We start from the raw sequence: 144,179 nt of genomic DNA, 5'->3' as shown, positions 1-144,179 counted from the left end.
ACATTCTTCAGGCATTGGAATGTTATGACGTTTGTCACCCTAGGCCTGCCGGCCTAGCTGTAGCTAACAACTTAGGTGCGCGATTGTCAATCCTGTATACATCTATACACAAGTATCACGCTCCCCCTACAAGGGATTATGGTATATAATACATGACCTAAAATGCATACTCAAAAGTACATGAAATGTCTCACAAAACATAGTATAAAACCGATTTACGTACTGAAATGTCCATTTGTTCTTGTATATGAAAGTATCTCTTTGATATAGTGTTTCTAGTATGTAAAAGTTCATGATTTCCTTGTAAACTATACCTATTATGTTTATTCAAAGTGTGTGTTTCATTCGTATAGTAAATCCTAGTGTAATGCTCATTTGTTATGTAAAGTATAACATTTAAAGTGGCATAAACGATCACATATACTTATAGTATAAGTAAAGGGTTTGATTCGCATATATATATATATATATATATATATATATATATATATATATATATATATAAACATGTTTTATTTCCAAAAGACAAGATGTTATCCTGAATATATATTGCATAAATAAGTTCCCATGTAGTAGTTATGAATCACATATGATTCACTTGATAGAAAATGGTATATAGTGAAACTTGATGTTACACACGATAATAACCGTGTGTTTACTTGTATTCCCCCCCCCCCTCCCTTAAAAAATGTATAAAAGCATTGATAAAACATTTGAAAGTGTAGTTTATAAGGGTACGAACTCACTTGATTGATTGGAGAGAACGAGATGAAAATCGAGCAGAACTTTGGCTTGTGAAAGTCGATTTTCTCGGGATTCTCGGGAATCTCGGGAGTGTAGAACCTTCCTTCGGAACTTGAGTGTGAAAACCGGGCCTTCGGGAGCTTAACCGCAGAGTTTTAGCACGAGAGATGGAAGAATGGAGCACCTAAACACGACACCCCAAGTTTTCTATTTATAGGGTGGTTTTTTGGGTGCCACGTCATGGCAAAGGGTTGGCCACGTCCTGGTGGTCAAGTCTTATCCCCTTCCGTTGATTGGACGCCCTCAGTGACTTGCCGGGTTGCGGAAAACTATGCCATGTCGTGGCAGACCTGACAGTCTTATATGCACTCGTAGCTAAAAATATACTCTACAACTCTCGTTTAGACTTCATTGGCTAATTTTGAATTTATTTTTAATTGTTTATTTTTTAACGGGCCGGGACACGAAATGTCCGTTAAAAATCCATAACTTCATCATCTGATGTCCGTTTTCGTCAGAATTTTCGCCGTTGCGCTACTATTGTTGAGACCTTAGATTCTCATTTAGGTTGTTTCGGTTAAAAGTCTCTCGAGCTCTATTTCGAGTTTTTAGCCGTCTACTGCTATATCCGGATCTTGGAAAAATCATAACTTCCTCATACGAAGTCATATTTGGATGTTCTTTTTGTGTATGCTCACTGTTTAATGTTATATACAACTTTCATTTAGATACTTAAGGCTAAAATCTATTGCGTTGAAACTTTGCGTTTTTAGTTTAAACGTGTTGCCGGTTTTGTCGGAAATCTTAGAATGGTCATAACTTCTTCGTTATAACTCGAATTTTAGTGTTCTTAGTATTTCTATAAACCTTGACACATTATCTAGCATAATAGATATCCCTATAGAGACTTTTGCACATTTTATTTTCGAAGTTAGTTTCATTATTTCAAAAGTAGTTACAATACTTGACTTTTTAGGTCATTACATAAAGTCGAAATATCGGGTTGTCACATCATCCCCCCGTTAGAGGGAATTTCGTCCCAAAATTTAATGTAAGAAAAACACTTGTGGATTAGGGAAAAAGATGTGGGTACTTGTGTTTCATCTAATCTTCACGTTCCCAGGTGTATTCAGGTCCCCGCTTTGCATTCCAGCGGACCTTCACAATGGGGATGCGACTTTGTTTTGTTCTTTTAATTTCCCTATCCATGATTTCAATTGGTTGTTCTATAAAGTGGAGACTCTCGTTGATTTCAATCTCGTCTAACGGGACGACGAGGGTCTCATCGGACAAACATTTCTTCAAGTTTGACACATGAAAGGTAGGGTGTACGTTATTGAGTTCCCGCGGTAGACGAAGTTTGTAGGCTACCGGGCCGATCCTTGCGAGGATCTCGAATGGTCCGATATACCTTGGGTTTAGTTTCCCTCATTTTCCGAAACGTATTAACCCTTTCCAGGGCGAGACATATAATAGTACTCAGTCCCCGACCTGAAATTCCAATGACTTCCGTCTTTTGTCCGCATAACTCTTTTGTGTGTCTTTTGAACCCTTTAGTCGTTCCCGAATTTGTACAATCTTCTCGGTTGTCTCTCTTATGATTTCCGGGCTAGTGAGAGTGCTGTCGGGTACTTGTCCCTTGGCTAGTTGTGTGTCACCTACTTCAGTCCAGCACAGTGGTGATATACACTTCCGGCCGTAGAGGGCTTCGAATGGAGCAACTTTAATGCTGGAGTGATAGCTACTGTTGTACGAAAATTCGATTAGTGGTAAATGGGTATCCCATACTATACCAAAATCGATTACACAAGCTCTTAGCATATCTTCCAGGGTTTGTATGGTCCTCTCACTTTGACCGTCGGTTTGTGGATGGTAAGCAGTACTCATGTCGAGCCTCGTTCCTAGGGATTTTTGTAACGATTGCCAGAATCGCGAGGTGAACCTACTATCTCTGTCGGAGATAATGGATATTGGTACATCGTGCAGTCATACAATCTCTCGGATGTAAGTTCGAGGTAGCTTCTCCATCTTATCGATTTCCTTTATGGGTAGGAAGTGTGCGGAGTTTGTTAACCTATTGACAATTACCCAGATGGTGTCTAGCCCACCTGTTTTCTTGGGTAATTTGGTTATGAAATCCATGGTTATCCGTTCCCACTTCCACTCGGGTATTTCGGGTTGTTTAAGCAATCCTGATGGCTTTTGGTACTCTACGTTGACTTTGGCGCAAGTCAGACACTTGCCCACATAGGTAGCGATCTCCGCTTTCATGTTCGGCCACCAATACAATTTATTGAGGTCCAGATACATCTTGTCCGAACCTAGATGCACGGAGTATCGAGTCTTATGCGCCTCATTCATGACCACGTCTCTGAATCCACCAAACGTCGGTGTCCAGATTCGATCCATGAAGTAACGAACTCTGTCACCCTTGACTTCAAGATTTTTGTCCATTCCTCTTAGGGCTTCACCTGCCACATTCTCTGTTTTCAAGGATTCCCTCTGAGCTTCCTTGATTTGTGTGGACAGATATGAATGGATCATCATGGTTAAGGATTTCACTCGGCGACCTGAGTATTCTTTTCAACTAAGAGCATCAGCTACTACATTCGTTTTTCCCGGGTGATAACGAATCTCGCATTCTTAGTCATTAAGTAGTTCAACCCATCGTCTCTGTCTCATGTTGAGTTCTTTTTGGTTGAGAATGTGCTGGAGGCTCTTATGATCGGTGAAGATCGTGCATTTCGTGCCATAAAGATAGTGTCTCCAGATTTTTAGCACGAAAACAACTGCTCCTAGTTCAAGATCGTGGTTAGTGTAGTTGACTTCGCGCGTCTTGAGTTTTCTTGAGGCGTAAGCGATGACCTTACCTCATTGCATTAGTACGCATCCAAGACCTTGATTAGATGCATCACAGTAGACCATGAAGTCTTCTGTTCCTTCTGGCAAGGACAATATAGGTGCGCTGCATAGAGCTTGCTTCAGTGTTTGGAATGCAACGTCTTGTCTTTCTTTCCAATCGAAAGTAACACCCTTGTGGGTCAGGGTAGTAAGTGGTTTCACAATCTTCGAGAAGTTCTATATGAACCTTCGGTAGTAGCCAACAAGGCCCAAGAATTGTCAAATTTCTGTAGGGGTTCTTGGAGCTGACCAGTTCTCGATTGCTTTGATTTTGGAAGGGTCCACGTGTATTCCATCTTTGCTAACCACGTGACCTAAGGAATCTACCTCCCGAATCCAAAATTCACACTTGGAGAATTTTGCGTATAGCTTTTCTTTTCTTAGCGTTTCCAAGACTTGTCGGAGGTGTTGACCGTGATCCTCTTTAGTCTTCGAATAAATGAGTATGTCATCTATAAATACGGTCACAAACTTGTCTAGAAACGAACGACACACCCGGTTCATTAAGTCCATGAATACCGCTGGTGCGTTTGCTAATCCAAAGGGCATCACTACAAACTCGTAGTGACCATAACGAGTTCGAAAAGTTGTTTTGGGAACATCTCCTTCCAAGACTCGTAGTTGGTGGTACCCGGATCTTAAGTCGGTCTTTGATAAATAACTCACTCCTTCGAGCTGGTCGAACAAGTCGTCAATGCGTGGTAAGGGATATCGGTTCTTGATAGTGAGCTTGTTGAGTTCCCGGTAATTGATGCACATGTGGAAAGATCCATCCTTCTTCTTTACGAACAAGACTGGTGCTCCCCAAGGTGAGAAGCTCGGCCTGATGAACCCTTTGTTGAGTAGTTCGTTTAGTTGGCTGGATAACTCCTGCATCTCTGCCGGTGCTAGACGGTATGGCGAATTGGCTACTGGTGTAGCTCCGGGAAATAAGTCGATTCTGAACTCGACTTGACGTTCTGGTGGAACTCCGGGAAGATCTTCAGGGAAGACATTGGGAAAATAGCAAACTTCTGGAATGTCTCTGATGCCTTTCGTTTCTTTTTCCTTATCTACCACGTGGGCTAAGAAGGCATGGTACTCTTTACGTAGGTATTTCTGGGCTTTGACGCAAGAGATGATTTGTAAATTGGTACCGGGTTTGTCACCATAAATGACAAGAGTTTCGCCGTTTGGCAGATTTAGGCGAACGGCCCTTTTGTGACAAAGTATATCGGCATGGTGTAGGCTTAACCAATCCATACCAATGATGACATCAAAGCTCTTTATAGTGATCGGCATTAGATCGATTTGAAATGAGTGTTCGTTTAGAGTTAGTGTGCAGCCTATGTACATATTGTTCGTGCTTTCTATTCTACCGTTTGCCATTTCTACTGTAAATATCTTATTGAGTGTTTTAGGGTTCTGTTTTAGTACATGATTGAATTTATGGCTCAGGAAACTCCTCTCCGCACCACAATCAAAGAGTATGCATGCATAAACGTTATTGAGGAGAAACGTACCCATAACCACCATGGGATCAGCTATCGCTTTGTTCTGCCCTATTGCCAACACTCCTCCCGTGCCACCAGCATTCCTAGCCTTAGGACAGTCCCTCTTGTAGTGTCCAGCCTCACCACAACCATAACACATCTTGTCCACACCGACCCCAGGGACTTGAGTGATTGGTTGTGCCAATGCCTTACAGAAACGGGCAGTATGCCCCTTCTTGTTGCAGTTGTTGCAGTGCATCTCCTGACAATTTCCATTGTGGTGGAAATTGCACTTGCTGCACTTCGGGAAGTTCCCAGCATATCGCTTTACTGGTGTGGGGGTAACAGGAGCAGCAGTGGGGGCAGTAGCGGCATGGACTGCCACAATCTGTTGTTTCTTGGAAGGTTCCTGTGAAGGTTGACTCTTCCTTTTGTTCCAGAGCCTCTTCTTCTTGTTGTTGTTGCTATTATCGTTGTTTCTGTTGCTTCCTCTGGGTTGCTCCGATGTGGTGGTTGCGAAGTTTTGGTAGACCCCATGGTCAACGAGAGCTTGTCCCAACTGTTTGGCACTATCGAAGGTGTTTGGTTTGGAAGCTAGAACACTTCCTCGAATCTGGGGTGACAGTCCCCAGATGTACCTTTCGATCTTCTTGCTCTTTAGAGCAACTATTCCTGGGCATAGGATTGCCAAATCACTGAACCTGTTGGTATAGGTCGTGATATCTAAGCCTACCATGGTAAGGGCCCAAAGTTCCTGTTCGAGCTTTTGTAATTCGCCCCGTGGACAGTACTCTTGCAGTAGTACTTGTTTTAGATTCTCCCAGCCCATAGAGTTAGCCACTACTAGCGTTAGTGAATTGACATGGCCATTCCACCATGTCAGAGCTCTCTCAGAGAAAGTATAGGCAGCGAACTTCACTTTGTTCCCTTCCAGACAAGAACAAATCTCAAAAACTTCTTCAGTTTTCTCTATCCACTGTGATAGAGCCATTATTTCTCTAGCCCCATTAAAAGTAATGGGTTTGCTATTCATGAAATCCTTGTATGTACAATCCCCTGAATGACCTGGGCGTTGTCCATTTGTAGAACTATTCACTCACCCACCAGAACCATTGTTACTCATTTGGGCCATTGTCGCTGTTACTGCAGCTGTTACAACAGCTATCAATGCGGCATTTTCCGTTGATGGAGGGGGTGGTGGTGGAGGCATCGTTCCCGACGTGGGTCTTAGGTTTGGACGAAGAGGCATCGCGCTACCAAGAAATAAAAATAAAAGATCATAAGTTTTGGTGGTTGAGAGTTGAATAACAATGAGTTAACTATCTTTAATAGTTCGAGAATTTGGTTTGACCAACGCAGGGCTTTGAGTTTGATTTACCAATGGAGTTTGAAAAGATAAATAACCAAACTCATGAACTCGAATGAAATGCACAGATTTAACACACGAAATATGTATGCCCTATATATATTAAACATATGGTTGCATTACATCCGAAGTTAGAAAATTTTGACCTTTCTAAAGGCCTCCGATTATAGGAAGTTAAAGAAGGTAAGACTTTTAGTCGATGGTCCTATTTTATATCAAGATTTTAGGATTCGGCAAGCACTACTTGAGACGTAGGTTGCGCTTGGAGCTTGACTCCGCATCCGATTGCCTTGCTTCCTTAAGACGCCTATCGAAGGTGGCTTCTCAGAGAGGGCTGCAATCATTTGTGCTTGGAACGCGTCGGTGCGGAATTGGGTGTCGTCCTGCAACCTATCCAGTCGGCGGATGTCAGAAGTGTGAACCTGTACTTCCACGTTGACTTCACGAATCCGGCTCGCTTGAACCCCAGATTGGTAGGACTGGTTGGCTAGCTTGCCCACTAAGACTGGGAGTGCTCGATCGGCTGAACCTCCGCCGCGGACGTCGTAGAAGTCTCGACACATGCCGTAGGGAGGATGTATTCCTTGTTGTTGGCTCCAATGGTGGAGGTGACTTCCCCAAACGAGAGTTGGTCCCTGAAAGTTTCTGCTAATAGTAGGAGGTTGAGCGGCTGGTGGGTTGATTACCTCTGGTTCTGAGTCTGACCCAGAGTCATCCCCTTCATCCAACTTGTCACACCCTAAAACCAAGAACGGCGGAAACGTTCTGGGGCGGAGGACGTCATGTACAGTATCACAACAATGAAAAGTAGTAAACAAGCAACAACATCATCCATTGCATTAATAATATAATTTTAATACAAGTGTTCTGTCAAATTATAATAGACACTAAATAATAAATCAAAATGAAAGATGCGTCTTGAACGAGCACCATCTTCCCTGAACCTTGCATCGGTACCTGTCTATGGTTGACCTGAGGATACAAGTAATTTTTAAAGCGAGTATCAGCTTAAAGCCGGTGAGATCATAAGTATTTTAGTGTCTTAATTTGTAAGTAAGTATTTGTATGTATATGAATTGTAAGTATTGAGAATGTATATGAACTGTAAGTATAAAAATGTATATGAATTGTAAGTATAAAAATGTTTTGTATGATCCTAGGAAGCCCTATGTTTCCTTCTAATCGTATCCTTCTACCAAGGCATCTAGTGTCTGTGTGTATGGCTCTTGTAAGAGAGTGTATTTTCCCAAATCTGACTATCATTAACCAACAATATAGTTTCTACATTACCGTGCGTCGTGTGAAAATTCACGAAGTGAATGCAATGGGAAAATGAAATTGTACTATGGTGTAGTGTCGAACTACAAACGTACTAATTACCTAAAGTCTAGGGTAATTCTTCTAAGTATTGTAGTATTTGTAATAAATAACTACATCGGTACTCAACTGCCTTATTTGAGGGATAAGGTATAATGTGATGGCTAGATCCCAGGCTATACGCTCCTCTGTCAAAGGGATTTTGAGACATTTACATACTCAGGCATATCTGCACAACGTGACACATCCACATTACTATGATCATGTATACCCGATATAACTCTCACAATTGCATTGCGATTCATCGGTATAGTTAGATCCTAAACTTGTTCCATGCTATAGTACCTAGTGACGTCTGTTCTATGTATATGTAAGCGCACTCATGTAAGTGTGATCATGTAAACATATCTATGTAATAGTATAGTAATGTACAGTAATGTTCTAGCTGTAATGTATGCTCTCTTTATCTAGCAAGTATAGTAATGTACTGTAATGTTCTCGCTGTAATGTATGCTCTCTCTATCTAGCAAGTATAGTAATGTACTGTAATTTTCTCGCTGTAATGTATGCTCTCTCTATCTAGCAAGTATAGTAATGTACTATAATGTTCTAGAAAGTATTGACTCATGAATGAACCGACTCATTGTATGATACCGTGTTCTAGTAATAGTTCTAGTATCTTCCTAAACTACCCATATGGTAGTTTACTAGTAATCTAACTGGTACGTATGGACTTGGATGTATACCCTAGCCACCCAAGGGCATTGGATGAACTGGAAGGACCTTTATGACCATATATGTACACATGATATATAACTAATATTTAAATGACCTTCGGACGAGTGCCCGATATCCCACCAGACCACATCCAAATCGAGGAAAAGGAAATAGGGTGGATAGCCTTCCTAAGTCCTTTCAACATTTCTTATATAACTATACATATATAGGCATGCAATTTATAATATAAAATCATAAAATAAGTTTTGTAAAACCTTTGAACATAATTATTAACTAAGAAAAGATCGACATGATGTCAATCTATAAAACAGTTTGAAGGCATGGGTTTGATAAAACAGTTTAAGTATAAGGAAACATTTGTTTGAAACACAATTGTAAATGAGTTTGAATGGAAAATACAGAGTAAAATGTACAGTTTAATAAGGAGTTTTAAACACATAAAGTGTTTATGAAAAACATTTGAAGGAAATTGTTTAGTAAAACGGCTAATGAGTAGCCAATCATTTGAATGCTGCTTATTAATCACATGTGATTGATATAATAATTAGCATAATTCTACTTGTATCCCCCCATAAAACATTTAAAAACAGTTAAAACATTGATTAAGGGGTATGAACTCACCTGTAGCAAGTGGATCGGAAGGAAGTGTCGGATAAGTGCTTGGTGTCAAGTGAAGACTTAGACACGTACAAAGATCCTAATAACATATAAGGATATATGTATATACACAATTAGTCTTTAAACAACTAATAAACAAAGTTAAGACACTCTAGGACATGCTAAACACTTTATACAAGTGTTATAAGTCTCAAGGGTTGCATTTAAGTGTTGTAGGGAAAGGCTAGTGTGTTTGGGGTTCAAGGGTAAACTCCCTTGGAGTTTACGGTTTTCATGACCATTACCCAAGGAGTTTACGACAGTAAACTCAAGGGTTTATGGTCGTAAACTCTACACTTTATGACCATTTTTTGGTTTGAAGTCTTCTAAGCTATTCCAAGCATTCCTACATCATGATTTAGCCTTAGGAAGTGTTGTGTGGCATCAAAACACTCCAAAATGGAGTTTACGGTCTAAGGACCATTTCTCCATGAGTTTACTACCTTAAACTTATGAGTTTACTACCTTAAACTCATGAGTTTACTACCTTAAACTCACAAGTTTGGTATTTGGCGGTTTTCAAGTCCTTAGCTCAAACATGGCACTAGTCTAGGTTAGATTCTAGCCATAAGGAACAACCATGGGCCATTTATGGGACATTTACACAACTTTTAAGGTGTTTACGGTATTGGGAGATCCCCAAACCATAAACACATATAAATGCTGGGTTTTTGTGCTTTTTTTTGTGATACACTCATCAAGGATGGATCTAGACAAGTCCCTAAGGCATTGTGAAGCATTTAGACACCCTAAAGCACCCTAAGGCACTATATTTGGTGTTTACGGTTTTGGGAGCTTCCCAAAACCGTGAACACCTTGTTCTTGGTGTTCTTGGTACTTTTCCTTGGTATAAACATGTATAGCTAGCTTAAAATGACTCTAGGATAGAAGTACTTATATTGTGGAAGCTTGAAATGAACTTTAAGTCCAAGAACACTAGTGTATGTTCTTGGTGTTCTTGGTGTTTTGGAAAAACTAATCAAAACACAAAAATGGATGGATTAAAGGATGTAAAATCACTAGATTAAGTGATACACTAACTTGAAAGGCTAGAAACACTTACTAGATTGAAGATTTTGAATAAAAACTTGGATGATACTTGAGAGGATATTTGGGAGTTTACTCTTTTGGTGTTTGGGGAGTAAACTCAATAATGACTAGTCTTGGGGAGTAAACTCATACATAGGTATGAGTTCACGATTTTTGGGTGATTTTTCAACCCAAACCTAAAAGTTTGGTTGGGAATTTCTAAGACGCAAGGTGTTTGCGGTTTTTAAAATTCAAAACCTAAGACGGCACTTTCTTTCACCCGTTCGTTTAAAAATAATATTAAAATAATCAAACGAACTTTATATTCCTTAAAAATAAGAAATAATGACATTGACTTATGATACGAAGTGGTTGACTTTTAGGGTTTGACCGAATGGAAATTTCGGGTTGTCACACAACTCTATAGGTTCTTTATCCTCTTCGGGATCTTCATCGACCCATCCCCCGTTACCTTGGTTGAGATAGTAGGGGTGTCCGTGTGGGATTAATCCAGCCATTTGACTATACGAGAATAGGATTATAGGAATTGAACAAAACTTGAAACATGTAAAACTAAGCATGCCGATTAAATTATTGCATGTACCAAATACTCCTATAGTATTTAAATTTGTATGTTTGATACTAGTGTTTATTTTGGTATGTTTTGACTTGTTGCTCACTACGACCATTCCTCGACACACGTTAGTCCAATCTCGGATAAATATAGTTGATCAGGCTATATTCGTCCCAAATCCGATTACATATGTCGAGGCCTAATCGTAGTGTCCAACATGTCTTAATACTTCTTGTATAGTTCTAACCATGAAAATATATGGTTGTATGCATGTAATTGTACTTTTACGACCCAAAACAATCTAAATTAAATGAAACAAGGTTTTAGGTGTAAAAACGTTTTGTTAGAGACTTTGAGTCCCTTTGCATTTATAGTTTGTATATCTTATGTGGTTCGATATACTTAGTTCACTATAAATAATGCTCTGATACCAATCCGTCACACCCCCAAACCAGAACGGCGGAATCGTTCGAGGGCGGATGACTTCATGTAGTATCGAAACAGTTGAATACATAGTAAAGAAAGTAAACACAACCAACATATATATAATTGAAAAAGTTACATCATTTATAAGTACTACATGTTCCAAAATATCAATTACAATATGTTGTCAAAAGATTTGTTTAGACGCCTAAGCATCCCTTTTGCAAAAGCTGAAGTTTACTTGTATTACTGAATCCCTGAGAAATACAAGTAGATTTCAAAGAGTAGATCAACATTTAAGCTGGTGAGTTCAGAACTATTTAATGTCACTGTTTGAATAAAATCAAATGAAATTTGTTTGTAGATGTTCGAAAAACTCCTACAAAATCCAATATTTCCTACTAGTATAAAATTAGTCTTCTACAAAGACTCGACTGTTTTGAAGGTTTGTTTTTAGAAATCCAATATCCATTCATAAGTGTGTAGTAGTTTAAAAGTTCCAAAACTGAAATGTAGTCGTGTTTTCCATGCCTAGAGTAGTAGATTTGTGTAAGTATGAAATCACAACCCTGCAAATTAATGAGTTCTTAATACTCCATGTGAGTTTTATAACCATACTAATGTCCCAGACTGCCTGTAACAACGTTCTTCAGGTGTTGGAATGTTATGACGTTTGTCACCCCAGGCCTGTCGGCCTAGCTGTAGCTAACAGCTTAGGTGCGGGATTGTCAATCCCTTATAGATCTATACACAAGTATCACGCTCCCCCTACAAGGGATTATGGTATATAATATAGGACTTAAAATGCATACTCGAAAGTACGTGAAATGTCTCACAAAACTTAGTATAAAACAGATTTACGTATGAAAATGTCCATTTGTTCTTGTATATGAAAGTATCTCTTTGATATAGTGTTTCTAGTATGTAAATGTTCATGATTTCCTCGTAAACTATACCTATTATAGTTATTCAAAGTGTGTGTTTCGTTCGTATAGTAAATCCTAGTGTAATGCTCATTTGTTATGTAAAGTATAACATTTAAAGTGGCATAAACGATCACATATACTTATAGTATAAATAAAGGGTTTGATTCGCATATATATATATATATATATATATATATATATATATATATAAACTTGTTTTATTTCCAAAAGACAAGATGTTATCGTGAATATATATTGCATACAAAAGTTCCCATGTAGTAGTTATGAATCACATATGATTCACTTGATAGAAAAGGGTATATAGTGAAACTTTATGTTACACACGATAATAACCGTGTGTTTACTTGTATTCCCCCCCCCCCCCTTAAAAATGTATAAAAAGCATTGATAAAAGATTTGAAAGTGTAGTTTATAGGTGTACGAACTCACTTGATTGATTGGAGAGAACGAGATGAAAATCGAGCAGAACTTCGGCTTGTGAAAGTCGATTTTCTCGGGATTCTCAGGAATCTCGGGAGTGTAGAACCTTCCTTTGGAACTTGAGTGTGAAAAACGGGGCTTCGGGAGCTTAACCGTAGAGTTTTAGCACGAGAGATGGAAGAATGGAGCACCTAAACCCGGCACCCCAAGAGTTCTATTTATAGGGTGGATTTTTTGGTGCCACGTCACGGGAGAGGGTTGGCCACGTCCTGGTGGTCAAGTATTATCCCCTTCCGTTAATTGGACGCCCTCAGTCACTTTCCGGGTCGCGGAAAACTGTGCCACGTCGTGGCAGACTTGACAGCCTCAGATTTTGGACACCGAACTTGTAAAATCCGTAACTTTCGCGTACAATCTCCGTTTTCGTCGTTCTTTATATGCACACGTAGCTGAAAATATGCTCTACAACTCTCGTTTAGATTTCATTGGCTAATTTTGAATTGTTTATTTTTTAACGGGACGGGACATGAAATGTCCATTAAAAATCCATAACTTCTTCATCTGATGTCCGTTTTCGTCAGAATTTTCGCCATTGCGCTACTATTGTTGAGACCTTATATTATCAATTAGGTTGTTTCGGTTAAAAGTCTCTCGATCTCTATTTCGAGTTTTTAGCCGTCTACTACTATATCCGGATCTTGGAAAAATCATAACTTCCTCATACGAAGTCAGATTTGGACGTTCTTTTTGTGTACGCTCACTGTTTAATGTTATCTACAACTTTCATTTAGATACTTAAGGCTAAAATCTATTGCATTGAAACTTCGTGTTTTTCGTTTAAACGGTGTTGCCGGTTTTGTCGGAAATCTTAGAATGGTCATAACTTTTTCGTTATAACTTGGATTTTAGTGTTCTTAGTATTTCTATAAACCTTGACACATTATCTAGCATAATAGATATCCCTATAGAGACTTTTGCATATTTTATTTTCGTAGTTAATTTCACATATTTCAAAAGTAGTTACAATACTTGACTTTCTAGGTCATTACATAGAGTCGAAATATCGGGTTGTCACAGAATGCGAGGCTGCCCGGTTTTGGTTGCCATTTTTATACTTCTTTCACTTTTAACACTCTCTCTAAGCCACCTAAACTCCCCGAAGCCTCGGGAACCTCCCTAACACCCGAAGAAAACCCAGAGCACCCAAAGTCCCTAAGAAAAGAGACTTTTTTGTTTGAAACTCGGCCCGCACAAAGACCGATTTTCAACAGAAACTCACGGTTTTGTCAAGAAAAATCATTTCTAGAAGCGAAGTGTTGTCCGAAGCACCACCTTATCAAGAGAGTTCATACCCCTACATTTTCACGATTCTCAATTGTTTTAGGGGGAGAATATAAGTAAAACACAAGAAATATTGTGTTTAAAAATATAAATCACTTATTATGTTTTCTTACTGTTTATATGCATTTTTACGTGAAATTAGTAAATATGTGAAACAACGTTACTACAAAATTTACAAACATTTACCAAACAAGTTAAAATGCAAAGGTTTTCATTTTAGTAAAACACGCACTATAAACTATAATAGGTATAGTTTATGGAACAAAGGTACTGTTTTACAAAGTCCAGGTTACAACACTGAGATAAACTTATAAACTATAATAGGTATAGTTTATGGATCAATGGGACTATTTTACAAAGTTACATGTTATTTACAAAAAAAGGTTTTTCCACTTTATTAGTAGTAAATTCGTTGAAGCAATTTGTGAGACACCTTCTTCTACTTATCTATGTACCCATTAATGTCCTGAATTATAACCAGAGTCTCCCTGAGGGAGAGTGTGAGTTTGTGTATAGATCTATATGAGACTGACAATCCCGCACCTGAGCTGCTTGAAACAGCTAGGCCGACAGGCTTGAGGTGACAAATGTCATAACTTTCTGTCACAACTAGCATTTTTGGGCTAGGAAATTTTGTCTATGTATGATCAACTCTAGCTGTATCTTGTAACTTTAAGATTGATGCGATGCATGTTCTTCATTTCAAAAACAACTATTCAAATCAAAACTCACTCGTGAAACCCTAAACCTAGTTCAATGCACTATGTTCACTCTACTTTGGGTTGTAACCCTAATTTCCTAGTTCAAACATCTTTTTGGGCCAGGAACCATTTATTGGGCCCAATGGGCCAATAAACCCACCACTTGATTATTTTGGGTTAAGATACCTCATTTGGGCCCTAATTGGACCCACATTCACTAAGTAATTGATTTTTGGGCCACAAAACTCTTCATGGGCCTTAATGGGCCATAAACTTTTCTTGAACCTCAATGGGCCAAAAACCCATATCCTTGCCCTTTTGGGGCCGTAAATACATTTATGTGCCCAGATGGATAAAAATCCCTAATGGGCCAATGCAAGAACAAGCCCAAGATCCATATTCTCTCATTTCCTTCTCATTCTCGGCTGTATACATATGTATGTAAAAAAAAGGAAATTTTTTGAATTAAAAACCTTGACACCACATGATTCTTCATTTCAAACTCAAGATTCTCTCATCCTTTCCTCTCTAGCACAAGAAATTCCTACCTCTATTCTTCCAAATTTACGTGTGTGCTTGTGTATGTGTTCAAGAACACTTCATCAAAGATCATCATTCGTGGTAAGCTACTTTCAAGTCAAGGTGTTCTACTTCATTTTATGTTAAGTTCTTCACTCATAAACACTCCATTTCATGATCCATGCTTCTTAGAACTCCATAAGTTCGAAGAACTTCTCAAAGGAGCTTGCTAAGGCCGAAATCTTCTTCAATCTTCTCACCAAAACCGATCCATCAACAAAAGTGAGTTCATACCCCCTTGTTTTCAGTTTTTACTATGTTTCGGGGGAGGATACAAGTTGTTTTGTGTTAGATCTATGTATTTATGCATGTATATGTGTGTTTTCATGTTATATGTTGTGATTATGTTATGAAACATGCTAGATCTTCACTAAACTTGAAATATCTTCTTCACTTGGTGATGTTAGTAAACTAAACCATCTTATGTGATTTACTATGAAGTGGAAAGGATTAAGCATGATAAGGATGTTTGAAAACTAAATAAAATCGTATAAAGGGCCATATTTGACAAGATAAACAAAAAATTGAGGTTCTTATGTTAACTAACGGTTTTGAGAGGACCAAAAGAGTCATTTTTAAATAAAAATCGGTCTTTATGATATTCATGGTTTTAAAAGGGCCAAAAGTGTTAATTTTCAAAAATGGGCTTCTACTTGGTCCTTCACGGTTTTTAACGGGCTAAATATGTCAATTTTCACAAAAATGGGTCTTATTTAGCAACTTACGGTTTCATGGGCCTAAAAAGGTAATTTGTAACACCCCGAATTTAGAAGACCTAGAAAGTTTAGAAAAACCTCAAAATTAGGAAGCGAATCGTCGAGTTGATGGGATGACTCGACGAGTAGGATCGGGTTTTGGGTCGCGGCTTAAGTGACCTACTTGACAAGTCGGGGGACTGATTCGACGAGTTGGTATGGGTTTGGAAAACCCTAAATTTGGGCCTTGTACCCTATTTAAAGAACATTATAACACTTCCTCGGCCTCCTTAATGCTCTCTCAAGTCCAGAGCGAAACCCTAGTGCCTTGCATGTGCTGGTGAGCCATTTGTGAGCATCCTTGAGTGTTTTGGAGCTTGAAGAAAAAGGTGAAGCCTCGGGGATACAAGAAGAGACCCGTAGATCCAGAAACCTCTTGCATCCTCCTCCATTTTCTAGTAAGAAAGTTTCAATCTTGACCATTATGCACATAGATCTGTCCTTTGTCATTTTTGGGAGTTTTTGGTCCAAGAACCCTAGCATGAGAGGAATGGACGTCCCAAGGGCTTATGTTTTCAGATCTAGCATCATTAAGGATTGTTATGGCATAAAGGTGCAAGCATTATGCCATAGGAATCCCCATGCAAACATAAGACATGGTTTTTTTGGCCTTTTAGCTCAAAAGGCCACGAGTGGAGTAAAAACGCAGGAGCTTTTCATGGTTATGAGGTGGTTCGGTCCAAATCTATGTTTTGGACGTTTTGTGCACGACTGAAATCGTCTGAATAGAATTGTACTTAGGAGGACTTGACGAGTTGCTCTTAGGACTCGGTGAGTCAGGCAATTTTCTTACCCAAAACCCTTCTGATAGCGGGTGTGTGTTGAGTTGGTAGAAGACTCAACTAGTTGGGTTCATTATGGACTTGAAGATCATCATACTCGATGAGTTCAAAGAACGAACTCAGTGAGTCCAAGGCAAAATCCCCAACTTATGAAGATGGACTCGATGAGTTCAAAGGTGAACTCGGCGAGTCAGTTGTAAATGGATCCTGAGGTGTTTAAAGGTGAACTCGACGAGCTCAAGGAAGAATTGACGAGTAGGTTCGAACTCCAGAGTTACGTGTGCATTGTGGGACTTGACGAGTTGGTGGGTCGACTCAACGAGTTGAGTCAACTCGGAGCGTTGACTGTAACATCCGGAAATTCAGGTATTATATTTATTCTTTTTATTTTGAGTTTTGTGGAAGAACCCGGCGAGTTGGTGCGAAGACTCGCCGAGTAGAGACGTGATTTCTCACCCGGATTAACGACCAGACTCACCGAGTCACATTGGTGGACTCGGCGAGTCTACACTGTTTAATGAAACCCTAATTTCTCGGGTTTGGGGCCTATTTAAAGGGCCTTATGGCCGTCATTTTTGCTCACCAGTCCCCAGAGTGAAACCCTAGCGAGCTTGAGTGTTTGGAGTGAGATAAGGAGCCATTGTTGACCTTGGAGGTGTTATCTAGCAAGGGAAAGGAAGCAATAACCAAGGGGAAACAAGAGGATCAACTTCCTGAAGATCTGAGGTCCAGAACATCACATTTTAGGTACTATTTTCGAACCATTCTCTGTTATGGTGATGTTCATGTTGATTTAGGGCTTATTGAGCCCTTTTGTGGCTAGATCTAGTGCCTCCTTGGTCCCTTAAGCGAGTTAGGTTCTGGATCTGGACCCTTGGAGGTCCAGAGTGTCCCTTTGTCCAAGATTTTTATGAATCCATAGAGGTTTTGGATTGGGGTCTTTGTGCTTGAGGTCAAAACACCAATTATGAGTCATTAGGTGTGTTATGAGTGCCAAGACATGAACTTTACGTGATGAATAAGCTTGGAAGGACTGGATCTATGAGTTAGTGAAGCAAATCTAACCTTAGAAGGTCATTTGGGGTTGTGCATGGAATGCACTCGCCGTGTCCATTTCCAGACTCGACTAGTTGGTGCGGGTTGTTCAATGATTTTGAACCAGGGTTTGGGTAACCGAGTCGAGTGAGTGACTCGGTGAGTCGGAAAGGACTCAGAGGAATCGGGTCCCCGTAGAGACTCGGCGAGTTGAGTTGACCGTTAACCATTGACCAGAGTTGACCAGTGTTGACTTGATAGGGTTAGTCAACCTTAGTTGGGAAAGTCTTAATTAGAGATGTATTGTGTTATAGGAGGACTGTAGCTCGGGAGATCGAGCTCTAGTGATTTCAGGGATTTGTGAGTTATCGAGATACGCGAGGTGAGTCTTCTCACTATACTTTACCTTGAGTAGGTAATCAGAGTTATGTGAAGTATTTGTATGCTATATGTATGTTATGTGTTGTACTGCATTATTTCTATGTGATTTATGATGTGCATGTTTATAGAGTTGGAACCGGAAGGTTCACAGAGTTAGAACCAAAGGGTTCACAGAGTAGGGTCCATGGACCCACATAGTTATAGCCTCGAGTGGCTAATATGTGCTATGTGTGGTATTTTGGGGAACTCACTAAGCCTTGTGCTTACAGTGTTTGGTGTTATTTGTTTTAGGTACTAGTGATGACCGTAGGAAGGCGCCGGCCTGATCAGTACACACGCGGGATTTTTATGTTATGAGATCTTGGGATTTTTATATGTTATGGATTGAGTTTCAAACACTGATGTTTTTATGAATAATAAATGAATTATGCTTTTATAAAATGCGAAAAATTGTTTTAAAATTTATGGTGTTACATTGACTTTGACCAAGTTTGACCTAGTTTGACTTTTGAGGGTATTGTGGTCTAAGTGTTATTTTGGGTATTGATAGTTCAGGGAGCCGAAGGATCAATAGTTCAGGAGTTGCCGGTTAGCAGTCACAAGTGTTCAACTAGTCGTCAGCAGTGCGAGGTGATTCTCCTCAATGTGTGGATGGGTCAATGGCCAATGTCGGCCCATTATGTTTATGTATCATAGGAAGACCCAGGGGTTATCCCTAGGCACTTATCGTATATGTTTCAGGTTAAGATTTGATGTCGGGAGAGGCCCGAGGGAGATTTATAAGTGCGTGTTAGATTATACTTGTTGTCTTTGTGATACTTGTATGTGCCTGGTAGGGAGGTGAGTCTGGGTGAGGTCCCATATCTCATCACTAGCTGAGTATGGATGGGGTTCCATATCTCAATATTAGTAGAGTAGGGCGAGGTCAGTGATAGGAGAGAAGTGAGTGTGGGCGGGGGCGGGGGCCCGTATCTCACTAACAATAGGAGTATGTGCGGGTTTCCATAACTCATCAGTAGCAGAACAGGGTCGAGGCCCAAGATAGGTGAGGCCTTAGTATAGGAGTACCATAGAGTATGTTTTCTTTATGCACTAGTATGTTATTTGATTGTATGTGTGTATAGCGGGCGACGCCCAGTGATAGTCGGGGTCTAAGAGAGACAGATCTATATACTGAGTGGGGCTCGATGCCAGGCAGGGACTGATGTCGGGTGGGGACTGATGCCAGGCAAGGCCTTTGCAGCAGGCGGTGGCTTGGTATGTGGTTATGTGTATGTGGTAGGTTGGGGAACTCACTAAGCTTCATGCTTATGGTTTTTAGTTTTGGTTTCAAGTACTTCCGGTAGCGGAGGGAAGAGCTCAGGATGATCTCATGGCACACACCAAGATGTTTTAGCCTAAGATGTTTACTCTGATAAAAAGAATATGTTTTGAGATGATATTCTAATTTGATATAAACCTTTGCTTATGAATGAAATGATTTGATACTTATGACTTATTTAACGTTTTAAAAAGAAATTTTTTGTCATGATTTTTGGGATGTTAAAAGTTGGTATTAGAGCCTTGGTTTGAGAGATTTAGGCGTACTCTCGGGTGTGGTTCATGCAATCAGCTAAGCTCAAGTAAGTTCTCCCAAATTACGTATACAAGTATGTTATGATATGATTATGTGATCAACATGCTAGATTTAGGGTTGAGGATCTAGGAAGGATGTCTTATATGCCTATTATATGTGTTTATTCAGCTGCATGTTAGTATTGGTTAGACAGTGGTAGGATAGCCTGAATAGGTTATGCCTGATTATATAAGCTTATATCGCATGCTAGTACAGATTCTTGATATGTGAATATGATTGCTTGCTTATGTTATGGTTAGATTTTCCTTTTTGTCAGAATGCTACTTGCTTTGTGCTTTGTGGGACTCTGAGTGATGGGAGTTAGCCATTAGGTGAATACGCCAAGTCACATGTGATCAGGGTTGAATAATCTCAGAGTGCTGGATTTGGCCCTATTGTGTAGCTCTTGTTTGAGTCCAATTGTTGTAGGGTCGAGTCCTTTACTCGAAGGATTATCTGAGCCTCATAGCATGTGATGGTATTCAAGTAATGGCTAATTGGAATTATGAAGATACCTTCAGTAGCTGAGGATTGGGTTTGGGTTGGGGTTTTCCTTAGGGTAAGCCTAGGATGAGTTTAGTGCTGGGAGTAGTAGTGGTAGTGAAAGGGACTTGGTGGAGTCGAGGCAACTCTTAAGGAAGGTACGGATAGATGTGGAAGGTTGTATGGGCCCAGACTACTGGAAGAAGAGGATCCATATTCGATTCAAGAGGGGACGAGATAAAACCAGGGAACTTGTAGTGCGTTTGTGATCCCTCGGTAGTGATGTGTATTCTGATGCTTGTTATGACAAGTTTTCAGCATGGTGACATTGCATGAGAGACCGGTGGGCGGATCAGGCACCGAAGAGGGATCAAACTCGGATTCAGGGGTCGAGTAGCTCGAGGAGCGGATGAGGGAGTTTATATCAACTGAGATTACACGCAATATTTTAGACCAGACTCCGGTGATCTTTGGTATGGTCAAGGAGGGCATACTAGAGATTTTGGATGAGAGGCTGGGAGCCTTTTGCACTTAGATTATGACCATGATGGGAGCGTGTAAATTGATATTTTGAGAGTTCAGAGGTTGTGGAGCTCTAGATTATCATTGGGCTATGGACGTCATTGCTAGCAACAGTGTTGAATAAGGTGTCTAAGTCCATAACTATTTATGGTATGTACTTGAACCGACCCGACATGGTCCATTTGGGTTGCATGGCATCATGCAATTGGATAGACTAAATGAGAGAAATAACACTTATGGTTTATTAATATATTATAAGTTCTAATATATTAATAGTATTATTTAATTAGTATTGATCAAGAATTAATTTGGAATTAATTAAGTGATCAAAAGATACCTAATTAAATATATATGGGTTGCTTATGTAAATCACCCATAATTTGTATAGTGGGCTAAGAGGCTCCATGGATTATCAATTTGGGTTAAACCCATAGGATGCTCCATGGGACTTTACAAACCCATGGGTCATGGAAATGAAGAGTCATGACACATTAGGGTTTACATGGTGTAACCCTAGATGTGTCAACACTATATAAGGATCATCTTTTCCACCAAAATTGGCTACACAAGTACAAGTGAGGGCTATGCCGATTTTAGAAGTGTGTGTATTCTCACTAAAGTCATTTCAAAAGCATTTGGTGTTGTGTGAAGCATTTGAGGGATCACACTTGGTGTGCTAGGCACACAAGGTTTCAAGGAATCAAAATCAACTACAAGGTATGTATTTCTAGCTATCCTTTTAGGATTAAAGTTCCCATGTATGCTAGATAAGATTATGAACCTTGGAAACCAAATTTTGCATGTATTTAGACAAACATAGATCCAAGGTTTATTAGGCTTGCATGTACACTTAGGAAGTGTTAGAATGCTCAAAACCTATCAAACAGATGGTTGGTTGATGATGCCAACGCATTTCGTTCTAGCCGGTGTCCCGAGGGGGACAAGGTTAGACTAGTCTCCTGTCTTTTGCAGGACAGAGCGCATGATTGGTGGGAGTAGGTTGGACATGCTATGAGGGATGATGCCACGTTGGACGTGATGCCATGGAGTGATTTCTCGGCCAGGTTTAAGGCCGAGTTTGCACCAGTGAGATTGAGGTGCAGCAGTTAGCCCGAGTGTTCCAAGACTTGCGGCAGACTACAGAGACAGTGCCAGAGATCACCGCTAAGTTCAGGGAAAGAGCCCTTCTGGTTCCACAGTATGTAGCGGACGAGGAGATGAAGAAGGCTTGGTACAATGAGATGTTGAGGAGCGATATCAGTCAGTTTGTGAGTCGGTCCAGCTACAAGACGGTGGAAGATATGATCGCTCGAGCCAGAGAGAGAGAGAAAGATTGACCGAGAGATAGAAAAGAAGAGGAAGTTAGCATAGGTTCATGTATTTATAGGTTCGGGCAAGAGGCCCAAGACATCGGATTCTAGGTCGAGAGGTCATCAGTATCGGGGCGTTGTGGCAGGATGCACGAGGGTGCATGTAGGAGCGACAGTGGTGGTGATTCAGGCTGCTTCAAGTGCGGCCGGGTCGGTCATTTTAGCAGAGATTGTACTGCTACCACTACCTAGGGATCATACCTGATATGTTTCCATTGTAGTCAGAGGGGCCACAAGAAGGCCCAATGTCCGATTTTTCGTTCAGCAGGGCAGGTGATAGCACCTACCCCTGCAACCTTGAGGATCGCCAACGGCCGTCAGGGCCGGGCAAAGGCGCCTTCGGCAAGGAGCAGGGCGTATCAGTTGGTTACAGAGGAGGCGTGAGCAGCCCGATGTGTGAGGTGCGTATCTTTCATTTCTTTAGCAGCTTATGTTATAATTTTATTGTTACGGTTCTGCATCGATATTGGTGAAGGTATTTCTGAATTTTGTGCCCTGCTTGTGATAGAGCTCTATTCCATCTGCATACCTTGGATTTTAGAATGATAGTTAGAGATTGTTCCCTTTCAGAGTAGATTACTCTGGATGCAGTAACTGTAGCATGCATTTGTGAGACTCAGGTGTGTCTTGCTAGTTTTCAGGGGAGGTATCATTTGGGAATAGGTTGGTTAGATCACCAGTAGTGGTAGCGTGGATTGTCAGCAGAGTGGCTAGAGGATGATGGGAAGAATTGGGAAACTCTTCCAAGCTGTAAGATGTGAGAAACTAGCTGAATCGAAGTAGGGGAGAGCCACCCAAGTGGCGAAGGGCAGAAGTAAGTGCAAGACTAGGTTGAGCTCGCATTTTTGGAAAGGAAGAAGCAACTCAAGTGGTTGTTTGGATTGAGGGGCATGTGAGTTGGGAGTTTGAGAAACTTCCCCACATTGAATTTGTGTCCCCACGATTAGTTGATGTCTAGGTTGGGAACCAGGTTGGAGAATTCCGACAAGGTGCAGGTTTAGGCAACATTTAAGATTACGAGATAGTCGCAACATTTCCCCACTGGTGGGGGAGTGAGGGAAGTGTTGTGAGGATATGGGTAAGCCGTAGGATTCTTTAGTAGCCTAGTTAGTTGAGTATGGGCGAGGACCCGTATCTCCTAATTCGTGGAGTCTGGGCGGGGGCCCGTATCTTCGAATTAGCATGATAAGAATCAGGAAAGTATAGCAAGTGAGATTAGAGGAGGAGTGGGCTTGCATAGCCCTGGATAGGTAAGACCTATGGGATAGGCCGCTTCGAAGTGTAGATTGGGTGAGACCCGTGGGCGAGGCTTGTATACTTATAACAGCAGGTGGGACCTGGTAGAGACCTTAGGGTCAATGTAGGAGATCGGGGATCCTAGATCTTCTAGAGCCAGAGTGGCGAGGTTGGTAGAGCAGTTCAGGTAGTCGTAGTATCCTCAGAAGTCGTTGAGAGTGACTAAGAGATTGTTCTTGCGTTCGGCAACCAGTGGGTGGGGGAGCGGTATTTCGGGTAATGGTAGATCAGTTGGGACTAGGGTGGTTTCAGTTCACCTGGAAGGCGGATGAGAGTCAGCAGGATTTCAGGTAGGAGTGATGATAATGGAATTTGTGCGTAGAGCAGTGAGCTGACGAGGAGATGCTCAGTCACCCACGCTGGGTGGAGCTTGCAGCATTGGAGCATGGTAAGTGAAATCATTCAGTGGGTAATGGTGTGATGGCTGGCACCGGAGGTGGCTGGGATTGCAGTTTCAGTAGAGGGTTTATTCTTGACGGAGATAAGAAGGGCTTGTTGCTTAAGAGAAAGTCGCCTTGGGAAGGCCAGTGTCAGCACAAGGTAAAGGGGGTGAACCCCTTGGATGTCAAGTGTACGTGCTCGGGAAGTACCAGAAGGATTACCGGTTGAGTAAGGGTGTTGTACTTGAGGGTTGTAGTGATTGGATTGTTTTGAAGATGATGTTTTCAAGGATTGGACCGAGCAGGCAAGGTTTGCAATGAGTAGAAATGTCGGGAGAGGTTCTGGGGTTGTTAACCGAAGCGGACTTCGAGGACGAAGTCTAGTTTAAGTAGGGGAGAGTTGTAACGCCCTGAATTCAGAAGACCTAGAAAGGTCAGGAAAAGCTTAAAATCAGGAAGCGACTCGTCGAGTTGATGGGATGACTCGACGAGTAGGAGCATGTTTTGGGCCGCGGGTTAAGTGACCTACTCGACGAGTCGGGGGACCGACTCGGCGAGTTGGTCTGGGTTTGGAAAACCCTAAATTTGGCCCTTGTACCCTATTTAAAGAATATTACAACACTCCCTTGGCCTCGTTAATGCTCTCTTAAGTCCAAAGCGAAACCTTAGTGCCTTCCATGTGCTGGTGAGCCATTTGTGAGCATCCTTGAGTGTTTTGGAGCTTGAAGAAAAAGGTGAAGCCTCAGGGATACAAGAAGAAACCAGTAGATCCAGAATCCTCTTGCACCCTCCTCCATTTTCTGGTAAGAAAATTTCAATCTTGAACATTATGCACATAGATCTCTCCATTGTCATTTTTGGGAGTTTTTGGTCCAAGAACCCTAACATGAGAGGAATGGACATCCCAAGGGCTTATGTTTTCATATCTAGCACCATTAAGGGTTGTTATGGCATAAAGATGCAAGCTTTATGCCATAGGAATTCCCATGCAAACATAAGAAGTGTTCTTTTGGCCTTTTTAGCTCAAAAGGCCACGAGTGGAGGAAAAAGGCATGAGATTTGCATGGTTATGAGGTGGTTGGATCCAGATCTATGTTTTGGATGTTTTGTGCTCGACTGAAATCGTTTAAATAGAATTGGACTTAGGAGGACACGACGAGTTGCTCTTAGGACTCAATGAGTCAGGTCGTTTTCTTGCTCAAAACCCTTCTAATAGCGGGTGTGTGTTGAGTTGGTAGAAGACTCAGCCGGTTGGGTTCATTATGGACTTGAAGATCATCGTACTCGACAAGTTCAAGGAATGAACTCGGCGAGTCCAAGGCAAAATCCCCAACATATGAAGATGGACTTGACGAGTTCAAAGGTGAGCTCGGCGAGTCAGTTGTAAATGGATCCTGACGTGTTTAAAGGTGAACTCAACGAGCTCAAGGAAGACTCGACGAGTAGGATCGAACTCAAGAGTTACGTGTGGATTGTGGGACCCGACGAGTTGGTGGGTCAACTTGGAGATTTGACTTTGACCATGTTTGACTTTTGAGGTATTCTGGTCTAAGTGTTATTTTGGGTATTGATAGTTCAGGGAGCCAAAAGATCAGCAGTTTAGGAGTTGCCGGTTATCAGTTAGAAGAGTTCAACTAGTCTTCGGCAGTGCGAAGTGAGCCTTCTCACTGTGTGCATGGGTCTACGACCATAATGCCGACCCATTATGTTTATGTATCGTAGGAAGACCAGTGGGTTAGCCCTAGGTACTTAGTGTATACATTCCGGGTTATGATCTGATGCCGAGTGAGGCCCGAGGGAGATTTGTAAGTGCATCTTAGATTATATGTGCTTGGTAGGGAGGTGAGTGTGGGCGAGGTCCCGTTTCTCATCACTGGCTGAGTATGGATGGGGTTCTATATCTCAATATTAGTAGAGTAGGGGCGACGCCCATGATAGGAGAGAAGTGAGTGTGGGTGGGGGCCCGCATCTCACTAATAGTAGGAGTGTGGAGGGGTTTCCATAACTCATTAGTAGTAGACTAGGGGTGGGGCCCAAGATAGGCGAGGCCTTAGTATAGGAGTACAGTAGAGTATGTTTTCTTTATGCGCTAGTATATTATTTGATTGTATGTATGTGTATAGCGGGCGAGGCCCAGTGACAGGCGGGGACATAGGGAGATAGATCTGTATACCGAGCGGGGCTCGATGCCATGCGGGGCCTAATACTGGGCGGGGCCCGATCCCGGGCAAGGCTCGGGTGGGGCCCAGTATGTGGTTATGTATATGTGGTAGGTTGGGGAAGTTACTAAGCTTTGTGCTTACGGTTTACAGTTTTGGTTTCAAGTACTTCTAGTAGTGGAGGTAAGAGCTCGGGATGATCGCATGACACACACCAAGAAGTTTTAGCCTAAGATGTTTACTCTGATAAAAAGAATATGTTTTGAGATGATATTCTAATTTGATATAAACCTTTGCTAATGAATGAAATGATTTGATACTTATGACTTATTTAATGTTTTTAAAAAGAAATTTTTGGTCTTGATTTTTAGGATGTTACATAATTATTGACTTTTTATGGATTAAATTGTCGTTTTAAAACAAACATGGTCCAAAAGTGTAAATTTTTGGTTAAATGGGCCGAAAATGTCATTTCTATTAAATTTGAGCCAAAAACGTTATTTTTATCGAAAGTGGGGTGAAAATGTCCTTTTATACAAAATATGCCCTTAAAAGTAAACTTTCGGTCTTAATGGACCTAATGTGTCATTTTTACCAAAAATGTGCCTTAATTGTAAAATTTTCGGCTTAATGGGCCAAGAACGTCATTTTTACAAAAAAAAAGTAGGCCTTTTATGTCATTTGGGTAAATAATTGAGCAAAAACAAGCAATATAATAACAAACGGGCTAATTACGTCGTTCTCAGTTTTATTGGGCCTTTTTTACCCATTTTCATGTTATTGGGCCTTTGTGGTCCATTTACATTCTTATTGGACCTGATATATTCGTTACATGTTTATTGGGCCTTAATGACCCACTTACATGCTTATTGGGCCTGATACTTGTTGGGTTTTAGTATACTACAACATCCTATGGTGCACATACAACCCTAAATACTTTCGATCTATGTTTTCTCTATTATACATGCAAATATGAAGTTGCCAAGGTATTACCCTATACTAGCATACAAATATAATATACTACACAAGAATCTAGTTAGGATAACATACCTTATGGTGGAGCTTGAAGTCTTGATGTATCTAGCCTTAAGAGCTTAGCCCAAAGAGTGTGGAAGCCTCAAGTGGAATCACAACATACCATGGACAAATGATGAACTTGAGAGAGAATCTCCATGCACCCAAAAACACCCATGAACTCGAAGAATTTCATGTGTAACCACAAGTGGCATTTTTAGGTCATGATGCATGTATTTATATGTGTGGTATTTCAAGAGTCATGGGTATAACCCAAATCCATACCTATGGGTTTTATGATCCATGGTTCATGTGGCCCAAATCTTTATGTCTCTTTTGATCACCAAATTAATTCCAAATTAATTCTTGATCAATACTAATTAACTCATATGATTTCTTATTAATATATTATAACTTATAATATATTAATAAATCATATACAACATCTTCTCTCAAAAGTCCATCCTAACAAATTGTCCTGATGATATGCAACCCAAATGGACCATGCTATTCTCGGGTCAAGTACATACCAATAATAGTTATGAGCTTAGACATCTAATCCAATAGTCTCCCACTTAGATAAGTCTAAAACTATTATTGCAAGTATGACTTCATAACCCGACTAGCAATCGTACCTCTTAAAGTCGTTGTCGAACTTCTCTTTACCATTTGGTAAACCGAGTTGACTATGGCCGATCTCTTTCCATTAGGAAGAGAAAGCTTTTCTGAATTTCCAATGCTACCATTTTCAATGTCCATGGAAGTATGGAAAGTCGATCTTCTAATCAAATTTGCTTTTTCTAGTGCTCAAAATCATTCCTGACTCAGTAGCACCAAGCAAATAGGTAAGATCATTAAGAGTCAAGTCATGGTCTGTCATCAGGGAGTGACTGAAGAACCAAGTCAACACTCCAGCTATCTCAAGACTTTGACACGCGACTCTCCCGGCTTGCCAATAGGGATTGAGTGACTTAGAATTTTTTTTTAAGTATTTGAACTTGTGGGATAGGGAGAATAATATGAGGAGGTGGAGGAAGTGAAGCATGATTTCTAGCCCCAGTAATGCACAACAAAGGGGTTGATCTTTCACCTTGATTGTCATGTAGGATATCATCTTCATCAGGAAAGCTTGTTCCTAAAGATTTAGGAAGACAATAGTTGTCTTAACTAGACATCTATAATGGGAGAAATTCAAGTTTCAGTTGATTTAAAGTCCTTAACATAACACCCAATATGAAATATTAAGGGTAGGACCCAACAAACTGTTTTATAACTTGGAAGAGGGATGCCGTAATACAACCTACAAAATATTTGAAGGTAAGTAAATGACGATTTACGAATTTCCACCATGAAAAACAAAATAAATTATTAAGTTTTAATTGGATTTGAAACTCCTAGATCTTTTGAGATTCATAGAACTTTCAATGGCATGTTTAAATCTCGATTGTGCCTCTCATGTTTGTGACTGGGATGCCAAGGATCACAAACAAGGTGTGAATAACCATGGAAATTGACTTGGTACCCTTAATTTTATCACCCAATCGATGTGCCGGTTAACCACACACGCTCGACCGATCTATGATAAAACTTAAGTCACCCTTTGCCACACATTGTCAGTCCCATGTTAGTGTGCCGGTTAACCACACACGCTCCACTAACGACTTAACAAGGGTGCAAACTATAATTTCATGGGTTAGCACCAAATTCACATTTTCCTAAGTAACTAAGATTGAGAATTTATAAGTGTTTTGTTACTTAGTATTTATCATTATACTTTTAATGAAGGGAGAATTATAGTCCTTTCCTACCCGTTCGGCTAATGACCCTCCACCAGTCAAGGAAGCGGTGGGTGAGAGTGGACAACCATTAAACTACCATTTTATAGGCAGTAACTTTATACTGCCCTTAGAGACTGGCTTCGTGAATGAGGCCTACTAATGGTAAGATTGACTTATTCTTATACATATTTATATAATTAAAATTATAATAATAGTATCAGGGTGTATTTTAAACATTTAAAATACTTGGTGGTTTAATCTATTAATTAAATGATACTCTTAATTTAAATAAACTTTAACCATGTATTTATGGAATTATTAACTCTTTTAATTAAACACTTTAATTAATTTAATGAATTCTATAAAGTTTGAATTTTAACTTTTAAAAAATTCTATGGGTTGGAATTAAAGTATACATGGGGGGTTAACTTTACAAATTCCAAAACTTGAGGGAAAGTTTTGAAACTTTTCAAAACTCTTAGATTTTCATAACTTATGAGTTTGATTATGGTTTAATGAAAAACCTTTCAAGCTCCATAACTTGAGGACAAGTTATGGAAGACATAAAACATTTAGTAATGACATTAAAAATAGAGACTCTTCCATTTTCATAACCTATGAGACTTAATGACACTTTAAAAGGAAAAACTCTTCATTTTCCATAACTTGAGGACAAATTATGGAGTTCATAAAAGTCGTTAAGACCAATATTCCAATTAACACAATAATCAAATAATTTTTCTATGATCTAGATTAAACTCATAAGTAAAGATAATTCACATCAACAATTTTCAAGAAATTAGCTAATCATATAAACTAATACAAATCTTGAAACTTTGACAATTATCCTTTGATGACTCTTGAAATTCATAACCTAAAGAGTTAATGAATGAGACATTTCACATCCATAACTTATGGAAGTTTCAAAACTCTTAAGATCATAACTTTTAAAAAAGACTTTTAAGCTCCAAAATTTTATGACAAAATTTGTAACTCTTTAAAAACATTTTGATCAAACTTTTAAAACAAATAAAATAATCATATTATTCTATCTTTTAATAATTTGACCTAATTTAAATATTGTAGTAAAATGACTCAAATTTTACAAATAATTAGTTTTTCATAAAATCAAGTAATTATCTTAAAATTTGACAATCTTCATGTTTCTTTTTTCTTTTTGTTTTCAACATTGAAAATCAAACATTTGCATCAAATATAATAGAAAACAACCCATGGCTCTGATACCACTGTTGGGTTTTAGTATACTACAACATCCTATGGTGCACATACAACCCTAAATACCTTGGATCTATGTTTTCTCTATTATACATGCAAATATGAAGTTTCCAAGGTATTACCCTATACTAGCATACAAATATCATATACTACACAAGAATCTAGTTAGGATAACATACCCTATGGTGGAGCTTGAAGTCTTGATGTATCTAGCCTTAAGAGCTTAGCCCCAATAGTGTGGAAGCCTCAAGTGGAATCACAACACACCATGGACAAAGGATGAACTTGAGAGAGAATCTCCATGCACACAAAAACACCCATGCACTCCAACAACTTCATGTGTAACCACAAGTGGCATTTTTAGGTCATGATGCATGTATTTATATGTGTGGTATTTCAAGAGTCATGGGTATAACCCAAATTGATACCCATGGGTTTTATGGTCCATGGTTCATGTGGCCTAAATCTTTATATATCCATACATAAACTTGGTCCAACATGGATCATAAGCCCAACACATATAAATATAACTAATTAACATAATTAGTCCCCATAGATTTAATTAGTCTCTTTTGATCACCAAATTAATTCTTGATCAATACTAATTAACTCATATGATTTCATATTAATATATTATAACTTATAATATATTAATAAATCATATATAACATCTTCTCTCAAAAGTCCATCCTAATAAATTGTCCTGATGATATGCAACCTAAATGGACCATGCTACTCTCGGGTCAAGTACATACCAATAATTGTTATGGGCTTAGACTTGTAATCCAACAATACTTTCATTACATGTTAATTGGCCTTAGTGACCCATTTACATGCTTGATAGGTCTTGTATACTCCTTACATGTTTATTGGGCCTTGTTAACCCATCTACATGCTCGATGGACCTTGTATACTCATTTTATGCTCATTGGGCCTTGTAACCTAAATACATACACGAAAACATTATTTAAACCATTAAATAGTGTGTTACAATATTCGCGTAAACATAGTTAAGGTTCTTATGAGACGTTCTTTCATTCGTACCTACCTAGTGTACAACCGTTAGTCCTATAGTGATAACCAGAGTCTCCTGGAGGGAGAGCAAGAGTTTGTGTATATATCTATATGGGGTTGACACCTCTGCAGCTGAGTTGTTCGCTACAACTAGACTAGGCCAGTCTAGGATGACAAATGTCTTACCTTAAACAAGCGATGTCTGAAAAACGTCATGACAGAGATATCAGTCATATCAAGTATGGTTATAATGACTCACATAGAAATTAACTCCATTGTAAAATTTACGGAATACGTATACATTTCTGCAGTTACAATACTATGCAAACACCATTTTACGGTCTTAGGGTTTTAAGACTACAACATTTTTTTACAAGCAGAAAAAATCGGATTTTCTGGGAAACTTACATTATACCTTACCTTCTACTTACAACAGAAAATATAGGATGTTCCTTCAATACTCTCTTTACATATTTTCAAAAAAGAAACACACATGCTTTAATACAAGATTTGATACAAAGCGTTGAAACCATTTCCAACAGAAAATATAGGATTTTTTGGTGTTTACAAAGTGATACAAACTTTTCATACAAATATGCTTATGAACTCACCAACATTATATATGTTGACCATTTTCAAAATAACTTGTATTCTCAGGAAATCGTTAAGCAGGGTGGTTTACCAGAACTCATGGATTTTGTTGTATTTTTGTTATCATCATATACTTATATTTTGGGAATGTAATTTGAAATCCAACACACTGATGTAAACAATGACTGTTTTATTGTTGTATGTGTGATGATGATGTTGTCTTGATTCAATTATTTACACTGTGATGATATTAGAAGATGAAGTTGCCCAAACCCCCGGACGTTTTCGCTGTTCCGGTTCAGGGGTGTGACACTTTTTGATGCCCGAAGAACGTCGTGTAGGCCATTGGTCATATCAGTATGTCTATAAGAACTCACAAGGAGAAACAACGATATATTTGTTGGATTAGTGTCTAAGTCTGTAACTTATTTGGTAAGTACTTGACCAGGTTGTGCATGGTCCTTTTGGGTTGCCTTCACCATAGCAACTTGACAGGGTAATTTATGGAGAGAGAGAAGATATTATGGTTTATTAATATATTATAAGAATAATATATTAAAAGAGAAATCATATTATTTGATTAATATTGGTCATAAATTAATTAGGAATTAATTTAGTGACTAAAAGAGATTAATTAAATAAAGGGGCATAAACTGTTAAATGTGTGATAGTTGACTTTTGAGCGGGGAAACCTAATGGACTAAGGGGAACGAAATTATGATGAAGGATCATCATATTTTCATCCAAGGTTCTATTCCAGAAGGTTCCATGGGCTGCTTGGTGATTAAGTTGTCCATTAGGGTTTTGGCAGAAACCCTAGCAACCTACAGTATAAATAGGACCCTTGGGCTATGAAAATTGGTTACACTTGATCTCAAGAGAAACCCTAGGGACGATTTTAGCATTCCCTCATCTATCTCATAATTGCCTTCTTGCTAGTTGGTGTTTGTAAGGCATTAGAGGAGTTACACTTGTGACTCACAAATTAAAAATAATATTGGTTTCATGAATCGAAATCAATGTTTTGATAAAAGTTTCCATAAATAGAAATATATTGAAAAAATGAGTATTAAGTTTTCATAAACAAAGTTCGTTGTTTTAGGGAGACACAAAGTTCATTGCAATAATTAATAAACAAATTTATTACCATAATAAATAAGAAGTTTATTGCTATAATAAGTAACAAGTTTCATTGCTAAAATAAGTATACAAGTGTCGTTTCTAACTTGAGAATACAATTTTGGTATGTGCATAAAGATTCCATTCATGAGTTCACAACCCAAGCCCAATGACCAAGGGTGCCCTCTTCTATGTCTATCGCTAACATTGGGAAATATGGTAAAATGCACTCAAGCAAATCGTGCGAGTGAGGAGTTGTCTACCTCCTAATAACGCTATCCATAATAACCATAGGCTCAGATGAGTTAATGAGTTGTGTGAACTGATTCCAGGGACTTAAACGCGATAACGCCTCATGAATTAACAATAACATACACATACATAACAACATAGAACAACCAAGTTTGATACAAGTCAAATTAAATACAACGAGCATAAATAGTTTAGGACATGCTTGTCCACCCCAAAACATAAAAACCAAAAATAGGGGGAGTCGTGAATACTCACTATGCATTGAGATGATACAAATGATGCCTTTATCTAAGTTTTACTTGTACCACTACCGATTCCTACAATAATGGTATTCGGTAGTGAGTCTCTAATCGCTATCTAACACTAGTATACTTACTACTACAATAAAATTATGCCAATATTGTGTCAAAATTTAATATTGATAAGTTACAAACAGTTTTCTGAAATGGTGAAATTTTATAACTCATGTGATTAAGAGAATTTTGGATATTAATTTTCCAGATTTTTGTAACATTAATTAAAGGTATTTCAACACATTCAAATGTGTTTTGAGCTCTTAAAATTCCAAAATATTATCAAACAGTTTCCAAAAATTCTCAAACTTTTCATTATTATTCAAGATACAGTAGAGGTCTTCCATAAATTTTCCTTTGAATTTTTAATATGAGTAACTATTTTTCCAAAAATTTTAAGCCTCCATAACAATAAAAATTCATGAAAAATAGCATCTAAATGATTAAAATTTCTAAACATATGACAATTCCATTAGACATAATTAAGCTGGGAAAAATATAAAAGTGGATTTATAAACTGTTTTACCCAATTTTATGATTTTTGTTCATTTATTCTACTAAAACTTGAAATAAATAGAAAACGGTTTCCAAAATGTCCCAAACTTTTTGTATTACTGTTATTAAACATTCTTAAGTTGGGAAAAATATAAAAATGGATTTCTAAACTGTTTAACCCAATTTTATGATTTTTGTTCATTTATTCTAATAACAATTGAAAAATATAAAAATCGATTTCTAACACTGTTATTATACAAGTAGAAGCTGTGAAAAATATGAAAGATATTTTTCAATTAGTTTTGCTATTTTTCTTTGTTTTATTCTCTTGACTAATCATTAATTGATGAATAATTAACAAAAAATTCAAGTAAATTACCAAAAAAAATTTAAACTTCATTTACAGTGTACATAATCTGTGAAAAATACCAATGGTGATTTTTATATAGTGTAATCCGATTTTGTGGATTTAAATATATTTGATCTTAGAAAATAGGAGAAAAATAGTATACTCAATATAAAAATCATCAAAATTTTTATTTAGTGTTATACTCTATTTAAGGTATTCGGGTAAATGTTCATGAACTTTGGATGAGTAGAAATATTTTTCCTATTATTAGTCCATTATAAATACAAAAACCGGGGAAAAATAGTAATGTATTATGAAAAATTCTCAAAATATTTTTCTGAGTCTTCCACAGAGGGTAGGAGCTGCGAAAATTATTATATAGATTTTTCAAATTCCTTAAAGTGGTTTTATGATTTATTTGAGTTAAAAAAAATCAAATCCAAAGTAAACAGTATCAAAAATCGATGAAACTCACTGAGATGTCATCATTTACCCTAGGGGTCATCCACTAATTTACCTAGGATTTATAGACCTCAGAAAATATTTTATATGAATTATTGCCCTAATTTATTGCAATAAATATAATAATTCGAGAAAAATGAATTGTGATTAGAAATGTAATCGGGATTTAGAAAGCAATCATGATTATATGAACACAAGGAGTAAATATTAATAAGATCTTATATTGATGAAGAAACTGATTACAGACTTAAGTAGAGAAACATGCGAATGACTAGTGAATCATTCATTGAATCAATCGTTTTCTACTTTTAACCTCAGTCCCTATTTATAGGAAACATGAGTGTACAAAAAATATACTAAGTCCTTAATAATACGCTTCACACAAATGAAGACTTAGTAAAATAATTAACATGCGAAACTAAGAACAGACACTTCGACTTTTACAATTTCTAAACTCTACATTCTCCCCCTTTGTAAACAGTCGAAGCTATTCAGTTTGTGAGATTCTGAACAGCTGAGTGCATTGTTCTTCGGATTTTTGAATACCAAGTAATGATCTTTTTAAGTTCCTTCTTGTCTCCTTCATTATTCTTCATGAAATTATTCATACGAACAATGAAATTGGTATATTGCAAAGTGGTGTATCTTTCAATCTCTGAGACTTGAAACAAAAATATTTTAGGCTTCCCCTTGGTGTCTTTGCCTTCGAAAACCATGCCAAAAGGTTTAAGGCATATCTTCTCGTCTGCAAACTTCTTCAATTCTAGTTGAGGCAATGTTGATTCCTAACACACCCTAAAACCGGAACGGCGGAAACGTTCTGGGGTGGATGACATCATGTCAAGTATCACAACATATGTAGTATAGTAATCAAGATACAACAACCATTGCATTAATAATAATAGTTTTACATAGTTTACATTACATAGAAACATCAAGGTAATACAAGTAATAATATAGGTGCAGCTTGGTACTAAACTGTCTTCACCAAAAGCTCTTGGGATGTACCTGTCTATTGCTGACCTGAGAATACAAGTTATTTGACAGCGAGTATCAACATTTTTATAAATGCTGGTGAGTTCATAAGTATTTAGTGACATTTTATTCAAATAACTTTATAAAAAGTAGTAGTTTAGAATCAACGGTGTATTAGAGTCCCTTTCCAGAAATCCTATATTTTCTAAATAAAAGGAGTCTTCTACCAAGACCCGACAGTGTTATGTTTTAAAGAGAATTTCCCTAAAATATTATCATTACCAAAATACAGTATTTGACTTTAAAGAAAGTAGAAGGATATCACAAGTAAAAGCATTAGGGAAAATAACATAGGCCTCAGTAGGAAATACTGCTGACTAAGGCAAAAGAAATCATAGACTCCAGGAGAGTATCGAATGAACAACACGCCTGGCTCAATCTAACGAAAGGAGACACAGACCCCAGACAGTATCAAATGAATGATATATCTAGCAAGGTGTAAAAACAGTGAATACAGACCCCAGACAGTATCAAATGAATGATACGTCTAATAAGGTCTAAAAACAGTGAACACAGACCCCAGACAGTATCAATTGAATGATACGTCTAGCAAGGTCCAAAAACAGTGGATACAGTGTTAATTCCCGTTACCTTAAGGCCATGAATTATAAGGTAACCGCGAGATACTCGTAACCATACTGATAGAAACTAGAGAACTTGACGCCCTGCAAGCGTCGGAAAGAATGTGACATTTGTCACCCCTTGGCTTGGTAGGCCGTGGACTGTAGCGAGCAGTCAGGGTGTAGGGGTGTCAATCGCGTATAGATCTATACACACAATGCCCGCTCTCCCTACAAGAGACTCTGGTTACCAACTTGACAACGGAGAAGGCCGTGTCCTGAAGATGCATCTCGTATAGTGAGTTCTGATGTAAATACTGGGCTAATGATAGAGACTCACAAATAAACTGACCGATGTAAACCTATATGTGTATACATGTATACATAATATATAATTAATGATCAAACGACCTTCGGACGGATATCCGATCCTACCAGACCACATCCCAACGAGGAAAAGGAAATAGGGCAAACTAGCCTTCCTAAGTTCTTTAAACATTATTTATATAACTATACAAGTATAGGCATCCATTTAACTAAGTAGAAGCATTTAACGAAGTTGAAGTGTTTATCGAAGTAGAAGTGTTAACAAGTAGAAATGTTAACAAGTAGAAGTGTATCACGAAGTAAAAGCGTATTGTAACAGCCCGGAATTCCAGGTATCGTTATATTTATGATTTTTGGGTGTTTTAAGAGGGGACTCGGCGAGTTGGAGCTCAGACTCGCCGAGCAGGATCGCGGATCTGGTCGCGGGTTCGCAACTGGACTCGACGAGTCCGGATATGGACTCGGCGAGTCTGCGCTGTTTAGCGAAACCCTAACCGTCCAGGTTTGGGACATATATAAGGGGCCTTATGGCCGTCATTGTTCATCCTAGTCCTTTGAGAGAAACCCTAATTCGATTGTGAGCATCTGGAGCAAGGTAGAAGACCATTATTGATCTTGGAAGTGTTATTTTGCAAGGAGGAGGAGGCTTGGTTAAGGGAACAACAAGAGAAGCCACATTCTGAGGATTGGGGACACAGAGCAACGTTATTCAGGTAATATTTTCGAGTTGCATTCTTCTATGTTGATGTGTATATGGATTTAGGGTTTATTGAACCCTTTTGTGGCTAGATTGAGTGTTTCCTTAGTCCCCCAAGCGATTGGAACCCTATATTGGGACCCTTGGAAGTCCAGAATGTCCCATGCCTGAGCATTTCGGGAATCAATGGAGGTTTTGGATTGGAATCCTTATGCCTTAGGTCAAAACGTAAATTATGAGTCATGGGGTGTATTATGAGCACCGAAATGAGGGCTTTACGTGATGAACCAGTTTAGGAAGGCCAGACCTGTGAATTGTCGGAGCAGATCTGACCTTAGAAAGCCGTTTGAGCGGTTGCATGGCATGGACTCGCCGAGTCCGATGAACAGACTCGGCGAGTAGCTTGAAGATTGCCTTAGAGTGGTCCTGTCCGGGTTATGAGTTGGATCGGTGAGTCAGGGCGAGTTAGAGAGGGTTAACAGGTGGTCTGAGTCGAACTGGGACTTGCCGAGTTGTTCTTCAGACTCGGCGAGTTGAGTCGAGGTGGCCCTGCGATTCTTCCAGGAGGAACTCTTCGAGTCAGGGGGGATACTCGATGTGTAGAAAGGGAATCTTAGAGAATTGGTGAGAACGTGTAGACTCGCCGAGTCGCCCTAGCACTCGCCGAGTCCGGTCAAAGTTGACCGTTGACCGTTGACCGTTGACCAGAGTGGACCTGTGTTGACTTCTTAGGGATAGTCAACATTAGAGATATAAAGTGTTAACTAGGGACATTATGATGTTATAGGAGGATTAGAGCTCGGAGAATCGGGCACGAGGGATTCCCAGGTTGTGAGATATCGAGACACGCGAGGTGAGTCTTCTCACTATACTTTACCTTGAGTAGGTAACCAGAGTTATATGATAGAGTATTTGTATGCTATGTATGTTATGTGTTGCACTGCATTCTTCTATGTGATTTATGCTATGCTTGTTTACAGAGTTAGAACCTGAGGGTTCACAGAGTCTGGGTGCACGGACCTGATTTGTGATGCCTTAGTCTAGGGAGAGGTGAGCTGCTATGTGATGCTTGAGAGTGAGTAGGTAGCAGCGAGGGACTTATGATAGATATATTAGAGAGTGGTCTACGCATGATAGAGTACTTGAGACCTGGAATCCGAAGAGGAGGACTTGGAGTGTATTCTGGTGCGGTGCGGACAGTAGTATTGGGCCCGTACTACTGGAAGCACCGGAGCGGGGTGCAGCCCAAGTAAGAATCTTTGGAATGCCAAGAATCAAGGAGGAAAGAGTTGACGAGTGTGAGTGTGTTCGTGGGGATTCTAAATTTATTGTATGTCGTATTTCAGCGGTAGATCATGGTGAGGACACGTTTCACGTCTGAGAGCAGTGGTACCAGTGAGGAGGATATCCGCCGGATCATCCAGGAGGAGGTAGTTGCAGCCATTAGGGCCGAGATTCCGGAGATGTTTGGGTCCATAAAGACCACACTGATTGAGACATTCGACGAGCGTTATGCCGCTCTTACTGAGGCTGCTGCTGCAGCGGCTACCGCAGCGGTGACTGCTGCAAGGCCGCAGGGTGGGGACGCGTTACTATTCTGGGAATTCAGCAACACAAAACCACCAGAGTTCGATGGGACCCCGGGTCCGGTGGCAGCGATGAGGTGGATATCTGATATTGAGGGGTGCTTCTTCACTTGCTCGTCTCCTGAGCATTTGAAGGTCCGATTCGCGCTGAACCAGCTTCGCTTGGGAGCGAAGGACTGGTGGAAGTTTGTAACGGCGCATTATACGCCTGCCGAGCTTTCTGCGGTGACCTGGGAGAGGTTCACCACCATGTTTCGAGATGAGTACGTTCCCCAGGTGGAGAGGGAGCGTTTAGCACAAGAGTTTCTGACCCTCAAGCAGGGTACTGAGTCTGTTACAGCAATCACGAGGATGTTCCACGAGAGGGCGATGTTCTGCCCTGAGCACGTGCCCACTGAGCAGGCACGTATGAGCCGCTACTTGAGCGTCTTGAGGCGGGATATTCGGGAGTTCGCTGCAAACTCCTCGTACCGGACATTTTCCGAGCTTCAGGAAAATGCTCGGAAGAGGGAGATCGAGCTTGAGACTCAGGCCAGGGAGGAGGCGGAGTCTCAGGGGAGGGATCGACGACCGGCACAGTCGTAGCCGGCCGCCAAGCGGGCCAAGCCTGCTGATCCCAGACCAGGGAGCCAGAAGGGCCGCACTTGCGGAAAGTGCGGCAAGGGGCATGACGGAGTTTGCCGAGCGGGGTCTTGCTACAAATGTGGCAAGGAGGGGCACATGGCCAAGGACTGCCCCAAGGGGTTTGCAGTGTGCTTTCACTGCAACCAGACTGGACACCGGAAGGCTGAGTGTCCGCAGCTGTGCGGAGCACCTCAGGGATCTGCTCCTGCCGCCATCAGAGCTACAGAGAGTCGGCCTATGAAGACCGAGGCACCGAGAGCTCGAGGGAGAGCCTTCCAGCTGACTGCGGAGGAAGTCCGCGCTGCGCCCGATGTGGTGGCTGGTACGTTTCCTTTCATGTATTTATATTGATGTTGAAATATTATGCTTATATTAGGTTATGCGTAGGTACCTTCCTTGTGAATTCTGTGCCTGCTTTAGTGTTATTTGACTCAGGTGCGAGTCGGTCTTTTGTATCTCTAGCCTTTAGTCAGCATATCAGTGTTAGTCGTGAGGCATTGAGTCGGCCTCTGAGAGTTTCCATAGCTGATGATAGAGTGATTTGTGCCACGGGGGTTTTCCGGGGATGTGTGATAGAGATTTTTGGGGTTGAGTTTCCGATTGACCTAATTCCTATCGCGATGGGTGATGTCTGTGTCATTGTGGGCATGGACTGGTTGAGCCGATTCAGCGCAGTCATCGACTGCGAGCGTCAGCTGGTGACTATACGAGACCCTAGTGGGGGAGTTCTTTCGGTGTACGGCGAGGGTACGCGTTCGGGATCAGCCTTTTGTTCGGCCGCCAGAGCGAGGAAGTGTCTACAGCAGGGCTGTAAGGGTTTTGTGGCGTATGTGATGGATACGCGAGCGACTTCCGAGAGACCGAGTTCAGTTGAGGAGGTACCGGTGGTGCGTGAGTTTCTAGATGTCTTTCCCGAGGAGCTACCGGGAGTACCTCCTGTGAGGCAAGTGGAGTTTGGTATTGATTTGATTCCGGGAGCCGCGCCTATCGCTAAGGTGCCTTATCGTCTTGCACCACTAGAGATGCAAGAGTTATCCTCGCAGCTTCAGGAGTTGCTCGGGAAGGGATTCATTCGGCCGAGCAACTCGCCGTGGGGAGCACCTATTCTGTTCGTCAAGAAGAAAGATGGTTCACACCGGATGTGCATTGATTACCGAGAGTTGAACAAGTTGACGGTCAAGAACCGTTACCCATTACCGAGGATCGACGATTTATTTGATCAGTTGCAGGGAGCATCTTGGTTTTCCAAGATCGACTTGAGGTCGGGATATCATCAAGTGAAAGTGCGGGATGAGGACGTACAGAAGACAGCATTCAGGACGCGATATGGACATTATGAGTTTGTGGTGATGCCTTTTGGGCTCACCAACGCCCCGGCTGTATTCATGGATCTCATGAACAGGGTATGTAGGCCGATGTTGGATCGGTCAGTGATTGTATTTATCGATGATATTTTGGTGTATTCGAGATCTAGAGAGCAGCATGAGGAACATTTGAGGGAGGTCCTTGGGGTTTTGAGATCGGAGAAGCTTTATGCAAAGTTCTCCAAGTGTGACTTCTGGTTGCGGGAGGTCCAATTCTTAGGACATGTTGTTAATCAGGAAGGGATATTGGTCGATCCGGCCAAGGTTGAGGCGGTGATGAGTTGGGAGGTGCCGAAGTCACCCTCTGAGATCAGGAGTTTCCTTGGATTGGCAGGGTATTATCGGAGATTTATTAAGGACTTCTCCAGAATTGCAGTGCCACTTACTAGATTGACCCGAAAGGGGGTTGCATTCTCATGGGGACCCGAGCAGCAGACCTCTTTTGAGACACTTCGCCAGAGATTGTGCGAAGCCCCGGTGTTAGCTCTCCCAGAAGGGATGGAGGATTTTGTAGTTTATTGTGATGCATCTATTTCGGGGTTGGGTGCAGTTCTGATGCAAAGAGGGCATGTAATAGCATATGCATCGAGGCAGCTGAAGCCTCACGAGACGAGATATCCCACGCATGATCTAGAGCTGGGGGCGGTGGTGTTCGCCCTCAAGATTTGGCGTCATTACTTGTATGGGGTTCGTTGCACGATATACACGGACCATAAGAGTTTGAAGTACTTGATGGACTAGCCCAACCTAAACATGCGTCAGAGGAGGTGGTTGGATGTGGTCAAGGATTATGATTGCGAGATCCTGTACCACCCGGGCAAAGCTAATGTGGTAGCAGATGCGTTGAGCCGTAAGGGGGAGAGCACTCCACTACGAAATGTATGTTTGAGGTTGACCGTGATAGCTCCAGTACTGGATGCCATTCATGGGGCACAGTCTGAGGCTATGCAACCGGAGATGCAGAAGAGAGAACGGGTCGTTGGGTTGGTTTCAAAGTTCGTTACCGATGTTCGAGGGTTGATGACCTTTCAGGGTCGGATTTGGGTACCGTTTGTGGGCGGTACGCGTACTACTTTGATGGAAGAGGCACATCGATCGAAATTCTCGATCCATCCCGGGGCTACAAAGATGTATTTGGATTTGAGGAGAGAATATTGGTGGCCCTGCATGAAGAGGGACGTCGCGTGGTATGTCGAGAGGTGCTTGACCTGTCGTAGGGTTAAGGCCGAGCACCAGAGACCACATGGCAAGTTGCAGCCATTGGAGGTTCCCGAGTGGAAGTGGGAACAGATCACTATGGATTTCATCACCAAATTGCCGAGGACCGCCAGAGGAGTTGATGCAATTTGGGTGATTGTAGACAGATTGACGAAGAGCGCTCACTTCCTTGCCATTAGTGAGAGTTCTTCAGCAGAGAAATTGGCGGAGGTGTATGTGAGAGAAGTAGTATCTCGGCATGGGGTGCCGATCTCGATTGTTTCAGATCGTGATGTGCGTTTCACTTCTAGGTTCTGGAAGAAATTTCATGAGGAGTTGGGTACTAGATTGCATTTTAGTACCGCATATCATCCCCAGACAGACGGTCAGAGTGAGCGGACGATTCAGACGCTCGAGGACATGCTTCGGGCGTGTGTGTTGGATTTTGGGGGTAGCTGGGATGCGTATTTGCCCTTGGCGGAGTTTTCCTACAACAACAGCCATCATTCGAGCATCGGTATGCCGCCCTTTGAGCTGTTGTATGGTAGGAGATGTCGGACCCCCATTTGTTGGGGAGAGGTGGGACAGAGAGTGATGGGCAGTACAAAGATCGTGCTTCAGACGACAGAGCAGATTCAGCAGGTTAGATAGAGGTTATTGACCGCCCAGAGCCGACAGAAAAGTTATGCAGACAGACGCCGATCCGAGCTTGAGTTTCAGGTCGGCGACTTCGTACTCCTGAAGGTCTCTCCTTGGAAAGGAGTGATTTGATTCAGGAAGAGGGGCAAGTTGGGGCCCCGGTATATTGGGCCTTTTTGTGTGATTGCGAGGGTAGGCCGGGTGGCCTACCGTTTGGAGTTGCCAGCGGAATTGAGTCAGATCCACGACACTTTTCATGTGTCGCAATTGAGAAAGTGTATAGCCGATGAGTCGGCAGTGGTTCCATTAGAGGACATTCAGGTGGATGCGAGCCTGAATTATGCCGAGAGACCAGTGGCCATCAGAGATCGGAAGATCAAGGTTCTGAGGAATAAGGAGATACCTCTGGTGTTAGTTCAGTGGCAGCACCGGAAGGGATCGGAAATGACCTGGGAGCCGGAGCGTGAGATGCGGGAGCAGCATCCGGAGCTATTTTCAGAGTGAGACTTCGAGGGCGAAGTCTAGTCCTAGTGGGGGAGAGTTGTGACAACCCGGAATTCCAGGTATCGTTATATTTATGATTTTTGGGTGTTTTAAGAGGGGACTCGACGAGTTGGAGCTCAGACTCGCCGAGTAGGATCGCGGATCTGGTCGCGGGTTCGCGACTAGACTCGACGAGTCCGGATATGGACTCGGCGAGTCTGCGTTGTTTAGCGAAACCCTAACCGTCCATGTTTAGGACATATATAAGGGGCCTTATGGCCGTCATTGTTCATCCTAGTCCTTTGAGAGAAACCCTAATTCGATTGTGAGCATCTGGAGCAAGGTAGAAGACCATTATTGATCTTGGAAGTGTTATTTTGCAAGGAGGAGGAGGCTTGGTTAAGGGAACAACAAGAGAAGCCACATTATGAGGATTGGGGACACAGAGCAACGTTATTCAGGTAATATTTTTGAGTTGCATTCTTCTATGTTGATGTGTATATGGATTTAGGGTTTATTGAACCCTTTTGTGGCTAGATTGAGTGTTTCCTTAGTCCCCCAAGCGATTGGAACCCTATATTGGGACCCTTGGAAGTCCAGAATGTCCCATGCCTGAGCATTTCGGGAATCAATGGAGGTTTTGGATTGGAATCCTTATGCCTTAGGTCAAAACGTAAATTATGAGTCATGGGGTGTATTATGAGCACCGAAATGAGGGCTTTACGTGATGAACCAGTTTAGGAAGGCCAGACCTGTGAATTGTCGGAGCAGATCTGACCATAGAAAGCAGTTTGAGCGGTTGCATGGCATGGACTCGCCGAGTCTGATGAACAGACTCGGCGAGTAGCTTGAAGATTGCCTTAGAGTGGTCCTGTCCGGGTTATGAGTTGGATCGGTGAGTCAAGGCGAGTTAGAGAGGGTTAACAGGTGGTCTGAGTCGAACTGGGACTCGCCGAGTTGTTCTTCAGACTCGGCGAGTTGAGTCGAGGTGGCCCTGCGATTCTTCCAGGAGGAACTCGTCAAGTCAGGGGGGATACTCGACGTGTAGAAAGGGAATCTTAGAGAATTGGTGAGAACGTGTAGACTCGCCGAGTCGCCCTAGCACTCGCCGAGTCCGGTCAAAGTTGACCGTTGACCGTTGACCGTTGACCAGAGTGGACCTGTGTTGACTTCTTAGGGATAGTCAACATTAGAGATATAAAGTGTTAACTAGGGACATTATGATGTTATAGGAGGATTAGAGCTCGGAGAATCGGGCACGAGGGATTCCCAGGTTGTGAGATATCGAGACACGCGAGGTGAGTCTTCTCACTATACTTTACCTTGAGTAGGTAACTAGAGTTATATGATAGAGTATTTGTATGCTATGTATGTTATGTGTTGCACTGCATTCTTCTATGTGATTTATGCTATGCTTGTTTACAGAGTTAGAACCTGAGGGTTCACAGAGTATGGGTGCACGGACCCATAGAGTTATAGCCTCGAGTGGCTAATATGTGTTATATGGTATTTTGGGGAACTCACTAAGCTTTATGCTTACAGTGTTGGTGTTAATTGTTTCAAGTACTAGTGAGGATCGCGGGAAGGCGCCGGCCTGATCAGTGCACACACGCGGGATTTTTATATTATGTGATCTTGGGGTTTTTATATATGTTATGAAATGAATTACAAACAATGATGTTTTTATGAATATTAAATGAAGTTTGTCTTTATTAAATGCGAAAAATTATTTTTAAATTCTTGGCGTTACACGTATCACAAACTAAAAGCGTTAACAAGTAGGAGCGTATCACGAAGTAGGAGCGTATCACGAAGTAAAAGCGTGTCACGAAGTAAAAGTGTTAACAAGTAGGAGTGCATCACGAAGTAGGAGCGTATCACGAAGTAAAAGCGTTAACAAAGTAATAGCATTAAACTAAGTAGGAGCATTAACTAAGTAGAAGTATAACGAAGCAGTAGTATCTAACAAAGTAGGAGTATAAAAACATGGAAGAAAACTTTGATAAAAACTTTGGAAAACCTTTATACTTAAGAAAATAACGACTTGGTATTCTTTTTTAAAATAAGTTTGAAAACCTTTAGAAATCCTTTGAAAACCTTTTATAAACAAGTTTTAAATTAAACTTTGATAAAACATTATAGGTAAAGAAATCCTTTGTTTAAAATACTGCTGTAACTGAATCTGAAATAAAACATACAGCGCGAGAGTCAATTTGAGAAAAGCTTTGAACAGGTAAATACGTTTTAGAAAACCATTTACAGTATCATACTTGGTAAAACAGTTAACAGTGTAATAAATCCTTGTGCATGCGGTTATCAATCACATGTGATTGATATGATAACTAGCATGTTTAAACTTGTATTCCCCCCCCCCCATAAAAGCATGTAAAAACATTTAAAATGTTAATTCAGGGGTATGAACTCACCTGTTGTAAGCGGATCGAACGGAAGTACCGGTTGGGTGCTCGGTGTCAAGTAAGGACTTGAACACACTTAGTGACCTATTAACATATGATGACATATGTTTACATACAATTAGTAAATAAAATACTAATTAAACATGTATACACATCCTGAAATGCAGAAAACACGTTGGTCAAGTGCTAGGAGTGTCCCGGGTAACATCTAAGGGTGTGTATGGCCTAAATAGGGAGTTTAATCTTCAAGAGTAAACTCTTTATAGACTTTACGGCACTAAGACCTTGTCCCCATGAGTTTACGGTCGTAAACTCATGGATGGTGTGTTCTTTGATGCATTAAGGTCTTATAACACTTTTGGAATTAGGCTAGGTTGAATTCTAGGGCTTATAAAGGGTTTAAGGCTTTAAAATGGGCCATTTAAGGAGTATACGGCCTATGACTACTCCTTGAGGATTTTACGACCGTAAACACATGAGTTTACAGTAGTAAACTCATGTTGGTCCATTTCTTTTGTTGTTTGGTGGTTCTAACTCATGCATGTAAGGTTCTAGTCACTTTTAGGAGCATAGGAAGGTGTTTAGGGCACTTAAACACCTTGGAAAGGTGTTTACGGTCTAAGAAGATGTTCTTGGGGAGTTTACTACCTTAAACACATGAGTTTATGGTAGTAAACTCATTTTTTCCATGAATCCTATGCTTTGGTGGTTGTAGGTTAAGCATACGAAGTTCTAGGTCCAATTCCAAGCCATACAAAGTGTTAAGGGCACTTTAACAGCCTTTGGGGGTGTTTATGGTCTAAGAATAGGTGTTTACGGTCCAAGAACATTCTTGGGCCATAAACTCAAGTGTGACACATATTTGCATGCTTTGGTGCATATAATCAAGGAAAATAAGGTTCTATGCACTCTAGGAAGTTCATGGAAGCCCTTGGAGGTGTTTGAGGGGTAGTTTAACACTTAAACAAGTGTTTATGGTCCATGAAGATGGGTTTATGGTCTAAGAACCTCCTTAGACCATAAACTCATGTTTACTCCCCATTTGGTCCGATTTTGGTGTTCTAAGTCCTTTCGGGTAAGCCTCTAAGCCATTGCTAAGCATGAGAAGTGTTTGGGAAGGGTTTTTGAGCATTAAAACCCTCTTCAAAGGGGTTTACGGTTTTGGGAGGCTCCCAAGACCGTAAAATCATGTTCTTGGGGTTTTTGGATGATTAAGTCACGAATTTGCAAGCTAGATAAGTTAGATAACAAGCTAGGAAGATTTATTTACCGATTTGAGGCTCGGAGGGGTGATTTTTGACCAAAACCCGTTTGTAGAGAGATAGAGAGAGAGAGTCTAAGGTGGGAAAAGGCTTCTAAGGAGTGTTCACCCACCCTTATACAGGGCTTGGGTGTTGTACCTGGTATACGACTACCCAATACTTATGTTTAACGAGGTTTAAAATTTTACCCGGTTAAATGGCCGTAAATAAAAATAAACCTTTTCCTAATAAATGGAAAGATAATTTACGTGTTTTTATTTTTGCTTGACGAATATTAATTAAAATATTCCAACGGGTTTACATCCGGTCAAAAATATTTTCGGGATAAATTTGGCTAATTTTTGACGTAATTAATTTCGACGTTAAAACTAACGAAAATTTTTGGGTTGTCACATCATCCCCCCGTTGGAGGGAATTTCGTCCCAAAATTCAGGTTTAGGCAAGGAAGTAGGTATGAATGACCGAGTAATGAAATGAGGGTACTTCCTATTTGGTTTGTCCTCACACTCCCAAGTGAACTCTGGCTTTTGCTTGGCGTTCTAACAAACCTTCACTTACGGGATGCGGATTCCGTCTCGTGCCATTAGCGATTCCTACAGGTTCGTCTACAAAGTTAGGGTTCCCAAATGGTTTCTACCAAGATGAGTGGGATACAAAGAGTGACGTCAGGCAAACACTTATCAAGTCTAAGAAGTTGATTGATCCGGGGTGAAACTTGTGGAATTTCCGAAAGTAGTAGTGGTCTGACGAGGGTTGGACCAATCTTCATAAAGAATCTCATATGGTCCTAAGCTCTCAGAAGGGTAGAGCTTTTCAGTACCTAGAGCATAGTGTACTTCTATGGCGAGATCATCACTGGCGTGATCACCATTCCGAAGTTCCAACCGTTCTCTCATACTGGAAGTGTAGTCCTTCTGGTTGGTTCTTAAAAGTTCGGGTTGTCCTTGTATTCGTGTTCCTGTTGATTGGCTCTCCGAGGTTTTCTAGATCATCGTATGGATTGCACGCCTACGGGTGTCAGTTTGTTGTAGAGTGTCTATCTCAATCTTGTGCAAATGAACCTGCACTTCTGATTCTTGAGATATTTCCAACAGAAACCCTCAGGGTCGGGAAGATAGGGTTTCACCAGACGAGTGATGGACTATCTCGGGAGGTGGTTCTACTATTTTTGTGCGAGATAGTATTCATGGAACACCTAGTAGTCCAATGAACCTCTAAGACATGTCCTATTCTCCAATGTGTTGGTTTATTTTAGTGCAGAAAGCGCGTGCTCTTGTATAACCCATCGACTAACACCTAGACTGGTGTCAAGTCTATAATCTCTTTGGGATCTGGGTTATAAGGCTTAACACCACTTACCTTCGCACTTTATTCAAGTATTCTTGGCTGCGGAGGTTATCCTGTGGTTCTTGGTATTCTAGTGTTCGCTTCGGAGAATGCAGTCTATCGTCTACAGGGTAACGGTGATTTCCTCCAAGCGAGAGGATGGAGGGTCCTAGGCACTACTCGTCGGTAACGGGGTGGACGAAATGCCTGAGTAGTGCGAACATCTTCTGCAACTACTCTTTCGAAGGTTCTGAGTTTTCTCGATCTAGGTCAAATCTAGTGAGTATAGGGTTCCATCAATCGGAACTTTAATCTCCTCATCCACTCTTCTCAGAGTTTAATTTATCGTAGCTTCTGGATTTTCGGGATATCCGCTGAGATGGTTAATTCGTGGGATTAAGTGTGAGTGGATGGTCGTAGTCAATGTCCTTGACTCTTACGACTCAGATTTTTTTTACCAACTGAGGGTGTTAGCTACTATGTTGGCTTAGCCGGGATGACAGCAAACTTCGGATTTGTGGTCATTATAGTACCTCAACCTGCCGTGGTAGAGCTCATACTTGGCTTAACCACTAATACTATGAGGTTTGTGGTAGAGCTCATACTTGGCTTAACCACTAATACTTGGTGTATGCAAGCCGTATATAATTGGGGTCGGCAGGATGTTCAGTTGTGTGACTCCACCCCAAACCCACAACCCAACGAGGAACAGGGAGTAGGGAGGAAGCACACATCTTAAATCTTTTTGATCTTGATTATATACCACCCTTATGCATATACTCATTTATAGTGGTTAGTCCCATGAGTTCTATCCACTGGGTTAACGAACCTGATTTGCGAGGTGCGAAGGGTCTTTCTGGGTTTCCACGGTGTCTGCTTCGGGTGGACATCGTCTTCTGGAATGCCTGCAGTGCCTTTCGCTTCGGTTTCTATCTGTCTACGAGTGACGACTGACGGATCGCATTAGTCTTTATTATTTTTATTTTGTTTAGGTTCGGAGGAACCTTTATTTGCCGAAATGGCTATGGAGAAAGTTCTTTTTACATAGCACTAAGGATTTACACATGGTTGCACGGTGTTGAACCATGATTGATAGAGGCGTCGAAGTTGGCATACTTCGACCTGATACAGAATGAGGATCGATAGGGTCATGTGCTGAACGGGCACACAAGTTCTAGGCATCTCGGGTTTAGTCCTGTGTATCACTGTCGCGGATACTTGGACCGATAGAGTTGACGCGGAACTATAGAGGGTCCTGAGTGTTTCTGAGTAGAGTACCTTTTCATGAATGGATTCTCACGAGGCATTTCTATAATCGCCAAACATATGCTAGTCATGTATAATTAAGGTGGGGAGGACTGTTGACTGAGCGACCCCTCCCTAAATCCACAACCAAACAAGGAACAGGAAATAAGGCGGCATTCGCTGACTCTAGGTCTATCCATCTCAATTATACATGGCTGTAACGTATATGTCTAGCCATTATAGTTTTACCTGATGATATTTTTAAATTTTATAACAGTACTACTACTTTCGCCTGAATGGGGAAATAATTACATTTTGAATTAGCCTTTTAATGTTTTCGGTTAGTTATCTGAGATTGAGAGACGTACCAAAATCTATTGGGTTCCTTGATGCTTCTCCCTAAGCCTGTAGAGTCAGACTCTTCCTGTGTCCTTGTCGTTTCCTTCAGTTGGGCAGTCTCTTTTGAAGTGCCCAATCTTACCACATAGACAGCAAACTGTATTGGCCGCCACCTTGGTGGTTGATGTAATAAACTCAACCGGGGTTCTGCAGACGCGAGCAGTATGCCCCTTCATGTTGCACCTAGCACAATAGAGTTCCCGACGTATACCACGATGGTGGGAGCTACACTTGCTGCAGTGGGGAAGGCTTCCTAGGTATGGTAGTCTTGAAGTCGGGATGGAAGGCTGGCAGGGGTATTGACTGTCTCAGCTCGTTGCCCTTCGGAAGGTCCTCCTCGATCTTAAGTTTTCTCTTCAGTGGATTTGGTTGAGGTTCTCGAGTGGCTGGGTATACAGAGGTTGGCTGCTGTTGTCCATTACTAGGATTGGAATTCCCGATAGGGCACTTGCTAACATTGGCGTTGTTAGTAATCAGCTGAGCCATGACAGCTGCAACGGCTGCCGAGACTGCAGCCTGGAACGTAGCTTCATCGAGCAGGAGAGTCGGTTTCTTGCTAGTAGATGGATTATGCTTCTTTAGAGGCATGGTTTTTCCTATACGGAAAAGAACACAAGCTGATGAGAGACGGTTGCTAACCCTGGACATATCTGTCCTTACTGTATTAGGCAAAAAAATTTCCCGTGCTTTGCATATTGGTTGTCTGAGTGTCGACCTACATCCCTATGATCTAGTCCTGGTATTCAAGGTAAGAGTATGAGTGTCGGAAAAAGCCATAAGATGGGAGTCGTTCCTACTGAGTTACCTTTATACTGGGAAAGGTTTCACTCTCCGGCTTGGAAAGATTTGAGAATAGTTCGGAACGAAGACCGCGGGAATAAAGGCTCATGAAGACTTATGGCTAAACATCCTCAATAGAGGTGTGGGGATCCGCTCTAATCGTATTACTTACAACGGGAAAAAGGCGATTTACCTAACACATAGCATGAGTAGTGTAATCACTAACTCACTAAATTTGTTTTATTTTATGGGTGTATTAGCGTGACGAACATGAGGAAAAGACACTTCTCGGGTTGCATGTACTGGCTCCCTCTGTCTACCTCGTATCTTTGACTGGGACCGGCGTTGGTTTCCTTCGGGTAGTTACCTAGGGTTCTATTCTTCTATAGACATATTGAATTTCTACTTCGTCTTACTTCTGATTCCGACTCTGGGTGTCATCACTTCATGATGGATGACTGGAAATCTTGGAAGTTCAGGCGAATTTCCCACCGATGTCCCTAAAAAGATATAGGCACTTGGTGGTCTCAATAGTCTCGTCTTGGTTCATTTATTTCCGAATTGGAAATCTTCTCAGTGAACCACTTCGGGGTTTGAATCAACTCTTCTGCCGAGTACTGAAGTGGATAGGGTTTTCTATAGGGTTCGTGCGAGAATGGAAATGTCTAAAGAATCCTAAGAGATTATTAACATTTCACTGGGTGATCCATATTGAGTCCTGCTACGATTACATAGGGTACACAAATCATATATAGCTTAGATCCGATAGGCCTTCGAATATGTGATACTACTCTATATCCACATCCTAACGAGGAAAAGGAAGTAGAGCGAAACCACACATTCTTAGCCTATGGGATCCTTATTATATATAACCTTGGGAGTACTGTTGGGTTTTGAGCATTCTAACACTCCTAAGTGTACATGAAACCCTAAATACCTTGGATCTATGTTTTCTCTATTATACATACAAATATGAACATCCAAGGTATTATCCTAATCTAGCATATAAAATAATGAATATAACAAGATAGAATACATACCTCTATCATGTAGAAAGTCTTCATGAAGCTTGAGTGGCAAGTGCCCCAAGTGTGACACCTCAAATGGTTCACACAACACCAAATACACTTGGAATAACTTGAGAGAATTCTACACTTCATGAAAATCGGCTAGCCCTCTCTAGAATGATACTAGTGGCCGATTTTGTCAAGAATAAGATCTTTATATAGTGTTACAATTAGGGTAAACCCTAATTGTCATGACTTTCCATTTCCTTGGATCCATGGGTTCAAATACACCATGGAGCATCCATGGATCATCTTATGGGTTTTAGCCCAACTTGATTATCCATGGAGCATTAGCCCACTATACAAGTATGGATGATTTACACAATCAACCCATATATTTAATTAGTCTTATTTTGATCACTTAATTAATCCTAGATTAATTCTTGATCAATACTTAATCAATCCAAGTGCATGATGCCATGCAACCCAAATGGACCATGCCGGGTCGGGTCAAGTCTTACCAATTATAGTTATGGACTTAGACATTAATCCAACAAGTATACCCTCTGTAATTGTAGGTATATCAATAAGCATCTTTTTAGTTCCTCACACAAGGTTGTGTATGGATCCTAAAATACCCCTATGGTATTTTAAATTCTTGTTTGTTTCTTATCTTCTGAATATGATTCTAGGATTAATGTGAGTATTTTCGTATTCCAAAATACTCACATAGTAATCTAATCCTTATGTTTGGCTCTAGCATTCCTAGTTGGTTAGGTTCAGACTCGTTGCAACACCACTATCACTCCCAAGCACACGTTCATCGCATCTCGAATAAATGTAGTTGATCAGGTTACATTTATTCTAGCTTACGATTACATAACTGCTCAGGTTTGATGGTAATGCTCAACATCTGATGACTTTTATTCTTGTTCTTCTTGTGATACTTGTGTTCGAGTGTTTAGATTCTGGATGTTCTTATACTTTGGTGTAATATGGTTATATTTTAAAGTATAATTCTTGGTCAGAGTGTTTTATCCCTAAGTATTTATAGGTTGTATATCTTTTATGAATTGATATACTTAGCTCACTATAAACAATGCTCTGATACCAATCTTTCACACCCCAAAACCGGAACGGCGGAAACGTTCTGGGGTGGTTGACGTCATGTCAAGTATCACAACATATGCAGTATAGTAATAAAAGTACAACAACCATTGCATTAATAGTAATAGTTTTACACAGTTTACATTGTAAAGAATCATTAAAGTATTACAGAAACTAGTATAGATGCAGCTTGGTTACAAAACCGTCTTCAACAAATGCTCCTGGGATGTACCTGTCTATAGCTGACCTGAGAATACAAGTTATTTTGAAAGCGAGTATCAACATTTTTTTAAATGCTGGTGAGTTCATAAGTATTTAGTGTCATTTGTGTAAGCAAGTATTTTATTCAAAATAACATTATAGTAAGTAGTAGTTTCAAGTTTATAGTGTATTAGCGTCCTTTCCAGAAAATCCTATATTTTCTAAATAAAAGCAGCCTTCTACCAAGACCCGACAGTTTTATGTTTTAAAGAGAATTTCCCTAAAATATTATCATTACCAAAATACGGTATTTGACTTTAAAGAAAGCAGAAGGATATCACAAGTAAAAGCATTAGGGAAAATAACATGGGCCTCAGCAGGAAATATTGCTGACTAGGGCAAAAGAAATCATAGACTCCAGGGGAGTATCGAATGAACAACACGCCTGGCTCAGTCTAACGAAAGGAGACACAGACCCCAGACAGTATCAAATGAATGATATGTCTAGCAAGGTCTAAAAACAGTGAACACACACCCCAGACAGTATCAAATGAATGATACGTCTAGCAAGGTCTAAAAACAGTGAACACAGACCCCCGACAGTATCAATTGAATGATACGTCTAGCAAGGTCCAAAAACAGTGGATACAATGTTAATTCATGTTACCTTAAGGCCATGAATTATATGGTAACCCCGAGATACTCGTAACCATACTGATAGACACTAGAGAAGTTGACGCCCTGCAAGCGTCAGAAAGAATGTGACATTTGTCAACCCTTGGCTTGGTAGGCTGTGGACTGTAGCTAGCAATCAGGGTGTGTGGGTGTCAATCCCGTATAGATCTATACACACAATGCCCGCTCTCCCTACAAGAGACTCTGGTTACCAACTTGACAACAGAGAAGGCCGTGTCCTGAAGATGCATCTCGTATAGTGAGTTCCGATGTAAATATTGGGCTAACAATAGAGACTCATAAATAAACTGACCGACGTAAACCTATATGTGTATACATGTATACATAATATATAATTAATGATCAAACGACCTTCGGACGGATATCCGATCCTACCAGACCACATCCAAACGAGGAAAAGGAAATAGGGTGAGCTAGCCTTCCTAAGTCCTTTAAGCATTATTTATATAACTATACAAGTACAAGCATGCATTTAACGACGTAGATGCATTTAACTAAGTAGAAGTGTTAACAAAGTAGAGGCGTTTCTCGAAGTAGAAGCGTTAATAAAATAGAAGTGTTTACGAAGTAGTAGCATTAACAAAGTAGGAGCATTTCACGAAGTAGAAGCGTTAATAAAGTAAAAGCGTACACGAAGTAGATACGTTAACAAGTAGAAGCGTATCACTATGTAGAAGCGTTAACAAAGTAGTAGCATTTAACTAAGTATGAGCATTAACTAAGTAGAAGTATAATGAAGTAGTAGTATCTAACGAAGTAGGAGTATAAACACATGGAAGAAAACTTTGATGAAAACTTTGGAAAACCATTACATTTAAGAAAATCACGACCTGGTATTCTTCTGTAAAATAAGTTTGAAAACCTTTCATAAACAAGTTTTAGATGAAACTTTGATAAAACATTATAAGTAAAGAATTCCTTTGTTTAAAATACTACTGTAACTGAATCTGAAGTAAAACATACAGCACGAGAGACAATTTGAGAAAAGCTTTGAACAAGTAAAGACGTTTTAGAAAACCATTTACAGTATCATACTTGGTAAAACAGTTAACAGTGTAATAAGTCCTTGTGCATACGGGTTATCAATCACATGTGATTGATATGATAACTGGCATGTTTTAACTTGTATTCCCCCTCATAAAAGCATGTAAAAACATTTAAAAGGTTAATTCGGGGGTATGAACTCACCTGTTGTAAGCGGATTGAACGAAAGTGTCGGTTGGGTGCTCGGTGTCAAGTAAGGACTTGAGCACACTTAGTGACCTATTAACATATGATGACATATGTTTACATACAATTAGTAAATATAATACTAATTAAACACATCCTAAAATGCGGAAAACACATTGGTCAAGTGTTAGGAGTGTCCCGGGTAGCATCTAAGGGTGTGTTTGGCCTAGATAGGGAGTTTACTCTTCAAGAATAAACTCTTTATAGAGTTTACAGCCCTAAGACCATATCCCCATGAGTTTACGGTCGTAAACTCATGATGGTGTGTTCTACGACGCTTAATGGTCTTATCTCATTCATAGAATTAGGCTAGGACCAAATATAAGGCATATGAATGGGTTTAAGGCAATAAATGGACCTTTTAAGGAGTTCACGGCCCTAAACAAGGAGTTTACGGCCATAAACTCTCACTTGGTCATTTCCATCATAGATCTAAGCCTTAAATGATAGAATATGAAGTTCTAAGCATTATTCCAAGTCAAATGGGGGTGTTAGGGCATCATTTGGCCACCATTTGGGAGTTTATGGCCCATGGAACAATTCTAGGGGGGTTTACAGCCGTAAACTCCTATTTCCTTGGTTTAACTGATGTTTAATGCCTTTATTACAATGGGGGTTGCTTCTAGACATATTCCAAGGCCATAGGAGGTGTTTGAGGGCATTTCTAACACCATAAAAGGTGTTCACGGCCTATGAAGAGGGGTTTACGGTCCAAGAGTGTTCTTGAGCCGTAAACTCATGTTTACTCTCCAAAATGAAAAGTTTTAGTGTTCTAAGCTCGAAGGTGTAAGTCCACAAGTCATATCTAAGCCCTAGGGGTAGTTTAGAGGGGTTTTGGGGCTTAAAAACCCCACTTAAGGGTGTTCACAGTCCAAGAGTGTTCTTGGGCCGTAAACACATAATCTAGCCCCTATTTGATGTCTTAAAAACGAATTTGTATGTTAACTAAGCTACACAACAAGTTAGGATAGATGACTTACTAGTTTGGGGCTCGGAATGGGCGTTTTTGGCTCGAAAACAAGTTGTAGAGAGAGAGTGGAAAAGTTTCTATGGGGTCCACTCATTCTTATATAAGGTTTGAGCTTGTGGCTTAATGGAAATCTACCCAATACTGACGTTAAACGGGGCTTTTGGTCGCACCCGATTAAATGGACGTATTTTGACTTGGTTGAAACTTAAATTTTTTATGGGAATATTGTGGTGTTTCTAATTTGTTTCAACCCTTACTAAGTCATTTAAAAAGTCCCAAATTAATTAACCAGTCCAAAATGTTAACGGATAGTTTAATAAAGCGAGGCTTATTAATGGAAGGAGGGGTTAAAAATGACGGAATAAATTTCAGGTTGTCACATTATTCTTATCAGAGTCATCAACTTTTGTAGCTATTCTTTTCTCTACAGGTTTGATCATTGTTTCAACCTCCAAACCCGATACACAAGACTTTGTACCAGAATCAGCTTGTGATTGAAGGATTGCATTCAACTTTCGATTCAAGATTTTAAATTGCTTACCTGACATAAGCATATGATCAGGGATTTCCTCTTCCTCTGAATCAAAGTGTAAAGCTTCAAATTTTCCTCCAAAACCTCCTTCTTCATCAGACTGAGCTTGCGAAGATATAGGTTGTGGTGTTTCAGGGGATTGTGATGGAAACAATGTAGTGAAGGGATGTTGTAAAGGATGATCAAAGATTGATGATGTGGTTATATTTGTATTCGGGAGAATGAATGGTGGTAATGAAGTAGATAAGTTCTCAGATGAGATGGGTAATGAAGTAGATAAAATGATTGGCCTTGTAATTTCGACACTCGTGATAGGTGCCCCCGTATCAGATACGTTAACAACCATATCAGAAGAAGGTACCTCCTCATGAACTGATTTGGTAGTGACTACTTCGAGTGGAATGGTTGTTGTAGTGGAAAATTGCGAAGTAATGGGAAGAGAGATGTTTACCATTGGTGAAGTTGAAACAAGTGGAGTCTCAGGAACCACTTCATCTTCTGATGACTCATTGCGAATAATCATCTTCCTTTTCTTGTACATCTTCTGAGTGATATGCTTCGCAACATCTTGAGCTCTTCTTTTCTTTGACATAGGAGAAACAGGAGCCGGAATTTCTATAAACATAGCCCCCTTACTACTCACTTCAGTTTTGTGAATAGTAGGAGAGGCAGTCTTCGTATGTGACAACTTGTGAAGCTTCTTTAAGACCCCTGACTTAGTCGGTATGATCTCCCTCGCAGGTTTGGTAGAAGGATCAACTTTCTCAACCTCTTCAGCCTTTGATACTTTTGGAGATTCGCGTTTTTCCTCCTTTTGAGTCTTCTTCTTCTTCTTGGATGACTCACTACTGATTTAAAGTAGCACTCCAGTTTGCACATTAGGATCAAAAGTCTTCATGTATCGAACTAACACCTTGTGAGTAGAGGACACTTTGCGAAGCATTGCATCAAGAATTCTTGCAACACTTGTGAAGATATTCGCATCATCTTCAACAGCTTTGGGAAATTGGTACAAAGAGAACTCTGCGACATCTCCTCCTTCAGGAACTTGAATTCCTTCTTTCGCATATACTTTTTCCAAAATCAAACTCTAGTACCTTGCACAAGAAATCCCCTTATTAACACTGGTGTTTTCTAAGCTTTTGATGAACTCCTTCCAAAGTTGAGTTCCATAATCGACACTTAGATCATAGTAAAGGCCCATAACCATTGCATAAACCTCCATTCTTCCCCTGTCTAGACCGACACTCCTTCCGGTCAAGCATCGTAGAAAGATTCCAAACAAGAAGTTCCAAATGCATGGTAAGCTTGATTTCCTGAAATCACTTATCTTTTCAAGAGTGGGTTGATGTCCCATTTCATTGAACATGAAGATAATCTGTGAGTTGGTTGGCTTAAAGAACGGTGGGCTATGAGGAATGTTCAAGAAGTCGATGAACATGTTCTGGGTAAGACGAACCCTCTTGTTATTCACCAGGTTGAAGGTTATCACATCTGTTGCATAGTTGAACGACACAGTTGATTCCGCCATTGACAACCAAGTCATAGGAACTGGGAATGAACTGAACATAGCAGTTGACAATGCTGATTTTTTCAGTGCAACGATCAACATCTTCAAATCTTCTAGGTAAGATGAGACATTGGGATAAACTTGGAAATTTGTGCTTTGAATCTTCATGGGGGACTATGAAACAACTTCTTCTGTGTTTGATTGAGTAGCAGCCATTGTTAATCTGAGAAATTTCTTGAAAGAAAGATTAGCGCTTTTTGTTCATCTGAGAATTTTGAATCGCGTAATGATTCTCATAAAAGATTATCCCTTTTATATGTTAATCCCAAAGATGAACCGTTTCCAAAAATATAGTAGGCTACGTGTTCCTGGAAACGTGCAATCAATAGCCGTTGTAATGATCATGCCCCATAAAGTGCCTTGAAACTAGGGCCAACGGTTACTGGAAACTGTTCATGATTACAACTGTGTGAAAGAAGATTCTTCGGTATCGAGTTTGGGCTCTTTCATTTATTGGATTTTAAACGAACTCATTTACCAGTCTTGCGAAATCTTCAGCCTAAGTTGGTATTACTTAGAACCTCAAGGATTTCGTGAGTGCATGTGATTCAAAGAAATGAGATAAGAAGCAAGTTAAATTTTTTTTTGGGATTCTGTGATGTCAAAATTTATTAACACAAAGCAGTAAAACCCCCGGCAAAGGTTACTTCATTAATTACCAAGAGAGGTAATCAACTGCTTTCGCATTTTCCCGTGATATACAATCGAATACTTATAGAGAAGTATCGAAGGGCTTCTTTTATAGGCTTAATATGGTGGTTTGCAAATTTCGTTACATATCATCGTAAACATAAGGTGAGTAATTGTAACCGAAATTACTTGTTTGAACATTGTGTTCAGGGACAAGATTGCTTTGGATTACTTTTGAAAACTGACAAGGATTTCAAATATATACTCACACGGAAATTATATTAAAAAAAAATTTAAGTGTTGGACCTTGTTGGGAAACAAACTTCGTGGGTTTCGAAAATTTGATCAGGATCACTCATAAGAATGAATATAATTTGGAGTATATGAAATATTAGGTACAGAAACAAGTGTTTCATAAAAATCTGGAACATAGTTCCCCGTCAATTCCTTAATTTGCGAAGTTTGTGAGTTTCACTTATTTCACGGACTCATGAAACAAGATCATTAACATAGAATGATGACATGTCTAAATCACGATTGGTTTGATCAAGTGATCTCATGGACATGTGTCTTTGTGTGTGTATCGTGTTAAGAAATTTTATGATGAAAAATATTGGTTATAAGATCGAATGTACCTCTGTTATTTGTGGACCAAACATAAAACTCTTTACTCATTTGAGAACAGTAAGGTAGCTCTTTTAACTAATGTGAATATAAGCCTGATTGGGATGAGATTTTCATAAGATAATTTCATTAAGGCTTTCGTTTCTCACACATAGAGTCATATGAAGCTTGGGTCAATATGCTGCAGCATGCTTCTAGGGACATCCTAACTAGTACATAGTTGAAAGAAATGATACCTTCCCATAGAAACATAAGCATGACCTCTTCACATTTTGCTCTGGACTAATACTGAAAGCACACAAAACTTAAAGAACAAAGTTAAAAGAAAAATATTTTTGTGATTTTGTATTTTTCAAATATAAAAGAACAAAAACGAAATCTAATTTTAACAATCTTAAGAAAATATCTTTGAGTTTTATATTTTTCGAAAATGAAAGACAAAATAAAAGAAAATCTTTTTGTTGTTTTTGATATTTTCAAATAATAGACAAACAAATGAAAATATTTTTGGTTTTTCGTGTTTTTTTTTCGCAAAGCAAGAAAGAACAAAATTAAATTGAACCTCAGTTACCAAATGTGCGAATGCGAAGCCACTTAACACACAGTAACTTCTGAATGATTCTGATTTAGAGCTGCTGAATGGACTTTTCATTCTTGAGTGATTGATTTTGGCACTGAATTCGCATCGATCATCCCTAAACCTGCTAAAATTCTCACAAATGATTTTTCATCAAGAGGTTTAGTAAAAATACCAGCAAGTTGTTCAGTGGTTTTAACAAAATGTACTTCGATATTCCCATCTTCCACATGATCTTTGATAAAGTGATATCGAAGAGCAATACGTTTTGTCTTTGAGTGTTGTACTGGATTATGACAAATGCGAGTTGCACTTTGAGAATCACAATACAAGGGAATCTGTTTCATATTTATAGCATAATCACGAAGTTGAATCTGAATCCAAATGATTTGCAAAGTGCAAGCAGCAGCTGAAATATATTGAGCTTCAGCAGTTGATATAACAACACAAGTTTGCTTCTTTGACTGCCAACTCACCAATTTTCCATCCAATAGTTGACATCCACCACTGGTACTTTTTCTATCCAAAATACATCCTCCTAGATCAGCATCTGAAAAAGCTTGAATGAAGAATCCTGATTGCAAAGGATACCAAAGTCCTAACGAAATTGTCCCCTAAAGAAAGCGAAAAATATTTTTCACTGCAGTTAAGTGAGGTTCTCTAGGATTAGCTTGATACCTAGCACAATTACATACTGAAAACATAATATCAGGTCTACTTGCAGTTAAGTACAATAAAGACCCTATCATGCTTCGATAAAGTGTTAAATCAACAGCAGGAGTATCTAACGAAGGAGTTAGTCTTGTTCCCACTGCCATTGGTACTCTAAGCTTTGTGTTGTTTGTCATTCCAAACTTTTCGAGCAGATTCTTTGTATATTTTTCTTGGTTGATTAAAATTCCATCCCTGTTCTGTCTTATATTTAAACCAAGAAAATTATTAATTTTTCCCATCATGCTCATTTCAAATTGACTCTTCATGAGTTTTTCAAATTCAATAGACAATTTTGGGTCGGTTGAGCCAAAAATAATATCATCAACATAAATTTGAACAAGCATAAGATGATTCCCAACTTTCTTGCAAAATAATGTGGGGTCAACTGATCCTTGTTTAAATTTAGATTGTTTCAAAAAATTTGTTAGTGTTGCGTACCAGGCTCTTGGTGCTTGTTTTAACCCATAAACTGCTTTGTCTAGTATGTAAACATGATCAGGATGTTCCTCATTTATAAATCCTGGTGGTTGTTCAACATAAACTGTTTCTTCTAGTTCTCCATTTAAGAATTCACACTTAGCGTCCATTTGAAAAACATCGAAGTCTTTGTGAGCTGCATAAGCTAAAAATATGTGAACTGCTTCGAGTCTTGCGATGAGGAGCAAATGTTTCTTCATAGTCTATTCCTTCTTGTTGCGAATAGCCTTTAACAACTAGTCTAGCTGTATTTCGAATAATATTGCCATCTTTTTCGGTTTTATTTTTGAAAATCCATTTTAATCCGACAATCGAAACATCAGAAGATTTAGGAATTAATCTCTAAACCTTGTTTCGTTCAAACTCAGCCAGTTCAGATTGCATAGCAACAACCCAATATGAGTGTTCCATAGCATTCTTTACTATCTTTGGCTCTATTTTCGAAATAAAAACATTAAACATACATAATTCTTGATTCGCATTCAGTACCTCATTTTTCGCACAAATTTGAGCTCTTGTCAACACACCATCTTGTGGATTCCCAATCACCTGTTCTTTATGATGATTCCTTGTCCATTTCTCAAGTTGTGGAAAATCAAGATTGAATTCCAATGGTGCATCTTCGTACATATCTTCATTTTCAGATCCTGCAATAGAAAAATTATCATTTAATTCATGAAATTCATCATTTTCATCAAGATTAATTGTCTCTGTTTCATCATGCTCCCCCTCAACATGATGTTCATCTTGATGCTCCCCCTCAAAATGATGTTCCTATTGATCATTTAAAGGTAATTGCGAATGCTCCCCCTCAACTTGATGACTCATAGTCTCATTCCCCCCCTCGAAAGTTTGCTCTCCCTGTATATGTGTGGTCGTATGCTCCCCCTCTATACGAACTTTAGGCACACTTTCGTAAGATATTGAATTCGTAGTAAGTGTTGAATCATCAGTATGTTTTGAGGATTCTGATGTTTGATTATCGAGAGCATGAACTTCCGCATGAATTGCCCTGTCAGGATTTCCGAAAATTAAGTCATAATCAAAATCATTAATATCTGAATTTTCAATTTGAGTATCTGAATCAACAAGAATTGATTTATTTTCAAATTTACTATCTGTTTGTTTAAGATAGTAATCATCGAAGGTTAAGTTGAAAGTTTCTTCAACTTTTCTTGTTCGCTTGTTCAACACCCTGTATGCAACTGAATTTTGTGAATATCCTAAGAATATGCCTTCATCAGCTTTCGCTTGGAACTTGGTCAAATTATCTTTTAGATTCATTATAAAACACCTGCAACCAAAAACATGGAAAAATTTTACATTAGGTTTTCGATTGTTGAGTATTTCATATGGAGTAATATTGAATCTTCGAAGAATGAATGAAGGATTCTGAGTAAAACATGCAGTCGACATAGCTTCAGCCCAAATATATTGAGGTAAGTTCGCATATGTTAGCATGGTCCTTGCTGCTTCGCATAAAGACCTATTTCTTCTTTCAACAACACCATTTTGTTGTGGAGTATATGGTGATGAGAAATTATGCGAAATGCCTTTGGCTGTGAGAAATGAATCCAGCGTTTGATTTTTAAACTCAGAACCATTGTCACTTTTAATTCTGCGAACATTATTTTTAAGACTCATCTCAATCTTTTTGATAAAATCAATCATCATCTGAGCAACTTCAGATTTTAACTTGAGAAAGAATACCCATGTAAATCGAGAAAAATCATCAACAATAACTAAAATGTACCGCTTTTTATTGATTGTAGCAACAGTCGACGGTCCACATAAGTCAATGTGAAGAAGTTCCAACGTTTCCACGATTTTTGAATCTATCACATATGGATGACCTTTTCTATGTTGTTTTCCTTGTTCGCAAGTTGCACACAAAGTATCATTGTCAAATTTCAGTACAGGTAAACCTCGAACCAAATCTTCAATGACAAGCTTGTTAATATTGCGAAATTTCAAATGAGACAATCTTCTATGCCAAAGCTAGCTAACATCATTAGAGGCCTTCGACAATAGACACACTGCAGGTTTGCCCACAATCGGTTTGATGTCGAGTGTGAACATGTCTCCATATCTTTTGGATTTGAGAAGTACTTCATTTGTCTCTACTTTCGAAATGATACTTCCTTCTTCATTGAACACAACCTGATTTCCAGTACCCACAACAAGTTGCGAAACACTAATCAAGTTATGTTGAAGACCTTCGACATAAGCAACCCGGTTAACTATGAATTGTCCATTTTTAACTTTTCCATAACCTTTCACTTGACACTTGTGATTGTTTCTAAATTTGACTACTCCAGCATTTTCCAAGCTTCTATAATCTCGCAAGTTTTCCTTTCTTCCAGTCATGTGACGAGAGCAACCACTATCAATATACCATTTCGCATCATATTGCTCGTCACATATCACCTGCATTTAATGAAAGAATTTAGGAACCCAAGACTTGTTGGGTCCTGCATTAGTAGCATTGAACAAATTCTTTGAATTTAAAAAATACATTTTCACTTTGTTTGTGACGATATCGATTAAATCAACATCATCAGATCTAGATATTGAAATATAGTTGTTCGATAGTTTTCGATTTCCATTGACTTTCACCTCATCCTTCACAACTATCGCAACTTTCACAACTGGTTTCAACTTTTGTACTATAACTTGCGAGCCATGAGATGATGAACTACCAGTAGAAGACTCATTCACAAACTTGTCGAATGCAGTCTTTATCTGTTGCTTTGAAAACTTTCCATTTTGGTATTGTTTTCCTTGCCCTTCAAGCCAATTGTTGATTGTATATACATCAGATTTTCCTTTTGAATACGAAACTTTGGTCGGTTTTGTGATCGAAGGATTTGGAGAATTTGGTTGTTTGGGTGAAAATTTTGGTTTTGTTTGAGTTTTGACATTCAAAGTTGGTGAATAATTCGTTAATTTTCTAACATTTTGAAACTTACGATCATTCACAAAATTTTGCAAAGTCTCAAATTTTCTAATGTTGTCAAATTTTCGAATAGATTCATCTTTATTTTTCATTTAAATTTTGTCAACAGAATATATTGGTTTGTGAAAACTTGTATCCTTTTGTTTGTTTGTTCTCTAAAATTTTGATGGTTTTGTTCTTGGAATTTGTGCTTTCGCAACTTTAGGTTTATCATTAGACAAAACTTGCCAAAAGATTGTTTTTCTTGCTTTTCTTTTTGAAACATTGTTTTCTTTTAAATACTTTCCAACCATCAACTTAAATTCATGAGAATTCAATTTCACTTCCATCTTTGGTTTTTCATATTTTTCAAAAACTTTGTTTTCTTTTTCACTTTTAACCATCCATTTTTGTGATGATTTTTGGCATTGAAAAACATAAGAGTTTTGAGTTAAATTGTTTTCTACCGTATTTTGATTTGCAAAGAAACCTTCGGTAGTTGACCTTTGGTTGTCATTTTCAACCATTTTGTTGAAATCAGGCTTCATTTTCTCAACATTTCCAGCTGTGACGAAGACTTGATTTGGAAAAATTGTGTTATCAGTGCATGTAAAATTCGGATAGACCATAGTGTTGGTTTCCAAATAATGTGCACCTTTATCATTAAGAACTTTGTCGAATTCTTTTGTATCACCAAACACTTGATTAACAACAACACGTTGAGGTGATTCATGCGAATCTTTCACTTCTTCTTCGTCTTCATCAGTGTCATCTGACTTACAACTTTCAACTTCCACATTGTCAAAGTCACAAGTTTGTGAAGTAGAGGGTTTATCATTTTCATCCTTCACTATCGAATCAACTATAATTTCTTTACCTTTAACCTTAGATGTTATATTAATGATAGACAGTTAAGAACAATCAACCTCTTCTTCCTCTTCGATCTCACTGATCTCACTCACATTATCTGAATTGTGATCGACATCAGCATAATTGTGTTGAGAATCAAGAGTTGAAGTTTCAGTTTTCTTTAAGATTTTCACTTGATCATTCATTGTTGAGCTTTCATTAACAATATTAACCAATTCATTTGCATTCAAAAAATCATCAATTTTGACTATACCATATGCGAATCTATCATCAAGTATTTTGTCAAATTGAGCAATATTATTCTCGCAGTCATAAGAAACAACATCAACTTTTTCGCATTCAAATTCAAGAAAATGTAGCAGTTTCCTATGTTGTTCTTTGCTTATCTCAGATGAATGATGTAAAGTTGTTAACTTCGCATATAAACGTTTAGCAGAGTTACAATAAATGTTTCGTTGTGCTAGTAACAACCTAACTTCTTTATCAAGATTGTCCCTATCACAATTTTCATTTGTCATTTGTAATTCAAGTTTATCTACTCTGGTTCGTTTTATTTCTAATTGTCTTCTTGTCTCAACTAGTTGCAAATTTAGATTTTGTGCTTCAGTACTAGCAGACACAATAACAGCATCAAAGTAAGCAACAATATCATCAAATGAAGTTATTTCAGCATCATAAGCAGATAAAGGAATATTAAAGGATTCAAGAATAGCACGTACCTTAGTGGTCATTGAAGATTTATCGGTGGACTTGGACACAAAGCATCGTCCAGAAACATTCTCTTCGCAATTTTCTTCATAACTTGCGAACATTGCACCATGAGTTGGGTGCCTCATCTCTTCATCATCAGATCCTGAAGACCAGATCTGATAAGTTTCACTTTCTTCTTCTTCAGACTCTACTTTCGCCTTTGCACGCACCTCCTCAATCTTCTCTGAGTAGTAGGCTTCGTCTTTGATTTTGCTCTTCTTTACCTCTTTCTTCCTCAACATGCAATCACCTGCGAAATGATTCGCACCATTGCAGTAATGACAATCAATTCTAGAGTCACCTTTTAGTTTCTTCTCTGCTTTCACATCTTTCTGCTTTTCTTCAACCTTCTCAAATTTCTTCTTCTCCTCACCTCCAGCTTTTATGAAACCACTCTTCACATCAGTTTGCTTTCCTTTTGGATTGAAAGGCTTTTTGAAAAATTTCTTAACTCTGTTGTTCGAATAAAATGGAACTGCTTCATCATCTGAATTCATTAAGAAACCTTCATTGTCTGATTCTTCCTTCTCACCAGCATCAATTTCAGTAACCTTCGAAACTAAAGCCAATGGACCTCCTAGACTCTGTTTGGATTCTTCAAACATTTATGTAACTTCACTTTCATGTGTTTTCAACTGGTTGTAGAGATCATTCAAGGTGGAAGTATCAAAACTTTGTTGGTTCTTTATCATCATACTCACACTACGCCACTCCTTGTGAAGACCCATGATGGATGTCAGATTGAATTCCATGAGAGATCTTGTGATTCCATACCTGCTGCAACGATAAACAAGCTCATTCAGACGATCATAGTAGTTTTCAATTGTTTCAGCATCCTTTTGTCTGAATTCCTTAAGCTCAAGAAGACATTAGTTAACGGAATTGATCTTTGTCTTCTCACTGCCTCGATACTTCTCTTTCAGTGTGATCCAAATCTCCTTGGCTGTTTTACAACTATGAATGTAATTGTAAACCACAGGAGGCATTGCACCTCTTAGCTCCCTCATACATCTTTTCTCATTTTTCTTTAGGCGATTCTGTTGTTCAGTAACATCGTTTGAAGAAGCAGATGCTCCAACTGATTGAACATTTATAGGAGGTAGAACTGTTCCATTGATACAATTCCAAAGCTCTTCATCAATTCCATTTAACTAATCCTCCATCCTATCAGCCCACTGATCATAGTACTCAGGGATTAACATTGGAATTTTGATTGAAGAACCAAGCAAGTGAGAGAAAGAAGTCATGGTATTCATGTTGAAGTTCGCCGTTGATGAACACAAGAATTTTTCAGAAAAACTTGATGAATTTGTGAATTGATCACCGATTGCTAATCGATCACTCGACTAAACAATTCAAATGCAGAATCGATTCAAATATGAAGATCAAGAGAGATTTTCAGAACCAAAATACGCGGAAATTTTTTGAATAAAATTACTACTCAAAAAGCAAATGATTCTAAAACGAAAATCGGATCAATGCAATTTGAATCCTGCTCTGATACCAATTGATGAGAAATGTAATCGAGATTTAGAAAGCAATCATGATTATATGAATGAAAAGTATGAACACAAGGAGTAAATATTAATCAGATCATATATTGATGAAGAAACTGATTACAAACTTAAGCAGAGAAACATGCGAATGACTAGTGAATCACTCGTTGAATCAATCATTTTCTACTTCTAACCTCAGTCCCTATTTATAGGAAACATGAGTGTACAAAAAATATACTAAGTCCTTAACAATACGCTTCGCACAAATGAAGACTTAGTAAAATAATTAACATGCAAAACTAAGAACAGACACTTCGACTTTTACAATTTCTAGACTCTACAAATTGTTTTCTGAAAATTTGTAGAAGATCTCATTTTGTTAGTGGAATACAGGGAAAAATTGGATTTGATCAGAAAACTTGTTTTAGATATTTATTTGGGAATAAATCCTTTATAAACCCATTTGAAAGCTTTTTAACACCATACTTTGAAGATCAAGCCTCTAAGCTTGAAGATCATCACATGCATGTTGGTTTTTGGGTTAAATACTACCTCGAACATCATAAAAATCGTGGTTATGAACATATGATTCATAATCCACCCATAGAATGGTGTAGAAGAAGAAGAAAGTGCAAGAAAACATAAAGTTATGAAGCAAAAAGGGAAGGGAGAATGAAGGTTTTGTGATTACCTCAAGAACAACAGTTGATGATGAAAGTTAGAAAATTTCATGGTTTAGAGGGCAGAGAAGGGAGAGAATGAAGTTGGTAATTGAGAGTGTGAGAGAGTGAAGTGTGAAAGAGAAGGAAGAGTGTAAGAGTTGTTTAAATGATTTCTACTTTGAAAATAGATATTGTGGGAGTGAGAGAACGAATTTTAGGGGATGAAATAGGGTTTACCTCTCTTCCATTTTTATAAAGTTCATATATTTTATAAAATTATAATTTTTTTTATAAAATATTCACTTTAACCTATATATCATTCATAAAACCTTGATTTTTGCCTTATAAATTAAGGGTAATTGGAAATGACCTAAAATTTATTTCCTTGGTTATATTTTACAGATTTTAAATATTTTTAATTGATATTTGAAGGTTCATGATTATTTTAATTGAATTTTAGATGTCAAATTTTATAAATTTAGGTTTTTAGGGCATTTAGAGTTTTTGAGAGTTTGTAAATCTTTGGATATCAAAATAAATAGAATCTTTGAGACTTCAAATTATCTTATGGTATTAATACTCTTTTATAGTTATAAATAATGTTTGTAACTTATTTTATCGGTTTATTGGCATTCTATGTAGTGATTCCGAGATTCAAGCGAAATTGTGGAATCAAATATACTAGTCCTAGTTTCAACTCTGACTTAAGTTCCAACGAGACTAGGACCTAATTTCTACCACTAGGTCAAGTGTATGATGTGTGCATATGATTCATGAAAAGGTGCTCGAGTCAAATAGTGACTTAAGTATGGATATTCACTACAGTTAAGTAGTTTTAGAATTCACATATCAATGTAAAATCTAAGTATATTATCCATTGATTCTAATTGTTTCCAAGTTTCTAGTAGGTTATAACTTAGTTTTTAGTTACTAAATCTAGTATGTGTTGTGCCTACACGTACAACTAAGTTTATCAAATCTACAACCGACTCGAATTTTGACGGTTGTCACATAGGGTTATGCTAGCCATAGCTTCATTTCATGATTATGAAATATAGCAAATGGATGTCAAAACCGTTTTCCTTAATGGAAAGTTGGCTAAGGATGTTTACATGAATCAGCCAGAGGGTTTTGTTGATGCAAAGTATCCTAATAGAGTGTGTAAGCTTGAGAAATCCATCTATGGATTGAAACAAGCATCTCGCAGATGGAATCTTTGTTTCGATGAGAAAGTCAAAGAGTTTGGTTTTTCAAGGAGCGAAGATGAGTTCTATGTGTATGTTAAGGCTAGTGGAAGTATAGTTAGCTTTCTGATACTGTATGTGGATGACATACTGATGAGTTGAAAACTCTTAGATCGATTAGATCTTCAACATGTTAATCAGTAAAACAAACAAATAAACACTACGAACTAAAGATAGAATCAAAATATAGCTTAATGATTCATGAATAGTCACCCCTCAGCAGAGCTCGATCAAGAACTTCCACTATAGAGGCGAGCTAGGGTTTGTAGTACAATACTTGAAATAATAAATATGAGCGATCGATACAAAGGATGAATGCATGCACCTAAAATACTAAAACCCTAATCAAAATAAAACACAGTTGGACAAGCCCAAACTGGTAACAAAACTGGGCAAAGGACCGAGCCCAAAGACGCAACACTACTGGACCCAACAATCTCCCCCTTTGCATCAATTGGGGCGAGACTTCGGTGGAGGTTGAGGAGTTCGCTTCACAACCTTGAACAGTCTTGGAATAATGGCAAGAAGAGTTTGTCTGAAAGCCAAATACCAACGAAGCATATCTGAGAACAGCTTCTTGTTTGCCTCACTGTTTTGATCACACCCATGGATAAGCTCAAGTCCAAGCAGGAATTGGAAAATAGATGTTTATCAGCCAGAGCAAATAAGCACCTTTGACCTTCGCCTCTAAGAAACATGACGGTGTGATACTGTGGATCAATTTTTCCCTTAACCATCAGCTTAGTGTCGCCTGCCTTCCCGATTGGCTTGATTAAGGGCCTCTTGTGTATAGCAGCGACAATCTCCTAATCCATCTTTGCCACTTCATGAATGTAACACACTAGCATACGTTTGATGTGATCAATGATTGGCTGATATTCCTTATGATTGGAGAGTAGAATATTGTTCGGGAGAATCCAATCGTGTGGATTCAGATTTGGCAAATCGGCAAGCAAGACCGTATCGACCGAACCATCTGATCCTCAGGTCACTTTGAACTTGATATTAATGAACTTCCCTGTTGCAGTGGGCTTCAGCACCTTGACTGTTGTGATCATTTTGTTACTCCAGGTTAGGTACTGAGGTGGAGAGAATTCATGATAGTATTCAAGCAAGTGTTGATCAACCTTTGAGTCAGGAGAAGGAATCGTCACTGTAGACTCAAAGCAGTGAAAGATGAAAGCCTTACGAGTAATTGGCATATGGAATTGAGAATCTTTAGAATTCTCGACATTGAAGGAAAGAACAGGCTCTAGCCAATGTGAACTTGGAGCTTCAATAGCCTCCTTTCGAATCCTTTCCAACGACCATAGAGGAAACTTCAATTTCCTCTATTTAAGCAGATTCGCTTCTCTCTCCTCATTCTCCTTATTAATCGCTTCAGCAACTTTTTCCTTAATCTCCGGAGCAGTGGGCTTGGCTTTGAGAGGTTTTGTTTTAGGAACCGTTTCTTTAATATCATCAACATCATCTTCATCATCATTATCATCAGCAATTCCTTTTCCCTTATCCTGCATACCTGAACCCGAAGCTTCTTTCCCTTTCGGTTCAATAACCACTTTCAGTTGTTGTGGTTTCGGTTGTTGAGGTTTCAGTGGTTGGGATGAAGACTTCGTTTCTTCTCCCCCTTGTTGTGGAGAGAGAACGGACTCCAGAACACCCTCTGTTTGGCTTAGAATATCAAGAGCAGACCGTAACTTCTCAGCTAAATGACGTCTAACCGAGATGGTAATAACCGAATCGTAGGTTTCAAGAAGATGGAGAAGAATGGAGTGAACATTACGAACATAGCTTTTTACCACAGACCACTCCGAACGTAGTGCTTCAAGCTCCTTGCTTGCTTAATTGACCTTTAGAGTCTGGGTTTTGAGTTGAGTGGTCTTCAGAGCAAGCTCATCCATCACTCTACTTTCCAAGGCATGATCTGCTTGAAGTTTATCCAAATGTTCAAAGATAGACGCCTAATGTTTAACGTGATCAAATGTGAGGTTCTTGCAAAACACCTTAAATAGCTCTTTTTCTTGTCGAAGAGATTGAGTAAGGGTCTGAATCGAGGCATTAACCTGTTTGGCATTTTGCGCTGCAGCACCCTGTAAAACTCAAGGAAAATATTTGCGTTAGAAATTAGTTTATCGACTTTTTCGGTTGCTTATGTGCAAACTTTCGTTAATGCATCAATTGCTCAAGTGGCTTTGGTGATTGACACTTCGTGTTCTTAACCCAGGTGGCCAACAAGCCTTTTATGGCTGACTCAGAAGAGGAATCGTGAGTAGAGGAGGAGGCCATAAGCTTGTTTCTCATCGCATTCAGTTCCTTGAGAAGGCGTTTGGTGACAGGGGCATCTTCATCATCGTCACTTTGCAACCTGTAGGGACTATAGTAGAAGGTGTCGAAATCGACATATTCACCACCAAGAACAGTATTGGCCTCTGTCGATTGGGTAGGTGATCCAGGTTTGGTAGTAGCAGGGGTTTCGGGTGCTGAAGTATGAACCCCCGTATCAGATATGTTGTTCTGAACTCCAGTGGTGGTTGTGGTTGTAGATTCAGAAAATATAGGTGTACGAATGGGAATGGTGGATGAAGGTTGAGATTTAATGATAGGGGAAATGGGAGGAAAGGAAATAGGAATGGAAACAGGTGGAGGAGAAGGTGCTTGGGAACGAACAGATACCTCTGGTGCAAGCGAACGAGGTAGTGTGCCACCACGAACCGAACCTTCATCATTTGAGCTTTCGCTCTCAGATTCGCTTGGAATGATGGGTTGATGACCAGTAGGCACGTACTCTGAGGCGAAGTTTCTTGATGATGCAAGAATAAGCTTTCAAGCAGGTTTCTTGACCTTCTTCTGCTTGGGCTGGGAAGGTGCTGCCTTCTCAGACTTTCGCTTCTTTGGAGAGTGAACCTTTGATACTCTACCTCCTTTTTCTCCCTTTTTGGTTTCTTGCTTCTTGCCCCTCTTAGCAGGTTTATCTGCTTCTTCAATAGACTTGAACATTTCTGGGGTAAGTTCCATTGGACTAGAAGAAGGGAGCATCTTGTACTCCTCAATAAGCTTGCTTGCAGGGGACACACAAGCATACATTGACTCTAGAATTGAGCCAACGAAGTGAAACTTTGAGGGATGAGTGACTATGATATTTGTTGTATGAAATGTAGCAATGGAGGAAAGTAGTGAATCTGCTATAATGGGAACATGAAAACGCTCCATTATCGATTGAGTGATAATGGTCCAAAAGCAGGCACAATAAATTTTTGTGTGGTGAGAAGAAAATGACAAACTTTGGACTAGTTGAAGCCATAAAACCAAACCATAATCAAGGTTGATACCATGGTACACCCCATAAAGCAGATTCATGAAAGACTTGCTAGCACCATCTGATCCTGTACTTCATTCTGAAAGCCCTTTGAAGAGTAGGGTTGTCACACCCCGAAACCCAGGGCGGAAACGTTCTGGGGCGGAGGTGACTTCATGTTAAGTATCACAACTAATGTACATAGTAAGCAACATCAACAACCATTACATTACATATTAGAATTTACATTTGTTTGAAAGTAAAGTGTTAAAAGTGTTATACATATGTATATATGAACAAAAGTAAAGACATGACTTCTATGAACTCCGTCTTCGCCAAAAGGATTGTTGGGTACCTGTCTAATGCAGACCTGAGAATACAAGCAGTTTGAAAATCAGCATAAAGCTGGTGAGTTCATAAGTGTTTTGTTTTCTGAAAATGAATATGTTTCCTTTAGTTTTCTGAAAAGTTGTTATCCAAGAAAATCCCATATTTTCTTATAAAGACAGTTTAGTTAGAACATCTGAATTTCCATTCGGTACAACATTAGATAGTTTCATACATAAAACTATAGATTGAAAACCATGGGCTTAATAACGAGCGAGGTTCCTATGTAACATGAAATGATACATAATTGTATCTAATTAGACTTTGAACCAATAATTAGATATGAAAATACACTCCAAGACGTGAAAGCACTTCAAATTAAGTGTTTGGAGTGACCCGGGTGGCATTTATGGACGAATAGGGCTTAGATAATGAGTTTTCTCTTCAAGAGTAAACTCATAGGAGAGATTACGGCCCTAAGACCATGTCCCCATGAGTTCACGGTCGTGAGCTCATGGGTGATAAGTTTTAAGGTGCTCAAGGGTCAAACATCACTAGGGAAATGTTGGTAGAATTAAATCTAAGGCATAAGGAAGGGTTAAACCACCAAAGGAATCATCAAAGGGAGTTTACGGCCGTGAACTAGGAGTTTACGGCCGTAAGCTCCAATACAATCATTCTTTTAATGATTTGGTGGCCTTAGATCAATCATATGTGATTTAAACTTATTTTACAAGCCATAGAATGGATTTAGGGCATCATTTGACTATGTTTTAGGAGTTTACAGCCCAGGAACCTATCCTTGGAGGGTTTATGGCCATGAACTCCTAAGGGTGAGGTTTTATCAAGTTTAAGGCCCCTAACTCGTTTGTGGTTGCTTCTAGACTTTAATCCAAGGCTTATGATGTGTTTAAGTGGCATCTTAACACTTTAAATTGAGTTTACTGCCCATGAATTGGTGTTTACGGGCCAAGCATATTCTTGGGCCGTAAACTCTCGTTTACCCCCTAAATGATGAGCTCAGGTGTTCCATGTCCATTCCAATAAGTCCTTAGGTCGATTCCAAGCTCCAAGAGTGATTTGGGAGGGTTTTTGGGCTCCAAAACCCATCTAATATGTGTTCAGGGCCCATGAGTGTTCCAGGGCTGTAAACACATGTTTATGGTCCTAATTCAGAGTTTGAACATGGATTTGAAAGCTTAAAAGGTTATACAATGAGTTAGGATGGTTACCTTGATGATTTGAAGCTTGAATTTGGATGATTTTGGGTCAAGATTGAGATTGTAGAGAAAGAGAGAGAGAGAGTAGTGAGAGAGGGTGCAAAAGCTTCAAATGAAGTCAATTGAGCTTTATATATAGTTCAAGTTTGGGACATGGTGGAATTCTACCCGATACTGACGTTATACGATGCTTTTGGTCGCACCCGATAAAGTTGTCGTAACCCGATATGGTCGAAACTAAAATTTTTTCTGATTGTTAATTTGGAATATTTTCTTTTGTTATTAACGTATTTGAACACCCATTAAGTCATAATAAACGACTCAAAATTAATGACTTAATTTAAAAACGAAACGGAAACAATTCGAAAACGACGAATTTTATTGACGGAACGGGTTACACTGACGAGATAACTTCGGGTTGTCATATTATCCCCCCGTTAGAGGGAATTTCATCCCAAAATTCAAGATTAAGATACATATAATGGATTTAGAAATAGATGCGAATACTTCTGTTTCATCGAGTCTTTGCGCTCCCAAGTGAATTCTGGTCCCCGCTTGGCATTCCAGCAAACCTTCACTATCGGGATGCGGCTTTGTTTCGTGCGTTTGATCTCTCGATCCATGATTTCGATCGGATCCTCCACGAAGTTCAAGTTTTCATTGATCTTGATCTCATCAAGAGGGATTACTAGGGTTTCGTCGGATAAACACTTTTTAAGGTTCGAGATGTGAAAGACGGGGTGGATGTTACTAAGCTCTTGAGGTAATTGGAGTTTATAGGCTACAGGACCGATCCTAGCAAGGATCTCGAAAGGTCCAATGTACCTCGGGTTAATTTTCCCACGCTTTCCGAAGCGTACCATGCCTTTCTAGGGCGAGACCTTCAACAGTACATGGTCTCCAACCTGGAACTCCAGAGGTTTCCGTCGTATATCGGCGTAACTCTTTTGTCGGTCTCGTGAATCTTTTAGTCGTTCTCGGATCTGGATAATCTTCTCTGTGTTTTCGTGGATAATTTTAGGACCAGTGAGAGCACTATCGGGGACTTGACTCTTGATTAGCTGCGTGTCCCCTACCTCGGCCCAGCACAAAGGGGATCTGCACTTGCGACAGTAGAGGGCCTCGAACGGAGCAACCTTGATACTGATTTGGTAACTGTTGTTATACAAGAACTCGATCAAAGGCAAATATGTGTCCCACGACTTTCCGAAATCAATGACACATGCACTCAGCATGTCTTCCAGGGTTTGGATAGTTCTCTCACTCTGTCCATCGGTCTGAGGATGATAAGTTGTACTCATATCCAGCTTAGTTCCAAGAGCTTTCTGAAGGGACTGCCAAAACCTTGAGGTAAACCTTCTATCTCGGTTGAAGATAATGGACACAGGTACACCGTGCAGTCGTACAACTTCTTGGATGTAGATTCGCCTAAGTCTTTCCATCTTGAATGATTCTTTAATCGGGATGAAGTGAGCGGATTTTGTCAAACGATCGACAATTACCCAAATGGTATCGTACCCACTCGGAGATTTGGGTAACTTGGTGATGAAATCCATGGTAATCATCTCCCATTTCCATTCAGGTATCTTGGGCTGTTGAAGCAGACCCGAGGGCTTCTGATACTCAACTTTTACCTTGGCACAAGTCAGACGCTTGCCCATAAAAGTTGCGATCTCGGATTTCATGTTTGGCGACCAATATTGTCTCTTGAGATCCAGGTACATCTTATCCGAACCTGAGTGAACAGAGTATCTGGTCTTGTGTGCTTCCTCCATGACAACCTCCCTGAATCCTCTGAATTTTGGAGTCCAAATTCGGTTCATGAAACAGTAGACTCCGTCACCTCTGATCTCAAGTTTCTTATCCATTCCCCTCAAAGCTTCGCTTGACACATTATCTGGTTTGAGGGCTTCCAAATGGGCTTCTTGGATTTGCATGGATAAATGGGAATGGATAGTCATCGTCAGTGTCTTCACTTTGCGGCTTGATTTTTCTTTTCGGCTAAGGGCATCTGCCACCACATTAGCCTTGCCGGGATGCAAACGGATTTCACACTCATAATCGTTGAGCAGCTCTACCCATCATCGTTGCCTCACATTTAAGTCTTTCTGATTGAAGATGTGTTGCAGGATCTTATGGTTAGTGAAGATCGTACACTTGGTTCCGTAGATATAATGTCTCAATATCTTCAGTGCAAAGACTATGGCTCCTAGTTCCAAGTCATGAGTGGTATAATTGACCGTGTGTGCCTTCAACTATCTCGAGGCATAAGCAATTACTTTTCCCCTTTGCAAAAGCACACAAGCTAAGCCCTTGTTAGACGCATCACAGTAAACAACGAAGTCCTCCGTTCCTTCGGGCAGGGACAGGACAGGTGAACTACACAAGGCTCACTTTAACATTTGGAACGCAGTTTCTTGCTTTTCACTCCAATAAAAGGGTACTCCTTTCTATGTCAGAGTGGTTAAGGGTTTGGCGATTCTTGAAAAATTTTGGATGGATCTTCGATAATAGCCGGCGAGACCCAAGAATTGACGAATTTTTGTGGGTGTCTTTGGTGCCGACCAATTCTCTATTGCTTTGATCTTGGAAGGGTCCACATGTATAACCTCCTCGGTAACCACGTGACCAAGGAAAGTTACCTTCCGAATCCAGAATTCACACTTGGAAAATTTGACGTACATCTTTTTGGATCTAAGGGTTTCCAATACTGACCTCAAGTGTTACTTGTGATCTTCTTCACTTCTGGAGTAGACAAGTATGTCATCAATGAACATGATAACGGACTTGTCTAAGAAGGGACGACACACCCGGTTCATCAGTTCCATGAACACACCCAGTGCATTGGTTAGACCAAAGGTGTAACGACCAAAATTTCAAACAATTAAAACTTTTCAAAAACCACCCATTTTAATAACGTTGTTTCAAAAAGGTTTTCAATACATTATTTAACAGAGTATTTCCCAGGTCCATTTCATAAAACACCAACGCGAGGAACGGTACGATCAAGCCTTTGCCTTGCCACAGTCTCCTGAGAACCTAAAAACATAAAACCACAACTGTAAGCCCGAAAGCTTAGTGAGATACCCCCAAAATACCAACCACATATACGCCCTCCCAGGCCACAACCTTCCGGTCCAAAACATATTGCCTTCCGGCCCATAACATATTGCCTTCCGGCCCATAACACATCGCCTTCCGGCCCATGACATATTGCCCTCCGACCCATAACATATCGCCTTCCGGCCCATAGCATAAAACACATACATAACATAACAGATCATAGAACAACCATACATATCGGGTCAAACCCCAGGCCAAGCAACCTTGGACATAACACATAACCATATAACAGATCACAGTCAGCAAATCGATCAACAGATCACATAACATAGCATTACTCTAACCAAGATACCGGCCTAACCGGTCACTAGCATAACATCACCCTACGAATCAGTCAACACACTAATTACACACATACGCCTTTCCAGGCCATGACCTTCCGGTCCACATAGCAATGCCTTCCGGCCCACAACATGTAATGCCTTCCGGCCCATAACGTAATGCCTTCCGGCCCATATTCCGCAATATCATAACAATAGACACTAGCCGGATTTCCATCCGATAAAGGGTCGGCCTTGGTGTCGTAGCCCCTATCGATATTGTGAGGATAACTCACCTCGAAACTGCCGAATGAACAGATAACCCAAGCTGCTCCGATCACTGATACGATCTCCACCTCTGGACCGTCACCAACGCATTGAAATCAAACAATAATCAACAATTACCAAAATACCCCTGGAAACCACTGGTCAACCCTTGGTCAAAGACAAGGTCAAAGTCAACCCCTGACTGACCCTACTCGCCGAGTCAACCCGATGACTCGCCGAGTTCCCATAGTCAGAGCTCATTCAATCCGCGACCTAACTCGCCGAGTCACCTCGAGACTCGCCGAGTCCCCCAACTTCTGAGTCCTCTCGCACACAACTCACCGAGTCATCCCTTGACTCACCGATTCTCGACTCAACTAGAGAATATCAGAACTCTTCGACAAGACTCGCCGAGTCCAAGAACAGACTCGCCGGGTCTATGGCTATCTTCAACCTACTCGCCGAGTTCCAGGCCATGTCCATCCAACTCACCGAGTTGTTCTTCCAACTCGCCGAGTCCCAGCTCATCTTCAAACAACTCGTCAAGTACACCCATGTGACTCGCCGAGTACCACCGGTCTGAATCCATACAGAAGCACTCCAAGCCATGAAATTGATCCAAAACATAAATCTAGCTTCCTACAACCCATTCATCACGTAAAGTGGCAAACTTTACGTGAGTCCAACGAGATCTAGGCTTTTTGCACATTGGTTTAGGGTTTGGGACATGTAAGCTTCACTAAACGCTCCAACACAGGGACTTTCATGCTCTCTGATTCCTCTCCATTCCAGATCTGAGGTAGCAACCTCAGATCTAACCTCTAGACTTCCAATTACATCCATAGACAATTTCCCACAAACCCCAAAATGAAGAAACAACATACAATCAATCCAAGAACGAGATATTACCTCCAATGGAAGCCCCAACTACAATTTAATTCGAATCCAAGCAAAGCCCCTTGCTCCAAGCCTTCAATCTCTCAAAATTCCTTCAATAATCATCTCCTTCAAGCTCCCAATTGAGATACGATCACTCACACACGAAGGCTAAGGGTTTCTGGACTTGGAGATGAATAAAGAGGCTGAGAGTGGGCTGTTATATTCTTTATATAGGGCTCAACCCCGGGAATTAGGGTTTTCTCCACTCAGCGCCTACTCGCCGAGTCCTCCTTACTGACTCGCCGAGTCGACTACTTAACACGCGACACAGTCGCGACTCTACTCGCCGAGTCCATCCATGGACTCGCCGAGTCACTCTTCCACAACTTACTATTTTAGCCCTTCCACTCTACTCTTGATATTTCGGGATGTTACAATTCTCCCCCACTTATATTAGGCTTCTCCCTCGAAGCCTACAGCAACTCAACTCCAAGGATACTCCCACAACGCTCCACCTAGCCTTAACCGGACCAGGTCCCTCAAGGCATACTTATCGAAACTCGAACACACTTTCCCCTCCTTCACGGTGTCCTGACCACCGTCTCGAACCGGGCACTGACTGTAGCCTTGATCATCACTCTCAATAACCGAGAATTACCAAAGATGCAAGTCTGCTCTAAATCTCAACAATCACTCGACCCATAAGGGTTAGAAAACCATGAACCATCGGATCCCCGATCCGAATCCCACTCTATCCATTCCGGGATGACTGACAGACCCATTCTCAATCTCAGAGCAACTCTCACGAGTTCTCCCCTTGTAACTGCATACACATGCTGAACTAGCTCTAACACCCTCAGGTTGGGAAAACCTGATACACTGATAATACCCTCAAACATCCCCCAGAATGAACCACTAATATACACCCCATACCCTGATCAGAATCACACTGAGAGTTCAAGACTCTCTCTCTCTCCCTGCATCCCTTCCGAGCCCCTTGGCTCTACACTTGCGGATTTCCCTCTGCGACCTCAACAGACATTCCAAACCGGATGAGCTTCTAATCCGCTGCCGCAACACGCTGCTCAATAACCATACTCGAATTGCTCTAACCATAACTCTACTCTGCCGCTTTCACTTCCGTGAACTTGCACTCCCTCTCGGAGTTACACACCTCTTACCTCTCTCTCTTCCTTTACCAAGGAATCCACCGGCTACAATGTCACTCCGACAAATGCCACGGTGCTCGCCCGACGCTACACCACCCTTAGCGTGTCCGCTATCCATCCAACACACTTACTCTGACTCTCCTCACAGGGACTCTCAAGCCCATGCACTACTTCAACTAAACAAGATCACTACCCGGGGCCAGACCTTCCAATGCAATCACACTGCAACATACACAATCCGCAATCTCAAACAGATCCAACAATACCAGCAGAGTCTCCAGCATGACTGGACCGACTCACATAACACATATTAGCCACTCGAGGCTATATCTCTGTGGGTCCGTATAGCCAACTCTGTGAACCCTCAGGCTCTAACTCTGGGAACCTTTCGGTTCAAACTCTATAAACATGCACAACATAAATCCCATAGAATTAATGCATTTCAACACATCACGTACATAAAGCATACAAATACTCTGATCACATAACCCCGGTTACCTACTCAAATTTGATCTCGGCCTGCTTCCAGGCCTCCATAATCAAATGCCCTAGGTCTGTATCCCGCCCCACATGCCCGACACTCGCTCCTATCAGCCTATACTCTGGGCTGACAGAACACTGTTGAATCCCAACAGCTAAGCACCCTCAAATACTCATCGATCTCCCGGAGAATTCTCAAATTCTCCCCCACTTAAAGCACTGACTAACAACCATCGGTCGCCATTAACGACCTTCCAGAACAACCCCGCACAAAGAGAACACTTACACACTGACTGCTTCCCACAAGCATGAGCAACCCTCAGCAAAACACATCTCCTCACTGAACAATCCGCTCAAAAAGAATCCGATCTCCAATTATCCCTTCCACGAATGTAAATGCTACCCGACATTCAACCCAATGTTGCATCTCCACTAATAACCCTCACGAACAATAATCAACGATAGCACAAAACACCAAACTATAATCATACCAAACCCTCAGGGAACAACGGATACCAAGACGAAAACCCGAAACACGAATCCATAACCATGCCAAACCCGCAAAACGACGAATGTCGCATCGAATCCACACAAAGATACCAGCACAAACAATACACCGCAATAATCGCAAGATAACAAGACATCAAGAAAGAAACATACCCGCAGCTGCATCCGGCACTGCTCTGACCTCCTCTGTCGCAAGCTGGTAAGCGCGACCCTGAGCCCCTAGGGGCTCCACTCCACCCTGACCTCCACCTGGAATCCTCAAAGTGGCCGGTGCTGGAGCCTGCACCGGTCCTCCAGAAAGCTATGGACAGTTGACCCTCAAATGTCCAACCTGACGACAATGATAACAAATCCTCAGATCCCGAACCGGCACTGACTGCCGACAATCCCGCGCATAGTGCCCCTCTTTTCCGCACTTGCGGCACGCACCACCGGACCAACAAACTCCGGTGTGACCCCTTCCACACTTCCAACAAGTGTGGCTGCTCAGATCCCCCACGCTAACATCAACGGTCCTGGATCGTTTCGGCGCCGGCCGCGACTGCATCGGAGCCTGCCTTAGCTCACGCAACTGCAACTCAACCTCTAACTCACGCCGCCTGGCGGCCTCCTGCAACTCCAACAAGGTCTCGCACCTCTACGCAGACACAAACTGTCTGATATCCGCTTTGAGCATACTCAGATATCGGGACATCTGAGCCTGCTCCGAAGCGAACTCAGGGCAAAACATCGCCCTCTCAGTGAACATCCTGGTGATCTCAGTCATCGACTCCGAATCCTGCTCCAGCTCAAGGAACTCTTGAGCCAATCTCTCCCTCTCATCCTGCGGAACATAGCGGGTGCTGAACATCTCTCTGAGCTGATCCCATGAAACCGCAGCCCTCTGCGCATCCGAGTATGACCCCGTGGTCAATCTCCACCAATCCTTCGCCCCGAGTCTTAATAGGCTCAGAGCACACCTCACCCTCAGATCAGCAGGGCATGAACACGTGAAGAAACATCCCTCCACGTCCGATAACCACCTCATAGCAACAATCGGGTCTTGAACTCCATCGAAGGTGGGAGGCTCCGTATTATCGAAGTCCCGGTACTGAAAATCCCTATTAGCTCCTCCCCCTGCCGTTGCTACAACCACTGTAGCCGCCGCGGCAGCCGTCTCCGCGAGAGTCGCATAGCGCTCATCAAAATACTCAACCATGGCGGTCTTGATCGACCCAAATAGTTCCGGCAACTCAGCCTGGAACAATGCAGCAACCTCATCATGCAGGATCTCGCGAATCCTCGCATCTAACTCACTCGTGCTCATCTGATCGATAACCTCAGACGACACCGATCCACCCGGAACTCTCTCTCCAGCTCCCGATCCTGATCCGGATCCGCTCTCATCATGCCTCGGAATCTCCATACTGAAAAACACCATACCAAATCTCAGACTCATCCCACAAACCTGGGATCCAACTCTCTCAACCCAGCCCTAGAGATCATGGTTTCCCTGATACGCGTATAGGTCCTGTGCTTTCAGTAGTACGGGCCCATACTACCTTCCACACCTACCCATATTTGTATGAAGTACTACCACAATACCCTTGAGAACATGCATAACAACGATCAACCCTCACCCCTAGAGGAACACTGAGAATCTCCCATAAGGGACCCTAGGCTACAGGCATCACATAACAGGCAACATCATCATGAAATCCTGAAGATCCCTAGCCTACCACTAGCATGCTGTTCTATCAAGCTCAATAAGACAAATATCACGTATGGTATCTTCGGGTTACTTACTGGCTCCGGCTGATCGTACCTCCGCATCCTCCTTTTACTTAATTTGAAACCATTTTAATTTTTCTTTTTTAAACCCTCCACGATTTGAGACTGGAGTCACACGAATGTTCCTCCAATTCACTCAAACCAAGGCTCTGATACCAACTTGTAACGACCAAAATTTCAAACAATTAAAACTTTTCAAAAACCACCCATTTTAATAATGTTGTTACAAAAAGGTTTTCAATACATTATTTAACAGAGTATTTCCCAGGTCCATTTCATAAAACACCAACGTGAGGAACGGTACGATCAAGCCTTTGCCTTGCCACAGTCTCCTAAGAACTTGAAAACATAAAACCACAACTGTAAGCTCGAAAGCTTAGTGAGATACCCCCAAAATACCAACCACATATACGTCCTCCCAGGCCACAACCTTCCGGTCCAAAACATATTGCCTTCCGGCCCATAACATATTGCCTTCCGGCCCATAACACATCGCCTTCCGGCCGATGACATATTGCATTCCGGCCCATAACATATCGCCTTCCGGCCCATAGCATAAAATACATACATAACATAACAGATCATAGAACAGCCGTACATATCAGGTCAAACCCCAGGCCAAGCAACCTTGCACATAACACATAACCATATAACAGATCACACTCAGCAAATCGATCAACAGATCACATAACATAGCATTACTCTAACCAAGATACCGGCCTAACCGGTCACTAGCATAACATCACCCTACGAATCAGTCAACACACTAATTACACACATACGCCTTTCCAGGCCATGACCTTCCGGTCCTCATAGAAATGCCTTCCGGCCCACAACATGTAATGCCTTCCGGCCCATAACGTAATGCCTTCCGACCCATATTCCGCAATATCATAACAATAGACACTAGCCGGATTTCCATCCGATAAATGGTCGGCCTTGGTGCCGTAGACCCTATCGATATAGTGAGGATAACTCACCTCGAAACTGCCGACTGAACAAATAACCCAAGCTGCTCCGATCACTGATACGATCTCCACCTCTGGACCGTCACCAAGGCACTGAACTCAAACAATAATCAACAATTACCAAAATACCCCTGGAAACCACTAGTCAACCCTTGGTCAAAGACAAGGTCAAAGTCAACCCCTGACTGACCCTACTCGCCGAGTCAACCCGATGACTTGCCAAGTCCCCCAACTTCTGAGTCCTCTTGCACACAACTCACCGAGTCATCCCTTGACTCACCGATTCTTGACTCAACCAGAGAATATCGGAACTCTTCGACAAGACTCGCCGAGTCCAAGAACAGACTCGCCGGGTCTGTGGCTATCTTCAACCTACTCGCCGAGTTGTTCATACAACTCGCCGAGTTCCAGGCCATCTTCATCCAACTCGCCGAGTCCCAGCTCATCTTCAAACAACTCATCGAATACACCCATGTGACTCGCCGAGTACCACCGGTCTGAATCCATACAGAAGCACTCCAAGCCATGCAATTGATCCAAAACATAGATCTAGCTTCCTACAACCCATTCATCAGGTAAAGTGGCAAACTTTACATGAGTCCAACGAGATCTAGGCTTTTTGAACATTGGTTTAGGGTTTGGGACATGTAAGCTTCACTAAACACTCCTACATAGGGACTTTCATGCTCTCTGATTCCTCTCCATTCCAGATCTGAGGTAGCAACCTCAGATCTAACCTCTAGACTTCCAATTACATCCATAAACAAGTTCCCACAAACCCCAAAATGAAGAAACAACAAACAATCAGTCCAAGAATGAGATATTACCTCCAATGGACGCCCCAACTGCAATGTAATTCGAATCCAAGCAAAGCCCCTTGCTCTAAGCCTTCAATCTCTCAAAATTCCTTCAATAATCATCTCCTTCAAGCTCCCAATTGAGATACGATCACTCACACACGAAGGCGAAGGGTTTCTGGACTTGGAGATGAATAAAGAGGCTGAGAGTGGGCTGTTATGTTCTTTATATAGGGCTCAACCCCGGGAATTAGGGTTTTCTCCACTCAGCGCTTACTCGCCGAATCCTCCTTACTAACTCGCCGAGTTGGCTACTTAACACGCGACCCAGTCGCGACTCTACTCGCCGAGTCCATCCATGGACTCGCCGAGTCACTCTTCCACAACTTACTATTTTAGCCCTTCCACTCTACTCTTGATATTTCGGGATGTTACAAAAGGGCATCACTACGAACTTGTAGTGTCCATACCGAGTCCTGAAAGCTGTTTTGGAAACATCACCCTCATGAACTCGTAACTGATGGTACCCTGACCTATGATCTATTTTCGAGACGTATCTGGCTCCATAATGTTGATCGAAGAGGTCATCTGTCACACCCCCAAACCAGAACGGCGGAAAAGTTCGGGGGCGGAGGACGTCATATTCAGTATCATACAGTTCATAGAAAGGAAAGTACACACCACCATACATATATAAAGGTTTTGAAAATGTTTACATCATTGCATTCATTACATGCTCAAAAAATAAATGCATAAACATCTTTCAAAAGAAATAATTAACGCCAGCGCGTTAATCCCCAAAAGTTGAGTCCCAAACCTGCTTAACGGTTCCCTGAGAATACAAGTTATTTCAAAGAAAAAGTGTCAACAATTAAGTTGGTGAGTTCATAAGTGATTTAGAAACATTGAATGCCATTCCAAAAATGAGTGTATATTTTCCAGGAAAATCCCTTATTTTCTAATAAAAGTATGAAATGCATGAGAGTATTTGTATTGAAAAATGTAGCTAGTTGAACCAAGAAAATCCCTTATTTTCCTAATAGTTGTTTGGTTTGTATACAGGAAAATCCCTTATTTTCCTAAAGTAATAGTTTGTTTAATGTCCAAGACAAAAAAAAAAAGTTGAAAGCAATCCACATGCTTTAGGCTATTTTAAACATAGATTTATATAATAAACCCATCAGAAGATTTCAGTTTGTTAGATAAAGAATAGTTTTAATAGCTACTTGTTCATCAATCCGAAGTACTATAATAATTGTATATCCGATGAGTTTTATAACCATACTAATCATAATATGCCTGTAGCGACATTCTTTAGGCGTCGTAGCGTTATGACAAACTGTCACCCCAAAGGAAGGACTGTAGCTTAACAGTCAGGGCGTGGGATCATGACTTCCCGTATAGATCTATACACATTTGACACGTTCTCCGAACGGGAGACTCTGGTTATAGACAGGACTTGTAGCGATACCTTCTAATAAAAAGGCAGTAATTGAAGATGTACGTGTCTCATGGATTCGCAACTAAGTCTGTATTAATGTAATAGTTTTGTGTGCAAAGTTTATCCTTTTTCACAATGTTTGACAAAGCATAAATCATAAGTTTTTAGAATGTATAAAACGGTCTAGCAATGAAGGATACTTTGGAATTACTAAATACTTTGTATAAATCTAATGCATGTAAAGTATGACAAGAGTTTTCACATAGCAGTACTAAATCAAAAGTGATTCATTTGAATAAAAATGAGTAAGTGAAATATTATGAAATACATGATAATAACTGTATGTTTACTTGTATTCCCCCCTAAAAGAGTATAAAAGCATTTAAAATATATTTAAAGTGTGTTTGAAGGGGTATGAACTCACTTGGAAGTTTGAAGATAGCGAGATGGAAAACCGGGCAGAGTTTCGTCTCGGGAAGCGGATCCTTGGGATTCTCGGGAATCTCGGGAGTAAAATCGACTCTCGGGACTTGAGTAAAAATGACCAGGGCTTCGGGTTTGAACGGGCACGGAAAACGAGCCAAAACGCAAGGGAAATGAGAAGAAATGAGCAAGTTTTTCGGAAACCCTTGCACCCCTTTTATAGGGGCTGAGAGGCCTCGGTACGCGGGGCGTACGGGCGTACGCAACGCGTACCCGTGCGTCACGCATGAGCGAGTCCTCGACTGCCCCGGAGCTCGGATAGGACGGGTCGGTAGGTTCGTAGAGGGGCGACGTGGACGGTTTGAGGCCAAGGCCCTCAGGTACGCGGGGCGTACGGGGTTACGCGGCGCGTACCTCGGATGAGGACGCTGACTCCTCTTCGGATATTACTAGCATTTTTTATTTAAATATAATTATAATTTATTTAATAAACTTCAAAAATTCATATCTTCCTCATATGAACTCCGTTTTTGATGGTCTTTATATCCATCCGTAGGTGAGACTACGCTCTACAACTTTCGTTTAGACTCCGTTGGCAAATTCCGAAGTTATTTTTATTATTTATTTTATAAAATGTCGTGATTAAGGAATTTCTTTAAAAATTCATAACTTCTTTATCTGACGTCGGTTTTTGCCAGACTTTTTACCGCTGAATACCATTGTCGATACCTTCGATTCTCGTTTAGGTCATTCCGGCCAAAAGTCGCTCGATCTCCGATTCGAGTTTTTAGCTGTCTGCTGCTAAGCCGAACTTGGAAAAATCTTAGCTTCAATAAATGAAGCCGGATTTGGGCATCCATTTTACGTACGATCTTGGTTTAACGATATTAAACATAATAGGAATCTAAATAGATACTTTTTGGGCATTTTATTATCAAAGTTAATTTTATTAATCTCCAAGGTGGTTACAATACTTGACTTTTTAGGTCATTACAAGGAGTTGAAATATCGGGTTGTTACATCATCAATTCAAGGAAGAGGATATCGGTTCTTGACGGTCAACTTATTCAGCTCACGATAGTTGATACACATCCGGTAGGATCCATCTTTCTTCTTTACAAACAATACCGGAGCTCCCCAGGGTGAGGAACTCGGTCTGATGAACCCTTTGTTGAGTAGCTCGTTGAGTTGGCTGGATAACTCGAGCATTTCTGCTAGAGCTAAGCGATATGGAGACTTGGCTACGGGGGTAGCTCCAGGGATTAGGTCGATGCGAAACTCAACTTGACGTTCAGGAGGAATTCCCGGGAGCACTTCGGGAAAGACGTCAGGAAAGTTGCGGACTTCGGGGATGCTTGCGAGGTCTTTAACTTCCTGTTTCTCATTGATGACATGGGCTAGGAATGCTTGGCACTCCTTCCGCGGAAGCTTTTGAGCTTTGATGTAGGAAATGATACGAAGATTGGAGCTAAGCTTATCGCCATAGATCATGAGAGTCTGACCAGAGGGGAGGTTGAGATTGATGGATTTTTCGTAACAAAGGATATCAGCATGATTGGGACTCAACCAATCCATGCCGATGATAACATCAAAGCTCTTTATGGAGACTGGCATAAGATCGATAGGAAAAGAATGGTCGTTCAGGGCAAGGGTACAACCTATAAAGATATCGCTAGCGTTTTCTTTCTCACTATTAGCCATCTCGACGGTAAATGTTTCAGTTAATGGTCGGGGATCATGTTTAAGAAGGCGTTGGAATGAATGGCTAACATAACTATGTTCAGCACCAGAATCGAAAAGGATACTAGCATAAGAGTTGTGAAGGAACGTACCCGAGACAACAGTGGGGTCGGCGACAGCCTCCTCTCGTCCCATAGCTAGGACTTTCCCCGTATTGTCGGTTGATGCTGCCTTGGGGCAATTTCTCTTGAAATGCCCTACTTCGCCACAACCGTAGCAGGCCTGAATGACACCTGCTCCGGAAGATTGATTGGTTGATTGAGCTTGTTTCCTGCAGTTTCGAGCAAGGTGGCCTTTCTTGCCACAACTGTTGCAGAGACGTTCACGACATGGCCCGGGAGTACGGTGATGGTAGCTGCATTTGCTGCACCAAGGAAGGGTACCGGTATATCCACTGGTAGGAGTCTGAGCGGTGGATCCAACGGCAGAAACAACAGCAGGGGCAGTAGCAGCGTGGACTGCTACCGTTTGCTGTTTCTTAGAGGATCCTTGTGAACTTTGGGCCTTCCGCTTGTTCCAGAATTTCTTCTTACTTCCACCATAACTTTTAACCGGCTCAGGAGTGGTGGTCTCCTCATCGGGGTTGTCTCCGTGATCAATCAGGATTTGCGCCAGACATTTAGTGCTGTCGAATGTGTCTGGCTTTGCAGCCAAAACATTCCCTTTGGTTAGCTGGGTCAGCCCCCAGATAAATCTTTCAATCTTTTTACTTTCCGGGGTAACCATTCCCGGACAGAGCAGCGCCAAGTCTTCGAATCTAGAGGTATAAGTGACTATGTCGGAACCCTTCATCTTTAGATTCCATAGTTCATGCTCCAATTTCTGCATGTCGCCCCGTGGGCTGTACTAAGAAAGAAGAAGATCCTTCATGGCCTCCCAACCCATAGCATTAGCTACAGGTAGAGTTAAGGATTTGACTCGGCCGTTCCACCAAGTCAAGGCTTTATCGGTGAAGGTACAGGCGGCGAACTTCACCTTATCAGATTCCGAACAGGCACAGGTTTCAAAGATAGATTCGATTTTCTCGAACCATCAGGTTAGGGAAATGAAACCTCTAGTTCCATCGAAGGATGTGGGTTTCGTGTTCATAAAATCTTTATAGGAACACTCCTTCCGGTGTCCCTGGCTACCTTTCTGGTTTTGGGGCCGGGGACCACCTCCTGAACCACCGGGGTTCATTTGCGACATGGCGGCTGCTACCGCAGCAGTAACAGCTGCCTGGAACATCACAAGATCAAATTGAGGAGGAGGTGGTGGCAGAGCAGGATTGTCGTTCTTTGAGCTAGGTCTCTTTCTTGGAGGCATCTTGATCTATAAAGATCAGGAAATAGAGGATGGTAAGTCCTCTAAATTGAATCAAGAGATATGACAAATATGGAATTCTATTAAGCGATAAAGCAGGAATGAGTTATCAAAGCAGATAAACTGTCGCTAAAAGGATGATTAAAGATCAAGGCTGGAATGAGGATTTCTATAACGAAGCTAGTTCCAGAAATACTCCCATAGTATTTCGTGATTCGCTACGACGACGGCTCGTTGTTTGGATACTGGGTAAGTTTTAGGCATGCTGAACACTACAATCACTCCCAAGCACATGTTGGTTGTCTCTCGAGTGAATATAGTTGATCAGGCTATATTGACCCTACACACGACTACATAACTGCCCAGGTTTAACACCAGCGTACAACAGCCATTTACTTATGTTTTGTTCTACTCGTAATTACAGATTTCGACGGTTAGGTATACTTGTCTAATTTTTCAAAATACTTATATTTTAAAGTATACTTTTAGTTCAGAGCACTTAGGCCCCTTAGTGTTTATAGTCTTATACCATGTAAGGTTTAGTATACTTAGTTCATTATAAACAATGGCTCTGATACCAATCTTTCACACCCCGAAACCCAGGGCGGAAACGTTCCGGGGCGGAGGTGACTTCATGTTAAGTATCACAACCAATGTACATAGTAAGCAAAGTAAACAACCATTACATTACATATTAGAATTTACATTTGTTTGAAAGTAAAGTGTTACAAGTGTTATACATATGTATATATGAAAAAAGTAAAGACATGACTTCTACGAACTCCGTCTTCGCCAAAAGGATTGCTGGGTACCTGTCTAATGCAGACCTGAGAATACAAGCAGTTTGAAAATCAGCATAAAGCTGGTGAGTTCATAAGTGTTTTGTTTTCTGAAAATGAATATGTTTCCTTTAGTTTTCTGAAAAAGTTGTTATCCAAGAAAATCCCATATTTTCTTATAAAGACAGTTTAGTTAGAACATCTGAATTTCCATTTGGTACAACAGTAGATAGTTTCATACATAAAACTATAGATTGAAAACCATGGGAATACCATCCCGTATCACAGTAGGTAGTTTTAATACACAAAACTATAGATTGAAAACCATGGGAATACCATCCTGTATCACAGTAGGAATAAAATCTATAGATTGAAAACCATGGGAATACCATCCCGTAATAGACCAAAGATAGATATAAAATCCATGAATAAACTATGTTTTAATACGTATTGTGAGTCATATAACCATGCTAATGTGACCTGTGACCTCCTTGACATTCTTCAGGCGTCGGACGATATCCATAATTTGTCACCCCAGGCGTACCCACCTAACTGTAGCTAACAGTAAAGGTGTGGGATTGTCAGTCCCGAATAGATCTATTCACAAATTCCACGCTCTCCTCCAGGAGACTTTGGTTATACTTCCGGGGAGGATTTACTGATAACATGAAGGGTTTAATGAAGACGAATCTGACAAGCTAGTATTAAATTATTCACAGTATACTCGGTTGTTATCGAATATCATAATCGTTTCGAAACATAATAACGTATAAATAGTTGAACACAAGAAATTATCTGGCATAATACTTTACAATAAACAGAGATAAACTGAATCAGACATAGTTTATCTATTGACATTAAATGAAATCCGAATTCATAAAATGAGAACTGAAGATCCTAAATTATTCCCATAATAATTTGATTAGTTTGATTGTTTCCTTTACTGAAAATGAAATCCATGTAGTTATAATCGATAAAACATCCCTTATGCTCCACATAATACATAAGGTGTAAAGATATCTAAAAGTTTGCCAAATATATATAGAATTACAACATTTTTACGTTTTGAAATATTTATATTTTGCTTGTATTCCCCGCTGAAAACATTGAAAAACACTGAAAAAGGCGTAGGGGTATGAACTCACCAGACGAGAAAACGTGTCGGTTTGGATGCTATGTGTCGGTTCGGGGCTTGATAACGAGCGACGTTCCTATGTAATATGAAATGATACATAATTGTATCTAATTAGACTTTGAACCACTAATTAGATATGAAAATACACTCCAAGACACGAAAACACTTCAAATTAAGTGTTTGGAGTGACCCGGGTGGCATTTATGGATGAATAGGGCTTAGATAATGAGTTTGATCTTCAAGAGTAAACTCATAGGAGAGATTACGTCCCTAATACCATGTCCACATGAGGTCACGGCCGTGAACTCATGGGTGATAGGTTTTAAGGTGCTCCAGGGTCAAACAACACTAGGGAAATGTTGCTTGGATTAAATCTAAGGCATAAGGAAGGGTTAAACCACTAAAGGAATCGTCAAAGGGAGTTTACGGCCGTGAACTAGGAGTTTACGGCCGTAAGCTTGTATAAACTCCTTCTTTTAATGATTTGGTGGCCTTAGATCAATCATATGTGATTTAAACTTATTTTACAAGCCATAGAATGGATTTTGGGCATCATTTGACTATGTTTTAGGAGTTTACGGCCCAAGAACCTATCCTTGGAGGGTTTACGGTCATGACCTCCTAAGGGTGAGGTTTTATCAAGTTTAAGGCCCCTAACTCTTTGTGGTTGCTTCTAGACTTTAATCCAAGGCTTTTGATGTGTTTAAGTGGCATCTTAACACTTTAAATTGAGTTTACTGCCCATGAATTGGTGTTTACGGTCCAAGCATGTTTTGGGGCCGTAAACTCTCATTTACCCCCTAAATGATGAGTTCAAGGTGTTCCAAGTCCATTCCAATAAGTCCTTAGGTCGATTCCAAGCTCCAAGAGTGATTTGGGAGGGTTTTTGGGCTCCAAAACCCATATAATATGTGTTCACGGCCCATGAGTGTTCCAGGTCCGTAAACACATGTTTATGGTCCTAATTCATAGTTTGAACATGGATTTGAAAGCTGAAAAGGTTATACAATGAGTTAGGATGGTTACCTTGATGATTTGAAGCTTGAATTTGGATGATTTTGGGTCAAGATTGAGATTGTAGAGAGAGAGAGAGAGAGTAGAGAGAGAGGGTGCAAAAGCTTCAAATGAAGTCAATTGAGCTTTATATATGGTTCAAGTTTGGGACACGGTGGAATTCTACCCGATACTGACATTATACGATGCTTTTGGTCGCACCCGATAAAGTTGTCGTAACCCGATATGGTCGAAACTAAAAAATTTTCTGATTGTTAATTTGGAATATTTTCTTGTGTTATTAACGTGTTTGAACACCCATTAAGTCATAATAAATGACTCAAATTTAATGACTTAATTTAAAAATGAAACCTAAACAATTCGAAAACGACAAATTTTATTGACGGAACGGGTTACAATGACGAGATAACTTCGGGTTGTCACAAGGGTAAAGAGTCCACTCCATTGAGGAGGAAGGCATGATTTGTTGAACTTGGTCACAATAGTTAGGGTTTCAGTGTACCCCATGTTATAAAACATCGAGAAAAGCTGAACTATAGAGATGGAATCAAGATTCACCATGGATTCTTCATAAGTGAGCCTTAGCAGCGAGCAAAATCGGTTCTTGGAGATTGAGGCCTTCTGGTTGAGAATATCAAAGTAAATATTGTCTGCATCTTTTTCGTAAGTAGCAGTGGAATAGAGTTGTGAGAGACATGCCATTAGTACGACTTCCACCATTGATAATGCATTGATGAGTGGTAAATACTTAAGACATTCAACCACGTGATACATGTAAGTATGTAGTGGAATGGTGTGAGGTCGATCAGCAAGTTCTGGTTTGGCTTGATTACGAGAAGAGCGGAGTGTGCATAGGTTTCTGGAAAGGAAGAAGACTCTACCATTTTTGAAGCCTAATGAAGAGGAAGATGAACAATGAGCACTAAATCTCCTGAAGACGTCTTTTTGTTTGAGAGAGTAGAAGTGTGGTAAAGAGTAAGATCATGGTACTCAAAAACCTTATATACGATATTGTGGAGAGAGAAATCATGAGTAATGATTCCACCAATTTGGGAAACGACGCCTAAAAAGGCGTGATTGGACAACTAGCAACCCCGATAAAGCAGCTGATGACGCATGATTGGTCATTGGGTAACTGTTCAAATTCATGCGCCTCCCATACTTATCCTTTTTTTCAAATCACCAATCGATTAAGCTTCCTGCTGACTCATCGTTTGAATCTTTTAATAGAATCGTTGCCGCCATAATTAAACAAATTAAGCTTTATACCAATGCATCATTTCGTTTGTAAATAACTGCATTACACCATAAGGAACCGAAGCTATATAGTTGTGAATAACTTGTGAGTAACTGAACTAGACTTTTGGAAAATCCAAGACATTCGTGCAAGATAGTGTCAAAGATAAGTAAATAAATCAAACTATTTGTGGGATTTTCTGAAGTCATTTAAGACACAAGGAAGTGGATCCCGGACATGAATCACTTCCTTCAAAGTCAAGAGAGACTTCAAAGTGCTTGTTTGGATTCTCGTTGCAATACGATCACGTACTTGTTAAGAAGCATTGAAAGGCAACTTATATATAAGGCTATTAAGGGTGGATTTTGCTTCAATTCAGGTTTCGGTACATGACATAAGACCGAAATGGAACGAAGTACTTGTGAGATTGATGTGGCCTGTTAAACAAGTAGGTTTGGAACATATTCAGTGTCTTGTTGATAATAGATAATTAGAAATCTCAACGAAAAATTAAAAATTGGATCCTTTGGGAAGAAAAATCTTGGTGATAGACATTTTCATAAGGATCTCTCAAAAATAACAGGAGATTTCAAGATACTTCCACAAAAGTGGTTTCGTTAATTCAAAGTGAAAACTAGAACATTAAATTGTTCACCGTTAATGCATTATAGGTATCGAATTTTGGGTTTCACTTAGCACGTTGTGGCACGAAACAAAGATCATTCACACAGATGTTGGGTAACCATAAACCTCAGTGGTAGTGCTGAGAATCTCCAGGGTTACAATTATGAAACGAATGATTAATGGAGAATAAGATTGAGGTGGTTAAAGAACGAGTGTACCTCTGCTATAAAATTGGACCAAGCAGAAAAACTGTTAACTCAATTTGGAGAAGAGTAAGGTAGCTCATGATTATAGTGAATTTGACAGCCTAATTGGGAAGACATGATTGGTATTTATCAAGTCATTAAGGCTTCACTCAGAATCTTTGGAGGCTTGGGACAACATACAACAACATGCTTCTAGGGACACTTAACTAATACAAATGTAAAGAATTATACCTGCATCAACTCCATCTTTGAGAATGGTCCTTATACATGGATTAGATTAATATTAAAATAATATAAAGAAAATATTTTTGACTTATGGTTTGCATTTTCTGAAAAGAAATAAAAACAGAATGAAAAATATATTTGAATGTTATAAGATTTTCTGAAAGAGAACTAAAAACAAAATCAAAAAGAAAAATATTTTTGGATTGTATGAAAATAAAAGGAAAAACATAAAATAAATTACGAGAAAAAGATTGTGTACATACTATACAACCAAAATCATCAATTGAAGATGAAAAGCGGACCGAGCCCAGCAAGACCGAACCCGAAATAGACCGAGCGTTCGGTTCATTTCGGTTCCCAAAAGAACCGAACCCGAAATGGACCGAGCGTTCGCTCTATTTCGCTTCCAACTTTTATTGAGGCGAAAGTGATTTCGGTACAGATTCAGCTTCCATCATTCTTAAGCCTTGTAGGATTTTATTAAAACTTGCTTTAGGCAAGGACTTAGTAAAGATGTCAGCTAATTGATCAGTGGTTCTTACGAAATGAATTTCTACATTACCATCTTCCACATGATCTTTGATAAAGTTGTACCTCAGTGCTATGTGTTTCATCTTTGAGTGTTGCGCTGGGTTATGACAAATCCTATATGTGCTCTATGAGTCATAATATAGTGGGATTGTCTTTATGTTCAGGCCGTAGTCTCAAAGTTGACTTTGTATCCAAATGACCTGAGATGTGCACGATGTTGCAGCTATGTATTCTGCTTCGACAGTGGAGAGTGAGACATAGGTTTGTTTCTTTGACTGCTAACTAACAAGTTTGCCACCTAGAAATTGGCATCCTCCAGTGGTACTCTTTCGCTCTAGTCCACATCCTCCTAGATCAATATTTGAGAATACTTGGACAAAGAACCTTGAGTTGGTTGTGTACCATAGACCGAGCGAAGAGGTTCGCATCAGGTATCGAAAGATATTCTTCACAACTAGCAGGTGAGGTTCGCGTGGATTACCTTGAAACCTAGCGCAATAGCAAACAGGGAACATTATATATGGTCGACTTGCTGTTAGATACGTTAGGGGCCCTATCATCTGACGATAGACGGTCATTTCAGCAATCGGTTTGTCCAGAGAAGCTGTTAACTTTGTGCCAAACACCATAGGAACCTTTACTTTCGAATCTCCCATCATTCCAAACTTGTCAAGCAAAGTCTTTGTATAAGCTTCTTGAGTAATGAAAATGCCTTCGGGTCCCTATCTAGTATTCAAGCCAAGGAAAAACTTAATAAGAACCAGTGAGTTCATTTCAAATTTAGTTTCCATCAACTTCCTAAATTCAGCTGTTAAGCCAAGATTTGTGGAGCCGAAGATGATATCATCAATGTAAATTTGAACAATCACAAGATGGTCACCTTCTCTCTTACGAAAGAAGGCTGAGTCAACCGAACGTTGTTTAAACTTTGACATTTTTAGAAATCTAGTTAGCGTTTCATACCATGCCCTTGGTGCTTGCTTGAGACCATAGACTACCTTGTCCAGAATGTAACAATGATCTAGATACTTCTCGTTCACGAAACCCGGTGGTTGCTCTACATACACCGTCTCTTCTAGTTCTCCATTTTAGAAGGCGCACTTCACATCCATTTGGTATACTTCAAAGTTCTTGTGTGCAACATAGGCGAGAAAAATACAAACTGATTTTAGCCTTGCTACTGGAGCGAAGGTCTCTTCGTAATCTATGCCTTCTTCTTGACAGTAACATTTCACAACCAATCTTTCCTTGTTGCGAATCACATTTCCTTCATTATCCATCTTGTTCCTGAAAACCCACTTCAGTCCTACCACAGAAGCATCCTTTGGTGCTGGAATCAGTCTCCACACTTTGTTTCGCTCGAACTCATTGAGTTTGTCCTACATTGCCTGTACCCAATCAGAATGACCGAGTGCAGTGTTGATCGTCTTTGGTTCAACCTTGGAGACGAACGAATTAAACATGCAAAATTCCACTTTAGAGAATATTGCAGTTTGTTTCGCTTTCAGTTGTGATCGTGTGAGAACTTTTTCTGTTGGTTTACCAATAATTTGTGTTTAAGGATGATCTTTGGTCCATTTGGATAGAGGTGGGTAATTAGGATCATACGAGGGATCCGGTTGAGCAGTCACTTCTTCTTCGAATTCTGACTGAGTTTCATCATCGTATGTATTTGTATTCTCCCCCTCGAATGATGATACTACCTCAGCTTCAGGCTCAGAATTCTCCCTCTGGACTTGACTTTCGGTTGGTAGATGATGATGGACTCTCCCCTAGAATGGTGAATCTTGGTTATTTGGAGAAGACGAACCCTCCCCCTGAACATAAGAACTATCTATTGGAGGTTCGCTTGAGTCATGTTGTTTGGTTCCTGGCGGTTGTTCATTTTCCATTTTCTTTGTAGCATCATCGATTATCTTCTTTAGGTTGTCTACCTAGTTATCTGTAGCTTTGGATTCAGAGTGAATAATCTTTTCTGGTTCATCAAACAGCAGCATGTATTGCTCAAGGAGGTTTGATATTGGTACCGTAGCTTGACCAGATTTAGTAAATATTTCCTCCACAGAACCTTCGGTTGTCTTCAGTTTCTTGATCTAGTTATCATTGAAGGTGACATAATAAATCTCTTCAATTTTCTTTGAATGCTTATTCAATACCCTATATGCTTTGGAGTGTAACGAATAACCCGGAAAGATTCCTTCATCTGCTTTGACATCAAACTTGTTTTGGTGTTCTTTCGAATTAAAGATAAAGCATCTTGAACTGAGCACATGAAAAAACTTTACATTAGGCTTTCGGTTGTTCAAGATCTCATAAGGAGTGATGGTGAAATGTTTGTTGAGATAAGATCTGTTCTACGTGTAGCAAGCAGCAACAATGACATCAGCCAAAAAATATAGAGGTAGAGAGGCAAAGCTAAGCATGGTTCGGGTTACTTCACACAAAGATCGATTTCTCCTTTCGACAATTACATTCTGTTGTGGAGTATATGGAGCCGAGAAGTTGTGAGTTGTCCCCTTCTTTGCAAGAAAATGTTCAAATTCTTTGTTCTTGAACTCCAACCCGTTGTCGCTTATGATATTTCGAACTACCTTTCATAGTTGACATTTTACTTACTTGATAAAAATTCTAAGCTTGGGAGTGGCCTCCGATTTCTGCCTCAAAAAGAACACCCAGCTAAACCGAGAGAAGTCATCCACTATTACATGTATATACCTATTACCACCAATGCTCTCGATTGAAAGATGGACCGCATAGATCAACGTGAAGTAATTCTAGTGGTTCAATAATTTTTGTATTGAATCGAGAAGGATTACTTTGTCGACATTGTTTTCCCATTTCACACGCAACACACAAGTGTTCTTTATCAAAATTCAGAATAGGAAGACCTCGAACAGTGATCCCCAATCACTAGCTTGTTGATGTCTTTGAAATTGAGATGGGAGAGTCTTCGGTGCCAAAGCCAGCTTTCGTCTGAATGAGCCTTCGTTAGCAAGCACTGGTTTCCCTCGAATGGGATTGAGATTCAAAGGGTACATCTCTACTTTTCGCTTCGATTTCAGCAATATATTGTTCGTCTTCTTTTCAATAATCTCGGAGCCATCGTCATCGAACAGAACTTTTAACCCGGTACCAACCACCAGTTGGGGAACACTGATAAGGTTGTGTTGTAACCCTTCAACTCACGCCATTTTTTGTGTCGAGAAATCACCACTGGTGATCATACCATAACCTTTGATCGTGCCACATGAATTATTACCATACTTGACACTTCCACCACCTTGAAGGGACCGAAATTCCCTCAGCTCTTCCTTTCTCCCTGTCATGTGATGTGAGCAGCCACTGTCTATGTACCATTCATCATCGAACTGCTCGTCACATATAACCTGCAACAATTAAGCAGATTTAGGAACCCAAAGTTTCTTGGGTCCTTGTGAGCCTTTTACAGAATAGGGAATTATAAGAGAAACATCAACTAAAAAGGTTCTTTTTATTAAGGTTGTTTCATCTTTTCTTTTTATAGTGAAAACCTTGATATTATTAGATTTGAGTTCTTTAGGATCAGTTTTTGATTTGACGTTAGCAGTCTTTGTCACACCCCAAAACCATGAATGACGGAAACATTTTGGGGCGGAGGATGTCATGTATAGTATCACAAACAACGAATAATAGTAAACAAGCAACAACATCATCCATTGCATTAATAGTATAATTTCATACATGTGTGTTCTGTCAAAGATATAGACACCAAAAATATACATAACAAAAATAACAGATGAGTATTGAACGAACTCCATCTTCTCAAAAGCATGGCACCTATACCTGTCTAGTGGTGACCTGAGAATACAAGTTATTTTGAAAGCGAGTATCAGCTTAAAGCTGGTGTGATCATAAGTATATTAATGTCTGAATTTGTATGAAAACATTTGTAAAATGTTTCTGTAAGATGTTTTGTACAATGTTTTGTATAATGTTTGAACTCTCCTAGAAAACCCTATGTTTCCTACTAACTGTAGCCTTCTACCAAGGCATCTAGTGTCTGTGTGTATGTCTCTTGTTAGAGTGTGTGTTTTCCCAATTAAGACTATCATTAACAAAAATATAGTTTCTACATTACCATGCATCGTGTAAATATTCACGAAGTGAATGTAAAAGGGGAAAATATTATCGTATCGTAGTATTTGTAATAAGTGACTACCGTGGTACTAATTACCTTAAAACAAAAGGTGTTCCAAGTAACATGTGATCGACTTGTATCCAGCTACCGACTCTAGTAAAACGATGATGTAAGACGCCGTAAGAAATGACATTTGGCACCCATAGACTTGCAAGTCCCACTGTAGCGAGCAACAAGGTGTAGGATAGTCAATCCAGTATAGATCTATACGCAAACTCATACGCTCCCCAATTAAGTAGATTCAGGATACAAGAGCAGTCGTGGCAGGAAGTTCCATGACCCACTCGACGGTTCACATAACTGCATGAATGTATATGTAATGAATGTGCTAACTGAAAGTGTAATCTTTCTCTGTCTAGCCTGAATGTACTGAAATGTTCTGCGTGTGCTAGCTGTAATGTATGTTCTCTCTATCTAGCATGTATAGTACTGTACTGTGCGTACTAGCTGTAATGTACTTTAAGTATTACTCGTACTGACTCATGAATGAACTGACTCATTGTATGTTTTATTGTTCTAGTAATAGTAATAGTATCTTCCTGTGCTACTCCTATGGTAACTTACTAGTGATGTAACTGGCACGTATGAACATGGAAGTATACCCTTGCTACCCAAAGGTACCTAATGAACTGGAAGGACCTTTATGACTATATATGTACACATGATATATAACTAATATTTAAATGACCTTCGGATGAGTACCTCATATCCCACCAGACCACATCTCAAGCGCGAAAAGGAAATAGGGCGGGCAGGCCTTCCTAAGCTTTTTAAACATTGCTTATATAACTATACATACATATACATGCAATTGATAATAAGTAAAACATAGTTTAAGTAAATGTATCTGATAAGTATAAGAACTTGTAAAACAGTTTGAAGCAAAACAATTTGATAAACAATTTGAACAATAAGGAAAATCATTGGTTTTGTAGTTATTAATCACATGTGATTGATGTAGTAACTTTAAGTATTTGACTTGTATCCCCCCCCCCCCTCATAAAAGCATTTAAAAACATTTAAACCATTGATTAAGGGGTAAGAACTCACATGTAGTGAGTGGTACGGATGTACTGAAGATGTAGGATTGCTAGGTGTCAAGTGAAGTCTTGAACAGACGCTATGATCCTAGTTAACATATAATCACACATATGTGTACCCAATTAGATTTAAACTACTAATTGAACTTTTTTAGACCTCCTAGAACATGCTAAACACTTTACATAAGTGTTATTAGCTTTAAGGACTTCATTTAAATTGTTGTAGGACCCGGCTAGTGAGTTTAGGGTTCCAAAGGACCCCATATATGAGTTTACTCTCCATTAAACTTCACAAAAGGAGTTTATGGTCGTAAACCCTTGATTTTATGGCCGTGAACTCCTAGGCTTAATTTCCTTTGGTGTTTTGAAATTCTAAATGATCCCTAGAAGCATTCCTACTTGGTGGATTAATTCTTGGACGGGTTTAGGGCACTAATACACTCCTTTGAGGAGTTTACGGCCCCAAGGCCATTTCCTTTTGATTTTACTGCCGTAAACTCATATGGAAAGGGGTGTTTTTGTGTTTTGAAGTCCCATACTCATCTAGGATATGTTTTAGACAATTATCTAAGGCTAATGAAGGCCTTAGGCACACTTTGGTACCCCCTTTTGATGTTCACGGCCCAAAGACCATTTCCATAAGAGATTACGGTCGTAATCTCTCTTTGGGATGTGTCTTTGATGATTTAAAGTCCTTAAATTAGCTAGTAGCAAATCAAGGAAATTGCCCTAGGCTTTAGGAGTGATTAAAGCACTCTTTGGCCCTTGATTTTGGAGTTCAAGGTCCAAGAACTTCTTGGACCGTGAACACCTTTCTCTTGGTGTTCATGGGTGATTTCTAGTCTTATAAACACTAGCATACAAGCCTAAGGTGGTTACATATCACGGGGAAAGGACAAGGCATCATTTTAAGAGTTTACTCCCCAAGGTGTTCTTGGGCGGTAAACTCTCGAATCTAGTTGTTTTGCTATGAAATCGATGTTATTAAGCACATTACTAGCTATATAATATAACTAGAGAGAGGTACTCACGATTTGGGATGAAAACCCGAAGATCCGTGAGAGAGAAAATGGCTTTTCTCTAGTTGGAAATGTAACTAATGAGATAATTTGGTTAAGAATCATATATATAGTCCTGGGATTTTTGGTAGAAAATATTTTTATTCAAGAAATGAACTCTAAAATCATAGAGTTCTGAAATAACAGAGTTGCACAAAACCCTAGTGCTCCTCTCTCCTGATATCTCTTTAAGTGTAAATCCTGTATTACTCAAACTTATACTAAAAAGTCTGAAAACTTACTGCAACTGTTCTGACTTCTAATGAAGTGATATTGTTTGTACAAAATAGAATTTCGGGTTGTCATAGTCTTTCAGTTCTCCTCTTTGGTTTCAAACGATGTCTTCTTTTCGTTTTCTGGAAAGAGCTTTCCTTTTTCCTTTCGATCATTTTGTGAGTGAGAGTGAGAATGAGAAAGATGAGACTTGAGAGTAGAGTTAAGCTTTTGGTCATTGCTCTTACTTGGTTGAGAGCCGAAACTACTTTCCCTTTGGTTCCTCTCATTGGTTGATCTAGGACCGAAACCATCCTTTCAGTTTCTCACATCTTGAGGACCGAAACTTCTTTTTCGGTTGTCATCCATCTGAGGACCTAAACTTCTCTTTTGGATGCTATGCCTTTGTGGACCGAAACTCTATTTTCGGTTGTCTTTATTTTGGGGACCGAAACTCTTCTTTCGGTTGTTTTCATTATGTTGAGCGTGAGAAGCTGAGTTTGTTTTTGCTTCTTCCTTTGACTTAAAGGACTTTTCATAGAGAATGTAATTAGGGTTTTGAGATCACCAAAACTTTTTCCTTTCAGTGAGATTCTTCTTGTATCTCAAATTTCGTTGATGCTTTCTTTCTAACACTTGTTTTGGATTTTTGTGGATGTTGGCCTTTTTCTTTTGTCTTTGAGCATGAGTTTTTCTCTTTAGTGAAGAGGTTTCGCTTGATACTATGACTAGTTTGCGTGAAGGAGTTTTGGTACCACTTGTGCTTGGTACATCAAAGCGTGTAGGTTCATTAAGTGGTTCTGCCACATACCTACCTTTTACTCTCCATGATGTTTTCTTAGATAGACCTTCTGTTTCATCGACATTATCAATCGGTGCAGGCCAGAAAAACTCACCACAGCCATTAGCATTATCTTCTTCTTCTACTAAGGCTGTCAGTTTGGCTGTCTGTTGCTAAGTAACTCCTTTAACTGTATAAACTTGATTTGGAGTTGTTTGGACCTTTTGATATACAACTGCCTTTTCCTTGAGGACCTTAGTCTTGTTTTTGGATAAACGAGGGAACTCAATAGAATTTTCTAAAATAAGATTTTTATTGGTTTCGGGTTCGCTTTTGACAAATTCGGAACAGTCCACCTCACCTTCTACAGATATTACACTCATATCATCATCCTCATTGAATTCATAAATGTTTTCAGTTTCAATTTTATTTTCTAAGTTCAACTTGGAATTCAAAGAGTCAAATTTATGTACAGTTTCGGTTTTGATTTTTAATCTGTCATTTTCATCCAACAAATTTTTGAGCATGTCCTTATGGTATTTTGACTTTATGAAGGACTCTTTTTTTTCAAGACCAATTTGATAAGCAGGAGAGATATCGTCAGAAGAAACAACGTTTTCACAGTTATATGCATCGGCATCGATTTCATCCTCCTTTAACTCAACGAAAGGTAAAATCATACGATATATCTTCTTCCTTATATTACAATCAAGATGCATTTGAGTAATGTTGGAGTATAATTGTTTAGAAATCAAACAAAAAGCATTCTATTGTTTTAAAAGCTTTAAATTATCTCTTTGTAAATAAATTGTTTCATCCCTAAACCTAATCAACTCCTTCTCCTTTTGCTTAATCCACATACGCCTCTCCTCACTCTTCGACGATATCATGCTGATTTGATCAGTTACGTTAGAGTTTCTGACGCGAGTTTGAGTTAAACTACCACTTATACTAAAAAATTTATACATTAATTGATTAAGTTCTTTTTCATAGTTTGTGATGGGGATATGTAAAGAGACAAGAATGGACTATACCTTCTTGCTCAACTCATCGCGTTCGTTGATCTGCTCACTGACAGGTTTCGCTGCAAAACACCTGTCTTCTCACTCTTTCGCTTCGTCTAGTCCCCCATCAGTGGTATAGCCTCTCATTTGTGACACCTCAGAGGTCACCATCAGACACTTTCCTGCAACGTTCTCTTCTTTCACTAACAAAGCCCTGCGATGGGTGGGCTTCCTCACTTCTTCATCTTCATAATCTGTAGACCAAACTTCAACACCTCCGAACTCATCGTCAACTGTATTTCCCTGCACAATAAGAGCATTCATAGCGTTACTAGATCCAATTTTCTTCTTCTTGGCTTCCTCCAATCGTCGTATGAGGGTCGCTTCCTCGTCATCATCGCCATTCTTTTCTAATGTCTTTCTCAATATATAATCTTTGGCGAAGTGATTTTTACCTCCACAGTAGTGACAATTAAAACCTGAGTCACCACCAAGTTTTGCTTCTTTGTTTGGTTCTTCGGTTTGAGAAACACTCTTCGGTTCCAGCTTCACTTTCTCGGCACTGCAGCTTCCCTGCCAGTTTCGGTTCTTATTAGCTGGGAACCTTCTTCTTATGAGCTTCTTGGGATTTGACACCATTAAAGAAAAATCTTCACTTGTTAGATCATATTCAGAAAGATCTAAATCTTCTTCTTCTTCCGCAGCATACTTTCCTTTGGATATTAGAGCCAAAGACCCCATGCCAGAAACCACATTCATTTCTTTAGTTACTGCATTCTCATGTGACTTTAATATTCCCACCAGTTTTGCCAGAGAAAAAGCCTTGAATTGTTCGTGTGCCTTCACAGTAGACATCACAACCATTCATTCGGTTCTAAGGTCATTCATGAATGTGACCTTCTGTTCAATGAATTTCATTTCTATCCCATGTTTTATCATCTTACTAAGGAGATGATTAAATCGATCGAAGGATTGAATAAGCTTCTCTTCAGGCTTCTGCTTGAAGTCACCAAATTCTGAGAGCAATAAAGTTTGGATCGAATGCTCAAGATCTGCGTCCGTAGAGTACAATTCCTTCAACCTGTCCCAAATTTCATTCGCTGTTGTGCATGAGCTTACCAACCTAAATGTGTCCGATTGTAAAGCAAACCTTATCATCCTTAACGTTTTGATGTTGCACTGAAACTTTTCCTTCTCATATTGGGGGTATGTCTTTCACATCATTAACGAGTTGATTGTATTCCTTTTGAGTTTTAACAGTTCTTGAAGTACTTGAGTGAGCGAATGGACTTACAGTAATCGCCTCCGAGATCAAGTATCCATTGTCTTCTAAACCAGTCACGTAGTCTTCGAAATGATGCGTCCAAACCTCAGAATCTTGAGTGTATAATATAGGAATCCTTGTCGTTAATCTTATATTGTTGGACATATTGATTAGGTTTGTCTGAGAATATCCCATGGACATGATGATGTTTGTTCAAAAACCTACTTAAGATCAGACTTGTGAATAACGTTTAGAGTAAGATCGACTACTAAAGAACTACGTCAATAGCAGATGACGGCTCTAACAATACCGATCAAAGTGAAAAAACCCTAAGATCTTCTTCAACAGAAGAGATGTGTATGGATTACACAGTCTCCTGCTTGGATACGAATTGTGATGAGTTTAGAGCATTCTAACACTTCCTAAGAGTACATGCAACCCTAATAAACCTTGGATCTATGTTTCTCTAAATACATGCAAAATTTGGTTTCCAAGGTTCATAATCCTATCTTGCATACATGGGAACTTTAATCCTAAAAGGATAGCTAGAAATACATACCTTGTAGTTGATTTTGATTCCTTGAAACCTTGTGAGCCTAGCACCCCAAGTGTGATGCCTAAAATGCTTCACACAACACCAAATGCTTTTGGAATGACTTTAGAGAGAATGCACACACTCTAAAAATCGGCCTAGCCCTCTTGTTTCTTTGTGTAGCTGATTTTGGTGGATAGTTTGTTCCTTATATAGTGTTAACATATCTAGGGTTACACCATGTAAATCCTAATGTGTCATGATTCTTCATTTCCATGACCCATGGGTTTGTAACTCCCATGGAGCATCCTATGGGTTTAACACAACTTGATAATCCATGGAGACTCTTAGCCCACTATACAAGTTATGGATGATTTACCTAATCAACCCATATATTTAATTATTTATCTTTTGATCACATAATCAATTCCAAATTAATTCTTGATCAATACTAATTAAATAATACTATTAATATATTAGAACTTATAATATATTAATAAACCACAAGTGTTATTTCTCTCATTTAGTCTATCCAAATACATGATGCCATGTAACCCAAATGGACCATGCCGAGTCGGGTCAAATACATACCAGAAATAGTTATGGACTTAGACACCTTATCCAATAGTCTCCTACTTGGATAAGTCTAATAACTATAACTGCAAGTATAACTTTAGGAACCGATCAGCAATCGTAGCTCTTTCAAGGTCTCTCGGAACTGAGAAGATGATGATATGCCATTTAAGATAAGTGATCATATAATCCTTTGTTCTAGATATCAGCCAGACAAATACATGGAACAACGTCTTACTTATTGTCTAGTAGTTTGTTTCCCGATTTCCGATTTGTTTGACAAAGAGCTTACATCAACTTAGTTCTGACCGGGCCCGGTACATAGGTCAAAACAAAATCATCGAGGGGCCCAGATATCATCTTCGAATCCAAGAAGGAATAGATAAACTTCGACTCATATGTTTGCTCTACTACTTGTTGAATCAGACACAAAGGCACGTTTTATAACATCGAGTTACCAATGCGTTTTCGTATAATCAATGCATAACCAACTCATAGGTAGCAAATCATATCTCTAGGTTTGAAGACTTATATGATATTACCGTCTCACGATTACTCGAGATAAATTCCATGAAGTGATTCCAGTGAGCGTGGGTTGAGTCCAATGCTCAGAACTTATGAGCACTCATGATTGTTGTAGCTATGTCCAACACCTTAGACCTCTGCAACCAATCATGACAGTCTTGATTTATACCTACTTCCGACATATGACCGACTGTGGAGGTTCGAATAATATGATATACCAAACATAATTATTTTGGAAGTCAAAACATGCAAAAAAATATAGTAAACGATCGACAAGAGATAGCAACACTTTACTCATAAATAAAACACCATTTATTCATCATCTAATGTCAATTACACTTTACAAATTTCATGGTTATCTAACTACTGAATCTAATATCATCCTTCAGCCCTATGCTCCGAGCATGCTGGAGATGCTTAACCCGAGTCAGTCCCTTCGTGAGGGGATCTGTTGGATTCTCATCCGATGATACCCTCTTCGCCACGACGAGTCCTTCTATTCGATGTCGGATGAAATGGTATTTTTTGTCATTGTGTCTGGATCTCCCGTGATCCCTTGGTTCCTTGGCTAAGGCAACATCGCTTTCACTATCACAGAAAATTTCCATTGGCTCTTTAATAGCTGGTACAACTCCAAGGTCTCCAATGAAGTTCTTCAGCCATATCGCCTCCTTTGCTGCCTCACTCGCTGCTATATACTCTGATTCACAAGTTGAATCATCCACTGTCTCTTGCTTGGAACTCTTCCAAGAAATTGCTCCTCCGTTTAAGGCAAAGACCCAACCTGACTGAGAGAGGAAATTATCCCTATCATTCTGGAAGCTAGCATCACTATACCCTACAACTCTCAAGTCATCACTTCCACCGAGGGTAAGAACCAGTCCTTAGTCCTCCGTAGGTACTTGAGGATATTCTTTACCGCAGTCCAGTGTGCCTTTCCAGGGTTCCCTTGATACCTGCTAACCATGCTCAAGGCAAAGGCTACATCAGGTCGAGTACACGTCATAAGGTATTCGACTCATTTCTGCTATCTCAGCCTCAGTACTAGGGCTTTGTGTCTTACTCAATTTGGCATTACTCTGGATGGGTAACTCTCCTTTCTTGGAGTCCTGCATGCTGAATCTCTTCACCACCTTATCCAAGTAAGAACTCTGACTAAGTCCAATTAGTCTTTTACTCTGGTCTCTCAAGATTCTTATCCCTAGAATATAGGCAGCTTCTCCTAGGTCCTTCATAGAGAAACACTTCCCAAGCTAGGACTTAACTTCCTGCAGAGTTGGGATGTCATTTCCTATGAGTAGTATGTCATCCACATACAATACCAAAAAGCTAACTATACTCCCACTAGCCTTGACATATACACAAGATTCATCTTCACTCCTAGAGAAGCCAAATTTTGACTTTCTCATCAAAGAAAATATTCCATCTGCAAGGAGCTTGCTTTAATCCATAAATGGATTTCTCAAACTTACACACTCTATTAGTATACTCTGTATTGACAAAACCCTCTGGCTGACTCATGTAAACATCCTCAGCTAACTTTCCATTAAGGAAAGCGGTTTTGACATCTATTTGCCATATTTCTTAGTCATGAAATGCAGCTATGGCTAACAGAACCCTAATAGACTTAATCTTGGCCACTGGAGAAAAGGTCTCATAATAATCAACTCCCGGAGTTTGTGAGAAACCCTTTGTAACCATTCGTGCCTTATAAGTGTGTACATTTCCATCCATGTCGGTCTTCTTCTTGAAGATCAATTTTCACCCTACAGTCTTACAACCTGGTACATTCTCAACCAGGTTCCAAACTTGATTGTCATACATGGACTGTATCTCGCTGCCCATTGCCTATTTCGATTTGGCTGACTCAGGGCCTGCCATGGCTTCTGCGTAACTGTTAGGTTCATCCAGAGCTATCAGTGTCTCATCACTGATAAGTGTAACACCTTCCGCAGTAATATGGAACCCATAGTAATGCTCAGGTGCATTCCTAACCTTCGTGGAATGCCTTAGAGGTACAGACTTGTCAATTGGCTCAACAGGAGTTTCCTCCTCAAGTTGAGTGCTAGGGTTTGAAGTTCCTTCACCACTTGACTCTTAAATTTCTTCAAGATCAACTTGCCTCCCACTGTTTCCTTGGCTTATGAACTATCTCTCTCGAAAGACAGCCCTCCTAGCTACAAAGATCACATTTTCACTAGGTCTGTAGAAGAGGTAAACAAAGGACTACTGTGGGTAGCCGATGAAACTACACCTCTCCCTTCGAGGTTCAAGCTTATCATGAATCTCGCGTCTCACGAAAGCCTCACAACCCCAAATCTTGATGTGGTCTAGTTTGGGTACTTTACCAGTCCACATCTCATGAGGAGTTTTGACAATTTTCTTTGTAGGGACTAGATTATGGATATGGGCGGCAGTCTCTAAGGCATACTCCCAAAATGAGATTGGTAGCGAAGCTCGGCTCATCACGGAACAAACCATATCCAACAATGTTCGATTACGCCTCTTACCACCCCATTCAACTACGGTGTCCTGGGAGATGTCAATTGTGAGACAATCCCACATTTCCTAAGATAGTCGAGGAACTCTAAACTAAGATACTCACGACCTCGATCGGATCGAAGCATCTTAATGTTCCTACCCAATTGATTCTCGACCTCCTGTTTAAATTCTGTAAACCTTTCAAAAGTCTCTGACTTATGCTTGATTAAGTAGACATATGCATATCTACTGTAATCATTAGTGAAAGTCAAATAACAACGATTAGCATCCCTTGTGGCATGTTTGAAGGGTCCACACACATCCGTGTGTACAAGATCCAACAAACCTTCACCCCTCTCACAAGAACCTGTGAAGGGTGACTTTGTCATTTTTCCATGTAAGCATGATTTGCAACTATCATCTGACTTCATGTCAAATGACTCCAAGATTCCATCCTTTTGGAGTTGGCCTATGCGTTTCTTGCTTATATGTCCAAGACGACAATGCCATAATGATGCTTTATCCAAGTTATTATCATTAACATAATCAATACACAATACATTATTTCCTAAGTTATCAACCACAGATACAGTTTCATACACACCATCACAAGGCAATGCTTTAAAATGAAGAACATTATTAAAGAAACCATTAATCGAACCAACTTCATTATCAAATGAAAAGGTGAAACCTTGTTTATACAATGCATGAAAGGAAATAATATTTCTTGTCATTTTTGGCGAATAACAACATTTATTCAAATCTAAACTAAACCCACTACTTAGCAATAAAGTATAAACTCCAATCCTGGTGACAGGTAAAGCTTTCCTATTCCCCATGATTAAGTTTATTCTTCCATGCTCCACATTCTCACTTCTTCGTAGTCCCTGCAAATCAGAACATATATGAATACCACAACCGGTATCAAGGACCCAAGAGTTAGAATGGGGTGAGTTATTAGATAAGATAGTGTAAATACCTGCATTGTTGGGTTTAACTTTCCCATCCTTCACATCTTGCTGGTATTTTGGGCAATTCCGCTTCCAATGTGACTTTTCATGGCAATAGAAGCATTCAGCCTCTTTTGGGTCTGAAGAAGGTGTGACGAAACCATTCTTGGTTCCACTTGAATAAGAGCCATCAAGGTTCCTAGCCTTGGTACCCTTCGAAGAGCTCTTCCTCTTCTTCCCTCGACCTTTCCCGATTGCCAAAACCGGGGCGGAGTTTGGAGTAGGACTGTTAACAACCGACTTACCCTTAAGACCTGTTTCTGCGGTCTTAAGGAGTCCCTGAAGTTTGCTGAGTGTTACCTCTTCCTTGTTCATGTGATATGTCATGCGGAATTGATCATAGAACGATGGTAAGGAGTGAAAAATAATATCTATTGCAAGCTCCTCAGGGAAGTTCACATTAAGCTTCAGCAAATGATCCACATACCTTTGCATTTTCTGCATGTGGCTCGTGACGGATTCCCCGTCCTTCATCCTGGTTGTTAACATGGAGCAAATGATTTCATACCTCTTTTGTCGTGCACTTTGATGGTATCTTTCCATCAGATCTTGGTGCATTTAAAAAGGGTAGAAGTCCTCATAGGACTTTTGGAGTTCTACTGTCATGGTGGCCAACATGATGCATGCTACTTTGGTAGCATCCCTTTCATGTGCCTAGAAGTCAGCGATCTCCTGGGGAGTTGCAGTGGTCTCGACAATCTCCTTAAGCTCCTTATCGAGGATATATTCTTTGTCCTCGTAGCGGGTAATCATCCTGATGTTTCTGATCCATTCATTGAAGTTGGATCCATCAAAAGTGACTTTCCCACACAAGTTCATAAGGGTAAAGGAGTTATTAGGATTAGAGCCAGAAGCAACATTGTTTAAATACATCTGAAAGAAGAGGACTAGATTAGTTTCGATATTAAGAGATTCCTTAATAAAACACCCAAATGTAATATTAAGGCTAGGATCCAATCACAATATACTATAACTTACAAGAGGTATGTCGTAATCCAAGCTATAACATATTTGAAAGGTAGGTGAATGACGATTCACCAATTTCCACCATGAAAACGAAATATAAATATTAGGTTTTTAATTGGTTCTTACAACTTCCTAGATTATTTGAGATTCAATGAATTTTTCAAAGGCATGTTTCAATCTCGAGTGTGCCCTCCAAGTTTTGTAACTAGGATACCGAGGATCACAAAACGAGGTGTGAAGTAACCATGCAAATAACTTGGTACCCTTAAAATTTATCACTCAATTGATGTGCCGGTAAGCCACACACGCTCCACCGATACTATGATAAACCTTAAGTCACCCTTTACCTACCTTGTTAAGTCCAAGTTAGTGTGCCGGTTAACCACACACGCTCCACCAACGACTTAAACAAAGTGTAAAGTGCAATTTCATGGATTAGCACCTTATTCACATTTTTCCTAAATTAACTAAGATTGGGAATTTAATAAAACATTTAGTTAATGTATAATATTCATCATACTTTTAATGAGAATTTGTATGTCCTTGTCCTACCCGTTCGGCTAACGACCCTCCACCGATCAAGGAAGCGTTGGGTGAGAGTGGACACCAATTAAGTTGCCATTTTATAGGCAACAACCTTATACCCCCCTTATTGACCGGCTTCGTGAATGAGGCGTACTAGCGGTAAGACGACTTGATCTTATACATACATATATATATATATATATATATATATATATATATATATATATATGTTATGGACTCCATTAAAACACATAAAGATCATGAATTAATCATATAAACAAGTAACTCCTATGATCTATCAGGAACTCATAAGAACATGAACATTCATATCAATATTTCAAGAACATTGAACACATATAATCATGAAAAAATGATATTAGCCATTGTAAATGGATTAGAACAACCATTACACCATGTAAAACTAGTTTTAGAACACCAAAACAGTTTAGGGTAATGTTTCTAGTCCATTTCCAGCAGCCAAACTCCAAAAACTGCTCACTGGTTGACAAACTCGTTGATTGAGGAGCAATTACTTGGAAAAGTTCCAAGCAGGAAACAATAGCTGATTCAACTTGTGGATCAAAGTGTATAACAGCAAGCGAGGCGGAAAAGGAGGCTATATCGCTAAATAACTTCATTATAGACCTTGGAGTTGTACTAGCTATTAAGGAGCCTATGGAGATTTTCTATGACAACGAGGGTGTAGTTGTCTTAGCTAAGGAACCAAGGGATCACGGTAGATCTAGGCAGATCGACAGAAAATTCCACTTAATTAGACATCGGATAGAAGAAGGATCCCTCGTGGTCAAGAGGGTATCATCGGATGAGAACCCAACAGATCCCCTCACATAGGGATTATGTAGGGTTAAGCAATTGCAGCATGCGAGGCGCATCAGGCTGAAGGATGATATTAGTTTTACAGATTAGGTAGTTATTTCTAAAACTTGTAAAATGTAAATTGACATTTGATGATTAAATAAAAGTTGTTGTTTATTTATATGGTGTTGCTATCTTGTGTCAATTATTTACTATTGTTTCAATTTTGCATGTTTTGACTTCCAGAATAATTTCTTTATTCAAACTCTCCACAGTCAGTCATATGTTGGAAGTAGATATGAATCAAGACTGTCATGAATTAGGCTTGTAGATGTCTAAGATGTTATACATAGCAAAAGTTGTTGCAACATTCATGAGTGCTCATAAGTTCTGAGTATTGGATTTAACCAACACTCACTTGTATCACTTCATGGAATTTATCTCGAGTGATCGTGAGATGGTAATATCATATAAGTCTTCAAACCTAGAGATATAAGTTGTTGAATATGAGTTGGTTGTGCATTGATTGTACGGAAACACATCGGTAACTCGATGTTATAAAACGTGCTTTTATGTATGATTCAACAAGTAGTCAGTACAAGCATATGAGTCGAAGTTTATTTGTTCCTTCAAGTCCTTGGATGATTAGAAGAGATATATGATCCCCTCGATGATTTTGTATTGACCTATGTATCAGGCCTGGTCAAAACCAAATTGCTGTGTTCAGTTTAGTTTTATGTCAAAAAAATCCGAAATCAGGAAACAAACTGCTGGACAATAAGTACGACATTGTTCCATATATTTGTCCGGCTGATATCTAGAACAGAGGATTATATGATCACTTATCTTAAATGACGCATCATCATCTTAGTTCCGTGAGACTTTGAAAGAGCTACGATTGTTGGTCGGTTCCTGAAGTCATACCTGTAACTATAGTTATTAGACTTATCCAAGTGGGAGACTGTTTGATAAGGTGTCTAAGTCCATAACCATATTTAGTATGTACTTGACCCGCTTTGGCATGGTCCATTTTGGTTGCATGACATCTCAACAATTGGATAGATAAAATGTGAAAAAGGACACTTACGATTTGTTAATATATGATAAGTTATAATATATTAATATGAAATCATATTATTTAATTATTATTGATCAAGAATTAGTTTGGAATTAATTTTGTGATAAAAAAGAGACTAATTAAATATGTGAGGATTGATTATGTAACTAATTCATTCTTGTATAGTGGGCTTGTGGCTCATGATTCACTAGATTGGGCTAGGACCCATTGGGTACCCCATGGACGTTAAAACCCATAGATCATGGGTAAATGAAAGGCCATGCACAATTAGGGTTTACATGGTGTAACCCTACATGTGACACACTATATAAATAACCTCATATGGAGTAAAATCGAAATTAAGACTAAAAGGGTGAAGGCTAGTTGATTTTTGTGATCAAGTGTTCTTCTCTCAAGTTATTCCAAAAGTTGTGGTGTTGTGTGAGACATTTGAGGCATCACATTTGGGGTGCTAGGCTCACAAGGTCTTAAGGAATCCAAGCTACAAGAAAGGTATGTCATTCTACTAGTTTTTATATTACAAGTACCCCAGTCCATGCTAGTTAGGATGAAAACCTTGGAAAAATGAAATTTGCATGAATATTAGAGAAAACATAGATCCAAGGTTTCTAAGGTTTCATGTACACCATAGGATTGTTAGAATGGTCAAAACCCATCACGTTCGTCACCACTATGTCAAGAGATGTTGATGGGTATTGGTCATCTGGAGACGAGAATGATGTGAGCACTAGAAAAAAACATGTGTCCTAAGGCTAGACAAATGATCAAATGTGATGAAGGCTATTGGTCATCAAGATTAGAAGGAGATGATGAAGATAATGAGCCAAAATTTTGCTACATGGAAACCAACGATCCACCAGATAGAAGCATCGTTCAACAAGTAAAATCTATGATTACTGATAATAATTTTGATTTACCTCTTTGTGAACCATATGTAACCCAGATCCACTCAAATATGACCATCATCCATAAAGCCTATGAGTCTTCCATAGAAGTGAGTGAGAAGATGGAAAGTGAACTGACTTGTCTTAGATTACATTTCGAGGATAGGAAGCTTAAGATAGAATCATTAGAGAGAGAGAGAGAGAGCTTGTAATGTATCAAGATGAATGTATCATTTTAAAAGACAAATGTATGACAATTGTCAAATCCAGGTCATTCTCAGACTCATGCATGTTTTTATGAATCATATATGCACATCGTGCATGGACTAATAGCATAAATTAGGTCACAATCTTGTTGAAAGTAGTATCTAACTCTAGTAAGTTGTCTAGCTACTGTAGGAAAATGCCAATACACGAATTGGATAAAACTCCAAACATTTATTACAATTCAAAAAGCGTATAAAACCCTAAAAATAAATTAAAATCTTCTAAATCCACTCCATTTTGATGTTAAATATCTAACAATGTTCGAAAAGCCCTAAAGAGCCCTAAAATCCAAATTTATAAAGTTTTAAATCTAAAAACTCTATAAGATTTGTTATGAACCTCAATATATCAAATTTAAATAATCAAGTTACAGGATATAATCAGAGACATAAAAATTTAATTATCAAACATTAATCACAGTTTATGAGTTAAAAATAAGATTTTTATTAAATCAAAATTTAAATAAAGAAGCCCTTTTATAAAAAATAGGATTTTATAAAAATTGAAAAGAGAATGTACTTAATTTAAATTATGAGAGATAGGGCCTCTCTCAACCATCCAAAATCTGGTCACCCCCTCTCCAAGACACCCTTTCCCCAAGTTTTTCGATCATTATTTCTCCATCACACTTCATATCCCTCTCTCTCTCTCTCTCTCTCTCTCTCTCTCTCTCTTTCTCTCTCAGACACACTCTACCATTCACAACACTCAAACTCTTTCTTTCTCTCTCTAAACTCATGAAATTCTTCAGCCAAGAACACCTCCTAATCTTCAAAAATTCATCTTCTAGGGTTGTTCTTCAAGATAAACACGAAAATACTTCATTCTCATTCACTCTTCTTTCTAGTTTTAAAAGTCTTCTTCACTTCTCCTTCTTTTACACCATTCTTTATGAACATTCATGCATGAATGTCGAGTTTGATGATGATGGTGGTAGGATTTCACCCAGGAACAACATGCATGTTGTTTATGTTGGCTTAGATGTCTAAGCTCATAAGTATTATTGGTATGTATTCGACCCAAGAGTAGTATGGTCCATTTGGGTTGAATGGCATCAGAACAACTGGATAGAAAAAATGAGAAAAATGATACTTATGATTTATATTAATATATTATAAGTTGTAATATATTAATATGAAATCACATTATTTAATTATTATGGATCAATAATTAATTTAGAATTAATTTAGTGATCAAAAGGAACTAATTAAGTATGGACTATTATATATATAGGATGGGCCAAGTTCATTTAGGTTGGGCTAATGGATAGTCCATGGAGTTTTTAACCCATGGATCCTATGGAAATGAAAGGTCATGGGTATTACTGTATTAGGGTTTACATGAATGTAACCCTAATCCTCCACACTATATAAATAGGTCTATGGTTCATGAAATAGCACTAGTGCATACATAAAAAAGGGCAAGGCTGATTTCATAAGAGTGAACCTAAGTAACCTTCTTCTCAAGTTATTCCAAGGGTTTTTGGAGTTGTGTGAACCATTTGAGGTGCAACACTTGGGGCATTAAGCTCTTATAGGTTCAAGACTTCAAGCTCCATCAAAAGGTATGTCATTCTACTAGATTCTTGTATTATGTATACTTCATATTGTGCTAGTTTGGATGAAACCTTGGAATATTGAATATTTGCATGTATAATAGAGAAAACATAGATCCAAGGTTTATTGGGTTGCATGTGCACCATAGGAGTGTTAGAATGCTCAAATCCCATCAATGGTATTAGAGCCTAGGCTTGGTTATCAATTATACTTGATGAAATTGCTGAATAATTGATTTTCTGTTGTTCTGGGTTGGGGACTCACTGAGTCCACTGATGGACTCACCAAGTCCATTTGCAAACTCAACCAACTCGCAAAGTTGGTTCTCGCACTCGACGAGTTAGTGCCCCAGAGTGCAGATTTTCAACTTTTTAGGTTGCAATTGGACTAGAATCATTACCCTAAGCTGTTTTTGAACTTATAAACCTGTTTTTGATGTGGTAATGATCATTTTAATCCAATTCAAAAGATAATTGTCAATAGATTCATGGTTTGTATTACTGTAATGGTTAGGCTAATTACTTGAAAAAACAGAATTTTCTTGTTCATATGAGTTTAATATAGAAGATAGTTTTTCTTGACATGCTTGTTAATTGAATTGATGGTCTTAATGTTTTTTTAATGGATTCCATAAATTGTCCTCAAGTTATGGAAAACCAAAAGTTTTTGTGTTAAATCTTCATTAAAGCTATAGGTTACATAATTGAAGAGTCTTTTCTCATAAATAGTTTTATGGACTCCATAACTACTCCTCGAGTTATGGATGTTCAAGAGTCTCTTCATTGAAGTCTTTAAAACCAATATTAAACTCATATATTATAGAAATGAAAAGTTTTTGAATTGTTCAAAACTTTCCCTCAAGTTTTGGAACATGTAAAGTCACTTTAGAAAACTTTAGCTCCAACCCCTATAACTTTAAATGTTAAAATTCAACCCTTATACTTTACAAGATCAGGTCATTTTACCGTTAGTAGGTCTCATTCATGAAGTCGGTCCATAAGGGGGTATAAGATTGTTGCCTATAAAATGGCAACTTAATGTGTGTCCACTCTCACCCACCGCTTCCTTGACTGGTGGAGGGTCGTTAGCCGAACGGTAAGACAATGACTTTAATTCTCATTAAAAGTATAATGATGAATATAAGTAACTAAACCTTTTATAAATTCCCAATCTAAGTTACTTTAGGAAAATGTGAATTTCGTGCTAACCCATGAAATTACACTTTGCACCTTGCTTAAGTCGTTAGTGGAGCACGTGTGGTTAACTGGCACACTAACTTGGATTTAACAAGGTTGCCAAAGGGTGGCTTAAGGTTTATCATAGATCGGTGGAGCGTGTGTGGTTAACCAGCACATCGATTGGGTGATAAAAATTAAGAGTACCAAGTATGTTTGCATGGTTATTCACACCTTGTTTGCGATCCTCGGCATCCCAATCACAAACTTGAGAGGGCACAATCGAGATTTAAACAAGCCGTTGAAAAGTTCCATGAATCTCAAAAGATCTAGGAATTTTAAATCCAATTAAAACCTAATAATTTATTTCATTTTTCATGGTGGAAATTGGTGAATCGTCATTCGCCTACCTTCAAGTATTTTGTAGCTTGGATTACGGCATCCCTCATCCAAGTTATAAAATATTGTGTTGGGTCGTAGCCTGAATATTTCATATTGGTTATTCTATTAAGGACTTAAATCAGCTAACTTGAATTTCTCCCATTGTAGATATCTGGTTCAGACAACTATGATCTTCCCAAATCTCTTGGGACAAGCTTCCCTAATGAAGATTATGTCCCACGATTGGATCATGGAAATCATACTTCTATTCCTCCACCTCCTCTAATTACTCTGCCTGACCCACAAGCTCGAAGACTTGAAAAGTTCAAGATCACTCAAGCCCTACTTGCAATGAAACATAAAGATGGAAGACCTGTGTGTACTCATGTCTCAGAGATGAAGTCACACATTGACAAGTTGAGAATGTTGGGTGTCATTGTCCCAAAGAAGTTGGCTATTGACTGGGTTCTTCAGTCACTTCCTGAGTCATATGGTGAGTTCATTAAGGACTACTATGTGACAGATCATTACATGACCCTTATTGATCTTACCTATTTGCTTGTTGCTGCTGAATTAGAAATGTTTTGGCGCACTGGAAAAGAAAATTTGGCTGGAAGGTCTATTTCTCAAACTTCCATGGATATTAACAATGGTAACATTGGATGTACAAAAAAGCTTTCTCTTCCCAATGGAAAGGGATCGGCCTTGGTCAAACCGGCTGACCAAAAGCTAAATGGAAAGGCTAAGTCTGTGATAGTCCGGTGTACCATTCCCAAAGATTCTATATGTTTTTATTGTCAGTAGAAGGGGAATTGTTTGCGAAGCTGCCCTAACTACCTGAAAGATCTGAGAGAAGGATGAATCAACAAGTTTGAGTCTGCTTCAGGTAAGTCCACTATCTAACTTTGTTAAGTTCCTAATTGTTGATTCTTAATACATGATGTGCCTAGGTTGCATTTTGATGTTTGGAAGGATCAAGCAAAGGGAAGGAAGCTTAAAAGAAGTGCATGTTGAATCTGATCGTAAAGATGGATTTCAATCGCATGGTTCGAAGATCGGATTTTTGAGCTGCTGCTTAGGAGTTATGGTAGATTGTAGGAAATATGTAATAGCATAGTTTTTTTTTTAAAGTTGAATTCTAAGGAATATTTTTTCCACATTTTAATAAATAAATAAAATTTTGTTTTGTTTTATTTTATATCTCCTTGCAATGGCATTTATGGGAAAATGATGTTTGTATATTTCTAGAAATAATCGAAGTATGAATTTGATTCTCTCATTTTTGGTACTATCTAAATTTACCAAATAAGGAAAGATTCTCATTACCCAATTTTCAATTGGACAGAAACATGGAATCATGCTAGTTGTATTGTATGATGAATGAGAATTTTCATCTTCCGAAAATTAAGACTAGTTCCTTGTTCACATGTATATGTGAGTCAAGTGAAGGACTAAAGGGATCGAGTACACATTCTTATGCACTGGTCAAGTCTACCACAAAGATCGATAAGACTATTCATCATGATTTACTGAAGTTTAGTAAATATCGTTATACTTACAAATTTAAGTATAATTCTAAAACATTGGAAAAGTTTCGATGTATGGCAGAAAGAATGAGAAGAATCAAATTAGGCAGAAAGATAAAAGTTTCTCAAATCTGAAAAGATGGGAGAGTACTTTAGTATCACGTTTTGTGATCTTCTAAGTGATTAAGAAACCATATCACAATTGGTCCTCTAAGGATATCTTAGTGAATTCCTATGGCTATGAAGAGGAATCATGAACTGTTGAAATGGTTAAATCAAGAAGATGAGTCATACTTCGTTCCAAAGCAATTCTTAGAGTTATACTCCAAGATTGTAACTTGAGTGATATATCTTAAAGAATGTTTATAACACTTGTCAAATGTAAGAGTAAAATGTTTTCTACTCATGTAAATTTGAAATTGGTAAGTTGTGATGTTTCGGATAAAACAAAGACCAACTAAGGCCAATTCTGTGAAGTGTTTTTCTTAATAAGAAGCCGCACTATCTCTTGAATATTTGTTTGTTAAGGAATGGTCCTTGGTAAGAGAGTCTTATAGAGGATCGTGGGAGTCTAAAAGATCCTGAAAGAGTTTTAAGAACTAGTCAAGAATAAAACATGTAGTTTATCACTATCACACCACTTGAGGTTTGTAACCTATCGTGTTGACATATTCCAATTTCTGTTCCCATTCCAGTTAAAGTTGACTATACATCTGAGTTCTACAAGTTCTTGGTTGTTTGCATAACTACTTGGAAGTAATGGCAGGCCCTTGTGCTACCAGGTGGCAAGAAGTTAAGAATGCACAAGTTTAGTCCGTATGAGTTTGTATTTGTCACTAACCCTATCTTGTGATTATGGTTTTGACAAATTCACATGGATAGGAACACATACGCCATAAATCTAAGTGTCAAAAGGTTTCTATTCAATTCATGAAAAAGATTGTGAGGAAACGTTTCCACTTAGTCGATTTTAAGTAGATAGCAATTGTGATATTTGCATTCTCAAAGTCGTTAGTGGAGCGTGTGTGGTTAACCGGCACACTAACATGGACTTGTGAGAAATGGCAAAGGTCTAAAAAATTGAGACTATGATTACAACAACCCTTTTCATAGTTTTAAAATTTTTTAGACACACATTTGAGTTATCTAAGGAAAGATGTATGATTTTAAAAAAGTTTTATATAAGCATCTCGTATCAGAAATCTGAACTTTGGTAAGAAAGTCAATAGAGTATTGATTTCTAGAAGTCCAGCTGATTTCTGAGTACATGTCAAAGCTAGTGTGAACATAAGTGTTATGCTAATAATTATCATGTTAGTGGGAACATGATAATTATGATAAGTATTGCAAGTTAGCAATGTTAATTATAGAAAACAAAAGTTTAAATTAGGCAAACTTGTTTTACTTTTATTAAGGGAGAGGAAATTATATTTCATTTCAATTCTAAAATATTAGATTGAGATTTTAATCATCTTTAGTCAAGGATATATATATATATATATATATATATATATATATATATATATATATATATATATATATGAATTTTTTGTTGGAATGGTTCAACATGAAGAAATTCTATATATATTGTGTTATCAAATTCGATTATGATTACGACATACCTCTTCATAGTCGAATTACGAAAACATGGCAAATAAATAAATATTGTAGCAAAAGACTAATCTAGGATTTTCCAAATGCCTAGGGCATTGAGAGGGGAAAAGGTCTAGAATTGGATATGACTGAAATGATTAAGCAATTGTTGAGGACAATCTGAGGTTTTACCAAAGATTGGTTGTTCATGGACAATTGGAAGTATGGTGTAAATTTTTAGAAAGGACCATATTGACATATTTTGAAAAGATGTAGCTCTTGTTCAGAAGTGATAGTCAAAATGGGAACATGGAAATGTTTCCATAGGTGGAAGTTATTTTTTTTAAATTGCTATAAGATTAGAAAAACTTAATGCAAGACGGATGTTCAAAGTAATGTACTTTAAATTTAAGACTTCGTTTCCATGGAATTGATCTCCATTGGAATACTTTCTAATGTTGGTGACTATGTGCATAATCATTACAAGAGGATGAATGCATATATGTTTAGAATCTAATAGATTTCAGTAAATGGCAGGAATTTAGAATTCTTACATTTACGATAAGGATTTGGGATTGTAAAATGAGAATCATTGGAATTATGTTCAATTGATCTATTCCACAAAGTAAGGATCATAGACAAACATAGTGTGCACACTTGGTGTATGGCATAACTATTGTTTGGACACAGTGTCCATGCTTGGAGCATGGCATGACTAATGTTTTATTTGCATGTTCAATTCGATTATTCTTGTTTTTCATTTGCATCTTTTGACTTCCCGAATAACTAGGTTATTCAAACTATCGACGGTTTATCATACTTTGGAAGTAGGTATTGAGGGAAGACTGTCATGAAATGTCTGTAGTTTCTTTAGGACAAAGTGGCTGCAGTGTTCATGAGTGCTCCTCGAATGAGACTCGAGTATTGGAGTCAACCCACACTCATTTGAATCTCTTCATGGATTTTATAACGAGTTAATCATGAGACGATAATATCTTATATTCTTCAAATGGATACGTTTGAGTTGTAGTTGTGCATCAGTTGCACATTGATATATGAAAATGCAACCAATAACATGGTTGTTATAAAACATATATTGTTTGTAGTTTGATGAGAAAGTACAAGAGAACACTTGGGTCAAAGTTTATCCATTCCTTTTACCCTTGGAGGGATAAAAACGATATTTGTGGGCCCCTCGATGATTTAGTGATGACACCCCTTAGTGCTTGGCCAAGCCTGGACTGATTTGACTTGTTCAATTAGTCAATCGTCATAAATCGAAAATCAGGAAACAACAAATGGACAGAGAGAATGATTATAATCCATGTCTCAGTCCATATGATATCTATAATGGAGGAATATATTGAAGGGTTTTAGCTTTAAGAACATCTTATGTGCTCATGCAAACCCTAATGCTTGGATCTAGGTTTCTCTATTGTATATGCAATTTATCCAATACTCAAGAACCTTAATCTAGCATATGTATTTCGAAATAGACATAAGAATACAGATCTAGATGATTACCTCTTCTTCAACTGCTTGATTCTTCTTGTCTTTGGAGCTTAGAGTCACAAGTGTCACTCCTCTAATGGCTTACAAACAGCATAAGCAAGAGAATGACTTATGAGAAGGAGGAGGAGGCACCAAAAACGTCTAGGATTCTCTTAGAAGTGTTAGCCACGTTTTTGGGGCCTTAGGGGTTCCTTATATAGGTAGGCTATTAAGGTTTTCAACTAGGAAACCCTAATTTGACTGCTTAGGCCCTAAGCACCCCATGGACTCCCTTTAGAACACCCCTTGGACGATTTCTTTATGGGATTGCCATAGAATTCGTCCAACCTATGTTCCAAGGTGATCCATAGACCAATTTGTGACAACCCGAAATTTTCATTTGTATAATTTCCACAGTCAAACACTTTAAATATTAGTCAAAAACATTTTAGTACATTTTTGGCCAGATTTAAGACCGTTTGGTGTTTTATTTTATTTTTCGTCAAATGATTAAATAAAAGGAAGTGTCGTTATTAGTGAGGTGTAACGAGTAAATCAATCCAACACCTTAGCTAGGTGTTCACGGCCAAACAAGGGGTGTTTGGGCCGTAAACACCCTCCTCCCAAGACTCATGCATATAGCATGAGTTTACCCTCCCTGTCTTCATTTTTACACTTCCAACCTCAAGAACAACTAGTTTTCTTTCAAATATCATCACACATTTCTTCCAAATCCACCAAAAATGTAAGTGTTCTTCCCTAAATTCATTCGTACAACACTAAATCTAGTGTTTATACATCATTTCATCCATGGATTTTTTATTTTTACTTAGATCTTCAAGCATCTTCAAAACACCAAGAACACACTAGTGTTTTTGGGTCCTAAAACACTCTTGCAAGCTTCCTATAAGTAAGTATACTCTTACTAGCTTGTTATCTATATAGTGTTCTTGCAAATCCATGGAATGAACCCCAAAAACCCCCCCCAAGAACATGGGTTTATAGTTTCAGAATCTCCCAAAAGCATAAAGACCCCAAAAAGGGGTTTTGGTGCCCTAAACTCCTTCCAATGCTTGACTAATGAACTAGGAACTTGCATGAATGATCTAAGAACCAAAAAACATGAAATGGATGGAGTAACCATGAGATTACGACAGTAAACTCATGGGTTTACGGTAGTAAACTCCCAAAAATGGTCTAAGGACCGTAAAGTCCAAAAGTGTACCGTTTCGAGCCCTAACCACTTCCTAAGCCCTTGATTCAACCCTAGGACCTTCCTTTGTGAAGCATAAGACCTTGAAGCACACCAACACATCATTTCCATGAGTTTACGACCGTAAACTCATGGCGGAAATGGTTCAAAAACCGTAAACACCCCTAAGGGCTACCATTTGAAGTGTAAACTCCATAGTGAGGCCATACACTCCTTAGATGCAACCCTTAGCACTCCTAGCACTTGAAAAAAAAAGTGTTTTCATGCATTAGAGTGTCTTTACTTACTTTATTAGTGATTAAATAACTAATTAGATACATTTATGTATCACTACATGTTACATAGGATCCGTGTGTGTGTCCAAGTCCTCACTTGGCACCTAGCATCCTACCCGGCACTTCCATCCACTCCACTCACTGCAGGTGAGTTCATACCCCTTAATTGACCTTTTAAATGTTTCTAAACGATTTTATGGGGAGGAATACAAGTTGAATCCAACAAGTTATAGATTCAATCACATGTGATTTATGACTTGCAACCAAAAAGGATTTTCTATACTTTTAACTGCTTTTCCAACAAAACTGCTTTAAATGTTTACCAAACTCATTTTTCATGTTAAATTGTTATAAAACTATTTCCAAACTCTTTTAAAACTTCTTGTGTTCCCAAACCATATCCACATCAATATATTTGTATAAGTAAGACTTGAAGGACTTAGGACTGATAGCTCACCTTACTTCCTGATCTTGTTTGATTGTGGACTTAGGGTATCTTGTTATCTGTCCGACTGTCGTTGAATTCTTAGTTATATATCATATATATTTGTGTTGGATATAAAAGTCTTCACTTCAGTTCAATACCTTTGTGTATCAAAGGCATGCATCTAACACTTCTGTTTGACTATAATAGGTATAGTTAAGGTTTACCGCTCATTACTAGTATTACCATGACTCTTACTATAGATAGTACTGTTATGAGTCTATACATGTTAAATATTGTGCAAAGAGAATACCACATACTATACAAGAGAAAACTCAATACACTATACCAAAAAGTACATTATACTATAATACAAGAGAATATACTAAAACAGAATGTGACATACTATTCCTCGATACGACACTTCACTGTGCCATCACCGTGTAACCAGAGTCTCCTGGAGGGAGAGCGCCCATTATGTGTATAGATCTATATGGGACAGATACTCCCACATCCCGAATGCTAGCTACAGTCCGAGCCGACTAGGCCTAGGGGTGACAAAATGTCACCATACAACGTGTGACCTGGAGGGTCATCAGTTATTCGATTGTTAATCAGCATGGTTACATACGAGTTCACATTCAGACCTTTAATTAACACATTAAGAATTAAAGGCAAAACAGACTCCCTGAGGTGTGTTGTACATTTAATGCTACCTGGAGTCTGCATTTTATTTCATTCAGCCGACAGTGACACTGCTGGGGTAAAACATTATTTTCCCATTTTCTTTACCTGAATGAAGTCTAAAACTATACTTTTATAACTGATAGTTTCATTGGGAAAACTTTTACACTCTTATAGGATCAAACTTACAAATAACTGAGTCTTGGTAGAAGACTACTTTTACTGGACAATATAGGATTTTCTAGGGATCATACTATTTTCAAACTTTGATAACAGCTTTTATATTACATGATTGTAAACACTTTTATACAAGCAATGACACTAAATACTAATGAACTCACCAGCTTTATGCTGATACTCGTTTTCAAAATAACTTGTATTCTCAGGTCATCAGTAGACAGGTATAGATGCAGCTTTTGACAAGATGGAGCACATACAAGACTCCTTTTTTTTATGATACTATTGGTGTCTAACAAATTGTATAGAACACGCTTGTATTACAATTATTATATTAATGCAATGGATGTTGTTGCTTGTCTTTACTATTATGCATTATTATGATATTGTACATGACGTCCTCCACCCTAGAACGTATTCCGTCGTTCTCGGTTTTGGGGTGTGACACAATTGCAATTATGTTATAATTACAATTCTAGTCCCCTAATTTTAATTAATGTCTTTTAGTCACAAAACTATGTCTTAATAAATTCTTGACTAAGATTAATTAAACAATATGATTTCTCCTTTAATATATTATTCATATAATATATTAATAAATCATAATTATTCCTTTTTCTCCATAAATCATCCTATCAAGTTGCTTTGGTGAAGACAACCCAAAAGGACCATGCACAACCGGGTCAAGTACATACCAAATATAGTTACGGTCTTAGACACTAATCCAACAGTCTCCCACTAGGATAAGTCTAGTAACTATAATGTAAGTATAATCCGATTAGCAATCGTAGCTCTTAAAGACGCTGTCGAACTCTGATCTTATCAGCAACCTATCCTTTAGATAAGGGATCATATATTCCTCCATTCTAGATATCATATAGATATGAGACATGGACTAAAATCATTCACTCAGTCTATGTGTTGTTTCCCGATTCCCGATTTATGACGACTGACAACAGACTACAGGTGAACACATCAACTTAGTCCCGACTTGGACAAGGGTTTACGTGTCATCGCTAAATCATCGAGGGGCCCATAGATATCGCTTTTATCCCACTTTGGGTAAAAGGAACGGATAAACTTCGACTCAATGCTCACTTGCACTCACTCACCGAATCACGCAAAACAATACGTTTTATAACCACAACTTACTGGTGCGTTTACATATTATCAATGTGTAACCGACTCGCAAGATACAACTTACACATCTCGGTTTCAAGAATATAAGATATTATCGTCTCACCAATCACTCGTAATAAAATCCATGAAGCGATCCAAGTGAGCGTGAGTTTATTCCAATACTCTAATCTTATAGCAACACTCATGAACCCTGTAGCAAAATTTTGCTATGTATAAAACACTTTAGACAATCTGCCGTCAGATTCATGACAGTCTTCTTTCATTCCTACTTCCAAAGAATGTGTGCCCGTGGAGGGTTTGAATAATCTTATTATTTGGAAATAATTTAATTATTCAGGAAGTCAAAACATGCAAAGTGAAACACAAGAATAATATTAATCCTATATGGCCCCAAACTTTTGAGTATAAATAGAACACCTATTATTTAATCATCATATTGATTACACATTATTTGTTGTTTCGGGTAATCAACTTATTTCTTGAATTATAATAACAATTGTCCCATGCTCTTAGCATGAACACTATGTTTACTAATGGTCCTTACTTTGTGAAATAGTATAATTAAATAACATTTTCAATCACACTCATTTCACAATTCCTAATCCATTAGTGTAAGAATACAAAATTCTCGCCACTACAAGAATATGTTAGATTCTAACATTTTATGCACCAGTCGTTTCGTAATGTCATGGCACAAAAGTCACCAAGACTCGGCCAATGAAATTACAAAATACTTTATTCGATATTGTTACAAGACAATTACATAATCATGAAGTCTCATATTCAAAGTACACTCCTTTGAACATCCTTCTTGCGTAAAAGTTTCTAATCTAGACATAAGTTTTTAACGTCCAACTCCCAAAATGGAAACATTTCCATATTTTCATATGACAACTCATTTTAAATAGAATCTTATGTATTCATAATAATGTCAATATGGTCCATCCATAACTATACTTCCAACTGTCCACAAGCGACCAATCCTTGGTGAACCTTAAATTGTCCTTGGCAGTTGTTTAATTTATTTTAGTCAAAACCGGTTCTATTTCCTTTTTCCCTCTAAGTTCCCTAGACATTTGGAAAATTTTTAGAACGATCGAATATTACAGCATATGCAATTGATCCTGTACCCGAAGCGTATGGGATATAATTTATAATGAAAAACGTGATACTTTTACCAGTTTCTTACTATAATATCGTCATAATATTTCTATTTGTCGTGTTCTCAAAAGTCAAACTATGAAGAGGGATGTCATAATCATAATCGAACTTTGAGAATGCAAATAATAAATATACCCTTGACTAAATTCAATTAAAATTTCTCGATCTAACCTTTTAGATTGGAAACGAAGTATAACATTCTCTCCCTTAATTATTGAAAAAACTACTTTTCTACCCCTGCAACTTTGCAAAGTGAAACTTTTGTTTTTCTATAATTAATATTGCCAACTTGCAATACTTAAATAGTAATCATGCTCCTACTGATATGATGATTATATCTGTTCCAGCATAACTTTTATGCTCCCACTAGCTTACGTATTTAGAACCAGCTAAACTTCTAGAAAGCAATACTTATTGACTTCCAAAGGTCATTGTTTCTAATATGACATGCTACGATAAGCCTTTATCTAAGCTTCTTAAAATCACACACCTTTCTTTAGACAGCTCACATGTGTGTCTTAACTAATTCAAAACTTATTTTACTAACTCCCAAATGTTCAGACTAATTCCCAAATCTCACAATTCGAACTATGGGGAGCGATGCCGTAATCATAATCGAATTTGAGAATGCAATTTACATAATTTCTATCTCCTTAAAATCTTTCTTAGTGAAAGCTTTTCCTCACAATCATTTTCATGAAGGAGAGAAACCTTATAACACTTAGATTTTATGGTGTATATGTTCTTATCCATGTGAATTTTCCATAACCATAATCGAAAGATAATGTTTGTGACAAATTCAAACTCTTATGGACATAACTTATCATTCTTAATTTCTTTCCATCAAGAGTCCCACCATTGCTTCCAAGTTATTTCGCAGCTCACCTATGCTAGTCAATGTACTTTCATTGAACAAGGTGTTTGCCCTTATGCAGTCAATTGAGAACTCGTAGAACTCATATGCATAATCACTCAACTAGATTGGCACATAAATAGAATTTTGTCAACACGATAAGGTTACAAACCTCAAGTCGTGTGCTAGTGTTTAATAGGTTTACTCTTGATTAGTTCTTGAATCCTTTCAGGATTTTCATACTCCCACTGACCTCTTGAAATATTAGATTCTCTTATCAAGAAACATTTCTTAATAAACAAATATTACACACATTTGGTTTTAGTTGGTCTTTGTCTTCTCCAAGATATCACAACTTACCTATTCCAAACGTGCAAGACTAAGAAAAACAATTTTCAACTTCACGTTTGATGAGTGTGTTTCACTCAGTTCACAATCTTGGAATACAATTCTAAGACTTGATTTTGGAACGAAGTATGACTCATCCTTTTGATTAAACCATTTCAACAATTTCTGATTCCTCTTCTTAGCCATACTAGTGCACTAAGATGTCCTTAGAGGATCAATTGTGATATGGTTCTTAATCATTAAGACGATAATAAAATCCGATACAATAGTACTCTCGCTTCTTCTTAGAGTGGAGAAACTTTTATCTTTCTGCCTAATTGATTCTTCTTATTCGTTCTGCCATTCATTGAAAGTTTTCAATGATTCAGAATTCCACTTAATCTTGTAAGCATAACCATATTTACTAGAATTTTAGTAAATTATGAAGAATAGTCTTATTGTTATTTGTGGTGGACTTGACTAGTGCACAACATTGTGTTCTATTCCTTTAGTACTTCACTTGACTTACATACTTGTGTGATCAAGGAATTAGTCTTAATTTCCTAAGTACCAAGATTTCCATACATCACATGATTCAAATCATATGATTCCAAGTTTCTATCCAGTTGAAACTTGGGCGATGGGAATCTTTTTTTACTTAGAGAAATTTGACACTTCCATAAATAAGAACACTAAGAATCATATCCATTTATAGAAATACACAAACATTAATTTTTCACAACGATTTCATTGCAAGGATATAAATAATACAAATTAAAATTTTATTTTATTCATAAAAGCAGTGGAAAACATGTCCTTAGAATGCAAAATCAACTGAAAAACTATGTAATCAAATATTCCTAACAACTCTATCATAACATTGTAAGCTCAAAATCGAATCTTCGAATGCATGCGATCGTGACCCATTTCTTTGTGATCAGACTCATCTTGCTCCTCCATCAAGCTTCCTCTCTTTTCACAGATCCTGCAAAACATTCAAATGCAATCTTATCACATTATGTATTAAGAATTAATGAATAGGAACTTAATGGAGTTAGATAGTGGATTTTACCTGAAGTAGAGCCATACGTCTTGACTCTCCCATCTCTTAGATCTCTCAGGTAGATTTGGCAGCTTCGTCTCCGATGGCCCTTCTCTTGGAAATAAAAGCAAATTAGCTCTTTTGGAATAGCACACGGAACTACTTCAGACTTTGCCTTTTTCTTGTGATCAAAATTTTTGACCATGGCATGCCTTTCATTGCCATTGCCTATGTCCATAGAGGTCTGGAAGGCAGATCCACTAATCAACTTTGCTTTTCCAGTGCGCCAAATCATCGCTGATTCAGCAGCAATAAGCAAATACGTGAGATCGATGAGGGTCACATCGTGGTCTATCATATAGTACTCTCTTACAAACTCACTATATGAGTCAGGAAGCGACTGAAGAACCCAGTGAACAGCCAACTCCTCACAGACAATGACTCCCAACATTCTTAATCTATCAATGTGTGACTTCATCTCTAACACATGTGCACACACTGACTTTCCTTCTTCATGTTTACACGCCAAAAGGGCTTGAGTGTGTTTGAACTATTCAAGCCTTTGAACTATTGGGTTAGGGAGAACAATAGGAGGAGGTGGAGGAAGTGAAGCATGATCTCGTGTTCCTCGATCGAATCGTGGAATATCATCTTCATGTGGAAAGCTTGTTCAACAAGATTTAGGAAGACCATAGTTGTCATACTTTGACATCTACAAAACGGGAGAAAAAATTCAAGTTAGTTGATTGAGTCCTTAATAAATCACCCAAATGAGATATTAAGGCTAGGACCCAACACAATATTCCACAACTTGGGAGAGGGATGCCGTAACCCAAATTGCAGAACATTTGAAGGTAAGTGAATGACGATTCATTAATTTCCACCATGAAAAATGAAAAGGAGATTAAGTTTTAAGTGTATTGAAAACTCCTAGATTCTTTGAGATTCATTGAACTTTTCAATGGCATGTTTAAATCTCGATATGCCCCTCGATTTGTGACTGGGATGTTGAGGATCACAAAACAGGGTATGAATAACCATGCAAACTTACATGGTGCCCCCAATGTTACAGGTACATATTCCATGTGCTGGTTAACCACACACGCTCCACCGAACTATGACAAACATTGAGTCACCCTTTGCTACCTTTGCTTCGAACCATTTAGTTTGCCGGTTAACCGCACACGCTCCACTAACGTCTTCACAAGGGCACAAAGTGTAATTGCATGGAATTACATTAATTCCCTTTTGCCTAAATTAACTAAGATTGGGAATTTTGTAAAAACATTTAGTTACTTTATACTTCACTATACTTTTAATGGAAAAGGGTTTGCCTTATCCTACCCGTTCGGCTAACGATCCTCTACCAATCAAGGAAGCGGTGGGTGAGAGTAGACACCCATTAAACGGCCATTTTATAGTCCATAACCTTATACCCCCCCCCCCCTCTCTCTTTATGATTGGCTTTGTGAACGAGGCTTACTAACAGTAAGACTAGCAGTTTAAGTTATACATATATAATATTAGACCTGTAATGTTATATATAGTATAAGGGTGTATTTTACACATTTAAAATACTAGGTGGTCTAATTTAATAAATTACACTTTTAATTTAATTAAATGTAAACCATATCACTATGGATTTATTAACTCTCTTTTAATTATACACTTAATTAATTTAATAAAACCGTAAGGGTGCAACTTTGAAGTTTTTCAAAACTTAGGGTTTTAGAATTTAACATTTTAAAATTAAACTTTTAATTAAAATTTAAATTTCAAAACTTGAGGGAAAGTTTTTGAAACATTTCAAATCATTAGGGTTTATAATTTAAATATTTCAAAATTAAACTTTTTAATCAAAAATTTAAATTCCAAAACTTGAGGGCAAGTTTTGAAACATTTCAAAACTATCAAGATCAAAAATAAAATAAGGCAATTAAACAATTATTTGGTGATTATCTAGTTTTGACCTAATCCAATATCATGCAAAATAATTGACCAAATAATTCAAATAATTTACCATTTATCAAATAAGGTAACAATTATCTAATTAGATGACCAAAATCTTTTATTTTGACAAATATAATCATAATGAATCAATAAATTTCGTATTTTATTAATTTGAAACAATTATGGCGATTATCCTAAGTCAAAATAGGCAAAAAAAATCCGAAAATTCGTCTATCTGACAGCCAGACTCGCCGAGTTGGGCTGACTCGCCGAGTCCAGATACTGACTCGCCGAGTCGGGTCGGGCAGAGGCCAGAAACTGGATATTCATCAGATGAACAAGCATTGCATCACATACAGCAGAAACCAATCATGCTTCTGATACCACTGATGAGTTTTTTTGGAAATAAGAACATCCTATATGCTCATGCAAACCCTAATGCTTGGATCTAGGTTTCTCTATTGTACATGCAATTCACCCAAGAATCAAGAAACATAATCTAACATATGCATTTCGAAATAGACATAAGAATACATATCTAGATGATTACCACTTCTTCAATGGCTTGATTCTTCTTGTCTTTAGAGCTTAGAGTCACAAGTGTCACTCCTCTAATGGCTTACAAACACCATAAGCAAGAGAATGACTTATGAGAAGGAGGAGGAGGCACCAAAAACGTCTAGGGTTCTCTTAGAAGTGTTAGCCACGTGTTTGGGGCCTTAGGGGTTCCTTATATAGGTAGGCTATTAGGGTTTTCAACTAGGAAACCCTAATTTGACTGCTTAGGCCCTAAGCAGCCCATGGACTCCCTTTAGAACACCCCTTGGACGATTTCTTTATGGGTTTCCCATAGAATTCGTCCAACCTATGTTCCAAGGTGATCCATAGCTCAATTGCAATTATCTTATAATGACAATTCCAGTCCCCTAAGTTTAATTAATGTCTTTTAGTCACAAAACTATTTCTTAACAAATTCTTGACTAATATTAATTAAACAATATGGTTTCTCCTTTAATATATTATTCATATAATATAATAATAAATCATAATTATTCATTTTTCTCCATAAATCATCCTATCAAGTTGCTTTGGTGAAGGCAACCCAAAAGGACCATGCACAACCGGGTCAAGTACATACCAAATATAGTTACGGGCTTAGACACTAATCCAACATATATGATCCCTTATCTAATGGACACGTCATTTGAGTAGGTCGGAGTTCGGCAACAGCTTTAAGAACTACGATTGCTAGTCGGGATCTTGGAGTCATACACAATAATAGTTTTAGACTTATCCAAGTGGGAGACTGTTGGATTAGATGTCTAAGCCCATAACTATTATTTGTATGTATTCGACCCGAGAGTAGCATGGTTTATTTGAGTTGCATGGCATCGGAACAATTGGATTGACAAAATGAGAAAAAGGATACTTATGATTTATATTAATTTATTATAAGTTCTAATATATTAATATGAAATCACATTATTTGATTAGTATTGATCAAGAGTTAATTTAGAATTAATTTAGTGATCAAAAGGAACTACTTATGTATGAACTCTTATAAATATAGGATGGGCCAAGTTCATTTAGGTTGGGCTAAGTTTGCATGGATAGTCCATGGAGTTTTTAACCCATGGATCCTATGGAAATGAAAGGTCATGGGTATCAGGTTTTGCATGATTGTAACGCTAATCCTCCACACTGTATAAAGAGGTATATGGTTCATGAAATGGCACTAGTGCATACACAAAAAGAGGGAAGGCTAATTTCATAAGAGTGAACCTAACTAACCTTCTTCTCAAGTTATTCCAATGGTTATTGGTGTTGTGTGAACCATTTGAGGTGCAACACTTGGGGCACTAAGCTTTTAAAGGTTCAAGACTTCAAGCTCCATCAAAAGGTATGCCATTCTACTAGATTCTTGTATTGTATATACTTCATATTGTGCTAGTTAGGATGAAACCTTGGAATATTGAATATTTGCATGTATAATAGCGAAAACATAGATCCAAGGTTTACAGGGTTGCATGTGCACCATAGGAGTTTTAGAATGCTCAAATCCCATCAGTTTAATGGTGAAATCCAAGGACCAAAACCTATGTCAAACCCTAGAATACGGATTTTTACAAGTTTTAAAGGTTCATCCACCTTATGCATCCAAGTTTTCCTTTGAAAACATCACTATGAACAAAATATGTCCATGCATGGTCTTCAAACCGTGATGCATGTTATGAACATCTAGTTAAAGAGCTTGATGATCAAAGTACATTGTTTTTTTTGAACAGCGGGAATTTTATTAAAACACTGGAAAGAAGCTAGAAAAAGAGACATTACAACAACTTACAAGTAATAGCCGGGTTATAAAGCCAATTAGTCCACCCTGTCTTAGCTTTACTACATCTATTAGAAATAAAAAAAAACACCTCTGAACCAACTCATCAAAAATAAAAGATTTCCTAGGCATCACCGATCCAAAAATACTAGCATTTCGAAAATACCATAAACACCAAAAAGTAGTAATAACTACCGCTTCAAAAGCTTTTATCTGACCACCTCTCAAACCAGTGAACTGAGACCAAGATAGAATGGAATCAATGGATAAATGCAATGGAATCTGGACATCCCACCAAACAGCAACATGAATCCAAATATCTCTCAATTGGTTGCAATCGGCGAAGAGATGTTCAACCGACTAAACTATACTGGAACAAATAGTGCAAATGATTGAATTAATCATAATTCCTCAATGAGATAAACTCTCTCTAGTGGGGATACTCCGCAACTGCAACCTCCAAATAAACATATTTAACTTGATAGGAACCTAGTTATTCCAACTAGTCTCACCACCACCTGTAAGCAACAACGCATTATCGATAAGAGATCTAGCAGACGAAACTGAAAAAGAATAAAAAACATCAATAGACCTTCCCAACCGATTTGAAAAATAATGAAGCTGACGATCATGCAACAAAGCGCTAAACACATCCCACTGGGTCTGCTCAATACCACCTCTAGGAACTCGCCTGAGAGAATCAACACTCCAACCAACCAGAAACCTATCCTTAATGGAGGCATCCCGATGAACATCCAATGCATAAATCCTAGGAAAAGACAATGCAAGAGGTTGATCACCTTTCCAAACATCATGCCAAAAAGAAGTGCTACTCCCATCTCCAACCCTAATTGGACAAAAAGAGATCAAATCCACACCCCGATCTCTAAGTTGAACTAACATCCTAATAATCCCACTCCAAGGACCTGTCCACCCTCTTCGCAGCGACAGAGAAAAACAACCCCCATCAGAACCATGTAAAGCTTTCACCACCCTGACCCAAATCAAATTAGAGTTATAAAAGAATATCCACTACCAACGAAAAAGAAGGTACTGGTTAAAAGAAAACAAACTTCGAATTCCATGACCACCCTCTTTTTTATCAATTAAAACTCTATCCCAACGAACCCAATGCATACATGTTTCCTCTAAATCTACACCCTAAAAAAGTCTACAACGAAGAGCCTCTAGAGAATTCAGAATAGTAATGGGGCCATAAATTTGGACATCAAATAACTACCCAAACTTCCAAGAACGAACTTAATCAATGTAAGACGACCTCCAATAGATGAAGTCTTCGCTTTCCAACCGGACAATCTAGCACGTAAACGATCCTCAATAATAGACCAAGCAGACACTCTTGCCATATTTTTTTTTCCAACAGGAACACTTAAATGAACAAATGGAACCGAATCTGGAAGACAACCCAAAGTAAAAAGCAACTGACTCCACTTGCAAATTAGAAACCCCTACTCCGATCAACTTATTTTTTTTTGCAAATTAATTTGAAGACCCGAAGCAAGATAAAAACACATCAAAAAACGTAAAAGACATTTGGCATTCTCTGGATCCCAATTAGAGAGAAAAACAACATCATCAGCATAAAACAAATGGGAGATGTGAACATCACCGATAGAGACTCCCCGAAAAACATTCACTTGCTGAGCTTTAAGCAGAGTGACATGAAACCCCTCCATAGCCAAGATAAAAAGAAATGGAGACAATGGATCTCCTTGTCTCAACCCTCTAAAAATCTGGAACTCATCAGTAGGAGAACCATTCAGTAAAACCGAGGCCCTAGCCGTATTCAAAAGCTCATGTATCTAGTCACACCATACAGAACCAAAACCCATAATATGCATGATCTCCAAAAGATACTCCCAAGATAAAGAATCGTAAGCCTTCTCAAAATCCACTTTAAAAATCATAAGAGGATATTTCCAAGCTTTACTCCAAGCTACCACCTCATTCCAAAGAAAAGGGCCATCCGAAATTTGTCTACCTTTATTAAAAGCAGACTGCTCCAAACTAACAATATAACCAATAACCTCTGCCAACCTATTAGCTAACAACTTACCAATAATTTTGTATTTCCAACCAATAAGACTAATAGGTCTAAAATCTCTAATAACCTTCGGGTCCCGTACCTTAGGAATGATATAGAAAAAGGAAGCATTACAACCCTTAGGGATAAGAGAGTGAGAATAGAAATGTTGCACAAACGCCACCACATCCGAAGAAATAAGATCCCAGTAACGCTTAATGAAACCGAAAGAAAAACCATATGGACCAGAAGCCTCATCCGAACCACAATCCCAAACCGCCCTTTTAATCCCCTCTAGAGAAAACGGAGCCTGGAGGAACTGAACCTGATCCTCTGAAAGAATATGAAACAGGGAAGGATATGTGGAAGGACGTGTCACTCTATTCTTAGAAAAAAGAGATTTGTAAAAGTTATGAAATTCCTTTTTAACCCTCCTCGGATCATCAATCTAAACACCATCAACCATAACACCTTAAATTGCTATTTGGCACCTTTTTCTGCTTATTGCTCCATGAAAAAAAAAGCAGAATTTTCGTCCCCCTCAATACACCACTGGACTTTTTCCTTCTCGGCTAGGTCCACTCTGGCAAGGTGATCTAAATCTGCCAACTCGTTCAACATTTTTACTCTCTATTCATGAAGGTTAGCCGTACCATCCCCCGCTATAAGAAAAGTATCTATCGATTTAATCTTCTCTTGTAATAGTTTTCTTTTATTCTCCATACCATCCTGAATTTCATGGTACCAAATCCTAAGATTAGATTTTAGAAGATGGAGTTTCTTCTTAAAAATAACCTAGGGATTAAGGATACCCTCACAATCAATAGCTGTAGACCAAGAATTCTGAACTACCTCATCAAGACCAACATGATTAAACCAAGAATGGAAGAACCGAAAAGGCTTAGGGCAATAATCAACAAAGTGTTCCATCAAAAGGACAGATCGATGATCCGGGGTTTTCTTTTCCAAAACCAGCCCTGTGAGATGAGGAAAGAATACCAAAAGTCCCTCTAAAACCAGAAATCGATCCAACATACTAAAGCTAGAACCCCACTTATCACTCCTAGTGAAACAAGGACCACCCAAAGAAATATCTAACAGATTCACATCCTCAATAAACTAATTGAAAACCCTAGCAGAAGCAGGATGAAACTGAGACCCCATACATTTCGATTCATCATGAACTACATAAAAATCTCCCTTGAGAACGAATTCCCTAGAGCAAGAATTCACCAATTGAACAATCTCTCCCCAAAATTGTCTTTTACTATCAATCCTTTGCGGAGCATAAACTAAAAGAAAAACCACCTCTACTCGAGAAGAAACCCAAACACACTCCACTGCTACAAACCAATCCGAAGAAATCACCCTTTTTTTAATAAACCAATTCTGATCCCAAATGACAAGAATACCCCCCGACTTGCCACGAGAAGGAGAATAAGCATATAAAAATGAAGCATTTCCCAAAAAAGAACGCGCCACCAAGAAATCAATAGACTCCATCTTCGTTTCTTGAATAGCTAGAAAATTAATTTTAAATTTGTGACATAATGATTTCACCGAACCCCTCTTATCTAAACACCTCGCTCCTTGAATATTCTGAGACATACAATTCGTAAATTAATTTTTTAAAATTACCTCCTATTTAACAACTCTCTTAACATGTTCCAAACAACCATCCATCTTAAAACCAATTTTTTGACCCGTTTCCATCATTTTTTTTATTTCCTCCGACATAGAATTTTCACTATAACAGCAATCCGATTCCAAATTATAATCACCGTTGAACCTGTCAAGAAAACCTGGGGGATGTGACAAAGAATCCTCCGAGACTTCAACTCCCGACATCCGAGCATATCCACTCGAAAAACCAATTAGATCAGTCTGTGAATCATTATTCAAACCAACACGAGGATTAACTAGGACCTGGACCAAATTTTACTCATTAGAAGATTGCAACGACATATTAAGAACAGGAGGTGTAGGCGCAATTTCAGAAGATTGAGAAGTCTGTTGTATAGCCTCATTCGTAAATCTTGTTGTCGGATTTTCAGAGTCGACCGGACACGCCTGGAACTCCGAAAAGGACTGAGTTGGAGATAGAATCTGAATTTTTCATTCACTGAGGTTGCAGACTGAGTATAATGCACATTTTCTACAGATTTATTCCCATTTTTCCCTTCCAGATCTTGATTATCATTCCTGTGATTTTTACCCTTGCCCCAACCATTAAAACCTGTTGCCACATTATTCCTTCTCTCCTCTTCCTTCATTCTTTCCATTGTTTCATAAATACCAAACGGATCCAATGATTCTTCAGCATTACCATTCGAAGAAGAAACTCCATTATCATTATCGTTATGATCAAAAAAATCCCCCCCTTCACAATCTTCAGGTTCATCTTTCAGAGTATATAAAACAAAAGAAGGAGTCCACCCCGGGGCCTCTTTAATCCTGATATTGAACAATTTACCCTCCACCCTAACCTTCACCATATCATAGATTATATGTTGAGAAGTAATTAGTATACAAACACGATTCTTGTACACATCTTCCCCTAAATCATCCTCCATTTGAGCAATTGATCCCCACTTAGACAAAGTTCTTCTAAATGAATCCTTACTCCAAGCACACAATGGTAGTCCTTCAATATCTACCCACATTATATATTCTAATGGAACAAAATTCCGATCCCACTCACGTTTCTCTGGTAACCAATGATCCATCACATCAGAACTCATTAAGTTTTTACATGCATGGTTAGATTTAAATTCAATCAATACCCGTAAACCTCCCACATATTTCATATCAAAATCTTCAAAACCTTCATCTAAACAGAGCATACGCAGATTAGGGAGAGTATGAAAGTCTCTCGCTTTCACCAAACAAGCCCTGTTATACTTTTCCACAATGAAATCTCCATAAGATAAGTCAATAATCTCCGCTATATGTGCCTTACTAGCATTCGCCACATGTGTTCCTTTAACTATGCTTGCATAAGAATTAAAAGGAGACAAAACCTATGAATTATAGACTGGATTTTGACTAATTTTCAACTCAATCTTCTTTTTCAGTCGATTAGTGTCCTCTTTTTTTTTTTTTTTTTGAAACGAGGAGATGAAGCAAACATCTTATACGTTCGAAACCATACCTCACAAAGACAGTTGCTCATTTGATCAAAACTACGAACATTAGAAAATCTAACAAAACCGAATTGCTTCCCCATTCTGGACAATTTTTTCGATATGAAAGCATCCGCCATATTTCCCAGACGACCACAGACCCACCACAAATCATCAGCTTGTACTGACTCGGGAAAATTTGTTATATAGAAAGACGAAATGTCAGAATTGAGGACATTACCTTTTACGTCAAGTCTTCCATCATGAACCCTAGGATCCCGATGCATGTTCCTCCTTTTACTCCAATCATTATGACCCATCTGAAATTTCATAATAATCACTTACGGAAGAAGTATCTACCGACGTTAGAACCCGCCGGTGGATGGCCTATGAACACGATCAACAGATTCTGAAATCACTGGTGGATGATCAAAGTATATTATTAATAGTGCATGTAAATGATTTTATTCATAAAAATGTAAATATCATTTTCTGTTCTAAATTTTTTTTTCTCATAATCCATGTAAGATAATAAGAGGATATGAAAATATCAAAAGTTGTTTTCATTTCTTTGATTCATTATAATTGTAACAAGAAAATGAGGCCATAAATCCTTTAAAATACTTTCTGAGGTCTATAAATCCTAGATAAATTCGTGGATGACCCTTAAAGCAAAAAATGGCCTCTCATTAACTTTCATCGATTTTTGTTACCGTTTATTATGGTTTTTAATTTTCTCTTTGTTTAGTTCCAAATAATCATAAACCACTTTAGGGAATGTGAAAAGATTATCTATGATTTTCCACAAATCTTACCCTGTGTGGGATACTCAAAAAAATAATTTCAGAATTTTTCATAATGCATAATTGCATATCTATTTTTGCACGATCTTTGTGTTTATAATGGACTAAAAACGGGAAAAATAGTTTTACTTATCCAAAATTCATGAAAATTTACCAAAATACTATATAATATATTAGGATACCACATACAAATTTGTACAATTTTTGTCTTTGTAAGCTATTTTTTTTTTCTATTTTCCTAAGATTAAATACACTTAAATCCACAAAATCAGACTCCATTACATAAAAATTATCTTTAGTATTTTTCTCAGATTATATACACTATATATGAAGTTTATAAAAAGTTTGGTAATTTACCTTAACATTTTAATAATTATTCATGAGTTAATGATTATTTAAGTGTAAAAAACAAAGAAAAATAGTCAAACTGATTGAAAAAATAACATTTATATTTTTGAAAGCTTCTATATGTTCAATAACACTAGTTCAAAAAGTTTGGGGAATTTTTGAAACTACTTTCTATTTATCTCCATATTTTCTAGAATAAATGCACAAAAATAATAAAATCGAGTTAAACTATTTAGATATACATTTTCATATTTTTTTTTACAGCTTAAGTATGTTGAAAAAGAGTAGTACAAAAAGTTTGGATAACTTTGAACACTTTTGTCTATTTATCTCCATTTTTATTAGAATATATACATAAAAATAATAAAAATGGGTTAAACGGTTTAGAAATTCATTTCCATATTTTTCACAGCTTAAGTATGTTTAATAACAGTATTAAAAAAAGTTTGGGTAATTTTGGAAACAGTTTTCTTTTTATCACCATTTTTGTTAGAATAAATGTACAAAAATGATAAAATAAGATTAAACTGTTTAGAAATCCATTTTCATATTTTTCCCAGCTTAAGTATATTTAATAGCAGTCATACAAAAAGTTTGGGAGTTTTTATCTTCTAAATGCTATTTTTTCACAAATTTATATTGATATGAAGGCTTAAAAATTTGGAAAAATAGCTAATCACATCAAAACTTCAAGGGATGAATTTAGGGAGACCTCTACTATATTTGGAATGAAAAAGTAAAGTTTGAAATTTTTTGGAAACTATTTCATAACATGTTTGGATTTTAAGAGTTTGAAACACCTTTATGTTGAAATACCCTCAAATAATATCACAAAAATCTGGATAATAATATAATAAATTGTCTTAATCACATGTGTTAAACTTGGTTGCTATATTTTGCTTATTGTGAGCATTCACGTATTCCCCTATTTTCGTTTTGTAAATGTTTTGGAGTAGAAAAGCATGTCCTAAACTATTTATGTTCTTTGTATTTAGAGTAAATTACACGAATGGTCCCTATGGTTTAGGGTAATTTATATGTTTGGTCCCTAACTTATTTTTTTAACTCGGAAGGTCCCTATTGTTTGTTTTTGTTACGCGCTTAGTCCCTGTCTTACCTAAACAAACTATTTTTCCTTTGATTTTTTTAATTTATTTAAATAAACACACCCCAACCCCACCCCTTCACCTTACCTTACCTATCCCATTATTTTTTCTATATTTAAATAATAGTTTTTTAAGTAAGACGGGGACCAAGCACGTAACAAAAACAAACAGTAGAGACCAAGCGTGTAACAATAACAAAAGGTAGGGACCTTCCGAGTTAAAAAAATAAGTTAGGGACCAAACGTGCAAATTAACATAAACCATAGGGACCATTCGTGTAATTTACTCTTGTATTTAATTGACTCGTATAAACTTGGTTGCTATATTTTGCATATTGTGAGTATTCACGACTCCCCCTATTTTCAATTTTTAAACGCTTTGGGGTGGAAAAGCATGTCCTAAACTATTTATGTTCGTTGTATTTATTTTGACTCGTATGAAACTTGGTACCTATACTTTGTATGTATGTGTATGTTACTTTAATTCATGAGGACTGTATCACGATTAAGTCCTTGGAATCTCTCCATAAAACTCATTAACTCTTTTCAACCTATGGCTATTATGGATAACGCTATCAGGAGGTTGCCAACTCCTCACTCGTACGATTCGCTTGAGTGCATTTTACCATTTTATTCTCTATGTTTGCGATACACATAGTAGTCAATAGGGCACGATTCGCTCATTAGGCTTGGGTTGTGAACTCATGAATGGAATCTTTATGCACATACAAAACTTGTATTCTCTTGTTAGAAAGGACACTTCTATACTTATTTTAGCAATGAAACTTGTATACTTATTTTAGCAACAAAAATTTTATGCTTAATATAGCAAGGAACTTTGTTTCTCATTATAGCAACGGACTTTTATTACTAAACACTTATATACTTGTTTTAGAAATGAAATTGTTTGTTTCTTGTAACAACGAATATTATTTCTATTCTTGAAAACTCATTTTAGCAATATACTTTTATTTATGGAAACTTTTATTAAAACTTTTATTTCGATTCTTGAAACCAATATTATTTTTAATCTGTGAGTAATCACCAACTATTTTTATAGCTGACACTCGTCTTACATGCTTTTTCAGGAATCATCTAGTAAGAGGCACGTAGAGACACAACACTTGTAGGGGCATTTGCATGTGTTGACTTTTAAATACATTGTAATTTCTTTTAAAAAGTTGTTCAAAATCATTGTAAATTTGCAATGATTTTTAATACTATGGTTGGTGTTGTCTTTAAAATTTTGCTATCACACCCTTTGTACTGCCACAGCCCTTGTTTCCGCTTTTGCGGGGTATGACATAAATGGTATCAGAGCCGAAGGTTATAGAGAATACCGGTTTTCCTTTGGAGAACCACAACTATAGCCAAAAAAATTCAAAACATTTTTAAAATATAGAACCTACTAACGGTATAACTAATTCGAGTACGCATTATTGGACTTTAATTAAGTATAGTCTGGTCAACTATGCTTAATTAAGGAAAATTAATGCGAGGCTGGAAACGGTTATAGTAGAATTATGTTCAAAACAATTTTCAACATAAACTTTTGAAAAACAAAATTTTTCGGTGTGCATACGGGCATTGCGTATTATAGGCATTCATCTTTATACACTTAGAAACTAAGTGCACTTTTATAACAATGCCTTTATTTAGAATTACTCTTATCCCTTATCAATTGCTAGGTTAACCACTTAGGTTATATCACTAGCCACTCTAGAAGCAATGCACTTAGTATTGAGAATGGGTATCCCTCGGTAGCTATTGACTTTAGATGTAAGGTTAGTAGCTAGATATACACTAGTACTAATCTTAAGTCGAAACCTATATCAATTACTCCTCAATACCTCTTCATCATCTTCTTACAAGAGTTACAACTAGGAAAAAACGTTTCAATATTGACACAAATGATAATTGGAGCATCCCGTAAGGAGGTAGATGAGTCGCCACTAAGTAATCACTTGGATACCATTAGCGGGCATTCCAGATTCGACTCACAAGGAGACACGGAGGTTTGACCCATAAGTGAGACCTTATTACTACGCTATGATTTAGCTCTATGTTGTTTCCACCTTGATTTTAAAACTTAACATAGAATGCCCCTTTGACCTCTATAAAAGGTCGTAAACTACATTGACACCATAAAATGTTTTTCAAACAATTCTTCTTGTCCTTTATCTTGGGGGAAAAGACATTGGTACTCGCCTTATACTCTCCTTGTACTCGCCTTATACTCGTCTTGTACTCGCCTTAGTATTTAGGTAAGATTAGCTACACTGACATACTTATTCCTTACTTCTTAATATTCCATCGAAAAGTTATTTTGATTCATTGGTTTTATTTATCATCGATAAAATATTTTATAACCACTTCATTCAACTTAGTAGACATTTCCTAACAATGTAAGTCATATTCTCGCTAAAAATCCTTTGACAACTTGCTTTAACTTAACACTTTTCTTCAAAACTCAATTTAACCAATATTGGTTTTAACATTGCTATTGCAATTTCATTTAAAATCCATTTCAATGGATACATGTGCTTTTAAGGGTATAAAAACTATTTTAAACCTTGATTACCATTTTGAGACGTTTTCGACAAACTTAGAAACATTTTCTTTTGTAGAGTGTTTAAACTCTATGCTACAAAACTTAAACATATGACATTGAAGTGCATATTATCTTAAAACTTTCATCGAACCTTCAAAACAGTTTGTTTTGACACTTCTAATAACGTTCCCATATAGACATTGTAATTTACTTTAGCGTGCTTTCTCAATACCCAACATGATATTTATGCAAATTTCTACTTCAAACATGTTTTTAAGACCTCTCTAATGCTTGTATTTCAAAATATACCTTATTTGTGTACTTTGCTTCAATATAGTTTTATAATCTTTGTAAGCTATTTTTTTCAATTTTCTTAAGATTAAATACACTTAAATCCACAAAATCAGACTCCATTACATAAAAATTATCTTTAGTATTTTTCACAGATTATATACAATGTATATGAAGTTTACAAAATTTTTGGTAATATACCTTAACTTTTTAATAATTATTCATGAACTAATGATTATTTAAGTGTAAAAAATAAAGAAAAATAATCAAACTGATTGAAAAAATAACATTTATATTTTTCAAAGCTCCTATATGTTTAATAACACTAGTTCAAAAAGTTTGGGGAATTTTCAAAACTACTTTCTATTTATCTCCATTTTTTCTAGAATAAATGCACAAAAATAATAAAATTGGTTTAAACTATGTAGATATATATTTCCATATTTTTTTCCCAGCTTAAGTATGTTTAAAAAGGGTAGTACAAAAAGTTTGGATAATTTTGAAAACTTTTGTCTATTTATCTCCATTTTTATTAGAATAAATACATAAAAATAATAAAACTGGGTTAAACTGTTTTGAAATTCATTTCCATATTTTTCCAAGCTTAAGTATGTTTAATAACAGTATTAAAAAAAAGTTTGGGTAATTTTGGAAACTGTTTTCTATTTATCACCATTTTTGTTTGAATAAATGTACAAAAATAATCAAATAAGATTAAACTGTTTAGAAATCCATTTTCATATTTTTCCCAGCTTAAGTATATTTAATAGCAATCTTACAAAAAGTTTGGGAGTTTTTATCTTCTAAATGCTATTTTTCATGAATTTATATTGATATGAAGGCTTAAAATTTTGGAAATATAGCTAATCACATCAAAAC

General features: G+C 38.7%; 1 protein-coding gene across 1 annotated transcript; it reads right to left on the bottom strand.

Moving 5' to 3' along the window:
• Nucleotides 1-133,525: 133,525 nt before the first annotated feature.
• LOC145096012 (uncharacterized) lies at nt 133,526-136,583 on the bottom strand. Its single transcript, XM_079033798.1, has 6 exons — nt 136,240-136,583; nt 135,933-136,143; nt 134,875-135,528; nt 134,589-134,790; nt 134,297-134,450; nt 133,526-134,030 (listed from the first exon to the last, which is right to left on the bottom strand). Exons 1-6 carry the CDS (start codon nt 136,581-136,583, stop codon nt 133,526-133,528), a joined length of 2,070 nt encoding a protein of 689 aa, XP_078889924.1.
• Between the last annotated feature and the right edge of the window lie 7,596 nt (nt 136,584-144,179).

This window comes from Lactuca serriola, chromosome 3, assembly GCF_051521515.1.
Source record: "Lactuca serriola cultivar US96UC23 chromosome 3, Lser_US96UC23_V15, whole genome shotgun sequence".
Taxonomy (NCBI): Eukaryota; Viridiplantae; Streptophyta; class Magnoliopsida; order Asterales; family Asteraceae; genus Lactuca; species Lactuca serriola.
This window is presented reverse-complemented; position numbering and strand designations above follow the sequence as displayed.

Bases quoted from the DNA above. Each gene is read 5' to 3' on its own strand.
- LOC145096012 (XM_079033798.1), bottom strand. From the start codon at position 136,583: ATGGAGTCTATTGATTTCTTGGTGGCGCGTTCTTTTTTGGGAAATGCT. The intron at 135,529-135,932 runs GTAGTTCAGAAT...GATGGTGTTTAG, and splicing joins ATCATGTTGGTCTTGATGAG to ATTGATGATCCGAGGAGGGT. The intron at 134,791-134,874 runs GTATGGTGTGAC...GATGAGTTCCAG, and splicing joins ATATTATGGGTTTTGGTTCT to ATTTTTAGAGGGTTGAGACA.